Consider the following 142,121-nt stretch of genomic DNA (forward strand, 5'->3'; position numbering starts at 1 on the left):
CAATAGTCACTGCCATTTAGTCATAAAAGGAACGAAAATACCACGGAACAAAGTTTATTCCATTTCTTCCACCCTTCCACCTTTATTTTCCCATACCCTTCCTCTTCTTGTCAATACAATTGGTGAATCAGGGATCTCACTTTCATCCGAGGAGGAGATCACCCCCGAAAGAGCCACAACCTCTGTCCTTGCTCTTTTACATCCACTTTCTATTACACTCTGACCAGGAGGCAAGGACCCACTCTCCTCCATGTCCACCCCTGCACTCCAGTCAGAAATCTCCATCCCAGCTGTAACGGGGTTAATTTCTTCCTGAGGACCTTCTCCCTCCACTACTTCCATCCCTGTCTCTTCTACTTCTTTATCTACTATCCTCACTTTCTCTTTAGCAGCCAATTCACGTTTCAATTCTTTTTCTCTCACTAAGTTGGCCTGTAGTCCCAATATTTGCATATGCCCCGCCTCCTCCCTTTGGTCATCAACTTGCGTCCCACCTCCTCCTCTTCTTCCCGCACTTATTATTTCTCTTGTCTCAGTTACCACGCCGGAGCAAGCCACGCCCCCCTTCGGCGTTCCGGCGCCATCTTCCTTACTGGACGCCGCACTATCACCTACTGCTGACACGCTCCCCTCTCCTATTACCACCTCCTCCTCCATTTGTTCTCCGTCCTCTTTGACCCAATGCTCAAGAATAAGCTTGAGAGCCTTATCCCTAGCTTCCGCCCGTGCTGCAAAAGCCTCAGCCGCTGCCTGTACTTCGGGAGCTATCTCAGAACCACGTGACCTGCCCGAGAAGCCTCCCCTCACAGCGTCAGCAAAAGAAAAAATCCTGCATCCAGCCTTCACTCTCTCAGGGCAGTCCCTAGCAAGGTGACCCGGCGTATCACATAGGTCACACTTCCTAGGTTGGCTGCAGTCCTTTGATACATGACTATCATCCCCACATTGCCTACAACATCTCTTTAATTTACAGTCCCCCTTCTCATGCCCATACTTATAACAGGTCCTGCAAAAGGGGGGTTGACCAGAAAAGAACAAAGAGCACCTCTCCCCTGCCACTGAGAAAAACGGTGGGGGGGGGCAAGTATAAGCACCATCATTATCCTGGCTAAACTTAACCTTATACCTCACTTTGCTCCTATAAATACCAAATGTGTTTTTAATCTTGGTACCTGAATCAACCATTGTGCAATATTTTAGTAAATAAAGTCTTACCACTTCCTTCTCAAGAAACGGGTTGTAAAAATGGACCACATTATCTCTTTTCTGCTTCAAAAAGGGTTTCAATTCCATCCCAAATTGGGGCTTCATCTCTTACTTGTCTTTTGTATTCCTCAAATGCACGCAGACAGGAATCCTCCGATTGAAAAGACACATCATAAATCCCGGTTGCAGGAAAATCCTGCAGTGCATATATATCGCTTACCGTTATACTCAGCGATTCCATCAAACAGTCTTCAATAACTTTCTTCACGGTGAAAATTCTCCTCTTCTCTGGTACAACGACCAATCTAAAGGATTTGGGTAGAGCACGATGTGCCATACTTCGTCCGTTTCGTCTTGGACACCCCAAAAGGGGATCCAAAGACTCGCCTTCTACCGACCACCACTAGGTTTTTTTTTTTTATTGAAAGCTTATGGCGTGCAAAACACACCCAAAAACTTCACCAGGTGCATAAAAAATGTGCACACACATAAAGAGTGCTCACATAAAAGTGCCACGGGTACACAGACGTGCCAATTCCCTGATCCCCCGGGGCGTTAGGCTCCTGACAGGGACAAAGGTACTTACAATGGTCTATCTGGCTGAAACCAGACAGACCCCGTTCTCTGGAGGGCCTGCTGAAACAGGACCCACCCAAGTACTAGGTGGGGCTCCCCCAAAGGGAGACCCCATGAGAGAGGGCGAACTAAGCCAAAAGGCCATGTCCACCCCTTCCCAAGACTTTCAGGGCTGGCCCGAGGACCCGCATCCTTACTCATCACAAGTGCAAAACGTGAAAAAACAAGACGTGACAAACAAACATAGGTTTCAAATAAATAAAAAAGTGGGGGAAGGGATAGTGGAGAGGAGAGTGAAGAAGTGGCCATTGTGTAAAACAATGACCAGGCCCTCCGGCCAGGAATAAAAAAATTCCTCTGGTCCTAGCCAAAAGGCCCGGCCCAAGAGGCAGGTGCGCAAAAAAAAAAAAAAAGCGTGTTATGGTGCAGTGACCATGGTGCCTCAAATCAAAGTGACTGCCACTCCAGGTGCACTACTCCATAGGCTTTCATGACCAACCCTGGCCCACAGCCCAGACCACAGCAGCCCCCACCACAGGCAGAAAGGCATGAAGATCAGGCAGCTTGGTGAGAGCCCTTTACCATCAGGCTCAACCGTCGCTCCCATCACTCCTTCCTAATTACATTCAGGAAGTACTAACCACTCCCACCCCCCTGCATAAGGGGAAGTAAGCGTTCTCTCCCGAATAACTGTCCGCAGCTAGAGCTACCCCAATCTAGGCCAGAAGGCCAGGGACCCGACCCTCCGGCCAGACCCATGTGCAGCACCCATCCTCACCAGGAGGTCCTTTCTAGACAGGTTGGGTAGGCCCACTGAAGCCCCCATGGGCAACAGGTGATGACTGTCCCTCAACCGTCTGTCCAGGTCCAATTACGCCATTGGATTTGCATGTGCCCTTCCCTCTATGGTTGGTACAACATCGCCTCCTCTGGCAACTGATAAGAACAGATTTTTTAAAAAATTCTTTTATTTAAAATTTCACAAGTAAAATACATAGATAACATAAATCAAAAGAATATGTTTGAACAATAAAATAACATTGAAGTACATTATCAGACAAGTATTTACATAACCCTCCCACCTCCCTCCCAAACCCCACCCACTTCCCTCCCAAAATGTACATAACAGTAAAGAAAATAAAGACATCTCACAACAATATATATATCAAGAATGTTTCAAAACAACAATAAAGATAAGAACATTAACAAAACAACCCACTCCCATCCCTCATAGCGAAAAAATGACAAAACTATCCCTATTATATACACTCTCCACCCTATCCCTACACAAACAAAAAACACTCCTATATTATTTCTCCACACTGTCCCTTTATCACCATCTGTACTCACCCTGAAAAACAAAAATAAAAAGGTTAATCGTTCAAGAATAAACATCAATAACATAATTCACATATTTACATTATATACACCATTGTTTCCACTCCTCCAATTTCCATAATTTCCTTGCATCCTTCTCTCCTAACTTCATATAATCATAATACGCATAATCGTAAATCTTTCCTCGGACCATGGCCACGCATTCTTTCACTTTAACCACTTCCTGCTTAAAAATCAAAATATTCCGAACATCCCACAAACACTCTTTAATACAATTCACAGCAATCCAAAAGAACCTCTACTCATTCCTCCCCAGATCACACAAACCATATAACACCATCTCATACGTTACACTATTCACACCAGTCAACCCCCTCAATCATCTTTTCCATATTTTCTTCGCATAGCGACATTCCCAGAACACATGTACCACCCTCTCAATCCCCCCACACCCCAGCCTTGGACACACCTCACTGTCCACAAACCTTCTTCTCTGAAACTCTCTTGTAGGCAAACACCCATGCACCCCCATCCATGCAATATCCTTCTGTCTATTATCCACTCCCTTACAGCACACATTCTTCCAGACTTTCTTACATTCGGCTACTCTTAAACCACCTATTCCTTCCATCTCCTTCCTTTCTTTCAGTATCTGCATAACCTTCTTACTCTCACACCATTTATCTCGTGTCACATCCTGCAACCCATACCTCCTCATACACCTTTCAATCCTCACATAAAACCAAGGCGCAACAAAACATACAGGTTTCCTCAAATCAACTTCACACAACTTATATTTCCGGAACACACTGCCACATGCATATTTTACCATACACCCTGCAACATTCTCTCTCACTTAATCTCACACACATACTTACATACTTCACCACCAGAAATTTCTCAATAATCACCATACCTTTCCCGCCATTCATTACTTTCTCTCTTTTCAACTTCTCCATCTTAGACGACCAAAAAAAGGAAAAAAAAAACACACAATTTGTTTCATCACTCTATCTGGAGCTGGAAACACATAATAGAAAAATAACAAAATCGGAATCACAACAGCCTTCACAATCAACACCTTCCCTTCCAACGATAAAGTTCTTAAAGACCAAAAATCAATTTTCTTTTTTACTTTCACCAACGCATCCTGCCAACTCTCTCTCCCATACAAATCAGAATCAGACTTGACACCTAAAATCCTCACTCCCCCCTCACAAAACTTCCAACCACACTGTTCAATCCCCCTCCATACACCAAACAATTTACACTCACTTTTCCCCATATTCACACAGAAACCATTTGCCATACAAAAAATCTCAATCAACAACTTCACTCTTTTCAGTCCTGCCATATCTCTACAAATCACTGTAACATCATCCATATATCATCCTATTACTTTCAAAACCCTGCCACCACTCCCTGGTACCTCCACCCCTCTCACACACGTATCTTTCATCAACATCCTCAACAAAGGTTCAATCACACAAATAAACAACACGGGTTATAACGGGCAACCCTGTCTCACACCCGACCTAATGCTTATATCATCCGTCATCCACCCATTCACCAACACCTTACTTACCATACCTCTATACAAACACTTAATCCACCCAAACACCACCTCAGGTAACCCCATTCTCCTCAATACTTTAAACATAAAATCATGCGACACTCTGTCATACGCCTTTTCAAAATCCACGGCCAACACCGCCACTTCCTGCTTCCTCTCCTTACAAAACCATAACACATCCCTCAAGCTCACCAAACTTTCTGCAATAGACCTCCCAGGCACCGCACACGCTTGCTCCTCCCCCACCAATTTCTCCACCACCGCACGCAACCTATTCGCCAATACCTTCGTCACCACCTTATAATCCACATTCAACAATGATATAGGCCTCCAATTTTTCAACTCTCGCTTGTCACCTTTTTTATACAGCAAAACAATCACACTTTTTAACATAGATTCAGGCATCCTCCCCTCTTCCAAAACTTTCATCACCATCTCATACACGCAGTCACCAATCACCTCCCAAAACGTACAATAAAACTCAACTGGCAAACCATCACTCCCAGGCGTCTTACCTTTCTTCATACTCCCCAGACATTCATCAACTTCACCTTTACTCACTTTCTCCCCTAACATACTCTTATCCTCCATATCCAGACACATCTCCACCTGCTCCAACACTTCCTTCTCAACCCTCTTCTTTTCCATATATAAATCGGAATAAAACTTCCAGATTTCATCTCCCAACCTCTTTTTTCCCCACTTACCACCTGTCCATTCTCATCCAACACACTTGACAAATCCACCTTCCCACCATATACCTTTTTAAAGAAAAACCGCGTGCACTTCTCATCCTTCTCCTTCACCACCATCCTTGCTTGCGACAATTTCTCTCCCCCTCCACTCCATAAAAATTCTCAATTTTCCTCTTGCTTCCACCAACTCACACCCCACATTCTCTCCCCATTCCCTTAGTTCTTCCAAATATTCCAATCTCTTCAGCCACCATTCATACGCTTCACGTTCCTTTTTCGCAATCTCACAACCCTTTCTTACAAAAAACCTCTTAGTCTGACCTTTCACCCACTCCCACCACTCAATCACACTTAAAAAATCATTCCTCCTCCTTTTAAGTTTCCCAAAAAAAAAAAAACTCAACATACTCTCTTTTCACACCCTCATCTTCCAATAATTCCACATTCAGCTTCCACACACCTTTACCATACGTTACCTCCGATTCCATACTCACAACACACTCGATCCGACCATGGTCCGAGAAAGGCTCCCGCTGAATCATAAAGGATTCCGGCTGCAAATTTTTTGAAACAAAACAAAAATCAATTCTAGATTTTACAGTACCCTTATCACTAAAATAAGAAAACCCACATTCCTTAACCCAAACAACCGCAAAATCTCACCCAACTCCTTCCCAGATTTATCATCAACATCGCCACCACCACCCCCACCCCTATCCCCACTACGTAAAATACAATTAAAATCCCCCAACACAATAATAGGATCCCCCCCCCCCCCAGAAAAAACTTCATCTTCTCAAACAGATCCAACCTCCCCTTTTTATCAACTGGTGCATACACACAAAATAACTTAAAACAAACACCCCCATACTCCAAAGTAACAAACAAACATCGTTCCACCTTCCTTAAAATCTTAATTTTATTATTTTCAATCAAAATCCCCACGCCACTATTCCTGCTCCGACCCAATGACCATACTGCATCCCCCCGGGTCCATCTTGCAGTATATGGTTCCTCCCTCATATTGCAGTCCTGTAAGCAAAAAATATCGTCAGCATAACCAGATAAGATGTTAAAAATTGCTGCCCGTCTAGATGCCGTCCCAATACTTCTGCAATTTAGGGAAGATACCCGTAAGCGCATAGAAAATTAAGAAGGGATCACATTCCTGCCATGATTTTTTTCTTTTTCCCACTTTTATCCCTGGCCCTAGTCCTCGGTCCCACCCCTGACCCAAGGCTCACCCCCCCAGATTTTTTCTTCGTCTTCCCCCTTGGTACCTTGCAGTACCCCATCACCTCCTGCAGCTCGGACACCTGACCAGTGCTCACATAAGATGGTGCCTGCGAGGAGTCCGAGTCGATCACCACATCCGATGCTTCAGGGCCCGGAGAGTCCGGGAAGGAGCCTATGACCTGGGAGGACTCAGCCATCTTTCTTTTCAGGGAGAGCTGCCCCACCTCCATCTCCTCCTCTGAGTCCTCCGATTCCTCACCGCTCCCCTCCGACTCCCCCTCGGCCAGGAGGTGCCCAGGGACACTCTTCAGGTACAGGAGAGGCCCCCTCCTCCCTTACGGCGTCAACAGGGGAGGGACCTGGCTCACCCTCCATAGGTGGGCAGACATCAGCCCGCACCACCACTTCCTCGGGCAGCACTATGGCCTGCTCAACAGAGTTCACCGCGGTGGTTGGAACGGAACCCAGTCTGGCCACATCTGAGTAGGACAACACCTGCTTGCCCCCAACCGCCTCATCCTCCACAGCTTTTCCCGCCACAGCCACTGGAGTGAGTTCAGCCACCCTGTTTACCTTCGGGCACTGTCTTGCAAGGTGCATCCTACTACCGCAGATATGGCAGCTCTTCTTCTCCGGACACTGACCGGCTCCGTGACCCTGCTTAAAGCAATTGCGGCATGTCAACCCGGCCTCGCACTGGTCTTTGGTGTGCCCGAAAGCAAAACACGGCCTGCAAAAAAGGGGCTGGCCAGGGTACCACAGGTAGCAACGATTCCTCCCAATGGAGAAGGACTGAGGGGGGTGCCTATCGCCACCTATACCCTCCGGATCCGCCCTAAAAGTTACCCAAAATTTACGCTGCCCGTTGAAGGTACCTAGCACATTCGTCAGCTTCACGCCTGCTGAAACTGACTCGCAGTACCTGAATAAAAAGGCAGCGATTTCCCCATCCTGTACAAAAGGATTGTACATATGCACAGTGATGGGGACCCGCACTTTCGTCTCACTCAACAGGAATGTGATCCCTTCCAGCATCTCATCGCCTTCTTTCTCGCCCTTCCGTAGCATACATGTCTGCAGATCTTCCTTTTTCCAGAAAGTAACATCATACATTCCAGTAGTAGGAAAACACTGCATGCAAAAAATGGCTTCTCTCTGCATCCCAAAAAGGTCTTCAATCAATTGCTTCTGAATGAAGTGCAATCCAATCTCGCTCCATCTAGGCTCGGCCACGACCAGCCTCAAAGTGTTTGGTGCGCTCGGCGGCCCCACCATACCTACGCCCACCAATCCCACAGCCAACTCATGGATGGTAGGGAAAGGCGATCACTCTCGTGCACTCACGATGGCGCCCCGCCCCCCCCAATAGCAGCATGGGATGCACCCGAAGGAAACACCCCAAGGCCGAGAGGGACTGGCACAGTTCGTTACCTAATGACCAGAACAAGGTAGAATTTTTTTTTTTTCTTTTTTTTTATTAACCACTCAGACTGAATCACATAATCTCAGCTTAATCTCGGCACTCGAAAACTACACTGAGTCGTGTTCCGTACATCATTTGTGGCTTTAAACTATCACAAGGTAAAAACATAAGTAAAATTCCATATATACAACACACATAAAAGGACTTTACCCCTCACCCACTCGCCACCTCCCAAAAAATATTCGCCTCCTCCACCCCCATACTCCTTCTTTCACTTGCCAACACATAAAACATCCTTGCCATCACCAAAACATAATCTTCCCCTGCCACCACCATCTTTTTCTTCACAAAGGCACACCGGGTTTCCCACACCACCTCCCTCACCACAGCAGAAATCACAAACATTTTACACTGTTTTCTTTTATCACCCGCCACCAACCCAAGAACAGCAGACTCTTAAGACACCCCTTCTACCTCCACCACCCTTTGTACGAAACCACACAGCAACTTCCAGACCTCTTTAACGAAAAAGCATTCCCAGAACACATGCCTCACATTCTCAATCCCTCCACACCCTTCTCTAGGGCACACCTCCCGCCTCACAAGGTCTCTGGATTTTAAAAAAGACATGGTTGGCAAACAGTTGTGCAAAGATGACCATACCACCTCCATCTGCCTATTCGTTATCCCTTTAATCAATAAGTTTTTCCAACATACTTCAGCTTTTTTTGGGCTTAAGCCCAAGATATTCGTTGGCAATTCTCCTCTCCTCAACCACTTCCATAAAGATTCTTTTTTAAGAGCTCCTTCCCCCAACTCCTGCAGATGGTTATCTTGAAAAAACCTCCTCATTTTTAGATAGTAAACAGGTGATAACATAGACATTGGCTTTGTTAAGTCCTTCCCACACCACCCCCACTTCAGCATAGGCCACCCAATCAGGTAACGCATCAGAGCCGCCACTTGCCCTCCTGCGCGAAAGGTCTTAAGGTGAACCATCCACCGTTGAACCTCCAAAAAACGCCCAACGTTAGGAAAATTGTATCCTCCCATCTGCACCTCCTTCATTACAACTTCCCTTGACACTTTCTCCATTTTGGAGCCCCAAAAGAAGACAAAAAGAATCCTTGTGATTTTCTGCACCCACTTCTTATTGGGTGGAAAAATAACTGAAAAATATAACAAAATGGGGAGAATCACAGCTTTCACAACCAAAGTCTTCCCTGATAATGACAACCTCCTAGTTTTCCATAGGCTCAACTTTTTTTCCACCTTCTCCACCCCTCTAGCGACATTCACCTGATTAACCATGTTTTTCTCAAAATGTTCTCCTAAAACGTCAACCTCCTGCACAATCTTTAGTTTACTTTTAGCCACGTCACACGTGCCACTTAGGACACGCACGCTGCTTTTACCCCAGTTGACACTCAGGCACGACATTGCCCCAAAGATACTTAGTTGAAGCTCAGCCCTTGTCAGGTCCCTCTCAGAGCTACACAGAAAATTAACATCGCCTATGTAGCCAAGGGCCTTCACAGGTACATTTTCGCAACCAGGCACAAACAGACCTCTAAAACATTTATCCCCCACCAGATGTCTCAACAGGGGCTCAATTACGCATATAAAGGCAACAGGCGACAGAGGAAACCCTTGCCTTACCCCACACCTCACCTCCACTTCCCCAGACAATCTTCCATTAATCAGCACCTGGCTACTAATCCCCTGGTACAAACACTCCACAGATTTTACAAAATCCTCGGGTACCCCCATCTGCCTCAATGCAGTGAAGAGGAAACAGTGTGCTACACGGTCATACGCCTTCTCCAAGTCGATACTTGTAACCGCTAGTGGCATGTTGTTGCACTGAGCGTAATATACAAGGTCCCGCAAAAGAATTAGGTTGTCCGAAATCCTCCATCCGGGCACCGCGCAAGCTTGCCATTCACCGATATTACCCACGATCTTCCTCATCCTATCAGCCATCAATTTCGGAATGATCTTATAGTTGCAATTCAGCAACGTAATTGGGCGCCAGTTCTTGATGTCCCACTGATCCCCTTTTTTCATATATAACAGGGCAATTATCCCCGTCTTCATTGATAATGACAATCTTTTTTCTCCCATGCAGGTCCTCACCACTTCGCACAGTTGATCCTTCAGAACTGGCCAGAATACCACGTAAAACTCAACAGGTAAGCCGTCCCCCTCCAGGGGTCTTGTTCTTCTTCATTCTCTTCACGACACCTTCCACTTCTTCCTCCTGCACCGGCTCCACTAGCATCACGGCATCTTCTTCACTTACGTTCCCTTTCACCACCTCACAGTACTCACGTATCTCATCCACCGGAGCACCCCCACCACCACCACACAAATCGGCATAAATTGCTCTAATCAATTCCATCATCCTATCGCCATTCACTTCTTCTCCTTCCAGCACTGATTGAAACATCTTTTTGGGCTCAAAGGACTTTTTAAAAAAGAACGCAGAGCACTGTTCCCCCTCTTCCATCTCCTGTATTTTAGCTCTGAAGATAATACCCTTCCCACGTTCCTTGATTCTCACATTCCGAGCCTCACGCACCTCCTTCAGTTCTTCCTCCACCTCCAGCCCCATCCTTTTACATCAGAATAAAAAGTGTAACCTCTCCCCCAACCTCCTCTCCATGTTTCCCCCTAGCCACCTCCACTCCCAACTTCCTAAAAAATACACCAATCTTCATCTTGGCCCAGTCCCACCACTCCAGAACATCCACAAACCCACATTTCTTAAAGGTAAGTCGCTCAAAATAATCTTTAAATTTCACATATACCCCCTCCTCCTCAAAAAGAGAACAATTTAATTTCCACGTGCCCCTCCCGTACACCAAAGCACCATCTAAATTAAAAGACCCAGAAATCATAACATGATCTGAAAAAAATACCGGATTTACTTGGTACCCTACCATTTTTAGGGCCAAGGATGCAAAAATAAAGTCAATTCTCGACCTAACTGACCCCTTATCGGAAAAAAAAAAAAAGTACAGGAAACGTCACTCTTTTGCACCACAACCGCTGCATCTTGCAAATGAAAATCGTTCACCAACTCGTTTAGAGCTTTAGAGGTTACATCCACACCACTCCCACCACCAACACTCTGCCTCTCCTCACTGCTCCTCACGCAATTGAAGTCGCCAACCAAAATAGTTGGGACCCTACCAGGCATCCACAGTTTAAGAGTCTCAAGAAACAGCACACGCTCCCTCTTATCTGCAGGCACTTAACAATTAATTAACCTAACACAACTCCCCGCCACCTCCAACACAGCAGTCTGCAACCTCCCTGGCACCACCACCTCATGTGATACACACTGTACATGTGGACTCTTAATTAAAATCCCCACCCCCTCACTTTTAGACTCACACATGGGGGACCACAGGGAAACCCCGTGTTTCCATTCAGCACACCGCACTCTTGGATACATATAACATCTGATCTTACCCCCTCCAAAAAAATCAAAAACTGACGCCCTCCTCCAAACTGAACATATACTCCGAACATTCACCGAACTTACAGTGAAGGCCATCACAAAAATTATAAGATTCAACACAGCCATAACGAAACTTTTACAAATAGTGCGTATCCTCATCCACTCCCTTGCTTGCCACATTAGCGTAGGTCAACCTTTTCCGTCCAAACGGAGAACTGGCAGGCTCAGAACCTGAGCCTCCATTAACAGGAGAGGCAATACCCTCCCCCCCCTCCTCCTGCCCCCTCCTCCCTCGCTCTTTTAGACGAGGAGTGAGCAGACGCGACCATTGAGATAGTCAGCCTCTGGCCACATGCTAAGCTCTCATCGCTGTCCATCTCTTCATCCCTTTCCTCTTCCTCCTCTTCCTCACTACTATCCGACAGCCCACCTATCAGGTCCGAAAGTCCCCCAGGGCTGGCCAGTATCACACTCCTCCGTCCCATCACAGGCTCACCCCCATCTTGACCCGTCAGGGATCCCTGCACCTCCTCCTCCACTTCCTGGTGATCTGCATCCACACCAACATCCATCTGGGATCCTTCACCTACGGCAGCAGCAAGGCTCCCAGAGTCAGCACCAACACCAGCCACCATACCAACAGTAGCAGCGTCAGCTCCAACATTCCTGATCACAGCCTCACCCTGCTCTGTAGGTACAGCGTCATTGGCACCGGATCCCGAAGGTGCAGCAGACCGAACCGCATCAGCGTGTCCCATACTGCCACCTTCCCCCGGTACCTCCGTACAAGGCCTCTGCTGTCTCGCTCGTCTTGCCGCAGTCTTCTTCATAGTCTCGTGAAAGGCAGTCTCTCTTTTGGCTGAAAAATAATCCTCACATTGTCTTGCAAGATGACCCACCTTTTTGCAGATGTCACACACCTTTCTTTGTGTACAGTCCCTGGAAAAGTGATCCATACCCTTGCAGAATCTGCATTTAACCCCCTGGTCACAATCCGTACTTGTATGGCCATACACACAGCAGTTCCTACAATACACGGGTTGGCCAGGGTAGAAGAGAAAACCCCTCTCCCCACCAATGGTGAATACTGCAGGAGGCCTCCTCACCCCACCAACACATTCCGGATCCTTACGAAACCTCCCGTAGAAACGGTACTTCCCAGTCCATATGTCAAATTTATTCAGTACTTTATCACCACCCCGTAACTTGTCGCAGTAATTGTTCAAAAAGGCTTTTACCAGGCTCACATCTGCAAAAGGATTATACATATGCACCACAATTGCCTTTTCCTCTTGCATAAATAATGGGATAACCTCCAATAAATCATTATCCGTATTCCTGATCTTTTCATAAATGTTCCAACAGATCTCGGAGGAAACAAAAGTAACATCGTATAAGCTTTGCCTTGGAAAGTCTTGCAGACAAACAATATCTCTTACCCGCAGATCCAGGAAATCCATCAAGACCTCCACCACAATCGTCCTCAGATCGACCTCGTCCTTGAAATCCGACTTCACCTGGAACCGTAACAAATTCCGCATTCCTGGGGACGCCATTTTAGCACCGTCTGGTACCACGCCTCTTCCTCCGACTAAGGGTACCCCCGAAGGGGCCTCAAAAACGCCTTAAGAAGGGCGATCGCTTCTCGTTGCCCGGGGACTAAGCCTAAAGCCAATAGCAACAAGGGGGGGCCCTCCGAAAAGGGACGCTCCCCCCAAGGCCGACTGTCAGGTACCCCGGGCACCTTTCAACTTCGATACAAGTGAGCCAAGACTACACTTGATCTTAGCCAAAAGGCCGAGAAGCGATAACTCAATTATTCTCTTACCCGCAGACACAGCAACTTTTCACACCTACCCGGGCTTGAGGCCTAATCCCTCAAAACACATGTCTAACACCTCCTTTAACACACCTGCAGCCCATTCTGATCTGAAAACTGTCAATTAGGCAGCCCTGAGCACTAATTGCACACACCCAGGTGCTCCTCGTTAATGCGCGACGAGGGAAATCATTTGCATGGCCCTGCCTCCTGGTAACATGAACGAGGAAGACAAGACGGGGACCCACTAGAGGGAGACAGAGGCTGCGAAAAGGAGGAAGTGAGGGAATGCCTATAAAACACATAAATCAGGAAGATAAACCTGCAGTGAAGGTTTCCATTACTACTTAGCAAACTCCAGTCAAATGAGACATATTTTCAAAGGGATGTTTCCCAAATGCATTTAAAATGCTAAGAAATCTCTTAACAAGGTTTGAAGCCAAGTCCATCTTTAGTGTGGATTATGTAATATGGTCAGTTTGCAGCCCCTAATCCTCTTATTGAATCTATGGGGTTATTCTCTGCGCAGGCTCCTGTCAATTGTTTTATTAGGCGTGGCTCCATCTACACAGCTGCATCATTCATAGCTCAGTGAATGGAGAACACTGCAAATCCCATCTTCCATCAAAACAGAGGGACTCGGTTTCTACTGTAGCACAAATGTGGCGTCATCTTTACACCTGTAGTTCACTGATAATTCTACCAGCCCTGTAAGACCCCTTTCACACTGGGGCGGTTTGCAGGCGCTATTGCGCTAAAAATACCGCCTGCAGACCGACCCGATACAACCGCTGCTGTGTCTCCAGTGTGAAAGCCCGAGGGCTTTCACACTGGAGCGGTGCGCTTGCAGGACGGGAAAAAAAATCCTGCTAGCAGCATCTTCGGAGCAGTGTATACACCGCTCTTTCACTGCTCCTGCCCATGGAAATCAATGGGGCAGCGCGGCTTTTAACCCTTTCTCAGCCGCTAGCGGGGGTAAAATCGGCCCGCTAGCGGGCAAGTACCGCCGCTAAAACGACGGTAAGGCGCTGCTAATAATGGCGGCGCTTAACTGCCGACGCACCTCCTGCCCCAGTGTGAAAGGGGCCTAAATGAAGGTATGGATCGGAGACAGGGCTAGAATTCCACCTGTAATGCATTGATTGTTGGTGCAATGTTTTGCAGGATCAAAGAACAACAAAAACAAAAAAAAAAAAAAAAAACAAATTAGCTTCAATCAACATTGCGAAAAAATGCTATTAATAAAATGCTAAGCGTGGAATAGACCTGGCTTAGACCATTGAAGAAAACTGGTTGTTTTCCCCTTTGAGTCTAAATTGAACTCCATAGAAGAGACTGTGGGGAATGGACTGGAGCGGTGGTCAAAAGCCCTGTCCTCAGGGCCCACTAACAGGCCAGCTTTGCAAGATAACTGAAATACATCACAGGTGATATTATTTGCTGCTCAGTGATTGCAGTATTCTAGTCTGCTTCTCCCCAAGGTAATACATAAAACCTGGCCTGTTAGTGGGCCCTGAGGACAGGAGTTGATGACCACTGGACTGGAGTGAGCACAGGTGGTGATGATCAGGTCATGTCTTAGCAACTATTCAGCCATCTCAGTAGAATACAAAATTATCAGCAATTCACCATGTGTTAACTTCTCATGTGAACATAAGAGCTCCTTCAGATAGGAGCTAAAAATTGTAAAGCAGCTTTTAGCTCAGCTATGGCATTAGAGTTTTGGACCCTTTGCACAGGCATTCAAGTTGCATTAGCAAATGCTTCTAAAATCCCTTGAGAGATTTTTTTTTATTGTTTTTTTACAAGGTTCAAATGAAAAGTAATCATTTTTATTGATTTGAGTTTTAACCATCATAGGCACTTTTACATTGTGCTTGTGGCGTGTTTCAATAAAAATGAATGGCGGTAGTTCCACACCATCAACTCCTGCTTAACTCTGTGGGTAATATTGGCTTTACCCAATCATGATGCAAAGCAATCCTAACAATTGTGTATATACCCATCAGCTTCCTATTCTAACTGTTTTTGTATAGTGTTGATAGGTGGCTGGGAAGTGATAACATAACCCAACCATTTGTTCAATGCCTGTGTGAAAGAGCTCTTAATACCATAGCTGCCACCTGTCCCCGATTCAGAACAAAGAACCTCTATCCCTCTTTTCTCATTTGCTCCTCATTTTGGTCTGATCTATATATAGTTGTATATAAAATGCACTTTTTTTTTTTTTTTTTAAGGATAAAGTGTTTTCCAGTGCTAAACCTTTCATCCAATTTCTAAACTACTGCATCTATACATTTCGAAAACCAGAATAAAGGAATAGTAGTGGGTAAAAAAAAAAAAATAACAAAACATTAAAAAAAATCACTTATGTTTAACCAACCATTTTTTTGTACAAGCCGCCTTTAAAAGGGCCTGCTGGGGTGTGTCCTATACCTACATACTTTTGCTAATAGGTGTCCCTTGTTCACCATCTCAAAAAGTTGGGAGGTATACTTAATGCTGATCTAAAGCCCCAAGTAGTATAGGAGTAGGCTTTTTAACTTGCTGTACACATTGTGCTCCATCATGCCAGGTGTGTCCTGTAGGGTTGCCACCTGTCCAGGATTCACCCAGACAGTTCGGGTTTTGAATCATGCATCCGGGTTTCAGACTGCCTGAAACCTGGACACATTAGTCAGACTGGACTATGGCTTCCCATAGTTGCAGTTGTCTAAGCCAAGAGTGTCTGTTACACTCTTTCACACTGCCCAAAGCCAGCACTAACCGTGTGTCTCCCCCCCCCCCACATAGCCGTGAGTTGGCTTGAAATTTGAAGCCCAGCAGCCACAGATACATCTGGATGAGAGGTGCTGACTGCCAAGGGTTGAGTGAGCTCACCATCCATCCCTGTCTGTGACTGAAGTCTCTCTCCTGCCTCTGAGTGTGTACACTAAGGTAAATCAGGGTTCTCACAGCACTCTTTACATCAGAGTTCCCCTTTACATCAGAGTTCTCAGTGTTCCCCCCTAAAATCAGGGTTCCCACAGCACTCTTTACATCAGAGTTCCCACCTAAAATCAGGGTTCCCAGAGCATCCCTTATGTCAGTCTCCAGATTTCTCCCTTACAGTACAAAGGAAATATTTGAGTTCAGCTGTAAAATGGGAACTCTGTGGACTCTGATGTAAAGGGGGGGGGAGGGAGGACTCTTGTGATTAACATCATATGATTTAACCACAAAATTTAGTTTATACTATAAAAAAAAAAAAAAAAAAAATTGCTGTGCACCGCATTCAGGTTTGACTTTAAGAAAAGGTGGCAACCCTAGTGTCCTGCTGTATTGATCAATGCAAGCTAAATGGCAGGACAAATGGATAACAATTGTTCTCCGGTTTATACCAATAATGGGCATTGTATTGTGGTGTCATTTTTGGACATTTAAAAAAAAAAAAAAAAAATAGAAAAGTAGAATGCTTCAATACATAGCAGTGCACATGCACAACATATGCTTATACACCATGATGTGTGAACAGCCCTTTCTGGATCCTATTTGCAAATGTCTACATTACATCAATCCCTACATCTTTATCCTCAATGCTCTATAAGTTCTGTACTGATATCAGTTTTAGATGCTGGAAAATCTTGATTTATGTAAACTAAAATAATAAAATTTCCTCTATTACTAATAATCTGCTGCAAACACACTCAGCACTTTCTCACACTGACATTAACTGCCCCTCCCTCTTCCCCAGGAAGTTATAGACTAAACCCCGCCTCCCTATCAGGTGTGTCCAATCAGCACAGGACTTGCAGCTCGTTCACACCAACCAGCTGTGCTAATCATACACCTGCTGGTGTGTGTTGGGAGACATAGTGCCAATGCACTGATTTCAAACTGTCAAGAGTGACATTTCAATACAATTATAATACAGTGATTTATATTTGCAACTCACTGAGCTAGCAAAAAGCATTGCATGTAGTTCATGTTTTCAATGCACACACCACAGCAATGCTATAGAGTGAACTGACACCTTAACCACTTCAGCCCAGGAAGGTTTTACCCCCTTCCTGACCAGGCCATTTTTTTGCGATACGGCACTGCGTTACTTTGACTGACAATTGCGGACGTGCGACGCTGTACCCAAATAAAATTGACGTCCTTTTTTCCCCCCACAAATAAAGCTTTCTTTTGGTGGTATTTGATCATCAATTTTGAAAAAACAAACAAAAAAAAAAAAAAAACAGTATTTTCTACTTTCTGCTATAAAACACATCCAATAATAAAAAAAAAAAAAAAAAAAAAAAAAAAAAAATCTAATTTCTTCATCAATTTAGGCCAATATGTATTCTGCTACATATTTTTGGTAAACAAAAATATACCAATAAGCGTATATTGATTGGTTTGCGCAAAAGTTATCGCATCTACAAACTATGGGATATTTTTTGACACTTTTTTGGGAACCAGTGACACAAATACAGTGATCAGTGCTAAAAATTTGCACTGTCACTGTACTGACACTGGCAGGGAAGGGGTTAAAGCGGTTGTATTCCCCCATTGGCGATTTTTACCTACAGGTAAGCCTATAATAAGGCTTACCTGTAGTTAAAAAGAATATCGCCTAAACCTACAGGGTTTAGGAGATATTGACCCTGCATGCAGACGCTGACGTCAGCAACGCATGCACTCTGCAAGTGTATACTGCCGGAACGGAGGGCTCCCCTGCACATGCGCGGGAGTGATGTCATCGCGGCTCCAGTCACTAACAGTGCCGGAGCCAGCAATCCCAGAAGAAACGCAGAAGGAACCTGTCAGCTCCCTCAGCGGTGACCGGGTGCACTGTGGGAGCTTCACTCTAAGGTAGGTATTTCATAATGTGCTAGTACGATGCATACTAGCACATTATGCTTATTGTCTTGCAGGTTTTTTTTTTCAGCAGTTTACTACCGCTTTAACACCAGGGGCGATTAAAGGATTTCGTATGTCGCGTCCGCCGGACCTGCTGATTGGCTCCCCCTCTGGCCAATCAGCGCGTGCCCACTGTATCTTTTGCACGAAATGACATACAGGTAAGTAGTTTGGCGGAATAGTGACACTCTGCCGCAGTATATATGCGGTTAGCAGTTTAGGTAGTTAATAAACAAGGTTTTTTTACTCTGACTATACCTGGGCCTGTGCTGGAAATAGCTGGCAGAGTAACTCCAACATGTCCTGTGTGATTGTATCTTAAGACCTCATTCACATGGGTGATCATGTACCAATCTATACACTAAGCCGCTTGGGATTTACATGCACTCTGTGCAGGGAGCTTGTTGAAATCAATGGCAGGTGCACAGACCTCCATGTGCATCCTGATGTGTACATCTGTGCAGGTTAGGGTTGCCACCTCATCCCTTTAAACCCGAACACATATAAATTACACAGATTCTGAGGCTTATTTTATTGCACATAAGGCACCAAGTGAGTTTAATTACCACCTTAATCAGCCACAGAACCTGTGTAGTCAATATGTGTTCGGGTTTAAAGGGATGAGGTGGCAACTCTAGTGCAGGTCCAATGTACAGATGAGAACGTGTCCTGATCCAGGCATTGGACCCTCACAGATATACACTCCAGGATGTGAGTGGAGGTCCATGCTGGTCTATGCAGCTGGCCACCTGTCCTTGATTTCACCAGAACCTTCTACATCCAAGGCAGCTGAAGATGACCCTACACACTGGGATACAGATTAATACACCTGTGTGAATGAGGCCTAAAACAATGAACTTCATCCTACCTAGCCAAAATGTTATTTCTAATCCACAATGATTGTACCTGAATGTAAATAAAAAGAACAACATACTAGTCCAAGGAGTTCAGAGTTGTCTTCCTTCCTCACCACCATCATGAAAAGAGATCCTCTACATACGCAGACATGCCACAGGTTTCTACCAGGTCTATGGGACTTGATTCAGAGCACACCTTATCATTAGCTCCTTCACACATGTGCAGACCGCTTTTCTCTGCCAATACCCATAAACTGGGTAGCTCATGCGGGGACATGTTGTGGGTTTGTGCATGATCGTGCTGAAACATCAAATTACTACCTGCTAGGATGTGCCATAGCCATTCTAGGAGACAATGGGTGGCTGGACATGTGATCCTTGCCTAGGCAAGGATTCATTAAAAAATAAAACAAATGTATTTCATGTTTAAGATAAAAAATCTTTCCAGTTGTGTATGAGGGAGGGGGGTGCTATCTGTAGGAGAAGGTCCCCTTAAGGCTACTTTCACACTGCAGCACCGGGGTGTTAGTGCTAAAGCGCCGCTCATTTTTATGGGGCTTTTCGGGCGCTAGCGGGACGCTATTAACCCCTGCTATTGGCTGAAGAAGGGGGTTGAAAGCGCCCGTGTTGTGGCGCTTCCAAAGCGCTTTTCAGGAACTTCCCAATCTGCCCCAAAGATGCTGCTTGCAGGACTTTTCCAAACGTGAGTGTGAAAAGTCACACTGAAATGAATGGGAGGCGGGTTTTCAGGCGTTATTTAGAGGCTATTTCTAGCGCTAAAACACCTAAAAAAACCACCTCAGTGTGAAAGTAGCCTTAGGTAACATGCTCCTTAGCTTACATAGTAAAATGCTGGGTTTTATTGTTCAGGTTAATGCAGGTCTGGCCCTGGCAGGGAGTAGTGTGATGCGGGTTGACATGCGGTGCCATCCAATGCATTGCACCCTTCTGCAATGCAATGCACATCACACCAGCATTGTGGTGTGTACTGGGTACACAGTAAACAATGCTTATCCAGTTGCAGAAAATAAATCAAAAGCCAAAAATTGAAAGCGAAATAAAAAATTAAGAATAGCGGACAGGTGGGATAATTGCCTCTTCCAGTCTGTCAGCATTTGTGTACACTGAGCCATACATGTGCTCCTCAGTGTACATTCACTACATTACATGTGCCCAGACAAAGTGACTCCTGTATACATGTGTGGGAGTTAGGTCATCCTGGCCTGCTGAGGCATCATGACCACAGCATGTGGAAACCACACATTGAAGCACATAGGGACATGCTGCAACTGTGTGCAATGTTCATGGTTGCGATACAGTGGTGTGACATTTTTTAGGTTAAAACAGGTGGTGAGGAGGCGTCATATCATCTCTTCAACTCTTGTCAAACACCTCTGAAGAGTGTTCTGAATATGAATCGCTTTTCAGAGATTCTAACCGTGCTATGGGAATTCTTCCAAAATTCATCCCATTTGAATCAAGGAGACTGACAACACCTATTAAACCATTGCTTTTCATCATATATATTATATATACACATATTATATATTTATTATTTAATTGATTCTTTTGTATGTCATTAATTCATTGATTCCAGATCTTTGTATGGGTTGTTCCACATGGACGTTCAATTTTTTTAGTTCAGTTCAGTCACGCCTTTTTTTGTAAAAAAAAAAAAAAAAAAAAAAAAAATCAAAAACGGATACGGATATCAATTTTTACATTTGTTTTCATGCCCGCTGACATCTGTTTTATAGGGAAAAAAAAAAGTGACTAAACTGAACTTCAAACAGCTGGTTGCCAAGGAGGGGGCCAGGAAAAAAAAAATGGTCCCCCCCAAAATCCCTACCAGACCCTTATTTGAGCATGCAGCCCAGCAGGTCAGGAAAGGGAGGGGACAAGCGAGCCCCCCCCCCCTGAACCATACCAGGCCGCATGCCCTCAACATGGGGGTTGGGTGCTTTGGAGCAGGGGGGCCCCCACCCCAAAGCGCCTTATCCCCATGTTGATGGGGACAAGGGCCTCTTCCCGACAACCCTGGGCTGTGGTTGTTGGGGTCTGCAGGCAAGGAGCTTATCAGAATCTGGAAGCCCCCTTTAACAGGGGCCCCCAGATCCAGCCCCCACGTGACTGGGTATCGGGTACATCATACCCCTACCCATTCACCCCAAAAAGCAGTAAAAAGTTAAAAACAAACAAGAGCCTGTTTTTGACAAGTCCCCCTTGTGACAACACGTGATGTCACAAGGGGTAGGCTCTCTGGGTGAGGTTATCATATGGCCACGCCCCATGGCTATACAAGAGGTGCCAGACAGCGGGGGACAACACAATGGAGGAAGACAGCCACAGAAGAGCAGTTTTTTTTTTTTTTAACGGGCGGCAGAAGAAGACGGCGGCGGGAGAAGACGTTTTGGAGCTATTTTTTTAATAAAGGACTTGTCAAAAACCGGCTCTTGTTTTTTTAACTTTTCACTGCTTTTTGGGGTGAATGGGTAGGGGTAAGATGTACCTGATACCCATTCACATAAGGGGGGCTGGGATCTGGGGGCCCTATTGTTAAAGGGGGCTTCCAGATTCCGATAAGCCCCCTGCCCGCAGACCCCGACAACAACAGCCAAGGGTTGTCGGGAAGAGGCCCTTGTCCCCATCAACATGGAGGCAAGGTGCTTTGGGGTGATGGGCACAGTGGCTTCCCCTGCCCCCAAGCACCCACCCCCCCCCTTAGTTGAGGGCATGAAGCCTGGTACGGTGCAGAAGGGGGGGGTTAATCTTCCCCTCCCTTTCCTGACCTGCGGGGCTGCATGCTCGGATGAGGGTCTGGTATGGATTTTGGGGGGGACCCCATGCCATTTAAAAAAATAATAATAATTACGTGGGGGGGGCGGGGGAGATCCCCTCCGAATCCGTACTACACCCGAAGGGCCTGGTATGGACCTGGGGGGCCCACCCAATTTTTTTTCCGCAATATTTTTTTTTTTTTTTTTTTTTTTAACACATTAAGTGCTAGTTCACACCAGATGCAATTCCGTTCAGTTCCATGCGCTTTTTTTCTGCACTAAAAATGTATGCACAGTGTTTTCCAATGGCTCTAGTTCACACCATGCAGTCAGTTTCCGATGCAGAAACTGATCGGAAACTGACTGCATGGTGTGAACTAGAGCCATTGGAATACACAGAAAACACTGTGCATGCATTTTGTGCAGAAAAAAGCGCACGGAACTGCATCTGGTGTGAACTAGCACTTAGGGTTTCCCGCTGACAGCTGATAACTCATTGGTTATTAAGGACGTGGTGGCCGGCTTCCTGGCCCCCTCCTTAGCAACCAGAAAGATAGAGATAGAGATAGATATACGGCCCTACCATGGGACCCACTGGAGCCATGGTTCCAGGTGGCACATTCAGGGGGGCGGCAAATTGCCGCCCGCCAGCCCGCTCCTCTGCGGATCCCACTGGGAGGATCCGCCGAGAAAGTTCCCCCATCGGATACTGCCCACCCTGTACTGCGCAGGCGCAGCCCTTGTGCAGTACGGAGGACAAAGGAGACACCGAAAGTCTCCGAACATGAACAGCTGTTCATGAGCTCTACACGGCGCCTGCGCTTCAGAGTACATTGTGCCACACGCTCCCGCTGTTGATGTTCGAAAACTTCCAGCGTCTCCTTTGTCCTCTGTACTGCGCAAGCGCAGTACAGGGCGGCCACTATGCGATGGGGGACCTTTTTCGGCAGAACACCGGGCTCCTCACAGTGGGATCAGCAGCAGTGGCAAGTGACATTCTACAATGTGTGCCTGGTGACGTGGCAAGCGACAATCCTGTACGTGTGGCAGATGACATGGCAAGCGAGAATCCGGTACGAGTTGCAGATGGAGTCGTGGCAAGTGACAATCCGCAATGTGTGGCGGGTGGCGTTGTGGCAAGTGACAATCAGCAGTGTGTGGCAGGTGGAGTAGTGGTAAGTGACAATCCACAATGTGTGGCAGGTGGCACTGTGGCAAGTGACAATCCGCAATGTGTGGCAGGTGGAGTCGTGACAATCCGCAATGTGTGGCATCGTAGCAAGTGACAATCCGCATCTGAAGGCAGGTGCCGTTGGCAAGTAACACGCTCAGGGCTCCCACTGATTCTGCATTATGGTGAGTTGAACTATTTTATATAACAATGTAATAATAGAAATATTGCACTTCAATCATTTTTTTTGCGCTATGACACTGCATTGCTTTAACTGACAACTGCGCGGTCGTACGACATTGTACCCAAACAACATTTACGTCCTTTTTCTCCCACAAATAGAGCTTTCTTTTGGTGGTATTTGATCACGGTTTGTATTTTTACAGGTCCTCTTTATACTTCTATAGACATGTATAGAGCCATGACAGGTCCACTTTAGTTACCATGATATAAAATAACGGATGTGGGGGCATTTTGGTGGGCATGATATTTTTATTTTTGGGGGGGGGGCAGCATTTCATTCTTGGTACCAGGCAGCACAATGCAGGCCTCTTGAACCCATTGGGAAAGAGAGCCTTGACTGTTGGGGGCATAACCAGGGCGGAGTATGGTGACTAGGGGTCAGGGTGGATTGGTGGGGGGACGGAGTGGGGTTGGGCCTGAGCTCACTAAGGTGGTTGCCCCAGGGGATTCTGGGCCTTTTTGGTGAAGAAGATCGGTAAGAGCTGTGGCTGAACCCCACCCTGTCCCTCCAACCATGGACACCGAGCTCCTCCTGGCCAGGGTCCGGGAGATGGCTCTTCAGGGTCAGGCAGGGTGGCTTTTCTCCCTCCTGACCCCTGGGGATTCCTCTCCTATTCCCACACCTGACCCCCCTCAGGATTCCCCCCCCAGGGTTAGAAGGCGAACTCGGCCGCCTTCCCGCCTCAGCCCCAGCCCCTCTAGGGCCTCCTATTGTCCCCCTCCACATCCGTCCTCTTCTCCCCCCCTCCTGCTCCTGTCTCTCCCCTGCCTGTTCCGACGGGGAAACACCCTTCCTCTGCCCCCCCCCCCCGTTGTCTTCCGGCACGGAGAAGGTCCCCTGCGCGGGCTAAGGCCTCCACTCGGGCCTCGTCGCGCTGTCCCCGGTCACGCAGCCCCCGCTCCAGCGTTCACCCCGCCCCCCCCCTCTAATGTGGGAGGCGGTCGGGCTGGAGCCGCAGCGCTCCCCGGCCCCCCTCACTCATCCTCGTAGTACGGCCGCCAGCGCGGAGGGCGGGGGTTCCTGAGCGGCCGGCCCGCTTATTCCTCCGCTGGGAAATCATCGGGCACGAAGGGGAGGAGGAGGCGGGTCGGTCCGCCGGCCGCCGCTGCGTCCTCCGCAGCTGTCCTCGGAGCCGGCGATGATCGCTCTGCCGAGGACTTGGAGCCGGTTCGGCGCCATCTAGTGGACGGAGTGCTCCCTGCGCCTGACAGGGCGGGAGTTTTGAATATCCACACACCACAGCTGGGTGCTAGGTGCGCTGGGCAGCACAGCAGTGTGGTGTGTGGAGAAAGTAATGATGGGCCACTGCACTATCCCCCTGCGCCTGCCTGGGCAGGAATGTTAGCACAAGTGCAGGATCAATCCTGCGGAGTTCCTTCTGTGCCCGGCAGGGCAGGGGACAGGCATCTTCCTCCCACGTCCCAGGATGCGGGGGTTGGCGCGAGGCACATCTCCCCTGCACCCGGCAGGGCGGGCGATGTGTGGTTGACCCCTCCCCCTCTGATACCCCGTGCCCACCGGCAGCCTCCTGCGCCCCGCAGGGCGGAGGCCAGCCGGGTGCGTTTAACCTCCACCCCGTCGGTGGGGCAACCGTGTCCCTACGTGCCTGTCCGGGCTGGCGGTCCTGATGGGATGCCCGCATCGGTTGCCCTTCCTCATCCCCCTGCGCCCGTCAGGGCGGGGGATCTCGGCTCCAGACCCGAGCTGGCGGCGGCATCCGCCCCGGGTCAACCAAGAGGAGCTGGCAGGTGTACCTGCCGTTGCTCAGCCTCTGTCCATGGTCAGTCGGATTCGACCGGGTCCGTGGTTGGACCCCCGCCCTTGGACCTTTCCCTGAGTCGGGACAGCACAGCAGATTACGCAGCCCGCCTACGCTTGCAGTCTTCTGAAATCGCCTTGGAATCGGATTCGCTGCCGGGCCCGGTGGCCGATCGTCCATCACCCGCGATGCCTCCTCGACCAAGTGAGTATGACTGCGAGTTAATTTGGGGTAGAGCTGCTGATGCTTCGTATCGGGCCCGGAGGATCGCATCGCGTCGGTTGTAAAATCTGTTCTCTCTAGTATGGGTGTCTCGGGATCGCCCAACCCCACCTCCGCTTATGGGGGTGCGTTGTGGGCTGTGTCGCTGACGGGTACCCACTTGGCGGAAGAGACGAAAGAGAAGATATGGCGTCGCAAATTCGTCGACTTTCTTACCCTCGTTCCGCCGGATAGGGAGACGATCGACAAATCTCGACGGGTTGACGTATCGGCGCAGGGTGACAAACCCAAACAGCTTCCTAGGACGTTCGGGAACTGGCTGCAGGGGTTTTGTGCCTATGCGGGAGTGCTCAGTGAGCGGTTCCCGGAGTTGGCCACTTCGTTATTTTGCTATTTGGACCTTATTTGGGGTGCATACAAGGTCTATGGGGGTCAGTGCTGGTTTCATTATGACACTCAATTTCGGCAGAAAATGGCGGCACGTCGGGAATTTCGTTTTGATTGTCAGGACGGTAGCCTGTGGTTGCTGCTTATGTGCCCTCACAGGCCTTCGTCCTTTCAGTTCGCGGCCGGCGCCCCTCAGTCCGGAGCGTCGGCCGCTCCAAAGAAGGGTATCTGCTGGCTTTTCAACGAAAGCCACTGCAAGTGGTACTCCGCCTGTCGTTTCAGGCATGAGTGCTCCAGTTGCGGAGGGGCTCACCCCGCCAGTAAGTGTTTTCGAAAGGGAAAACAGTCGTTTTCCAGACCCGGAACCAAGACTGACCTTCCTAAGCCGGAGGACGCCGGTGAACGTCATAAATATGCTTCCCTGGCTAGACCGGTACCCCCTTCATAGAGAGGCCCTGATTCTGCGGGACGGTTTGGACCGAGGTTTCTGGATCCCCTTTACCCCGTCGGACGCCCCGACCATGTCTCATAATTTAAAATCAGCGGAAGAATTCGAGTCCGTCTGGCCGAGAAGCTCTGGAGGGAATTGGAACTGGGAAGAATGGCAGGCCCCTTTGATCTCCCTCCTTTCCACAACCTGAGGGTATCTCCTCTCGGTGTGGTCCCAAAAAAGGCGGAGGGTAAATTTCGCCTCATTCATCACCTTTCCTACCCTTCTGGCTCCTCGGTGAACGATGGCATTGACCGGGAGGAATCCAGAGTGCACTATGCGTCCTTTGACAGAGCGCTTCAGCTGGTCAGGGCAGCGGGGCAGTCTGCCCTTCTGGCAAAAGCGGACATTGAGTCCGCGTTTTGCCTCCTCCCAGTCCATCCGGACTGTTTCCACCTCCTGGGTTGCTACTTTCAGGGTAGCTATTTTTTCGACATGTGCCTCCCTATGGGTTGTGCCATATCGTATTATTTTTTCGAGCTATTTAGTAGCTTCCTTGACTGGGTGGTCACCCAGGAGGCGGGTATTCAGTCCATTCTGCATTATCTTGATGACTTTCTTTTTGTGGGTCCAGCGGGCAGTGGGCAGTGTCTGCGGCTGCTCACTGTTTTTCAGGATACATGCCGGCTTTTCGCCGTCCCACTGTCCGCTGACAAGACTGAGGGTCCCGTCACAGTCCTGTCATTTTTAGGTATTGAGATAGACACAGTGGCGATGGTTTTTAGGTTGCCTAGTGACAAGTTGTCCAGGCTCCTCTCGTTGGTCCGTTTGGCGAAGGGGGCGAAGAAATTACAGCTGAAACAGCTACAGTCGTTGCTGGGTCATCTGGTTTTCGCCTGTAGGGTCATCCGGATGGGTAGGGCCTTCTGTAGGCGACTGTCATGGGCCACGAAGGGCATAACTGCCCCTCACCACTATATTCAGGATCACCAAGCCTATGAGGGATGACTTGGGGATTTGGCTATCATTCTTGCAGACTTACAATGGACAGTCGTGCTGGTTGCGGGAGGAAGTACCGAACTCACAGCTGGAGCTGTATACCGATGCTGCAGGCTCCTGTGGGTTCGGCGCTTTCTTTCAAGGGGAATGGGCTGCTGAACGCTGGCCGGCCTCATGGGCCCGCATGGATTTGTTGCGCAACCTCACCCTGCTGGAGCTGTTTCCAATTATTGTTGCTGTTGAGCTCTGGGGTGAAAGGTTGCGCAATCACCAGGTGGTCTTCTGGTCGGATAACATGAGTGTGGTGCAGGTGGTGAATAAACAGTCAGCCAGTTCTCCTCCAGTCGTTTCGTTGCTACGGTTTTTAGTTTTAAAATGTTTACATTTCAACATCTGCGTTAGGGCTAGGCATGTGCCGGCTACCTCTAATGATATTGCCGATGCTCTTTCTCGTCAACAGTTTTGCCGTTTTCGAACACTGGCTCCGATGGCTTCTTTGGAGGGCCTCCCCTGTCCGGCCCACTTATGGAACCTCGTTTTCGGCGTTTGACTGAGCTCCTCCGGTCGTCACTTTCTTCGCGGACGTGGGCGGCGTACTGCCGGGTTTGGCATGAGTGGGTCCAGGCGTCGGGCGGTGAGTTTAACATTTATTCTCCGGATGACCGTCAGTTATCCTTATTTGCCTATTTATTATTTCTATCGGAAAAAGGCGTTTCCGGGTCTACGGTTTCATCCGCGTTGTCGGCCCTGTCATTTTGGTTCCAGCTCTTAGGGTGGGAGGATGTAACAAAAGCTTTTCCTGTCCGACGGGTTATCCGGGGTTGGAAGCGGGTTACGCACCTCCCGGATACCAGACGCCCTATATCTATTCAGATTCTTTTGGGCATCTTGTCTCTTCTTCCGAATGTATGTTCATCGGAATATGAGACTCTCCTTTTCAGGGTAGCCTTTTCTTGGGCTTTCTTTGGTGCCTTTCGAATTGGCGAATTGGTGTCAAAGTCAAAAACTGATCTCGGGGGGCATCCTATGGGAGGATGTGGCGTTGTCGCACCACAGTGTCACGATTTTCTTGCGTTCATCTAAGACTGATTGTTTTGGCAAGGGCCGCCGGGTAGTCTTGCATTATTGCGGCGGCCCCTTTTGTCCGGTGTCCCTGGCCCTCTCTTTCGTGCCTTCGCGCCCCCTGTCCCCTTCATTTTTTGTCCATGCTGATGCAACTTCTCTCAGCCGTTTTCAATTTTTGCGCGTTTTTCGTCGTTGTCTGGAGATTTTGGGTTTTCCTGCGAAGGAATTCTCCACCCACTCTTTTCGCATTGGCGCAGCGACCGCCGCGTCGGGTTTGGGTTTCTCTGATACGGAACTTCAGCGTTTGGGTAGATGGGAGTCTTCTCGTTTTTCTTTGTATGTCCGACCACATCTGTTGTGTTGATTTCCAGGTTCTTTTCCGGCACAGATTTGGATCCTCGGGGATTCTTTCGTATACTGGGCAGCTCGCCGGGCAGAGATCCGAACTTATGGCAGGAACTTGGGATTCTCATACAATGTGGCAAGGATACGATGGATCGGGTTGCGTGGGTTACGTTGGACACAGGTTCTTCAGGAATGTCAGCAACTTCGTGCCCACGTTTCTGGTCCCATCATCCTGGTCATACATGCGGGTGGGAATGACGTTGATATATGCGATCTGTGGACATCATATCTGCGGTAAAAAGTGACATTGCCCAATGTTATGCTTTCTTTACTAACCTGACCGTTGTTTGGTCAGAAATCGTGCCCCGCTCGGTATGGGCGCGTGATGTCCCTGGCCCCCTTCTAGAACATTTTCGTAGGAAGGTCAATGCCCAAGTGGCTAAGTTTGTGCGCCAGATAGGGGGTTTAGTGGTACGCCACAGGGACCTGGAGGGTGATAATCGCGATTTGTTGCGGAGGGATGGAGTTCATCTGAATGACATCGGGCTGGATATTTTTAATCTGGGTCTCCAGAGGGGCGTGGAACAGGCGCTGGCTGCGGTGGGGCGCCAGTCAGTAGCTTACTGACAGGCGGGTGGCGGTTTTTGGTGACCTTGCCAGCAAAACACGGCGGTAAGAGGTACGCCCTTCACGCTAATTGGGAGATAGACGGCAGTCCGGCACTTATGGTAAGGACAGGCCCCTCAGTTATCTCCCTTTCCACCAGTCGGAACTGAGTGCTCACAGTGCTACTGTGACTGGCACTGTGGAATGTTAAATGTATGTTTAAGTTGTTAAAGAGTTGAATTTAATAAAAGCTGTGGCCTTGCCCTTTCCAACATGAATGGTGGTAAGTGGTCTTTATTGATGGGAAGAAGGGGTAAGGTCTAAATTGGATGGATCATGGTATGGACCTGGGTTTATTGCACCTCAGCAGTCATGTCTTGGGCCGGCACTTATATCTGGCTTCTCTGGCTGTGTGCCTCACACACAGCCAGAGAAGCCTGAGGAAGAGCGATCTACGCTCAATACTGTACAGTTGCTATTGCTTGCACTTTTCATGTATTTGATACTTCAAGTAAAGAAATATTGCATCAAGCATCGGTCCTATCGTTTTAATTATCTATTTTTGGTGGAGGATTGGGAGTCCACTGTGACTGTGCTTAGATTAATCAGAGGACTAAGAAAAGAAGGTAACCCACCTATTGACTAATATATATTTCAAAAAACATTGTTTTATTCTTATGCATTAGGGATTGGCATACAGCTGCTTCACCTGATACACACGTTGCTGTCCTAGCCCTGGCATTGTTGTTTTTACTTTATGTGGATGCAGGTGTATAGCCCCGAATACAGACTGTGTGTATTTGGAGCCATTCACCCACACCTGTTCAAATTAGGACCTGCGGCTATGTTTGTACAGCTGTTGCATCCTCAGAGTAACAAGCGGCTCTAGCCACACAAACTGTTCATTCAAACTAGAGCAGCGGTCCCCAACCTTTTTGGCACCAGGGACCAGCTACGTGGAAGAAAATTATTTTTCTCTGGCAATTTATCGGGGCAATGGCTGGTGTTGGCGCTTCAAGAATCACGGCACCATGGTTTATTATCTGTGGGAGCCCTGAGCGTGTCACTTGCCACTGTCACCTGCCACCAGATGCAGCTTATCACTTGCCACATTAACTGATAGAGCCCATGCTGAACAACTGGACCACATTTGCAGTGCTTCCCCATTCGCTTGTATGGGTAGTGTGTGGTGGGCTTGTCGCCTGCCAATTACAACATGTTAGATGTTTCCCTGCAAGCCCATGGCATGTAAACTCCCCCAATGGCTGCCATTGCAGCTTAAGGGGGCACTAAAAATGTGGCTCAACCACACATTTTTAATGCCCCCCACTCCCCCTCCCAACCGCTAGTTGCTCACATTATCACGGATCTGCAGGCCGCATTTGCATAGGCACAGCAGCCCATTCATTTGAATGGGCTGCTGTGCCTGCATTTCATGTAGGAAAGTCAGGAAATTGTATGGTGCTCCTGCACCTTGCAATTTTTCCTCAGTTTACGCAAACGTGCTGTGTTTTTGGATGTGTAGGGGTGCCACTAGGAATGAATGGCAGCGCCACACATTTTTAAACAGCGGCATGTTCTGCTTGCAGGAACAGGCATGATTCCCACACCCGCAGCCACCCGCGATGATGGGAACCAGGCCTTAGGCTGCATTCACACTTGTGCAGAGCGTCTTTTAGGTGTTTTTGCTTGAGTGTTTTTGCACAGGTATACAAATGCTTTACATGTGTATTCAAACTTCAGGCATTTTTATTTTAGCCAATAAAAAGTCCCGGGGGGGGGGGGAGACCAGTTCTTACAGCTTAATGCACCAGAAGAAAACCCCCCCAAAAAACACTTGGTTCAAGTGTTTTCAGGTTCACAGCCTCGAACGCAGACAGTGTGATGTGAATGAGATTGCCTGTGCATCCCAGTGTGGGCAAACTCGGCCCACACAGGTTTAGGTGTACATGTGAATGGGGCCTAAAACACCTAAGTTTGCCATCCAAAGTAGCTCATTTACCTTTTTTAGAGCATCAGGCTTCAAGGTACAGGTGTCTGTGTGCAGCCATCATTAAAATACATCAGATGTAGGATGCTGAGAGTTTTGGAACGTTAAGCTTCAAGCTACAAAACACTTGTAATGCCGCGTACACACGGTCGGACTTTTCACCTGCAAAAGTCCGACGGACGCCGCCGGACCAAGTCCGGCGGACAATCCGACCGTGTGTGGTCTCCATCGGCCTTCCGACGGACCGTTTCGGGCGGAAATCCGACGTACTTTAGATTTGAAGCCTGCTTCAAATCTTTACGTCGTACCTCCACCGGACTCAGTTCCTGACGGAAAGCCCGTTCGTCTGTATGCTAGTCCGAAGGACCAGATACGACGGAGGAGCAGGTTACTGCATCTCGCGCTCGCTGCAATAGGAAAAACTAATTTTCCCATTGCGGCGAGCGCGGGGGGCATCCCAGGCCCTTAGGTCTGGTATGGAACTTTAAGGGGAACCCCCTACGCCGAAAAACCGGCGTGGGGGTCCCCCCAAAATCCATACCAGACCCCGATCCGAGCATGCAGCCCGGCCGGTCAGGAAAGGGGGTGGGGACGAACGAGCGCCCCCCCCTCCTGAACCGTACCAGGCCGCATGCCCTCAACATGGGGGGGTGCTTTGGGGGAGGGGGCGCCTTGCGGTGCCCCCCCCACCACAAAGCACCTTGTCCCCATGTTGATGAGGACAAGGGCCTCTTCCCGACAACCCTGGCCGTTGGTTGTCGGGGTCTGCGGGCGGGGGGCTTATCGGAATCCGGGAGCCCCCTATAATAAGAGGGCCCCCAGATCCCGGCCCCCCCACCCTATGTGAATGAGTATGGGGTACATGGTACCCCTACCCATTCACCTAGGTAAAAAGTGTCAATAATAAAACACAACACAGGTTTTTAAAATAATTTATTAAACAGCTCCGGGAGGGGGTCTTCTTCCGTCTTCGGGGGTCCCTCTGGTTCATCTTCTGACGTTTTAGGGGGCGTCGACCCCCTAAAACGTCACAGTCCCAGCATGCCCAGGGACTGTGACATCATATGGGGGCGGGGTCTCCGCCTATATAAGTCACAACGCAGCCCTCAGAGACCAGTCCAGCCGGAGAGAGCGTCGTGTCAACATCTGGGGGAAGAGAAGAGAAGAGAACACAAGAAGCCAAGAAGCCAAGAAGCCAAGAAGTCCGGACCTCCGCTGGCAATAGAGCTACCTGAAGACAGCGGAGGGGCCGGCCGAAGACCTGGGACACCGGGAGAAGAGGCCGGAGAGCGGAGAAGAACCAACCGGACGCCGGGAGAAGATGAACCAGAGGGACCCCCGAAGACGGAAGAAGACCCCCTCCCGGAGCTGTTTAATAAATTATTTTAAAAACCTGTGTTGTGTTTTATTATTGACACTTTTTACCTAGGTGAATGGGTAGGGATACCATGTACCCCATACTCATTCACATAGGGTGGGGGGGCCGGGATCTGGGGGCCCTCTTATTATAGGGGGCTCCCGGATTCCGATAAGCCCCCCGCCCGCAGACCCCGACAACCAGCGGCCAGGGTTGTCGGGAAGAGGCCCTTGTCCTCATCAACATGGGGACAAGGTGCTTTGTGGTGGGGGGGGCACCGCAAGGCGCCCCCTCCCCCAAAGCACCCCCCCATGTTGAGGGCATGCGGCCTGGTACGGTTCAGGAGGGGGGGGCGCTCGTTCGTCCCCACCCCCTTTCCTGACCGGCCGGGCTGCGTGCTCGGATCGGGGTCTTGTATGGATTTTGGGGGGACCCCCACGCCGGTTTTTCGGCGTAGGGGGTTCCCCTTAAAGTTTCATACCAGACCTAAGGGCCTGCGACGGGGCTCGCAAGGTTTCAATCTCGCCCAAAAAAGCGGCGAGATTGAATTCCTTTTCTAGTCCCGTCGTACCCAAGTCACGTTCAAAATGAACGGACTTGTCCGTGTGTGGGAAAGTCCGTTCATTCTGGAAGTCCGTCGGGAAGACCGGATTCCGGAAAGTTCGGCCGTGTGTAGGCAAGTCCGGACGTTCAGAAAGTCCGGCGGTAGTCCGCCGGAAGTCTGGCGGCAAGTACGTCGGACCTAGCTTTCTAGAAAGTCCGACCGTGTGTATGCGGCATTAGGCTCCATTCATACTTGTGCAACTTGTTATGCAACTTTGAACATCAAAGTTGCATGGCAAGTAATTCTCCATGTGCTCCAATAATAACCATTCAAATATGTGCAACTTAAAGTAGTTAATGCACTACCTTGGTCTGACTCTTATGCAACTTGAGGGCCATAGAATTCAATGTTAATCCTCAAAAGTTGCATGAAAGTCATAGCTGAATGTTATACAGTGCAACAGTTGTCCATTATCACTGGTCAAAGCCAAAGTCGTATTCAAGTTGCACCCATTCAAAGTTACACTCCAAAGTCAGCACAACTTTGGAGTCGTGCAAGTGTGAATGAAGCCTTAAAGCGGGGGTCCACCTATCTTTTTTTTTTTTTTTTTAGTTCATTCACAAACTTTTCTTCTCAGCATTACATACTCACATATTGTGTGTAATATGTCCGCCTGTGTCAGATTTCGTCGGAAAGAATAACTTATATTATTCACTGCAGGCGGTTTCCATCTTCATTGTGGGCATTTGAAGCCCACAAGCATTTATTTCCTGGATGCGTTGAATGCTGTGCTCCCAGCATTCACCGCTCATTCCCGCACATGCTCAGTGGCATCCTGGGAAGCCTGAGACTAGCTCCCAGGAGACTGTGCGGAGTCTGGGAGAGGCTAGAAACACGCCTACTCCCATGGGAGGAGAACCAGGAAGTGCAAAGAAGAATAGAAAAATAAAAGGTAATTACTGCGATTTAATTTTTTTTTTTAAACAGCATGTCAGCATCTAGGCAAGGAAGAGAATACATACAGATATTGTTCAAAATTTGGGTGGAACCCCGCTTTAATGTGCCTGGTGTTTTGGCAGCCTGTCAATTAAAATTAGGCCAACCAGCACATGGCAATGGACCAAAAGTCTGTAATGCACCTTTTCAGAAGCGCATCACAATGCAAGCGGAGCTGAAATGTACATCTATCAGCAATGCACATAACCTGTAACCTGATAGGCCCCAGAGTGTATGTTTAGGCACAACCTTTTTTATTTATTTAGTTATTTTTTAGGGTAGCGTGGGGAAGGATTAGCTCTGTTACAGATTTCCCCCCCTCCCCCTTTTGTTTATGTGCACACCTTTGTGTCAGCATTTTCATGAGTTTTAATGTACGTTTTTCATGATTTGCCAATGTACTCTGTGGGGCCTGAAACACAATTAAATGCACCAAAAAAAAAAAATCACTTATAGTATTTTTCCCCTACACAGAGGTGTAAACAGGCCCTGTAGGAAAGGGTCATGTGTTAGGCAACCTGTGTTGTCCAGGGCTCCATAAGGCTCCATTCACACTAGCACGTTTTTTGATGCATTTTGCAGAAATGCATGGGAATTTTTTTTAACATGGAACATGTTCACATCAATGCATTTTTGTACCTCTGCGTTTTTGGAAAGGGTCAGGGACATTTTTTCTTGCAAAATGCAGCGTTTTGCATGTAATAGAATTCAATGGACCAGCATCAAAAACGCAAGTGCAGCGTTTTTGATGCTTTTTTTTTTTTTTTTTTGACTGTATACAGTCAAAAAAAAAAAAAAAAAAAAAAAACGCTTCTCAAAAACGTGGCAAGCATCACAAAAAACACTGCAGAAACGCTCAAAAGCAACATGCATAGGTGCGAATCGAGCCTTAGAGAGATTTCCCCTCACTTTCTGTTCTTGGGATGTTTTACCAGACAGGAAAAGAGGGGAAATCTGCAACAGGATAACAGACAATAAAAAGCTAACAGAGATTTAGTTAGTAGAGCTATAGGCATAACTTTTTTTTTCATTTTGGACAGAGTAAGGGAAGCTTCTGATCACTTTTTTATTTGTTTTCTTTTTCCTATCTGTGTCTCATTGGAGAGATTTCTCTTCACTTCCTGTCTCATAGCCACATCAGAAAGTGAGAGCAAATCCCTCCAAAGTGAGGAAATTCCTGGCTGTCCCTATTGTGATATTTCCTCTATTCCTGTTCTGATGACAACCCAAAATTTGGGATTTTCTTTCACTCTGTCATAATGATAAACAAGACAAATTGCAAGGGTGACTCTGTATAACAGGGGCACAGACAGCAATAAAAGCCCAACATAGGTTCTAATCCCTCTCCACTGTATCCAAGATTAACCACTTGCGCCACATTATGTACCTATTCGTGATTGACTTCAAGTGGATGAGGCCTGGATGATGGATGACGCCTGCAGCTACAGGCATAATGAATCGTATTGTTTCTTTCAGGAGGCAACCGGCTTTTATGTAAAAACCATCCTAGTGGCTAATTAGTAGCTAGGGGTGAGATACGGGGGGGGGTTCTGCTGACGCCTCTTCGGACTCTACCGTCCCATCGGCAACCCCGGAATGAAGCTGGCGATTTTACCAGCTCACCATAGAGCTCATCAAGGTCTGGAAGATCCCCGATGAGCTCTACGGTAGAGGAAACCGGAAGTGGCGAGTATTATTGTCACTTCAAGTTCCCTGGATGTACATAGTGCCATTTTTAAATTGTGAAAGCATCTGGTCACACCTGATCAGATGCTTTTAAGGGCAGAGAAGACATCTGGGGTCCAGTAGACCCTAGATCTCTCCATAAAGAGTTCCTGTCACAAGGGATGTTTACATTCCTTGTAACAGCAATAAAAGTGATCAAAACAAAAAGTGAAAGAAACAGTGTAAAAATAAAATAATAATAATTACCCCATGCTCACACACAAAGGCAAAACACGCATTGGTCCCACACACACACACACGTAAACCGCAATCGCAGCACACATGTGAGGTATTGCTGCAAATGTCAGAGCGAGAGCAGTATTTCTAGCACCAGACCTCCTCTGTAACTCTAAACTGGTAACCTGTATAGGCTTTTAAAACATTGGCTATGGAGGAGATTTTTAACCACTTCCCAGCCCCTTTATAGCAAGAAAATGGCTTCAGCACGGTTGTCTAGTTCTGAGAGGGCGTCCATGGACGTCCTTCCAGAACCATGCCCTCTATGCACCCCCTGTGGCACACTCTGATCAGCTGTGTCCTTTGGACACAGCTGATCACAGATTGGGGTAAAGGGCCAATCACAGTGGCCCTTTACGATGTCACATGTAAACAAACTAACAACGATTATCAGCATTCCTTTCCTCTCGCGCTTTGACAGTGAGAGGAGAGCCGTAACCGTCAAGTGTGACAGGGAACATTTACACTGATAATCATCCGTGTCCTGATAATCAGTGCAGCCTCATCAGCGAAGGAGAAAACATACTTATTTGCAATATTTTATAACAGAAAATTCAGAAAAAATTTTTACTCTTAGTATCTGTCTTTTTTCATTTGTTCAGTAAAAAAATAAAAAAACCCAGTGGTGATAAATTACCACCAAAATAAAGCTCTATTTGTCTCAAAAAAATAATAAATTAGAAGTACAGTGTTGCATGACAGCTCAATTGTCATTCAATGTGTGACAGCGCTGAAAGCTGAAAATTAGCCTGGGCAGGAAAGGGGAGAAAGTGCCCAGTATTGAGGTGGATAAATACTGTAGTTTGTCGGCCATTCAATGAGCGTGCACAATTTTAAAGCGTGACATGTTTTTACTCGGCATAATACCATATTTTACATTTGACCAAAATTCAGTATTATATTGTGTTTCTGTGCATTAAAATTCATTAAAGTATAATTTTTCCCCCAAAAATTGTGCTTGAAAAACGGCTGCGAAAATACAGTGTGACATTTTTTTTTTTTTTTTTAAAAACCCACCATTTTATTCTTTAGGGCATCTGCTACTATAATATAGTAACATTGGGGGTTCTTTAGCTTAGCGTAGAGCCTACCACTGAGCGGAGTCCACGCCAGATATGCCGTTTTATGGGCTTGTAGGCCCACTTCTATTAAAGAAAGAAAACGTCAATCCAGAATTCCCACGCAGGGGTTTCAGCTTTCCATAGCAACAGTGTAAGATAAATAGAAATACCAAGCCACCTGGCTCTCTTTAGCAGCACTGCTGCTCAGGCTTATGCTTTCGCCCTCTCAGCTCTATAACGAAGTTCCTGAACACTCTGTACCTCAGTACTCTTCCAGCTTCCTTGCTGTTCCAGCCCACAGACTTGGACCCTCTGTCTGCTCTGGCAAACATGCACACTTCTCCCTTGCTTGCCTGGACTCCTTGGGAGGGTGGAGCCCAGAACCATGGTCAGGTGTCTACAAATAGCCCACCAGACACCTGACCAGTCAGTATGCTGGTGGATCTCAAAACCCGGACCCAGGACGGGGGGATTTCATCCCACCCGGATCCCTACGAAATCCTCGGGCTCCAGGTCCCAAAATGGACTTTAGTAAACAATGAGGAAACTGAAAAGCCAGTTTCCTCCCAAATAAGCAAATAAACTGGAGCCCCTCAACCTGCCTGGTTGAAAATCCTGCATCCAAACACTGGTGGAGCATCACACCACCATAATATATAGAGCTCTATTTAAATATAGATATATACAGTATCTCACAAAAGCGAGTACACCTCTCACATTTTTTTTTAATATTTTATTATATCTTCTCATGTGACAACACTGAAGAAATGACACTTTGCTACAATGTAAAGTAGTGCGTGTACAGCTTGTAGAAGGCTCGGTTCACACTAGGATGACTTGTCAGGCAACCTAGTCGCCTGACAAGTAGCGTCCCGTTCTGTACAATGGAACTTGCGTCTCTCCGACTTAGAAAAAGGTTCCTGTACTTCTTTTGGGGCGACTTGAGGCGACTTGCATAGACTTCTATACAGAAGTCGCCGTGGCAGTCGTGTGCAGGTCGCCTCGGTGAGGCGACCTGGAAGTCGTGCCGCCCCTAGTGTGAACCGAGCCTAACAGTGTAAATTTGCTGTCCCCTCAAAATAACTCAACACACATCCATTAATGTCTAAACCGCTGGCAACAAAAGTGAGTACACCCCTAAGTAAAAATGTCTTACCGCCATATAGCGGTTTAACAGAACAGGTTGCACTCAGAACAGGCCTCGCCATAGTCGACCAAAGAGGTTGAGTACATGTGCTTGGCATCATATCCAGAGGCTGTCTTTGGGAAATATACGTATGAGTGCTGCCAGCATTGCTGCAGAGGTTGAAGGGGTGGAGGATCAGCCTTTTAATGCTCAGACCATACACCATACATTGCATTAAATTGGTCTGCATGGCTGTCATCCCAGAAGGAAGCCTCTTCTAAAGATGATGCACAAGAAAGCACGCAAACAGTTTGCTGAAAACAAGCAGACTAAGGACATGGATTACTGGAACCATGGCCTTAGGTCTGAAGAGACAAAGATAAACTTATTTGGTTCAGATGGTGTCAAGCGCGTGCGGCGGCAACCAGGTGAGGAGCACAAAAACTAGTGTGTCTTGCCTACAGTCAAGCATGGTGGTAGGAGTGTCATGGTCTGGGGCTGCATGAGTGCTGCCGGCACTGGGGAGCTACAGTTTCTTTGAGGGAACCATGAATGCCAACATGTACTGTGACATACTGAAGCAGAGCATGATCCCCTTCCTTTGGATACTGGGCCGCAGGGCAGTATTCCAACATGATAACGACCCCAAACACACCTCCAAGATGACCGCTGCTTTGCTAAAGAAGCTGAGGGTAATGGTGATGGACTGGCTAAGCATGTCTCCAGACCTAAACCCTATTGAACATCTGTGGGGCATCTTCAAAGGGAAAGTGGAGGAGCGCAAGGTCTCTAACACCCACCAGTTCCTTGATGGAGGAGTGGAAGAGGACTCCAGTGGCAACCTGTGAAGCCTTGGTGAACTCCATGCTCAAGAGAGTAAAGGCAGTGCTGGAAAATAATGGTGGCCACACAAAATATTGACACTTTGGGCCCAATTTGGGCATTTTCACTTAGGAGTGTACTCACTTTTGCTGCCAACGGTTTAGACATTTATGGCTGTTTGTTGAGTTATTTTGAGGGGACAGCAAATTTACACTGTTATACAAGCTGTACACTCACTACTTTACATTGTAGCATTGTGTCATTTCTTCAGTGTTGCCACATGAAAAGATATAATAAAATATTTACAAAAATGTGAGGGGTGTACTCAATTTTGTGAGATACTGTATAATGATTGTGGGTTCTAAGCAATTTTATAGCAAAAAAATACTGATTTTACTTGTAAACAAAAAGTCTGAAAAAGGCCTGGTCTTCAAGTGGTTAAATAAAAAGTTTTGTCCTTCTGGCAGCATATCTTCAACCTCTATTGCAGCAGCTCTCCTGTCAATACTCACTGGATCCTTCAAATCCAGTAAAAAAGATGTTCTTTGCCATTTCTTATCCGCAGCTACAATGATCATATCTCGCCATTTGGAGATGACCAATATACCTTCTCTAGGTGAGTGGTCCATGGAAGTTGACTCAGTCAGAGACCTTGAATGGCTGCTGGTGCAGGAGGCAAATAGAGAAGAGCAGTGTTCGCTAACTTGGACCTTGTGGTCTATGTTCTGCTACTCATCTGAGTTTCTCACTTGGGCCTCGGGTGCTTCCATACATACCTCTTCTGGATCTTTACGGAGTATACAGAACTTCTCTCTCTGGATTCTTGATTCCACTATGCTTTCTTGTCCTCCTTGCTATTCTTCTTCTTGACTCCTCCTTTATGTCATAACAAGGTGTCAAAAATGTGTTCTAGACCATAGTGCTCCCTACAACATTTCTCTGCATATTAAATATGGTATAATCCCACAGGTAATAAGTTCTTCATCTATTCTTTGTGTTCTAAATTAACCTGATATCATCCTAATCGCTACCAAGACTTCTGTTTTAGTGAGTTCCATCATTCATGTTTCGATGAATGATATTATTTTTTGAAGCTTAATGATCTTTATATTTGCTCATTTTATGATCATTGTGCATATTTGTATTGGTTTATTGTTTGTATTCTTATTTTTGATACAATAAACTGAGATTGAACTAAATAAAATTTTTTGCCTTTAGTTTTCTTACCTTCACCTGTCCGATGAAAACGTTAGCCCTGATCAGGGAAGGGATAAGGGGTGGGCAGGAAGGGTGGCTTCTCTGGGCACTGTGGTATCATGTGAGGTAGGGTGATGAGGAGATTGGGGAGAGGTGATTTATGTTGGAAGGGGGAATTTGGGAGGCGGCAGAGTGTAAGAATTGTTCTAGGAGGGGAAATTTGGGGGGGGAGGTGGCAGGAGTAGTGATTTAGGGGGGGGTCTGTGTTCCGGGGGGGTTAAGGGAAGAGGATTTGTGCTAGGAGGGGCGATTGAGGATTTGTGCTAGAAGAGGTGATATGGTGTGTGGGGGGGGGGGGGTGGATTTGTGCTAGGAGGGGGGACTGAGGGGGAATTTGTGCTAGGAGAAGGGGATTTGGAGTGGGGAGAGAGGATATGTACTTGAAGGGGAAATTTTAGGGGTAGGGGATTTGTGCTAGGAAGGGGTGTTTTTTTTTTTTTTTTTTGGGAGGGGGGGGATTTGTGCTGGGGGGATTTGGGAGATGGGGGTCAAAAATTTGTACTGTGAGGGGGTATTTCAGCAAAGAGCGGATTTGTGCAGGGAAGAGGGGTAATCATGCAGACTGGTGCTCATTTTCGAGCACTTGGGGGAATTTTTTTTGCTGACACATAATGCTCATGAATCTTGGGGGGGGGGGGGTGTGGTTTGGCATGTGCACCCTGAGCTTTAGAGCTCTAGATGACCTTGTCCCAGCACTTCCCCTGATGCAGTAAGTCTCTAAGTCTCTCTTTAACTAAGCCTAATATAACAGTAAAACCTGACAGGGGTTCCAATTCTTCCCCTTTCTAACAAACGTTTTTTAAAAAAATGTTTTGGCTATAGATAGGCTTTAAAGCCTAACTTCACATTTTACAAATGTGGATCACTTTTCATATGTGCTGCAATGTTGACACACATTGCTATGAAGAAACTGTAGGCAAGAAATAGTATAACTGGATCAGAATGGGTATATTGTGATAGATGGGACTTTTTTGGCTGCAAAACCACTACGCAATGACTCAGGAGGGGGACGCCATATTTGTGGGGAGCTCAAACCCAGGGTAGGTCATATATAACACAGAGCTTCTGTCAGTGCAGTTAAGTGAAGTGCACACATGGAGTCTGTGCTGGGTGCAGGGCAGGACCCCATACCATTACTGGGAGTAGGGCAGCGGTGATATACTGGACAGGTGGATATAGACAGGGCTCAGCATGTCTCTCTTAAATGCAAGTTATAGAGAAGGTGTACATTTACACAGAGACCCAAGAGTCAACTGGACAACAGTTATGGTGCAAGTGTACACAGCGTACTGCTAACAAAATGTACTGAACTACTCTAATAATAGGATGTAAAAAAAAATTGTAAAAAATTAAAATAATACAAAAAAATAAAAAAGTATAAAAAATGTAATAAAAAATTATTTAATTTTTTTTTTTTTACATACTGTCACTAGTCAGTATCCCTAAACACTGCCACACAAGTCATATAACACTGTACTGCACTGGTGATGTAAAAAATGTAAAAAAAAATAGTGACAAAAAAAAACCAACTAATTTTATTTAACCGCTTACCGACCCACAGTACATTTACTGCAGCAGATCGGCTCCTACAGGCACAATCACGTACCTGTACATCAGAGCTTTCTTCTGGGTCCTTCCGTGTCATTGGCTGCAGGCCCAGCTTGCCAGTGGGCCCGGACAATAATTTTGCCAGGAATTTCGCTGATTGCCTGCAGCCAACAGCCACTAGATCTAACCGTTCCTTCTGTTCCTGGACCCTTTTTGTCCAGGAACAGAAGAGAACACCATACGGTAAGTTGAAGAAGCACATTTGCACCCACACACATTAGATAGGTACATTTAACCCTTTGATCACCCCTGGCAACCAGTCAGTGCCATTAGTTCAGTGTCAGCGTACTGTATTTTTCACTGATCACTTTATTAGCGTCACTTGCAACATCAGAAAGCATCAGGGTCAGCTAGCGTTAGATTGCCCACACACTATAAGACTTACATTATAGGTCACAGATCACCACCACTACTAGTATAGTGTTTGTACAGATCAATATATTGATCATGAACAGATCAATTCAGCAGCACAAGTTATTCCCCCATTCACTGCCCAACCCGGAAATTTAGGTGGAAACAGCAAATTCAACAACTCCTCTTGATTTTTTTGAGCTGTTTCAATTGATTGTGGACCAAACCAATCTATATGCTGACCAGTACATAGGCAACCCACCCAGATTCAACTCTTGCCAGACTATTGGCTTGAAAACCTGTCACGTTTTCCGAATTTAATACTTTTTTGGGCCTAACCCTTACCATGGGCATTGCAAAAAAGAATGAATTGCGGTCATATTGGTCCACAGACCTGATTCATTATATTCCCATGCTGCTCATGTTGTATTTTAGGGAAAACGCACTCTGTCGTCCTCAAGGTAACCCTGAATATGATCGGCTCTGCAAAATTCAGCCTCTCATACACTATCTCTCTGAGAAATTCACAGATATGTATACTCCCCAACAAATCATCTGTGTAGACAAATCCCTCATACATTTCAATGGCCACCTTGCAATCAAGCAACATTTCCCTAGCCAGCATGCCGGATATGGGGTCAAACTGTGAGAGGGCGACAGGCTGTACATACAGATTTAGATTTGTGTAGGAAAGAACAGTAAAGTAGAGTCCCCCAACTGCCCAGACTACAGGGAGAGCAGACGCAAGATAGTATGGGACTTGGTGTCTCCTGATCCTGAAGGCGTACCATTTGTATATGGACAACTTCTATAAAAGCTTGCCATTTTTAAACACTTAAAGAGGAAGTAAACTCCCCTGGTTTGTTTGTACCTACAGTATCTCACAAAAGTGAATACACCCCTCACAGTTCTGTAAATATTTTATTATATCTTTTCATGTGACAACACTGAAGAAATGACACTTTGCTACAATATAAAGTAGTGAGTGTACAGCTTGTATAACAGTGTAAATTTGCTGTCCTCTCAAAATAACTCAACACACAGCCATTAATGTCTAAACCGCTGGCAACAAAAGTAAGTACACCCCTAAGTGAAAATGTCCAAATTGGGCCCAAAGTGTCAATATTTTGTGTGGTCACCATTATTTTCCAGCACTGCCTTAACCCTCTTGGGCATTAGAGTTCACCAGAGATTCACAGGTTGCCACCGGAGTCCTTTTCCACCCCTCCATGATGACATCACAGAGCTGGTGGATGTTAGAGACCTTGCGCTCCTCCACCTTCCGTTTGAGGGTGCCCCACAGATGCTCAATAGGGTTTAGGTCTGGAGACATGCTTGGCCAGTCCATCACCTTTTTTAGCAAGGCAGTGGTCGTCTTGGAGGTGTGTTTGGGGTTGTTATCTCTGAAGGGAGGGGATCATGCTCTGCTTCAGTATGTCACAGTACATGTTGCCATTCATGGTTCCCTCAATGAACTGTAGCTCCCCAGTGCCGGCAGCACTCATGCAGCCCCAGACCATGACACTCCCACCACCATGCTTGACTGTAGGCAAGACACACTTGTCTTTGTACTCCTCACCTGGTTGCCGCCACACACATTTGACACCACTTGAACCAAATAAGTTTATCTTGGTCTCATCAGACCACAGGACATGGTTCCAGTAATTCATGTCCTTAATCTGCTTGTCTTTAGTAAACTGTTTGCGGGCTTTCTTGTGCATCATCTTTAGAAGAGGCTTCCTTCTAGGACGAGAGCCATGCAGACAATTTGATGCAGTGTGCTGCGTATGGTCTGAGCACTGACAGGCTGACCCCTTCAACCTCTGCAGCAATGCTGGCAGCACTCATACCTCTATTTCCCAAAGACAACCTCTGGATATGATGCTGAGCATGTGCACTCAACTTCTTTAGACCATGGCAGGCCTGTTCTGAGTGGAACCTGTCCTGTTAAACTGCTGTATGGTCTTGGCTACCACGCTGCAGCTCAGTTTCAGGGTCTTGGCAATCTTATAGCCTAGACCATCTTTATGTAGAGCAATATTTCTTTTTTTCAGATCCTCAGAGAGTTCATTGCCGTGAGGTGCCACGTTGAACTTCCAGTGACCAGTATGAGAGAGTGAGAGCTATAACACCAAATTTAACACACCTGCTCCCCATTCACACACAAGTCACAAGACACCGGGAAGGGAAAATGGCTAATTGGGCCCAATTTGGGACATTTTCACTTAGGGGTGTACTCACTTTTGTTGCCACTGCCAGCAATTTAGACAGTAATGGCTGCGTGTTGCGTTATTTTGAGGGGACAGCAAGTTTACAAGCTGTACACTCACTACTTTACATTGTAGCAAAATGTCTTCTTGAGATACTGCATAGGTAATCCTATAATAAAGCTTACCTAAAGGTACTGTAAATATCTACTAAACATGCACCGTTTAGGAGATATTTACTGTATACTGCAGTGATTACGCATTGGCGTATGCTTTCTGAAGGAACGGCCGCCCGAGCTGTTTCTTCAGGGCCCTGTGTTGTGACCGGTGGCTCCCGCGCCTTTGCACGGGAGTGACATCATGGCGACTCAGGCCAATCACAGTGCCGGAGCCTGCGAACCTGGAAGAAACACCAGGGAAGATGTCAGCTGTCTCAGCAGTGTGCAAGCTCCACTGAGAGGGCTTCGTTCTAAGGTAAATATTTCATAATGAGCTAGAAGCTCATGAACTAGCTCAGTATGCCTTTGTCTTACAGTTTTGTTTCTGTTTTTTGAGGGTTTGTAACCTCTTTAATCAGTCTTGAAATTGGCTGCTGTGGCACAATGCGACATAATCGCCAGGGCTTCCTCCAATGACTCGTTAACACCCAACTTAGAAAAGTTCCCTTAAGGAATGGTGAATTACTAGCAGTGCTTGTAAAAGCAAACCAGTGGCTTAATTGCCTGTACGTGGCTAAGCTGTCAAAATGTCTCTCACGTGTGGTATCCCATACTCAGAAGAAATAGCAGAATGTTCTTTGGGGTGTAATTCCAGATACATACCTACGGTATGTGTGAGAAATATCTGTTTAAACTGACAGCTTTGTGTAAAAAAGGAAAAAAAAATTTTGTCATTTTCCAAAACCGTCCATGCACTCAACATGCCTCTCAGCAAATATCTTGGGGTGTCTGCTTTCCAAAAAGGCGCCATTTGGGAGGTGTTTGTACTGCTCTGGAATATTAGCACCTCAAGAAATGTGATAGACAGTCAGAAAGTAAAAGCTGCATAAATTTCCAGTGTATACAGTATGTTTCATACACACCAGTTATACACTTAATGGGATTTTTTTTTCTTTTTTACCAAAGACATGTAGCAAAATACATTTTGGCCTAAATTTATAATGAAATTTAATTTTATTGATTATTTTAAGAAACAGAAAGTAGAAAATATCTTTTTCAGTATTTTTTCATTTATTGTTAAAAAAAATAAAAAAAAACAAATACCACCAAAAGAAAGCTCTATTTATGTGAAAAAATGGTATACATTTATTTTGGTTACAGTGTTGTATGACCGCGCAATTGCAAGTTAAAGTAGCACAGTGCTGAATAGCAAAAAATGCTCAGTCATGAAGGGTAAATCCATCTGGTGCTCAAGTGGTTAATTTCTTCATTTTCCCTAAAATTCCGAAAACTTCAAACTGTATACTTTTCAAACAGAGGTAATTTGAGGGGGATTTGCACTGTCCTGGCATTTTGAGGCCTCAAGAAATGATCCATTTTCAATTATATATATATCATAGTTTGTAGACCTCATAACTTTCACATGAACCACACACATGTTCAAAAAATAATTTTAGCCCTTAAGATTATTTGAAACCCTAGAGAATAAAAAATGGGTCTAGGAAACACAAGATTTCAGTAAAGACACACAAGTAAGTTTTAGGGCAAACAAACGCAATAAACTACCCACATTTTTGGTAAAATATAAAAGATGAGGTTATACCGAGTAAAAAGTAAAACATATACAGGAAGTCGAAGATATGTAGGTAAACACCGCGCTAACCTAAAACAGGTAAAAAATAAGCAGCTACATAAAATGTGACAAAAAAAAAAAACAATAAGATGGTGAAAAATGTAGCGCAAAACAGTTATACATAAATATCGTGATACTTATGTGAAAAAAAAAAAAAATATATATATATATATATATATATAAATATATAAATAAATCTGTACTGAAAAAACTAAAAATCCATGTGAAAAAACCAAATAAATGTTGAACAAGATGATTGCCTATATCTAAAAAAGGTGAATGTCCAACTATGCGAACAATGTGAACAAACACCAGATGGTGTAGATCCCAAAGCTGTGCAAATGGGTGTACAGATCCGTTCGTGGAAACAACATCAAGGAGGAAGAACATCAACGACTGAATATCAAGTAAATGCTCTTACCAGATCTGATGGACTCTACTGTCAGCGACATAGAGTCATCAAGGCAGTATGCCACACAGGGCAGGTGTATAGATATCCAGATGGTTCGGACCTCTAGGATGGAATCCAGGGAGAAGCCAGAAGGAACCTCCAAATCCACCCCCAATTCAGGAACTTCCAGGTTACATCTTAGATGGTGGGTTTACCAGGGCAGAATACCAACCCACATCAGGATACTATGTAGAGAAAACAATAATGCTTCCACATAGTGCAGGTAAAAAAGGGGGGTATTTTATTTCTAAAAAAACGATAACAATATATAAATGTAGCAATTCAGAATTTGGATGAAAGGTTTAGCACTGGGAAACACTTTTTGAAAGATAAAAAGTGCATTTTATATACAACTATATAGATCAGACGAAAATGAGGGACAAATGGGGGGGGAAAGAGGGACAGAGGGACATTGCTCGAAATCAGGGACAGTCCCTCGAAATCAGGGCCATTTGGGAGCTATGCTAGGGGTAGATTTCCTCTCACTTCCTGTTGTCCCCCTCCATTTGTAAGTACGAGTCGTTTATAAGGCAGATGTTTGTAACTAGGGGACTGCTTGTAAATGCTTGTGCTATGTAACTACTAAATACACTCCCCTGCAGTGGCTGTACAGCAAGTGCTAGATCACTTACCAATTAGTTATCAATATTGCAGTGCTTACAGTGTTACATAATTCATAACGTGCGTTCCACGGATGGCAGATGTGACGTGGTTGGTTTTCCGGTTATCCTAACCAACTATGTCACTTCCGCTGTGCGTGCAATGCACGCCGAGCTGCGGCAAACCCGGAAGAGCCCTTTTGCTATTATTGTATTGCCTGTTTGTTCCCGACTTTTTGTAAGTGGATTTTAATTGCGCTAATAAATTATTTTTAAATAGTACTTCACTATGTATATCTTCTCTCTTTGTTGAGCCTGGTGGAATTCGAGCTGCTTTATCAGCAGCAATCTGGTGATTTAAAACTAAGGATACTCTAAAGCAGGGGTCTCAAACTGGCGGCCCTCCAGCTATTGCTGTTGGGGCACCCCCACCACAAGATACAAGTCTGTCTGACCCCAGACTGAAAAACTGATGGTTCTTTATTTCTGATGAGTAGGAGGGGAAGAGGGGAGTGTGGCACATTGCACAGAGCATTTATTTGAAGCACTTCAGCACCTTTCATGAATTCGGAGCACTTTACAAGAGTTAATCATTTTTGATTGCAGTAACATTGGGACAGTGAGAAGAATTTTTTAATCATATTTTTGTCACTATAAAATTTGTATTATCTATGCACTAATCACAGTATATTGGATGTTATGAATTTGTAACACTGTATGTGCTCTAATATTGATAACATACCAAGTAAATAGATACCTAACATGTCAAACCTTAAATTTGTGTGCGCCCATGAAATGGAGACAGTACCCTACATTTTCTACAGGCGACGCTTTAAAGCCCCCTATAGGTATAAGTTTAGTGTTACGGAAGAGGTCTGGTGCTAGAATTATTGCTCTCACTCCGGCGTGCACAGTGATATGTAACTTGTGTATTGCAATCAACGTGTGTTTACATTTGTATGTGCGTATATGTAGATGTGGGGAGCCTCAGCTTTTTTTGGGGGGAGAGGATTGTATGTACTTGGGGGTAACTTTCTTTTTTGCAAAAAAGTCCCCAATGTGATGTTTTTACGTGACAGGTGTTCTTTAATAAGACATGCAGGGTCTAAAAGACCTTGCATTTCTCTTCTGGGCTCCACTGAATGTTTTGCAATAGTAGGATATCGTGCAAAAAGATAGCTATTCCTTGAGCATGGCCAAAAGAATGATAAGTGTTACAAGCATACATATATCCCAATACATAAAAGAACCGCGCTAAATATAAGCAATCAATGAATCCTCAATTATTTCGAATGCTGTAAAGTGATCAATATAAAATAAATAAATAAAATATCGACACAATATATATGTGAAAAATAATCAGAGAAATGTGCTATAAAACTGGATGCAGATAATTATAAAAAGTGACAAAAAAAGGTAAAGTCCGTGACAGTAAAAGTGACTTCTGATATCAACAGCCCTTATTGCAATATGTTCCACCAATAGTGATTGGAAACTTTAGTGAATAAAAACATCTTGTGAGAAGAATCCACCACCTATGTAGATATATGTTTACCAGAGGTAAGCTGTAATGAAGCTTATGCCAGAAATCCACTCAGTGGGGACACCACCATCCGTCTCAGCAAAGAGGGAGGATCACCCGGGACTCACCGACAACAAGGCCCAATAACTGAGCAATGGAAACCCAGGGGAATAAAAAACACATCCTCCATAGTGTGAATCCGCTTGAATAGTTTATTGAAAACAGTAAAAGTAGCGCACTTACCAAAAAGAACGAATAAAACAGCATGTAATATAAATCAGCCGGCCGGCCTGCATGCACCCGTTCGCAATGGGATAGAAACGATGACGTCAGCGCGTCTGCCTTCCGACGTACGTTTCGTCCTATTGGACGTTGTCATAGGAACATATATCCCATTATGTATTGTGAGTGGCATGATAACAGAGGGTATTTAGGCATGACCCATGACCAACATAAATCCTAAATCTTCTCAGTTTTTTAACTTTAGATGGGGGTGCCAAGTTTATTTCTGTCTGCAAAACCATAAGGGAGATCTCCCCCTTTCTTTCCATGTGACATCTGTACAAGAAACATGGAATGTGGGCATCACCAATACAGGAATGCCTGGAGAGCATTAAGAACATTGTCAGAGGTCCCAAACCTTCTCCGCTGTACTTAGGTTTTTGTCTATGTCCCCATTATAAAGTTTTCCCATCACCTCTTATGTTGGGACTTTAGTTCGGAAAACACTCTACTAATGACAGTTGCTGGAAGATTGGCAACCTTAAAATAAATACATAATTTGTATCCTGATTGCGGATTGGATGTCATGTAGTTTTAGAAATGTACTGTATTTCTGTATGTTCTTGTACTATGCGTCACCATCAAAGCTTGGCAAGCTCTGGGTACTTTCTCCAGAGCCTCTCCCATCCTCTGGAACTCGCTACCTCCACCTGTCTGGCTATCCCCTACTCTTGCTACCTTCAGGCGATCCCTGAAAACTCATCTCTTCAGGAAAGCCTATCATGCCTCTAACTAATCTTTTACCACTTCCATCAGCTCATTCCCCATAGTTACAACTTTCTTTGTACCACCTGCCCCCCCCCCCCCCCCCCATATTAGATTGTAAGCTCTTCTGAGCAGGGCCCTCTTAATCCTCTTGTATTTTATTGTATTATAACTGTATTGTCTCCCTTTTATATTGTAAAGCGCTGCGTAATCTGTTGGCGCTATATAAATCCTGTATGATAAAAATAATAATACTTTTATACAGTCATAGCAAATTTTGCTGTGAATTTGTGCGAAAGGTGTGTAATTTATGTGTGTTTATACAGCTTTCACATTAGACTGCTTGTTAAAAATCTTTTCATAATGCTTTTGACTAACAATTTTAAAAACATGGGGGCAGGGCTTTCCTGGATTGAGGGTTTTAGCTGCACTGTAAGATATATAAATCCATTCCAAAGGGTATTATTTCAGCTGAAGGCTGATCAAGAACAAAGGCTGCAGTACAATCGTACTGTAAAAGGTAAGAGGTAGCCTTGAAACAAGGTACTCAGTTTAATAATGGTAAAATTATTGTGAACGTTTTATTCAAGGTGCATAATTGATGGGCAGAGTGTTAGATTACAGAACGTTTGACTTTAGTAATTAAGGTCTCTGATGATGTGGATTAGAATGTTAAAGTGAAGTGAAAACCCCTGAAAGTCTTGAATTCCTTCAACCAGGGAACGGCTATTGCTAAAAACAGGCGTATTCAGTATAATGGGGCTTCCCCTTATAAAACGCAGTTTTTCTGTCTGTCTCTTTGGCTTCAATACTTTGAGTTTCTGATGATGTGGATTATAATTTCAAAATGAAGTGACAATTTAAAGCATTGATGTTAGTGGAATAAAATGACTGCCGGGACATTTCAGACTTTATTTTCACACCAAGTTTTCTTTAACAAGATTTAACCAGCTTCCCAAAGTCCTTACTGAGAATGCTGGATTTAGCTTTCAACAAGATTTTGGCAGGCTTAAGTATTATTCAGCTTATATTTCCAAATGAAGAGCCCGGCAATAGCATTCGGCAACCTACTTCTCCCAGCATAGGTTTTTTTTTTTTAACAAGATTTGATAGCTTTCTCAAAGTCCCTAAAGCCTTATCCAGCTCCAAAGCTCTTGTAGCGCTGAATAGAGATCTTCAGAAATGTTGGCTATAGCATTTGAAGGAGAAGTTTGGGTTTAACAAAAAAAAAAACAAACATACATACTCACCTCCATGCTGCTGCATCTGCAACTTTTCCACTCTGGCTCTAATGCCCCGTACACACGGTCGGACTTTGTTCGGACATTCCGACAACAAAATCCTAGGATTTCTTCCGACGGATGTTGGCTCAAACTTGTCTTGCATACACACGGTCACACAAAGTTGTCGGAAAATCCGATCATTCTGAACGCGGTGACGTAAAACACGTACGTCGGGACTATAAACGGGGCAGTGGCCAATAGCTTTCATCTCTTTATTTATTCTGAGCATGCGTGGCACTTTGTCCGTCGGATTTGTGTACACACGATCGGAATTTCCGACAACGGATTTTGTTGTCGGAAAATTTTATAGCCTGCTCTCAAACTTTGTGTGTCGGAAAATCCGATGGAAAATGTGTGATGGAGCCTACACACAGTCAGAATTTCCGACAAGGTCCTATCACACATTTTCCGTCGGAAAATCCGACCGTGTGTACGGGGCATAAGACTGAGAGCTGTAGTGCCAGGCTCTGAGGTGGAGTATGGGTGGTTCCAGCTCTCAGATGCACTCGGAAAGGCAGAGGTAGCTGTCAACCAGACAGTGTGGTGGATAATGACAATATTGTCAGGATCCTTCCCTTATTTGGTGAAGCTGTATACTTTCAGCTGATAGCAGCCAATAGCTCGCTCTCAGCTCACCCTTGGTTATAAAAGAACACTAGTAAATGTACTCCTGTGATCCAAAAGTGAAGTATGGCCAAAAAGTTTTGGCCATACTTCTCTTTAAATGAACTTTTAACATGTTTTAGAATGCTTCAGTTCAGCATGAAATTTGTTGAAGTATGTTGAAAGTCTCTGAAAAAGCTAGGCTAGCATCCCACATTTACAGACTGGAAAAGAAGGGTGCTTTAAGGGCTTAAAGAAAGCTTCTTGGAGTTGTTAAATGTTCTGCAAATGCTTGCTGAAATTTGTAAAAAAAATAGTTTGTTTAAGAAAATAGTTCAGACTAGAGTTTACAGGATATATTTAAAGTAATGTACACCTATACTGGATTGGGACCCCAACTAATCCGATGGGGCCCTGAATCTGCTCATGGGCAGCCTTAGTGCAGTGTCGAATGGGGCCTATTGGTTTTAAAGGCATCTCTAAGGATCCTGCTGGAAACTCTGGAGGAAAACAAGAAACCATCTGCCTCACCCACCAGCCGCTAGTTGGAAGGGAAGGGGATTCTTTGCAGAGAGAATGTATGTGCCTGTGGAGCTTCTCTGCAACTCCTGGATTGCTGGGTTCTCAGTTGACGCCAAGGACCCCATGTGTCTGAATTACCTCCTCTACCTTGATCTATGGATCCTGCCGCTGCCTCTGAGATGTTGAAGCCCTGAAAGGTAAAGCTCATCATATCAAGGAAAGATGCTGGGACCTGGGCTGTATATACGTTGGACACATGCACCTGACCCCTACACTATGTATATTACACACACCTGACCACGTACTATAACTATTACAAACACTTGACCCCTTCACTATGGATACACTACATACATTACATACACCTGACCACTGCACACTATATATTACACATATCTAACCCCTGCACTTTGTGCATGACCTACCCCTGACCCCTGTGCAATGTATATTATATACACCTGACCCATGTACTATAGATACTACATACACCTGACCCCCACACTACATACATTACATACACCTGACCCCCGCACTGCATACATTACATACACCTGACCCCCGCACTACATACATTACATACACCTGACCCCCGCACTGCATACATTACATACACCTGACCCCCGCACTACATACATTACATACACCTGACCCCCGCACTACATACATTACATACACCTGACCCCCGCACTACATACATTACATACACCTGACCCCCGCACTACATACATTACATACACCTGACCCCCGCACTACATACATTACATACACCTGACCCCCGCACTACATACATTACATACACCTGACCCCCGCACTGCATACATTACATACACCTGACCACCGCACTGCATACATTACATACACCTGACCCCCACACTACATACATTACATACACCTGACCCCCGCACTACATACATTACATACACCTGACCCCCGCACTACATACATTACATACACCTGACCCCCGCACTACATACATTACATACACCTGACCCCCGCACTGCATACATTACATACACCTGACCCCCGCACTGCATACATTACATACACCTGACCCCCGCACTGCATACATTACATACACCTGACCACTGCACACTGTATATTACACATATCTAACCCCTGCACTTTGTGCATGACCTACCCTTGACCCCTGTGCAATGTATATTATATACACCTGACCCATGTACTATGGATACTACATACACCTGACCCCTGCACTACATACATTACATACACCTGAACCCCACACTGCATACAATACATATACCTGACCACTGCACGCTTTATATTACACATACCCGAGCCCTGTGCTTTGTGTGTGACCTACCCTGCCCTGACCCTTGCACTATGTGCATTACATACATCTGACACACACCTACCCCCTGAACTTTGTGTGATTGCAAATCCTGACCTCTGCATTATGTACATTACATACACCTGAACCCTGGACTATGTACACTATATTACCAAAAGTACTGGGACACCTGCCTTTACACGCACATGAACTTTAACTTTCGTTGCCAGGCCCTGTGCTCCATTTTGTACACTCAGGTGGCCAGACCATTTTTGCAATTTTTCCTTTAGTTTTTTTATTTTTTACTTATAGCTTTCAGAATTTGTGAAAGACCCCCAAAACAATTTATTTTCTGAAAGCACATGATAAGTAGAATGAAAAGAAGGTGCTACTGATTTTTTTTGACCCCGCGGTATTTGCGTAAATGTTTATCAAACCAATATATTCGCAAAAAATACACTAAAATCATTATTAGCAGATAAAAACACAGCTAATTTTACAAAATTCCTGCTAAATCCGTACTAAATATAAAAGCTTAACCTGTATGTTGTTAATAAATAACAAATATTTGTACATTTTAAATTGTGCCTTTTTGCAAAAAGGTGAAAATCTAACGTACCCAAAAATTTAATTTGACCAAATGTTTGACCATTCTTACAGAAACACATTTTTGAGGTCAGGCACTGATGTGGATGAAAAGGTCTAGCTCGCGGTATCCACTCCAATTCATCCCAAAGGTGTTCTATCTGGTTGAGATCAGGACTTTCAAGTTCCTCCACCCCAAACTCGCTCATCCATGTCTTTATGGACCTTGTTTGTGCACTGGTACACAGTCATGTTGGAACAGCAAGGGGCCATCCCCAAACATGCTGATACCTTAAGAGTTCCCTTCACTGGAACTAAGGGGCCAAGACCAACTTCTAAAAAACAACCCCACACCATAATCCCCCTCCTCCACCAAAGGATTTGGACCAGTTCACTAAGCAAGGTCCATAAAGACATGGATGAGTGAGTTTGGGGTGGAGGAACATGACTGGCCTGCACTGGCCTGCACAGAGTTCTGACCTCAACCCGATAGAACACCTTTGGGATAGATTAGAATGGAGACTGCGAGCCAGGCCTTCTCGTCCACATCAGTGCCTGACCTCACAAATGCGCTTCTGGAAGAATAGTCAAACATTTCCATAGACATGCTCCTAAACCTTGTGGACAGCTTTCCCAGAAGATTTGAAGCTGTTATAGCTGCAAAGGGTGGGCCAACTCAATATTGAACCCTACGGACTAAGACTGGGATGCCATTAAAATTCATGTGCGTGTAAAGGCAATACCCAATACTTTTGGTAATGTAGTGTATATTACATACACCTGACCCCCTCACTACATACCAGGAGCGGACTGACAACTCATGGATCCCCTGGGCAATCGGAGATCATGGGGCCCCCCTGTGCCCACACACCATATACACACCAAAACCCACCTACAAATTGCAGCTCAGCTGCACAGAGGGAGCATTTAAATATCTAAAGTAGCATAGCCTGCATGGAAGTTCCCGGCACTTCCAGGTTTAATGATGGCTGCCGTGTGGCAGCCATCTTTATGACACCCCCTAGGGCAGTGATGGCGAACCTTGGCACTCCAGATGTTTTGGAACTACATTTCCCATGATGCTCCACTACACTGCAGAGTGCATGAGCATCATGGGAAATGTAGTTCCAAAACATCTGGGGTGCCAAGGTTCGCCATCACTGTCCTAGGGCATTTTATAAAAGCAGTGGGCCTGTGTGCGAGATCATGATTTGGGCCCTAATATCAGAGAAAAAAGTGTGGCACAAAGAGGGGGGGGGTGAGAGAGAGAGAAAGGGGGGAGAGAAAGTGGGGAGAGGGTGAGAGAGGGAAGGGGTGAGAGAGAGCGGGTTGTGAGAGAGAGGGGGAGGGGGGAGAGAGGGAGGGTGTGAGAGAGAGGGGAAGAGAGAGGGGGGGGAGTGAGAGAGAGTGAGGGGCGAGAGAAGGGGGAGAGAGGATGGCAAGGAGAGGGAAGGGGGAGAGAGAGAGAGAGGGAGGGTGAGAGAGAGAGAGAGAGAGAGAGAGAGAGAGAGAGAGGGAGGTGAGAGAGAGAAAGGGGGGAGAGAAAGTGGGGAGAGGGTGAGAGAGGGAAGGGGTGAGAGAGAGCGGGTTGTGAGAGAGAGGGGGAGGGGGGAGAGAGGGAGGGTGTGAGAGAGAGGGGAAGAGAGAGAGGGGGGGTGAGAGAGAGTGAGGGGCGAGAGAAGGGGGAGAGAGGATGGCAAGGAGAGGGAAGGGGGAGAGAGAGAGAGAGAGAGGGAGGGTGAGAGAGAGAGAGAGAGAGAGAGGGAGGTGAGAGAGAGAAAGGGGGGAGAGAAAGTGGGGAGAGGGAGAGAGAGGGAAGGGGTGAAAGAGAGCGGGTTGTGAGAGAGAGGGGGAGGGGGGAGAGAGGGAGGGTGTGAGAGAGAGGGGAAGAGAGAGAGAGAGAGAGAGGGGGGGGGAGAAAGGTGGTGAGAGAGGGGGGAGAGAGAGAGGGGTGAGCAAGAATGAGAGGGGAGAATGGGAGGGGGAAGTGAGAGGGAGTGAGGGGCGAGAGAAGGGGGAGAGAGGATGGCAAGGAGAGGGAAGGGGGGGAGAGAGAGAGAGAGAGGGAGGGTGAGAGAGAGAGAGAGAGAGAGAGAGGGGGGTGAGAGAGAAAGGTGGTGAGAGAGGGGGGGGAGAGAGGGGTGAGCAAGAATGAGAGGGGAGAATGGGAGGGGGACGTGAGAGGGAGAGGAAGGGGGAGAGAGAGGAGGGGTGAGAGACAGAGAGAGGGGAGTGAGAGATGGGGAGAGAGAGGAGGAGAGAGTGGGAGGGGGAGTGAAAGGGAGGGGGGAGAGAGTGGGGGAGAGAGAGGGCGTGAGAGAGATAGAGATAGAGAGAGGGGAATGAGAGGGGGAGTGAGGGGTAGAGAGAGGGGGTAAGAGAGAAAGAGAGGGGAGAGTGAGCTAAAGAGAGAGGGGGTGAGAGAGAGAGAGAGAGGGGGTGAGAGAAAGGGGGGAGGGGGGGCTGTTGTAATATGTTCACCGATTTATGTGGGACATTATATTATTATATGTATGTACACATACAGTACGATGACTATGATTGACGATGGTTGATTTGTCCAAGCCAACTGAATTTTAACATAGCAAAGGGACAGCTGAAGACCCTTTGATGTGTTAATCTTATGCAAGTCTACCTAGGTGTGTGAGTTATGGCCTGTTAACCTAATTGAACATTTCAAAGGGGTACATTGTTTAAAGGACCATAGAAGAAGTATTTATTGATGGTAATTAGACTTGAGGACTAAAAAGGGTGTTCAGGTGGTATCTGTTAATCTAATCTAATTACACATCTCTAAGGGGACTTGTTGATGTTGATATGCGGGAGTGCAGATTGGGGCGGTTTATGACTGCAGCTGTTCACGGCTGGGGGTTGTTGTCTGTCTGAAAGACTAAAGCATATCAAAGGCCTGAATGGAAACAGCCAATCAAATTGCTCAGCCTTTCAGTGTCTAGTGAATATAACGTGGCGTTTAGTCTTGTCTGTGTGTGACTATGAAGGGGCAGATCTAGAAACATGGAACTCTAAATGATATTTCCTCTGTCAGATTTTTTGTCATCTGTGGACTTTGGAATTTGTTCTGTGTTGGAAGTCAATAAAGTGCACCTCTCTGGAAGAATTGGGTTGCTGCGGAAGAGTACTTACATCATCATTATAATAACTACTAATTAATTACCCACTATATATATTATATCACTACAGGAGCGAGAAGGGGGAGTGAGATAGAGAGAGGGGGTGGGAGGGGGGGAGAGAGAGAGAGAGGGGGTGAGAGAAGGAGGGAGAAAGAAAGGGGAGGAGAGAGAAAACCAAGTTCCTCACAACTTCCTTCCCCTTCTGCATTGCCACTTCGGTCGAGCGACACCCACAGTTGGGAATACAGACTGCACCTGCCTACAAGCAGCTATTTCTTCAGAGCAACAAAAGGTAGGAATCTGCAACAAAGTTTGTTAAAATCTATGCAAAGTACATTTATTACCCAGAGGGGATTGTTTTTTACTCAACAAAAATTGAGTTAATCTTTAACTCTTTAATCCTTGAAGCCCTCATCCGCTGCAACAGCCCTCTCACCTTAAAGGGACCAACCACACTAGGGTCCCTCCACAAGTCGAGTAGCTACAGAGAACCATTTCCTACAAGGTCCGGCACTACCTCACACATCCACACCAACAAAGGTACAGAAGGGAGCGTTCCACAATGCATGTCAATGATGATACAGAAAAAGGTGTAGAGGAAAAGTAATGCCTGTACCACCCTTGGACTTTTCTCCAGCATGTTACTTGTCATTGGTATAAAAGGGGAGAATGTTTACTATTATTACTTATACAAAGCTCATCTCTCCAGCCTCTCTTTGCTCCTTCTGTGCTCAGTCTCTTATTTTCTTTTTTTAAATCAGAAGAAAGTTTTATTTGAAGACATTCAAGCATACATGTTCCATAAACACAAAAGGATGCAAAGTTTTAATGTACAAAATAGTCAATTACAGCTTCCAACTACATAGAGCTCACTAAAGAGAACATACAGCCCCACTTGGCCCCTTTCACACTTATACGACTTGTCCCACGATTTTGTACTGCAAAATCGTATGACAAGTCATTCGCCATGATTTTCAATGACTACCATTCAAATTGGCATGACTTTAAGTCATGCCGACTTCAAAGTAATCCCTGCACTACTTTGGTCCAACTTCCATACGATTTGCTGTCCATAGACCTCAATGTTAAACCCTCAAGTAGCATGCAAATCGTACCTGAATAATATAGACACGATTTCAGTACGACTTTGTAAGCACAAGCTGAGAATGGTTAATGCCAAAGTTGTGGCAAAGTCGTACAAAGTAGTACTGCTCCCAAATCACGGCAAAATTGCGGTAAAATCGCGGCAAAATCGCGGTTAAATCGCACAAGTGTGAAAGGGGCCTTATATTAGTGGCTGTAAACAGAAATGATAGTGCCAATAGAGCATTAATATTGCACACTCCAAAGTCAGATAGTGATAACCAGCATTGAGTAACCAACAGCATTCTACCCCAATATCTTGTCTATAATCAAGTCCAATTTCTCATTTTCAATTCTGTTTTTGTCTCCAGGTTTTTCTGCAGTCATGTATTTAACAGATCCAGTTACAGTTGTCTTCTCTGTTTTCACTTGTGTTGTCCTGACAATTTTTTGGTTCAGTGAGAAGCAAACAATTCATCCAAATTATCCTCCTGGACCACCACCTTTGCCTGTTATTGGAAATATGCACATTATAAATATGAATAAACCTTACATAACGTTTCATGAGGTAAGATCTTGGACTTTTAGATACAAGAATGAGCCCTTTTTGTGTATTCTTCATTTCAAAACTCAAGAATAACGTTTTTGCTAGACATGTGCGATTCGTTTTGTTAAGAATCAAAATTGGGACGAAATTTTTGTTATTCGGAGATTCAGATGTATCCAAATCTCCGAAATACAATAGTAATGAATTTCAAAGAATCTGAAATAAATTATAATGATATGAGTTACCCGAATTTGAAAAATAATTCATTAGAAATAAATAATGATGATCATATTCTGTTTGTGTGCCACATCACCAATATGGTACTAAAAACGTCAAGATGGGACTTTAACCGCTTGCCGTCCAGCCACTGTCATTGTACTGCGACAGGTTGGCACGGCTTTAACAGCTCTAGGGGGCGCACGTGACGCCAGAGCCGATGTGTGTGGCTGGTGGGCGCTGGCGACCAGCGATCATTTCTCAGAGAGCCAGAATGGGGATCTGTCAATGCAAATACTGATCCCCGTTCTGTCAGGAAAGTAGAGAGAGATTGTCTGTTCCTAGTGATCAGGAACAGCGATCTCTATCTACTCCCAGTCAATCCCATCCCCCAACAGTTAGAAACCCCTCCCTAGGGAACACTTAACCCCTTGATCGCCCCCTAGTGTTAACCCCTTCCCTGCCAGTGACATTTATACAGTAATCAGTGGCTATTTTTAGCTCTGATCGCTGTATAAATGTCACTGGTCCCAAAAAAGTGTCAAGTATCTGATCTGTCCTCCGCAATGTCGCAGTCCCGCTAAAAATCACTGCCATTACTAGTAAAAAAAAATTTTTAGAATAAAAATGCCATAAATATATCCCCTATTTTGTAGATGCTATAACTTTTGCGCAAACCAATCAATGTAATTTTTTATTTTTTTGGGATATTTATTATAGTAAAAAGCTAAAAAAAATGTTTTTGTTTTTTTCAAAATTTTCACTCTTTTTTTGTTTATAGCGCAAAAAAAACCAAAAAACGCAGAGGTGATCAAATACCACCAAAAGAAAGCTCTATTTGTGGGAAAAAAAAGGACGTCAATTTTGTTTGTGTATAACGTTGCATGCCTGCGCAATTGTCAGTTAAAGCAACGCAGTCCCGTATTGCAAAAAATGGCCTGGTCATTATGGGGGTAAATCCTTCCAGTCCTTAAGTGGTTAAATGCCACTTTATTATTATTATTATTATTATACACGATTTATATTAGTTTAAGCAGCGCTTTACAATGTAGAGGGGGGACAGCATAATTACAGTACAGTTCAATACAGAAGGGACAGGAGGGCCCTGATCGTAGTTCTTACATTCTAAAGGGAGGGGGTGGTGGTACTAAAGGTAATAGATGCAGGGAATGATTTGATGGGGGGGGGCTCGGGGACAGTTGTTAGGTAGAAGTGGGATAGGCTTCCCTCAATAAGTGAGTTTTCTGGGATCTCCTAAAGGTGGACAGGTTAGGGGCTGATCGGATATACCCGGGAAGGGAGTTCCAAAGGATGGGAGAGGTTCTGGAGAAGTCCTGAAGGCGAGCATGAGAGGAGGTAACAACAAGGGAGCTAGAGAGCAGGAGGTCCTGGGAGGTCACTTTAGAAATAGCGTATATAATACCAATTCTTTAAAAGATAACTATTTGTTTATATATACAATATTCAAAGACGGATACAAATTGAAAATAGAAAATACAGTATTTATTAGAATGGTCAATACCTGTCCGCCAATGTGGTTCACAGTGTCGTCTGTTAACCAACGTGTTTCAGAGAGAACAAATCTCCTTCATCAAGGGTAGAGACAGGATCACATTTATTGAGTTGGACAGTGGGGAACAAAGCATAGCCACATACACTTAAAAACATGCATTGGTTCTTGGTCCTGCCTGGTTGCCCAGTGTAAGATACATTAAAGGGGAAGAAGAGCCACAGTGGCCACTGGGGCCAAGGCTGTCAGTCCCATGGGGTTGAGGTTATATCGTAAGAGGTGAAAGCCCCTTCTTTGACTGTCAGGAGTGATATTTACCCAACAAAGGTGACCCCCCCCCCCCAAGATGTATAAGCATTGGTATCCACTTTCAGTAAACTGTCTGGTTACACAAGGCAGGATATTCCAATATCTTGCACTTATCTTACATTGGGAAACCGGGCAGGACTAAGAACTAAGAACCAATGCATGTTTTTAAATACCGGTATATACGGCTTTGCTGTGTTCCCACTGTTCAACTGAATAATTGTGATCCTGTCTCTACTCCTGATGAAGGAGATTTGTTCTCTCTGAAACGGGTGACAGAAGACACTGATACCACATCAGAGGACAGTCATTGACCATTCTAATGCATACCGTAGTTTCTATGTACTTTTTTAAAATATTGTATAAATAAACTAATTTTTATCTTTGATATTAAATACGCTATTTCTAAAGTGCCATTCAAAGTCCCATCATAGGGAATATTCTTGACTTTTCTTGAAAAAGAATTTGAATTTGAAAATGAATTTGAATGCTAAAGTTAATTTGAATTTGAAGTTAAAACATACTGTATCGCAATAAATGCAGTAGGGTGTAAAGGTGAAATAGGATGATGATTCCTACTTTGGCTGCCGAATAGAATAGACTAAAACAGAATAAAGAGTAAAGGAATAGAATAGGATAGTAAAAAATAGAATAGAAAAGAATAACATAGAATAGAAAAAAATATAATAGATTGGAATAGAATAAAATAAAATTAATATTGTTGAAATTCAAATTTTATTTGAAAATAACGAATGTACAAAATTAATCTGAATATACAGAACAAATTCTGAAAACAAATAATTTTAACATTATGAAGATGACAAAACAAAATTATTAACTAAAAAAACAAATCTGAAATGAAACAAAACACATTTTTCCAGACTCAGGGAATCTAAAAACCCAGACCTCCAAGGCTTTTATACTTAATGACACATATTTACTTTGGTGTCCATCTGCGGCGGTATCCTAGCCTGTCTAAGCTTTAGCATCAGCTGGTGTTGGCATTTAAACAGGGAGTTGACATTGTGGGCTGCCCTGGTGAATGACTGCTTAGACCCAAGCCCTGTCACATGGGTTGGTCGTGAGCACCCTCATATCCATCATCCTTGCTCTGTTAGTGAGGACTCAAACAGTGCAGGGAGTGCAAGCACAGTAGGTATAACTGTCTGCGGGGGTTGACTATCAGAAGATACTGTACTTTTTTTTTTTTCCTAAATGATCTATAAGACCCTCCTCCTGAACCAGGTTCTGTGGATCTGAATTCTAAGGTTTTTCAGACAGTCTGACTGTTTGCTAGGTCCCAATGCATTAAAGATGCTTAACCAGTTAAGGACCGAGCCTCTTTCTGAGATTTGTTATTTACCAGTTAAAAACATTTTTTTTGCTAGAAAATTACTTAGAACCCCCAAACATTATAAATTTTTTTTTCTAACACACTAGAGAATCAAATGGCGGTCGTTGCAATACTTTCTGTCACACCGTATTTGAGCAGCGGTCTTACAAGCACACTCTTTTTGGAAAAAATACACGTTTTTGAATTAAAAAATAAGACAACAGTAAAGTTAGCCCAATTTTTTTTTTATATTGTGAAAGATAATGTTACTCAGAGTAAACTGATACCCAACATGTCACGCTTCAAAATTGCGCCTGCTCGTGGAATGGCGACAAATTTTTACCCTTAAAAATCTTCATAGGCGACGTTTAAAAAATTCTACAGGTTGCATGTTTTGAGTTACAGAGGAGGTCTAGGGCTAGAATTATTGCTCTCGCTCTACCAATTATGGCCATACCTCACATGTGTGGTTTGAACACTGTTTTTATATGCGGGCACTACTCACGTATGCGTTCGCTTCTGCACACAAGCTCGTCGGGGTGGGGCGCATTTAAAGAAAAAAAAATTTTCTTATTTATTTTACCTTTTATTTTTTATTTTTACACTGTTTAAAAAAAACAATGTGTCACTTTTATTCCTATTACAAGGAATGTAAACATTCCTTGTAAACGAAAAAAGCATGACAGGACCTCTTAAATATGAGATGTGGAGTCAAAAAGACCTCACATCTCATATTTACACTAAAATGCAATAAAAAATAAAATAAAATTGTCATTCAAAAAAAAAAAATGGCCCTTTAAGAGCTGCAATAGTATGGAGACGGGTGGGGGCCATCTTCCCCTCACTCGTCTCCATACCCAGCTAGTGAAAGCATCTGATTGCCTCCGCCGCTGCCGACGGCTCTGGTAAGCGGCGGAGGGCACCGGAGCATGGCGGGGGGGCCTCTCTCCCGCCACCAATAAAAGTGATCTTGTGGCAGATACGCCGCAGAAACCACTTGTATCTTGTAGCGGACCGCCCGCTGAAGAAGAGGATACCGGGGTTATGGCAGCTAGCTGCTGCCATAACAACGATATCCTCCTTCAAACAGCCATCGTAAAACTGCGGCGGGCAGTCCGTAAGTGGTTAAAGCCGAACCCTAGGCAAACAGCTGAGTACACAGATTAAATATATATTTTAGGGCAGATTTACCTACCAAAGAATTTTAGATTTTTTTTTTTCCATTCTGCTCTGATAGTTATACAAAACTGTCCCACAGTCCTAAGTAGTAGGGGAGGGGACCTGTTTTTTTCATCAGCAGTTTCGTTTTCTATACAAGTCTCCTCCCCATCCTTTGACTGGACAGTGAAAGGAGAAGCAGCGGACTGATGAGCTCATCTCTCTGTCACTCTGCTCTCTCATCCTATCAACATGTACCTTGCACTGAAACACACCTCATTGGCTCCTTGTACTGCTCCTTCCACCTCCTGTCTGAGATCTGCTGTAGAGGACTACAAGAGGCTGATACCAAGTCAAATACATGTACCTACAAAGCATTAAAAAATAAATTTATTGATGTTTTTGTGATAACAGGGATACATTCATATGTTAAAACAGGAAATTACTGCGCTTGCACAATAAATAAACAGTAAGTTATTAAAATATGTGAACAGCAGCTCTAATGTGAGATACACACAAATAACAAATTACAAACCAAAGGAGCTGCGCACACATTCATGTGTGTCTTTTATATTTGCCTGGAGTTCAGATTTAATAAACAAAAAATACCTGTTAAGTGAGAAATGTGACAAACCACACAAATCCCCCTCTCTCGTTCAGGATCAGTTCACACTGCTGCGATGCGAGAACCCGTGCAAATCCAGTGTGGGTTCCCACATCACATACAACTCACAGGCAGTTCACACTGCCCTATGCGAACCGCTGCGGGTGTCAATACAAAGTTAATGACACCCCAAGATGGGTTCACATCTCACAGTGCGAACTGTCAATTCATACAGGATTTTGGATCGCGTTGGGTGTGAACACCCAAGCGATCCGATTCTGGTGCGGACCAAAAAAGGGTTCTGCACAACTTTGGTCCGAATGTGATGCGACATCAGCCATGCAATCTGTATGGCTGAATTTGCATCGCACAGACATAGCATGTGATCTGCACAGCAGTGTGGTGTGAATCACATGCCATGTCTGACATCGCAGCAGTGTGAACCCAGCCTCAAAGGACAATTTTACACACCATTTCCACTCCTTTGTAAATTTTATGCACAGAACAGAGAAAGTAAACTTATGCCCCGTACACACGATCGGAAATTCCGCCAGCAAAAGTCCGATGAGAGCTCTTGGTCGGAAAATGCGATCGTGTGTATGTTCCATCTGACTTTTGCTGTCTAAACTTTCGGCAAGCAAAAGATTGAGAGCATGTTCTCAATTTAACGGTCGGAAAAAGTTCAGATCGGAAATTCCGATCGTCTGTACAAATTCCGACACGCAAAATTCCTACGCATGCTCGGAAACAATTTGATGCATGCTCGGAAGCACTTCATTTTCTCTGCTTGTCGTAGTGTTGTACTTCACCGATGGTCGAAAGTTCAGAGAACTTCTGTGTGACCGTGTGTATGCAAGCCAAACTTGAGCGGAATTCCGTCGGAAAAACCATCCAAGTTTTTTCCAACGGAAAATCCGCTCGTGTGTACAGGGCATAACAGTTTTCGTACTCTAGGCACATACTTCCTTAAATGTAACAGGAAACTTTGATAAAGCACTAGTAGCCATAATATATGTCTGTTGGAACCTATTGGAAACCTGCTTGAGATTTGAAGCAGTACAGCCACCTGCTCTCCAATGATACAGTTAAAAAAGTTGATTTAGGCTTTAAATATTTAGCCTTTTAGTGAATTAACGCTTTGTGGCAATATGTACTATATAGTTCTGACTTAGATTTATAAGCATTGATTTTTTTTTCCCTTTTTGCAGCTTGCTAAGAAATATGGCTCAGTGTACAGCCTACAGATAGGAGCACAGAAGATTGTTGTGCTGTGCGGCTATGAAACGGTGAAAAACGCCCTGGTCAACTATGCCGAGGAGTTTTCTGGAAGACCCTATGTGCCAGTTTTTGTGGACATGGCCAAGGAACATGGTATATGTGTGTGTATGTGTGTATATATATATATATATATATATATATATATATATATATATATATATATATATATATAATTTTTTTAATGTGTTTTCTTTTATGGAGAACTATAGCACAAATGCACAGGTGTACACAGATTTTAACTGCTTCAGCCCCAGAAGATTTTACCCCTTTCCTGACCAGAGCACTTTTTGCGATTCAGCACTGCGTCGCTTTAACTGACAATTGCGCGGTCGTGCGACGTTGCACCTAAACAAAATCGACGTCCTTTTTTTCCCACAAATAGAGCTTTCTCTTGGTGGTATTTGATCACCTCTGCGGTTTTTATTTTTTGCGCTATAAACAAAAAAAGAGCGCCAATTTTGAAAAAAACGCAATATTTTTTACTTTTTGCTATAATAAATATCCCCCAAAAATATATAAAAAAACAAATTTTTTTCCTCAGTTTAGCCTGATATGTATTCTTCTACAAATTTTTTGGTAAAAGAAATCGCAATAAGCGTATATTTATTGGTTTGCACAAAAGTTAAAGCGTCTACAAAATAGGGGATAGTTTTATGGCATTTCTATTAATTTCTTTTTTACTTGTAATGGCGGCGATCTGCAATTTTTATGGGGACTGCAACATTATGGCAAACAAATTGGACACTTTTAACACATTTTTGGGACCAGTGACAATTATACAGCGATCAGTGCTATAAAAATGCATTGATTACTGTAAAAATGTCACTGGCAGGGAAGGGGTTAACCACTAGGGGGCGATCAAGGGGTTAATTGTGTTCCCTCTCTGTGTTCTAACTGAAGGGGGGAGGGGACTGTCTAGGCGAGATGACAGATCGCTGTTCATACTTTGTATGAACAGACAATCAGTCACTTCTCCCCTCAGAAAACCGGAAACTGTGTTTACACACACAGATCCCGGTTCTCAAAGTGTCAGCAGCGATCACGGGAGCCCAGAGGTGATCGCAACCACCAGGCACTCGCATCGGCTCCAGGGGCGAGCAGCGGCGCGTGCGCCGCCGGCCCCTAGTGGCCACGGGGCGAAGCGACGTTACATAATATTGTTTCACCTAGCCATGCCATTCTGCCACAGTGAAACTGTGGTGGCTGGTCAGCAAGTGGTTAAAGTGGTTGTAAACTCCAATCTTTGACTTGTACCTATAGGTAAACCTATAATAAGGCTTACCTATAAGGTACTGTAAATATCTTCTTATGCCTTGTACACACGACTGGTTTTACCTTCAGAATAAACTCTGAAGGTTTTTCCGACGGAATTCCGCTCAAGCTGTCTTGCATACACACGGTCACACCAAATTCTGACTGTCCAGAACGCGGTGACGTACAACACGTACGACGGGACTAGAAAAAGGAAGTTCAATAGCCAGTAGCCAATAGCTTTCGTCTCGTACTTGCTTCAGAGCATGCGTCGTTTTTGGTCCGTCGGAACAGCATACAGACGATCGGTTTTCCCGATAGGAATTGGTTCCGTCGGAAATATTTAGAACATGTTCCTTTTCTAGGTCCTTCAGAATTTTCGAAAAAAAAGTCCGATGAGGCCCACATACGATCAGACTAGACGATGAAAAGCTTCCATCTGACTCTGACTTTTTCTGTTGGACATTCCGCTTGTGTGTACGCCGCATAAGCATGCACTGTTTAGGAGATATTTACTATATATGCAGCCAGTGACATCATCGGCGTATGCACTCTGAAGGAACGGCCACCCGGACCATTACATCAGAATCCTGTGCCATAGACATAGAAGATAGAAGAGGACTCGTTTTTAGGTACGTTTCACATAATAGGCTAGTATGCAATGCATACTAGCACATTAAGGCTTTACCTTGCAGGTCAGATAAAAAAAAAAAAGTCACCCAGCGGTTTACTACCGCTTTAAGGTGAGTTGACAAGGTTTCAGATCAAAAAGACCCTCCGTTTTTATAGTGCAGTTCTGGTGGTGTGATAAGACATCCTAGAATGACAATTACCTAAATACCTTACATAAAAACCCTAAAAGGCTGCTGCAGTCAGAAGTCCATATACCCCACAGTTGCTTTAAGGTGGGAACAGATCCATTCTTTAATTTGGGCAGGAATTCAAATTCAAATTTTTACAAGGTAAAGCACATAAAAATACATAGATATAAGCAATTAACAATCAGAAGGCAGGACCACAGATTAGAGTAAACTGAGTAGTTTGCTGGACAGTTTAAAGCCCAACTGAAGCTTTGTTTTGGTTTTATTATTATAATGGGGCAAAAATATACCTTTTTTTTATTATATTATTGTGTTGCAGCAAAGGCTAAGATGCTCTGTGCTGACAGCATGTTGGAGATAAAGTACAGCATAGCTCCCAACTGTCCCTGATTTCGAGGGACTGTCCCTCATTCCTCCTCATTTGTCCCTCATTTTGGTCTGATCTGTATAGATGTATAAAAAATGCACTTTTTATCTATCAAAAATTGTTTTACAGTGCTAAACCTTTCATCTGATTTCGAAATTGCTGCATTTGCAAATTCCAAAAGCCAATATAAAGGAAGAGAAGTGGTAAAAAAGCACTTTTGGGTTTAACCAATCTTTTGTTTTTTGGACAATTCTCCTTTAAGGAGGCATGGCAAGGGGTGTGTCCTATGCCTGCATACGTTTGCTGATAGGTGTCCCTCATTCGCATCTCTAAAAGTTGGGAGGTATGAGTACAGTAAAAAAAAGAAGACAGCCTAGCTGCCTTGTAGTAATAATCAAAGCTCAAGATGGGCCTTAGGCTCGATTCACACCTATGCATGTTGCTTTTGAGCATTTTTGGAGTTTTTTTTTTTCATGCTTGCCACGTTTTTGAGCAGCGTTTTTGTAGCGTTTTTGCCGCGTTTTGCATTTTGCGTTTTTTTTTTTTTTTTTTTTACAGTTTTTTTTTTTGACTGTATACAGTCAAAAAAAAAAAAAACAGCAAAAACACATCAAAAACGCATCAAAAATGCTGCAAAAACGGTGCACTTGCGTTTTTGATGCTTGTCCATTGAATTCCATTACATGCAAAACGCTGCTTTTTGCATGAAAAAAAGTCCCCGACCCTTTCCAAAAACGCAGAAATACAAAAAGGCATTGATGTGAACATGTTCTATAGGAACCCATGTTAAAAAATTCCCATGCATGTCTGCAAAATGCAAAATGCATCAAAAAACGCGCTAGTGTGAATGGAGCCTAAAAGTGGAAGTAAACTCATATTTTGCACTTGTACCTACAGGTAAGCCTTTAATAAAGCTTACCTGTAGGTACCGTGAATATCTCCTAAACCTGCACTGTTTAGGAGATATTTACATTGCATGCAGCCGGTGATGTCTCCGGGGCATGCACATTGAAGGGACAGCATACCTTCCCCGTCCCTTCAGAGCCCCATGCCGTGGTCAGTAACTCCCATGCTCATGCACAGGAGTGACGTCATCTCGGAGTGGCCAATCAGACAGCTGCAGCAAGCAAACCCAAAAGGAAGACTGGGTGAAGATGGAAGCCCTCTCAGCGGTGACAGTGCATTGTTGGAGGGCTTCGTTCTAAGGTATATATTTCATAATATGCTAGTATGCAATGCATACTAGCACATTATGACTTCACCTTGCAGGGTTTAGGAAACAAAAATGATGCGGTTTACTACTGCTTTAAGCAGCTCAGTTGTTGTAAATATACATGTGTTGCAACTACGTTATTTTTATGTGTTCCCACACATAGGTGTGCGCAGCCTATCGCCTTAGGGTGTGCACCCCAAAACTCAAACACACGTGCCTTTCTCTGCAGCCTCAGCTGCACGGGGCAGTGAAGGAATGGGAAGAACTTTGTGCTGAGCGGCTTCCTGTTCATTCACAAACTGAAGCATAGTAAACATAGTTTACTATGCTTTGATTATGAATGGTCACAGTGAGCGAGTGTGTTCCTTTAGAAAAGGAAAGGGCTGGTAAATTGCATATTTACTAGCCCCTCCCCCTGCTCTCTATCCTGAAACGTCTCCCTACAGCAGTCGGGGGGGGGGGGGGAGCCAGCGGGACTGCAAGGTCAACAAGAGGGTAGTAGGGGAAGTCACCACCGTACGTAGCGATTAGGGTACACCTGGCACACCCCATGCGCACGCCTATGTTCCCACATCAAGCAAAATTTAAAATAATAAATAAAATGAAGCGCAATCCCTAATTACCACCTAATTATCCAGTACAGTATATGCATATATCTTGAAAACATATATTTTGACTTAATATCGAATGAACAATTACATTTTAAAAATTCCATGTTGCTATCTATTAAGCGTCCCATTACCATATATCTTCTGTGTATATTATTCACTGTGCCACCAATATTTCTCTTGACTGTGCCAATGATATTATTATTCATCACCGCTGTCATGCTCCTCTACCATCCAAACAAACTGCTTACTTTGACCCAATTTGCAGTAAGGTCTCAGTCCCGGTTCACATAGGTGCAATACGGGAACACTGTGAATCCACTGCAGGTTCCCGCATCGCACCTGGCTCGCAAGGCATTTCATACTGTCATATGTGAACTGCTGGGAGTGTCAATACAATGTTAATGACAACCCAATTTCAGTTTGCATATCGCACTGTAAACTGACAGTTCGGACATGAATCGGATCGGAACCGATCTGAACTGATCCTGGTGCGGACCAAAAAAAGGGTCCTGTGTGAGTTTGGTCCGAATGCGATGCGAATTCTGTATAGCTGAAATCGCATCGCACAGACATCGCATGTGGTTCTCACTGCAGTGTGGTGCAAATCACATGCGATCTTGCACAGCGCACCAATGTGAACTGGCACTTAATCCGTCTTGCCCTTTATATAGGACCACTGTACACTGTACCACTGTACCCTGCTATACCAGTTATAGAACTATCACAGGTCCATCCATGTCCACCAGACACAAACTGAACAGGCATGGATAAAAAAAAAACTGCCATCTGTTCCATTCGACTCCAATTCAGCAGGGAATCTGCTCATGGATCTCCTACTGATCTGGGTGTACAGACTCCATGTGAAAGAACCTTTAGCCCCGGTTCACACAGAGGCGGCACGACTTGCAGGTCACCTCACCGAGGCGACCTTCACACAACTTCCACGGCGACTTGCAAAACGACTTCTGTATAGAAGTCTATGCAAGTCGCCTCAAGTCGCCCCCAAAGTAGTACAGGAACCTTTTTCTAAGTCGGAGCGACTTGCGTCGCTCCTATTAGAACGGTTCCATTGTACAGAACGGGAGGCGACTTGTCAGGCGGCTAGGTCACCTGACAAGTCGCCCCTGTGTGAACCGGCACTGAGACTGATAAAATGTATGTGTTACTTTATTGTTTTCTATAGGTCTTATATTTTCTAATGGTGATAACTGGAAAGCTATGAGACGTTTCACTCTTTCTACACTGCGAGATTTCGGGATGGGGAAGAGAACAATAGAAGATAGGATCACTGAAGAGTGTCAAAGTTTGATAAAAGTTTTAAAATCCTACAAAGGTCAGTAGTAGAGTAGTGTAGTTGGCAGTTCTGGGGGTGCACTTGTCTTGTTCTGATTTGCATTTATTACTAAACTATGTATTCTTAAAAAAGAATAAAAATGTCCCCACCCCCTCATAACATCTATACTGACTAACCTCTGTAAAAAAAAGATGTACTGTATATACTTCCATACAAAAGAGTCCCGATATGTATATACAACCCCTGGCAAAAATGATGGAATCACCAGTCCCTGAGGATGTTCCTTCAGTTGTTTATTGTTGTAGAAAAAAAGCAGATCACAGACATGGCCAAAAACTAAAGGCATTTCAAATGGCAAATTTCTGGCTTTAAGAAACACTAAAAGAAATCAAGAAAAATAATTGTGGTGGCCAGTAACAGTTAGATTTATAGAACAAGCACAGGGAATAAATTATGGAATCACTCAATTCTGAGGAAAACATTATGGAATCACCCTGTAAATTTTCATTACAAACACTAACACCTGCATCAGATTAAATCTGCTTGTTAGTATGTAGGTAAAGAGGGTAAATCATCACGCAGTGTTGCACAAGATGTGGTTGTTCACAGTCGGCTGTGTCTAAAACATGGACCAAATACAAACAACATGGGAAGGTGGTTAAAGGCAAGCATACTGGTAGACCAAGGAAGACATCAAAGCGTCAAGACAGAAAACTTAAAGCAATATGCCTTGAAAACAGAAAATGTACAACAAAACAAATGAGGAACAAATGGGAGGAAACTGTCAACATCTGTGACCGAACTGCAAGAAACCGCCTAAAGAAAGGCCCAAAATGCAGCATGTAATGCTTAAAATGGAGGGCATACATGACAGTGGGAACAGTGGGGGGAAGGTAGAGTTAAAATGGAGCCGAGGGGGAGGGACAGGATAGGGTGGGGTACTATTTAAGAGGGTTGACCTGGGAGGGGTTAACAGAAGGTTGGAGGAAAGTTGAACATGGCAGAGGTAGAGAGGATAATGGCGCAGTTTAGAGCGGAGGCTGAGGTTAGGGGCACGGCATGGCTGCAGGCTGCGATCGGGGCGGCAATGGAGAGAACTGAACAGCAAATGTCACTGGGAGAGGGGAGCGGCGTCAGAGCACGGAGGTCCCGTCCGCCTGAGCGTTTCTCCCCAGAGCGGGCGGTGGGCGGAAGATTAAGAAGGAGCGGTGAAGAAGAGCAGGGATGCCCTCCGGCGAAGAAGAAGCAAGGCGGCAGGAGCGGAGGAGCTGTCACATCCCCGGCGTCGCATGGCGGGGAGAGACAGCGCAGCGGGACTGACAGGAGGAGAAGAGCGGTGAGCGCGAGCCCCGCCCCCCGGATAACGGCGGAGGGCGCAGATGCGGTGGAAAGAGATGCGGCTGTCCCTGGGCTGTCTAATCCGGCAGGGGACAGCAGGAAGGATGCTAAAAAAGCCAGAGGTAGAGGAGGAAGGAGGGATGGAGGAGTGGAGGCATACAGGGCTGCGGTATCCTGCACCGGCCCTGCTACTGCTGTCCACAAGGCTTCCAGGAAGGATACCAGCAACAGGGAAGAAAGTGCAGAGATGACGGCGGCAGCCTCAGTTACCAGGCCAGGCGGGCTTTCGGAGGTGGAAGAAGCAGAGGAAGATCCAGGAGATCGAGAGGAGGTGTCGGAATCGGAGGAGGAGGCGGCCCCCCCCCCTTCCAGGAGAACGGACGAGGAGGAGAGCAGACGGTCGGCTGATGGGGCAACACCTGTGCAGCCCGGTAAGTCACCACATCTGGGGTTAGCTGGGAGAAGCAGTGTAGTACAAAACACAAACAGGCCCGAGAGCAACATAAGGGGGGCGGCCTCACAAGCGGGGGGCTCAGGCTTATTGGGATTTTTGGAGGGTATAAAAGATTTGGTGAAAAAGTTTGAGGTGGGAGAGCGCATGGCAGGAGGCCCGGCAGCGGCGTGGGTACCGCCAGCAGGGGGTAGCATTAATGCGGCAGGAGTGGGGACGCCCGCAGCGACGGTTGCGGTTACCGCCCCAGAGTCTGCAGGGAGTGAAGCTGCGCAGGGGAAGGAAAAGCTACAGAGACGACAGATAGGCAGGATATAACTAGGCTGGCTGATGCAGCGCGCTGCGAAGTGTATGTGTGTTACGAGGGGCCTTTAGGAGCACATTTAAAACAGGAAGTACGGGACAATTTGTGGAAAGGTGAGTACGTGGAAATATTTTCACTATTACCTTTGGGAAAAATTTAACTTGGATAGGGTTAAGCCAGACAGTTCCAAGAAGGACGATGAGGAGAAGAGGAGGTATCGGCTGATACCAAGGACGTTTGCAAACTGGCTGCAAGCGTTTGCTATCATGGCAAGCGTGATTGGGGAGAAACATCCGGAACACTGTTCAGCATTATTTTGCTATCAAGATGCGATAGGGGAGGCCTACAGAGTATATGGCGGCACGGGCTGGCTGAGATACGACGAGCAGTTCAGGCAGAGGAGAGCGATACGGCCAGAGCTGCGTTGGGACCACAAGGACATTAGCTTGTGGATGCGCCTGATGACGAATACGCGGGCTCCGAACCAGTTTTTTCAGGGGGGAGCCGGTGGACCATCTGCCCTGGGATACTCGGCTGGAAATAAAAAGGGGGTGTGTTGGCAATACAATTCCGGAGCCTGTAAATTTGGTGCGACATGTAAGTATAAGCACGAGTGCTCAGGCTGCGGGGGAACGCATCCAGCATCTAGATGCTTTAAGCAAGGAAAAGGCAGATTTGGGGACGTTGGGAACAAAAGGGAGGACTCCGGTGATAGTGGAAAGGATGCGCCCGTTTCTCGGTAAGTATCCGGATAGGCAAGCTGCGAGGTTGTTGGACGAGGTTTTCACGGGGGGGTTTAGGATACCGTGCAGGTTACTTATAGTGCCCAAAGTGCCAAATAATTTACGGTCCGCATTGCAACATCCGGAGGTGGTTTCTGAAAAGCTGGCAAAGGAGGTTGCAATGGGGAGAATGGGAGGTCCTTTTCGTTGTGCACCAATAGCTGACTTAGTGGTGTCACCGCTTGGTGTGGTGCCCAAGAAAGAAAACAATAAGTTCCGGCTCATTCACCACCTGTCTTTCCCAAAGGGTGGATCGGTGAATGATGCCATTGATCCGGAAGCATGCTCGGTGACTTATACGTCATTTGATGCCGCTGTGGGTTGGGTGAGGCGTTATGGCAAAGGAGCGTTGATGGCAAAAGCCGACGTCGAATCGGCTTTTCGATTATTGCCGGTACACCCGGACAGCTTCAGATTGCTGGGGTGTCATTGGAAAGGGGAATTTTATGTGGACAAATGCTTGCCAATGGGTTGTTCAATATCATGTGCGATATTTGAACAATTCAGCTCTTTTTTGGAATGGGTGGTGCGGGACATATCGGGTGTGAATTCAATCATTCACTACCTTGACGATTTTTTATGCATAGGGCCGGCATCATCTAGAATCTGTTCGGTGTTATTGGCGACACTGCAACATATCGCTGACAGATTCGGCATTCCATTGGCAAACGAAAAGACGGAGGGACCTTGCAAGGTCATCACGTTCCTAGGCATTGTCATTGATTCTGAGGCCATGGAATGTAGGTTGCCGGAAGACAAATTGGAAGACTTAAAAAAAGAGATTGCGGGGTTACTTGGCTTAAAGAAAGTGCAGCTGAGGGCACTGCAATCGGTCCTAGGTAAGCTAAATTTTGCCTGCCGCATACTACCTATGGGGAGAGTGTTCAGCCGCCGGCTGGCGGCTAGCACAGGTGGGGTGAAATCACCGAGACACTTTGTGCGATTGGTAAAGTCGCACAGAGATGATCTAAGGGTATGGCATACGTTTCTGGAATCTTTCAACGGAAGGGCGATGTGGATGGCGGGCCCGGTAAGTAATTTTGATATTGAATTATTCACCGATGCGGCAGGGTCCACGGGTTTTGGGGCATTTTTTCGAGGGCGGTGGAGTGCAGGTCCTTGGCCTCAATCATGGATAGAGGAGGGTTTTACCAAAAATTTGGTACTATTGGAACTGTTTCCAGTAGTAGTGGCGGTAGAGCTATGGGGCACTTCCTTCAGGGATCTGAAGGTGCGCTTTCACGGGGATAATTTGGGGGTGGTACAGGTTATCAATAGGGTGACGGCTTCGTCTCCGCCAGTAATCAAATTGTTGCAACATTTAGTGTTAAGATGTTTGCAATTGAATGTGTACATTCATGCCGTACATTTGCCAGGGGTTGAGAATGTGGTCGCTGATGCGTTATCTCGCTTCCAGTGGGACAGGTTCCGAGAGTTGGCGCCGGAAGCGGAGCAACAAGGGGTACCTTGTCCCGATTGGCTGTGGGAGATTCCGTTGGTGTCATCGCAGGATGGATCAAACAGTCGGTAAGTGGGTCCACTTGGGCGGCGTACTCAAAAGTGTGGAAAGAGTGGACGGGATTTCTTCAGGTCTTAGGGGAAGAGCCGTCTGAAAACAATTTGCGTTTGTTGCTACTATATTACGTGGCAAGAAAAATGGAGGAAGGGGCGTCAGTGGCGGTGATAAACATGCAGTTAGCAGGGTTAGCGTTCTTGTTTAAGTTGCAGGGTCAGCGGGATGTCACGAAAGATTTTTGGGTGCGTCAAGCGCTTAAAGGGTATAGAAAAAATAGAATCGTAAAGGATGCGAGAAGACCTGTGACGTTTTCTATTCTGGGGAGAATTGTGAAGAAGTTGAGGGAGGTATGCTCTTCAGAGTATGAGGTAGAGTTGTTTAAGGCGGCTTTTGTAATGGCTTTTTTTGGGGCATTCAGGATTGGCGAGCTGGTCAGTCCGGCTAAAAAAGTTCAGGGTGGTTTGGGTTGGCAAGAGGTTCAGGTTGAGAGGGGAGGTTTGACAGTGGTGGTCAAACGATCAAAAACTGATCAAGTAGGAAAAGGCAGGGTAGTGAGGGTTTACCCGATTCAGGGATCTTTCCTGTGCCCGGTGAGCACGGTTGGGCAGTACTTACAAGTACGGCCAGGGGTACAGGGTCCTTTATTGATTCACCAGGACGGTAGTTTTTTATCTAAGTTCCAGTTCATCACAATTTTTAGAAGGTGCCTAGAAGGGGTGGGATTACAAGGAAAAGAATTTTCATCACACTCTTTTAGGATTGGGGCGGCTACTGAAGCAGCTAGATTGGGTTTGGACGTGGAGGCGGTAAAACGCATTGGAAGGTGGGAATCTCACAGGTTTCGGTCTTACATTAGGCCTCATTTGGTGGTATAAGGGAAAGGAAGCTATGGTTAAAGGAGGATAATTAAGTAATAGTAATGGAAGTTGTTATTGCGGGATAGTGTTTTAGTATAGTCTTCTTGTCTTTTTCTAATTACAGGTGCGGCGCCAGGAATGGTCTGGATTATGGGCCATTCTTATGTATGTTGGGGGGCAAGAAGAGGGGATGCTCGTAGGGATGGTAGGCAGTTAGGTTTTGACAAACGGGAGGTTTATATTAAGTGGTTGGGAGTACCTGGAATGCTGTGGAGTAGATTACTTCCTGAAGTTAAAAAGCATGCCCTGCGGGAGGGACCACCGGATGTGTTAATTTTGCATTTAGGTGGTAATGATTTAAGTATCAGATCCATGGTGGACATTTCGCGCGATATAAAAGGAGATGTGTGGCGTTTAATGGAATTATTCCCAAAAACTATAGTTCTATGGTCGGATATGGTGGCTAGGACATCATGGAGAATGGCCAGGTCAGTGGAAGGTGTGAATCGGGCCAGAAAAAAGATAAATAGGGACATAAGCAAATTTATGGTACGCAATGGGTGTTTAGCAATCAGACATCCAGAACTAGAATTTGAAACGTGGAGATATCTGAGAGTTGATTGGGTTCATCTTAATGATGTGGGGTTAGATTTGTGGATGTTAGGTTTGCAGGATGGAATACAACGAGCCATAAGGGTGTGGAGGGGCATCCAAGAGTAAGGTATTACTCGTGGGATGCAGTGGCGGGCGTTGGTCTGTAAAAAAGAAGGAAGATGGAAAAAGTAAGTGGGTGGATCTAACGGTGTTATAGATCCGGAGGTCTTTTGGTTCCCGGTTAACGGAGGTTAACCGGGAAGTGATAATGGGGCACTGCGGGAATTGTTAGTCTCTGAGCCAGTTTGTCGGCTTGAGGCATAGTTTGAGATAGTTTTGATAAGTACCGCAGTGCTGAGTGGGTGATGAACAGCAGAAGGATTTCAAGTGATAGCGCAGACCAACGCTCTTTAGTTTAAAAATGTTCTCAGGGAAGAAAAGATGTTTTTATTGTTAGATTGTTTTGATAAAAGAGTTTTATAAGAAAGTTAAAATATATATTATTTTAATAAAGTAGGCTGCTACGGCCTTTTTTACTCCAAGTTGGTGTGTTTGATTTATTGGGAGTAGAACGGTAAGAAGGGATTAATATAACTGTACAACATATGTTATCCATCAGTCAAGAAAGGCCCAAAATGCAGCATGTAATGCTTAAAATGGAGGGCATACATGACAGTGGGAACAGTGGGGGGAAGGTAGAGTTAAAATGGAGCCGAGGGGGAGGGACAGGATAGGGTGGGGTACTATTTAAGAGGGTTGACCTGGGAGGGGTTAACAGAAGGTTGGAGGAAAGTTCCCGCCCACCCGCCCCTTTTTTAGTGGTATTAGAATCATGGTTGATATAAAGGAAGTTGATGTTATTTCTCAACAGGTGGTGAGGATTAAATAGTCGTGGCAGTGGCGGGCGTTGGTCTGTAAAAAAGAAGGAAGATGGAAAAAGTAAGTGGGTGGATCTAACGGTGTTATAGATCCGGAGGTCTTTTGGTTCCCGGTTAACGGAGGTTAACCGGGAAGTGATAATGGGGCACTGCGGGAATTGTTAGTCTCTGAGCCAGTTTGTCGGCTTGAGGCATAGTTTGAGATAGTTTTGATAAGTACCGCAGTGCTGAGTGGGTGATGAACAGCAGAAGGATTTCAAGTGATAGCGCAGACCAACGCTCTTTAGTTTAAAAATGTTCTCAGGGAAGAAAAGATGTTTTTATTGTTAGATTGTTTTGATAAAAGAGTTTTATAAGAAAGTTAAAATATATATTATTTTAATAAAGTAGGCTGCTACGGCCTTTTTTACTCCAAGTTGGTGTGTTTGATTTATTGGGAGTAGAACGGTAAGAAGGGATTAATATAACTGTACAACATATGTTATCCATCAGTCAAGGAAATGGGATTTACATACAGAAAAGCTAAAAGAAAGCCATCTCTAACACCTAAACACAAAAAAACAAGGTTACAATGGGCTAAGGAAAGGCAATCGTGGACTGTGGATGATTGGATGAAAGTCATATTCAGTGGTGAATCTCGAGTCTGCATTGGGCAAGGTGATGATGCTGGAACTTTTGTTTGGTGCCGTTCCAATGAGATTTATGCAGACGACTGTCTGAAGAAAACATGCAAATTTCCACAGTCAATTATGATATGGGGCTGCATGTCAGGTAAAGGCACTGGGGAGATGGCTGTCATTAAATCTTCAATAAATGCACAGGTTTACATTGAAATTTTGGACACTTTTCTTATCCCATCTATTGAAAGGATGTTTGGGGATGATGAAATCATTTATCAAGATGATAATGCATCTTGCCATAGAGCAAAAACTGTGAAAAAATTCCTTGAAGAAAGACACATAAGGTCAATGTCATGGCCTGCAAACAGTCCGGGTCTCAATCTAATTGAAAATCTGTGGTGGAAGTTAAAGAAAATGGTCCATGACAAGGCTCCAACCTGCAAAGATGATTTGGCAACAGCAATCAGAGAAGGCTGGAGCCAGATTGATGAAGAGTACTGTTTATCACTCATTAAGTCAATGCCTCAGAGACGGCAAGCAGTTATAAAAGCCAGAGGTGGTGCAACAAAGTAGTGATGTGTTGGAGTGTTATTTTGTTTGTTTGTTTTTCATGATTCCATAATTTTTTCCACAGAGTTGAGTGATTCCATAATTTATTCCCTGTGTTTGTTCTATAAATCTAACTGTTACTGGCCACCACAATATTTTTCTTAATTTCTTTTAGTGTTTCTTAAAGCCAGAAAGTTGCCGTTTGAAATGCCTTTAGTTTTTGGCCATGTCTGTGATCTGCTTTTTTTCTACAACAATAAACAACTGAAGGAACATCCTCAGGGACTGGTGATTCCATAATTTTTGCCAGGGGTTGTGTATACAAAGAAGGAGGATGCCCAAGGGACTTTGTGAGACACAAATCACAAGGTAAAAAATATACACAATTTTTTTTTGAACATTTAAACACTTTTAACACATACAATTAAAAATAATTCTGGTAGACATAAGTACATATACATATGCATGGGTTTCTATAGTTACATAAATCAAGGTATAACTGACAGTCCAAGGTGTAAATGTATATATGATACATTTCTCTACGTGTTTCATGAGACAATGCTCACTTCCTCAGGAGATACATATATAAACATCTGAAATTAGAGACAGGGTTGTTAAGAATCGGAGTAAAAAGGGAAGGGGGGGGAAGAGAGAGGGGAGGGAAAAGGGGAGGAAAAAGGAGAGGAGGGGGAAAAATGGGGGGGGGGATAGGCAAAGAAGGGAGAGGGAAAACCAAAACTTACAATTGTGTTTATTAGTCCTAACGAACTTCCAAAAACAGGGTAAACAGGTACACAGTCCCAGGATTTTCCAAGAGGTATGAACACCAGACACCAAACGAGCTCACACCTGACTGTAGTGATAACTGAAAACTCCCCACCCAGCGTCACAAGGGTGGAAAACACCACAATGTTATGCAATCCCACAGGCAGTGAAAAAATTGTGAACGATTATTACGCACACATCCTTGGAGGGTGAAGGCATTCACTTGGGTTTGGTTCTGCTTATTTTCTTCACTTTTTTTTATTGAACTTCCATTGAATTTTATTGAATGTTCATGCATTCATGAATTTTTAGTGTTATTGATTTTAGCACGTGTTTTTTTCACTATTTATTTTGTTGATGGACTTTATATTTTGCAAGTTGTATGCATTATACTAGTTCAATGACTTCATTGTCACATTAGTTGGGTTAACACTTAGTCATTGCACGGTATTATTCCTTCACACGTGTTTATATCATGACCGCTGCACTATTATTTATTTTTGACATATTTACATTATATGTCTAGTGAATTCCAGCTGCTATCTACAATCTCAGAGCGCAGTTTTCCATCTTCCTTTTATTTTCTTTATTGTTTGGGTATTTTTTTTGTTTTTATTATTTCACGGTATTTTACCACCACTATCTGCACATTAATAGGGCAATATTACTTTCATGATGGGTTTTTCAGCTGGGATTCACTCACCAAAGGGTCATTTGATGGCCACCAATTTCACTCTATTTCTTGATAATAGACACTTACTTGTCTCCTTTTTTTAATAAATCACTCATTTTATTCATTTTTTATATTTATATGAATTTCACCCCAAGGTAGACGCTCAATGAGGTCCACATATCATTTATTGCACCCATGCACAATCCCCTCTGGGAAAGTGCCCCATTTCCCTCACATTGTTCAGACTTTATACTTTCACCATTAGCCACTATTGGCACACTTTTTTTAAAATTATTTATTTTATTTTTTCATTGTGTATGTGCATGCCCCCTATACTGGGTTGTTTTTTGCACTATTACACATGGGATGTGATGTTCAGGAGTTTGTTACTTGGTACAAGTACTTTTGGACCCCTTCATTGAGGTTTACTGTTGCTGTTTTCCAACTTGCAGCATTTGCAGATCATCGTGACACCTGCTCGTTTCTTTGAAAGTTTGCCTGTCTGGCTGGCCCCCTCCCCTCCACAGCCCCTGGAAGAACTATACAGACTGTTTGGGAATCTTCTTTTGTTTTCCTTTATCTCCATTTCTAATGGGGAGATGTATGGGAACCAAGAATCCACTTGACTGTTTACCCTGTTTTGGAAGTTCGTTAGGACTAATAAACACAATTGTAATTTTTGGTTTTGTCAGAAACCATGAACCAGACCGAGACAGAAGTACAGTGAAATCACACTTGTTTATTAATAAAAAGGTAAATAGAGTAAGCGTAGTCAAAGCATAGCCAGAGTCCAGTTACTGGATCGGGTAGTCAGCCAAGCCAAAGTTCAGTAACCAGATGGGGTAATCAGCCAAGCCAGAGTTCAGTAACCAGATCGGGTAATCAGCCAGGCCAGAAGTCAGGGATCCAAGTAGAGGAACAGCAAGCAGGATAAGGAGCCAGAAGGGATGTCAGCAAGCCAGTCTTTAAACAGGAACACAGGAGATGTTTTCTTGTGATGTGACCAAGTCGAAGGCAGAGATGAAGTGAGCTGGACATCTTTAAGTAGGCGGGACTGACGAGCAGATCCACAACAGCTGGTTAACTGTGGAGAGAGAAGAGAGCTGGCAATTAGCCGACAGCTGAGCGGCCAGCTCAGAGAAGGAAGGGCTGAGCCAGCCCTGGCAGGTTTTCCCTCTCCCTTCTTTGCCTGTTTCCCCGCCCCCCATTTTTTCCCCCTCCCTTCCCCTTTTCCCTCCCATTTCCTCTCCCCTCTCCCTTCCCTCGCCTTTCTTTTCTGCTCTGATTCTTCACAACCCTGTCTTTAATTTCAGATGTTTATGTATCGCATGAGGAAGCGAGCATTGTGCCGTGAAACACGTAGAGAATATTATTATATATACATTTACACCTTGGACTGTAAGTTATACCTTGATTTATGTAAATATAGAAACCCATGCATATGTGTATGTACTTATGTCTTCCGGAATATTTTTTATTGTATGTATTTAAAGTGTTTAAATGTTCAATAAAAATTGTGTATATTTTATATCCTGTCGTTTGTCTCTCACAAAGTCCCTTGGGCATCCTTCTTCTATGTATGTGTACTGTATATACTTACCTATTTTCAGATTGCTCCGGTCCAGTCATGTGATGTGCTTTGTCTCTAGTTGCGGCTGCTGGGGAGAGGAGAGAGCGCTCAACAATGGCTGGGAAATTGAGCAACAGTGGCTTCATTCATAGGCTCCCATGTCACAGTCATTGTCTTGTCGCCACTCACTCCTCTCCACTGCAGCTGCTGCTGGCTGACACATACACCGAGCTGGAGCATGCCTAATATAGGTAAATGAGTACAACTTTGTTACATAGGTTAGTCAGCATAAGATTTGGGGGGGGGGGGAGGGGACATTTTTAAAACTAGTTGAGGTTAGGCTGGAATTCTACTTTAATATTATCTTTACTTGTATTCCAGCAAAACCATTTGAAAATACCATGATCATGAATGCTGCTGTGGCCAATATAATTGTGTCCATATTGCTTGGTCATCGCTTTGACTATGATGATTCAAAACTTCACAGGCTTTTGACAATAATCAGCGATAATGTCAGAATTGTTGGTTCTCCAATGGTTTTGGTAAGGATAATTTTACTGCAAAATCTTAACATGGTACTGTTGGATAACCAGAAGTATATAGCCTCTGAAACCATAAGTTCAGTAAAAAGGGAAAAAACTGTGTACCATCATCCAAAAACTGAGGAAAAAAGAAGATAAGGAGGTTGGTCCCCAGCCAAACCCCCAAGGAAAAAGCAAGTGGACTATCACGGTACAAGTTAGATCAATGTAGGTTCAGATTGAATGATAAATACATAAAGCTTTATTAATACAAAACAACATATAATCAAATACATGTTAAAATGCATGGTAACAATCCATGTATATCACCAGTATAATGGTCCCCAGGAGGGGAGGATCACATTGGGATAGTTGATCACGGATAACATATCTGAACTAGTTTTGTGGTCTAAATGCCGCTTCATCAGGAGAAAATCTGCAATTTAATTAATAAGTGATCAAAATCAGTACATTTAACAAAATACGCAGAATTTATTTGCTCAATAACAATAGAAATATACGTATACATGGGGGAAGAATGATGCTGCTTACCCGTGGCTCAGTTCTAAACAGTCAAACATACACCACCGGAGGTTACCCCGCGGCGACTAGGGGGGATGTGCAAAACAATGGACTTGTATCCAGGTTAGGTGGATAAGGGTAAAACAATTGAAATGTGTAGGCTGCACACATGGAAGGAGGTAGTGGTTCATGCAAGCACAAAACACAGGAACTCCAGCTACTGTTTCCTATGGGAGAAACAGATACCAAAAGTTGGGTCAGTAAAGACAAGTCCAGCTCCTCCAAGCGGAGCAAGGTAGTGGCTCAAACAATAACTTACTGGAAGGTTCTGAGCAGTACACGTACCTGGGGCCCATGTCCACGGAACTTGAAAGCAGGCAAGCTGCTTAAAAAATCCCCAACCCAATGACGCGCATAGATGCCAGCCATTGCGTGTGACGTCACTGGGTCTGATTTCTCGCACGGTGCATGCGTGAAGTAGTCGCGCACCCAACCTAATGGTCGAAGGGCGGAAGCCTTTTACACAGGGTGTAAAAAATTAAAGGCAGATGGGAGGGAATTAGGCAGCAGGCACAGCATGCCATGGCAAATTACGGGTGTGGTAAACTGTGGGCCTATGTACAGATTGCAGGGGTCAGGAGTGGGTAGCGTTCAGAGTGCAGAGGTTAGGAATAGCTAAAGTACAGGGGTCAGGATTGGGTAAGCACAAAATGCAGAGGTCAGGTGTATGTACTGCACAGTGTGCAGGGGTCAGGATAGGGCAACACACAGAATGCAGGGTCGGGTGTACGTAACATAAAGAATGCAGGGGTCAGTACTGAGTAATGAACAGAGTACAGGGGTTTGGTGTATGCAGGGGTACAAAGCTTAAATAGTGAGTGCACAGCACTTCCTGTAATGCGATGAGGCATACCTTTTCAGGGCCCCAACAGATGACAGCCATCAGCAGGATCCATAGATCAAGTAGAGGGAAGTAATACAGACACAGTAGACCTGTCAGTTATGGCCTCAGCTCTCCAGGGGGACCAACAAACACTTATTCACACTTCCTTTCTTTGAAGAGAGGTAAATGGGTGGTCTCTTCCAATCAGCATCTTGTTAGTTCGGCCTGGAGTGTTTCATTCTCCTCCAGTTTCCAGCGGGATCCCATCAGAAATAATGGGGTATGATGCTGCACTGAGGCCTCCAACAGGCAGCCCTGGGAACCATTGTGTCAGTAGAGGAGCCCGATATTAGCAGCCTGCTTACACTCCTTGCATACAAACTATATACTGTATCTATTTTAGGCCTAAAATTTGTGTTTTTATTGTTCACATAATATGGTTACTTATCATTATCAGGAAACTTACTGTATATTTTTCATTTTAGTTGTACAATGCATTTCCATCTCTAGTTCGATGGCTGCCTGGGAGTCACAGAAAAGTCAATCTATATGCAGATGAAATGCACACTTTTATCAGAGAAACCTTCACCAAACAGAGGAATCAGCTGGATGTCAATGATCAGAGGAATTTCATTGATGTCTTCCTTGTCAAACAAAAGAAGGTATATGTAATTTTATACAGAACCTACTTGCTTCTACCTGACAATTTTCATTAAAGTTGTAATGGGGAAAGACTCACCTGATGGTGTTAGCAGCAAACCAAAGTAGCAGCAAAAAAAGTAGAAAGCTGGGATATCCAGGAATAGTCCAAGCAGGTCTGGCCTGCACTTTCATTCAGCAAGGCATTAAATAAACATGTCAATGCAGGAGGGCTTTGTATGGCAGGTACATGGCATAAAACAAAAATAAAATAACTGCTCATCCAAACCACTAAAAAAAAAAATGTAATTTCCTGACTAACAGGATACCCCCTAATGGGTTACCTAAAACAAACAGACAGCACATATGCTCTTAGTGTATTGTCAGTAGTCAGCCTTTTCACCAAGCATCAGACTATGCCCATACCTTGGAATCTTTAGGAAATCACAGTTTCTGAGATTGTGGTGAGGGAAGGGGTGAAGCAGGGGGATGAACAAAATGTGCTAAAACCGAGAAGAAGTTAAAAGATAGGGTCCAGAGTTTACAGTAAAAAATAAATCAATATAAAAAAAAATAATATTTTATAGGCCAAAACAGACTTTCCCCTAGCAAGGAGAATATGTAATAGTAAAAAAAATCGGCAAAGTAGAGCCATGTTTCTTTAGAAATGTTTATTACTATTTGTATTTCAAGGGAAATACCGCAACTTCCCATAGTACCAACAGTTTGCAGCCAAAAACTTCTAAAACAGTGGTCAGCAACCTTTTTCCACTTAAGGGTCGTATTCAATGTATGTGAATGCATGGAGGGCCGCATTAACCTGCTAATAAATGAAGATAATAAAAATCCTAACATAGTAATAATAACAGTACAGGTTTACCTCACTTTAAGGTGCGTCACTAATACAAAGCCAGTTCACCATGAGGGAGTATGTGGCTGGGGATTTTACTGCCCCCATCCTGGTACTCAAGAGTGGCTGGCGCCAGCCCTGCCAGCCAGTATGGTCTGGAGATGGGGTTCCTGTCCCTAGGAAAAATGGGGTTCTTGACCTTATGGGAGATGGGGTCCCTGTCCCCAGGGGTTATGGGGTCCCAATTAGGGTCCCCCATTACAGTATCCTCTGTACCCCTATAACAGTGTCCTCTGTCCCCTGCACCCCCCCCGCTGTAGTGTCCTCTGTCCCCTGCACCCACCCCACCCCACAAACACAGACTGTGTAGGTAGAACTCTCCTACCTTACACAGGTGTATAGCGAGCAGAGTAGAGATCAGCATCACAGGACTGGATGGGGGCGGGAACTACTGAAGTTAACTTTTCACATTAACAGGCTGGTGATTGGTTGCTAGGATCGCCCGGCAACCAATCACCTGCTGTTTAATGAAAAAGTTAACTCCAGCAGTTCCTGCCCTCATCCAGTCCTGTGATAACGGCTGCTTCCCGCTGTCCAATGAAGAAGACTGTAGCGAAAATGTTCGTAGGCCGGGTGCCCGTGAATTAATCACGGGCAATGATGGGCCGGACATTCAGCGGCGGCGGGTCCCCTGTCCTAAAAGAATGAGGTGAACCCCAACCAAGGTGTAAGTATTAAAATGATGGCGTCATCATTTGATTGTATCAATCTGCTCTGGCTAATACAAAATGTACAACATAAACAAAAAAAAATGATTGTGCAGGTGTACAGACTAAATATAAAAGTGCAAGCTGCTGGCAACAACACAACATGACCAATCGTGATAGACGTGACACAATAAAAAATGTTGCTGCGATAAACATAGATATTGAATAAATAAGTGTCCATAAAGTGTGAACAACTCCACTGACGTGGTTCGTTAGAGTTAACGTCCTCTGGGACTCTAACGAAATGTGTCAGTTGGATTCCATGTCCGTGAGGTACCACGCACACCAATCCTGTATACTGATCGATTGACTTTTGGGACGTCTTGGATCTAATAATGCTTGTTTTTACCAGTGTAAGTGTTTAGCACTGATTTATTTTAATAAACTGTTAGGCTGTGGCTGTTTTGTCTTTCCTTCATGGGCCCTACTATGGAGTAAACTTTACTATCAGCCATGACAGTACCACCACCTGCAATATAATAGAGGAAGCTGATTGGAGTCTTGGCTGATCACTTGGGTGATCAAAACGCACATCAATTATACTCATTGTTACTGGATGTTCATCAAGGAATTCATCTGTACTATTTAGAACAGCACCAGTTGTTCACACTTTATGGACACTTGTTTATTCAATATCTATGTTTAGCGCGGCAATTTTTTTTATTGTTAATACAAAATGTATATGTAATAAATTATAATGTTGAGCGCCCAAAGAAACCATTTGCAGCCAAAACCCTTTACCATTATTGGGCTCCAACCCCAATAATGGTAAAGTTGTAACTAATAAAGCCTAGAAGTTGAACAAGCTGGATAAATCACATAAGACTATAATTTTAAACCAATTTTTAAATGATTTAGAGCTTAGGATAAAAAGTAACATTTTAATGTCCTTCCAGGACGTCTCCAACTTACAAGCAGACCATAATGCATTGTTTGATAGGGCAACTATGTGATAAATTAGGTATAATGTTGATAACAGAGATTGGCAGAACACCCCCCTGTTCGGTTCGCAGCAGAACTCCTGAACAGGGGAAAAGTTCTGCACCGAAAAACAAACTCCAATTAAGTCAATAGGAGCAGAACATGAGAAATCAAAAGTCCTCATTTTGAAGGCTTATATGCAAGTAATTGGCCATAAAAAAGGTATGGGGGTCTGGGCACTGCCCTCGGGGACATGTATCAATGCAAATATTTTTTTTAAAACAATAATTTTTACAGGAGCAGTGATTTTGATGATGCTTAAAGTGAAACAATAAAGATTAAAAATTCCTTTTAATATAGTGCCTGGGGGGCAGGGACAATCCTGGACGGGGTGCACGGGGTGCAGTGCACCCGGGCGCCACAGAGGTGGGGGCGCTGAAGCGCCAGAGTGCTCCCCTCCCTCCTCCTCTTCCTTGTCCGTAGGCGGCTCTCTCTGCTGGTCGCAGCCTCGACCTGCCGAGTGCCGAAGCCCATTCCCCCTCCCTCCTCCTGTCAGAGGAGAGGAGGAGAGCGAAATGAGATCAGAGCGGCTGTCTCTGTGTGAGAGACCAGCCGCGCAGTGACATCACTGGGGGGATGGCCTGTGCCCGTGCCCAACATGTTCCAGTTCTCCTCCTTCGACCTCCTGTGTCTCACTCCCGCATGCTGCCCAAGCCTGACATGCTCCACCCGGGCGGCGCGGCTGCACACTGTCCTCTCCTCTCCAGCTGCCACCCGGGTGTTTTAAATTAACCTAATGGGGGGGTGGTTTGTCCTGGGGGGGTCTATACTAATGTAGGGGGAGGGGTTTTTCCTGGGGGGTCTATAGTAATGTAGGGGGGTGGTTTGTCCTGGGGGGTCTATACTAATGTAGGGGGTTGGTTTCGTCCTGGGGGGTCTATACTAATGTGGGGGGGTGGTTTCGTCCTGGGGGCTATACTAATGTAGGGGGGTGGTTTGTTCTGGGGGGTTTATACTAATGTAGGGGGGTGGTTTGTTCTGGAGGGGTCTATACTAATGTAGGGGGGTGGTTTGTTCTGGGGGTCTGTACTAATGTGGGGGGGGGGTGGTTTCGTCCTGGGGGGTCTATACTAATGTGGGGGAGTCGTTTCGTCCTGGAGTCTATACTAATGTGGGGGGGGTGGTTTGTTCTGGGAGGGTCTATACTAATTTAGGGGGGTGGTTTGTTCTGGGGGGATCTATACTAATGTAGGGGGGTGGTTTGTTCTGGGGGGGCTATACTAATGTAGGGGGGTGGTTTGTTCTGGGGGGTCTATACTAATGTAGGGGGGAGGTTTGTTCTGGGGGGGTCTATACTAATGTAGGGGGGTGGTTTGTTCTGGGGGTCTGTACTAATGTGGGGGGGTGGTTTCGTCCTGGGGGGTCTATACTAATGTGGGGGGGTCGTTTCGTCCTGGGGTCTATACTAATGTAGGGGGGGTGGTTTGTCCTGGGGGTCTATAGTAATGTAGGGGCTGTGGTTTGTCCTGGGGGATACGAATGTAGAGGGGTGGGTTGTCCTGGGGGTCTATAGTAATGTAGGGGGGGTGATTTGTCTTGGGGGGGTCTATACTAATGTAGGGGGGGTGGTTTGCCCAGGGGGGTCTATACTAATGTAGTGGGGGTGGTTTCGTCCTGGGGGGTCTATACAAAAGTAGGGGGGTGGTTTCGTCCTGGGGGGTCTATACAAAAGTAGGGGGGGTGGTTTGTCCTGGGGGTCTATACTAATGTAGGGGGGTGGTTTGTCCTGGGGGGGTCTGTACTAATGTAGGGGGGTGGTTTGTCCTGGGGGGTCTGTACTAATGGAGAGAGGGGTGGTTTGTCCTGGGGGGGTCTGTACTAATGTAGGGGAGGTAGTTTGGCCGGGGGGGTCTGTACTAATGGAGGGGGTGGTTTGTCGGGGGGGTCTGTACTAATAGAGGGGGGTGGATTGTTCTGGGGGTTCTGTACTAATAGAGGGGGGTGGTTTGTCCGGGGGTCTGTGGTCTGTACTAATGGAGAGGGGGTTTGTCCTAGGGGTCTGTACTAATAGAGGGGGGGTTTGTTCTGGGGGGGTCTGTACTAATAAAGGGGGGTCTTTACTAATGGAGGGGGTGGTTTGTTCTGGGGGGTCTGTATTAATGGAGGGGGTGCTTTGTTCTGGGGGGGTCTGTACTAATGGAAGGGGATGGTTTGTTCTTGGGGGTCTGTACTAATAGAGGAGGGGTGGTTTGTTCTGGGGGGTCTGTACTAATGGAGGGGGGTGGTTTGTTCTGGGGGGTCTGTACTAATGGAGGAGTGGTGGTTTGTTCTGGGGGTCTGTACTAATGGAGGGGGGTGGTTTGTTCTGGGGGGTCTGTACTAATGGAGGAGGGGTGGTTTGTTCTGGGGGTCTGTACTAATGGAGGGGGGGTGGTTTGTTCTGGCGGGTCTGTACTAATTGAGGGGGGATGGTTTGTTCTGGGGGTCTGTACTAATGGAGGAGGGGTGGTTCTGTACTAATGGAGGGGGGTGGTTTGTCCTGAGGGGGGGTCTATACTGATAGAGGGGGGTGGTTTGTCCTGAGGGGGGTCTATACTGATGGGAAGTCTGTACTGAGAGAGGGGTTTATACTTAGTGGGGGGTCTGCACTGACGAAGGGGGTCTATACCTAGTGGAGGGGGGTCTGTACTGAGGGGCGACTATAGTTGGTGGAGGGGGGGTGACACCATGTTTTACCGCACTGGGTGACACCAAGCATAGTGACGCCACTGCAGCCGCGGGCTCTTATTTCCCCTGTCCCTCTCCTCCTTGCGCACGCTGCTGTACTAGTGAGCGGCGCACTATGTTTCTTCCCCCGCCTTCATATCGACCAGGGAAGAAAAAAAAGGAGCAAAGAAGAGGATTGTGGGACATGTAGTTCCGAGGACTGGCAGCCCCACTGTAACACGGAAACTGCAGCCCACACAGCATGCTCGGCTGAATGGGAGAGAGAGAGCCAGGAGCCTGGGAAAACTTTCAGGGAAGTACACCCAGGACTCCAGAGGGAAAGGACAGTGCTGAGGGAACACCAGAGAGAGAACCCCGCTGCCCTGCGCCACCAGAGGGAAAGCCACACAGCCTGGTGCCATCCCTGGCGGAGAGAGGAATGGAGTCATTGCCAGAATACAGATCTGGGCTCTACCCAACGGAGTCGCCACGGGCAATTCAGTGAGCTGACTCCTGATCAGAGGAACCGTTGTTGCTGTATCGCTGGGTCAGGTGAGAGGGCCAAACGGCCATTATCTACTAACTTTCATAAGAACTGCAGTCTCTGACCATCTCCTGTACTATGTCTGCAGTCTCTGACCATCTCTTGTAACATGTCTGCAGTCTCTGACCATCTTCTGTAGTATGTCTGCAGTCTCTGACCATCTCTTGTAACATGTCTCCAGTCTCTGACCATCTCCTGTATTATGTCTGGGGCTCTTTCTAACAGACTCTTTAACAGAAGCCCTCTCTGTGTGCATCAGAGAGACTCCCCTCCAGGTCTCATTAGTGTACGCTCTTCCTGTATTTGCTTTATTGTTAAGAGATCATGGGAGGATCCTAGGGTAACGAAGACTTCTTAGGGGAGCATCTCTGTGTTTGATTCATTGCCATAGAAACATTTGTAAAGGGGAGGAGTTGGTAAGATGACCACGCCCACGTGGGGGCACCAGAAATAATTCTGCACCCAGGCGTCTGTGACCCTAGGATCGGCCCTGCTGGGGGGTCCCCTTAGTCTGCCTTTAAAATGGTGCATATGTAGCATGTATAGAACATGCTGCAGCAAAAATTACATTACTAAAGAAAAAAAACGAGTCAAATTACAATTCAATTGACCTGCAGTTGCAATTGCAGACACCCAGCTATTTTAAAAAATCTAAAAAATAAACGACATGGGGGGTGGGTGCTTTGGGGCAGGGAGGCCCCACCCCCACCCCAAAGCATCTGTCCCCATTTTGATGGGGACAAGGGTCTCCTCTCCACAACCCTGGGCTGTGGTTGTGGGAGTCTATGGGTAGGGGGCCCCCATATCCCTGCTCCTACCTGTGTGAATGAGTATGGGGTATGTACCCCTACCCATTCACCAAAAAGAGTTTCAAAAATAAATAAAAAACAGTAGACAGGTTTTTGACAATTCCTTTATAAAAAATAAAATAAAAAACAATGATCCCCGATTCGACGTCCGCCACCACCACCGAACCCGAAAAAAAGAAAAAAAAGACACTCTGCCGTCCATGAAGTCAGCCTGCCTACTGGAGACTCTGTCATTTGACAGTTCTTATATAGGTAAGTGGCAAAGCCACCTGGGCGATGTCACCTGGTGACCCCGCCCCCTTGTGATGTCACTGACCCAGCACGCACCTGAAGTTTGTTGAAGTCAAGTGGGCACCTCATAACTTCCCATCCCTATCCAAGTTAATAACCCCCCTAATAAATAACAAAAAAAACTACAGGCTGTTCTCTGACTGTGGGTGCTTGTGAAGATTCAGTGTGCCTGGCTGTGCAGGAGTGGGAGATTCATGTTCATCTGCAGCTCCTACGGGGGTGTGCTACACATATAAGAGCTTAAGCAAATATGACATACTCTGAATTATATGAATTTCAGGAAAAGCCAAATCCAGAGTTATACTTCAATGATACAAATCTAACAATTCTTGTGGCAGACCTGTTTGCTGCTGGGATGGAGACAACCTCCACCACCCTCCGTTGGGGCCTCCTGCTGATGATGAAATACCCAGAAATACAAAGTAAGTCATTTATTTGTGCACTGTTTTCTTTGTGCATCACTATGGTATTATCCATTTGCCTCAATCTTCTCAGTTGCATGACAATTCCCTAAAGGTTGATTGTCCATGAGGCATACCACCCGATTATGAATATGGAACATTACTGTTACATATTGCCAGCAGCTCTAGAGCTAACATTTTTAAACAAAAATCAGGTGGGACATCTTCTATATTGTTATCTGGACAGGTTGTAACTACAGGAAACAGAGGAATCAATTAATGGTGAATTAATATCTGTCTTCTAAATTGCTGCTAAAATGACTTGGAGATCCTTTACCTAACAAGAAGATTGGGAATGACAGGATATATCTTAGATATAGAAAAATCCTTTTGGTAAACCAGTGTGCCTTTCTTTCAATACCAGGAAATGTTCAAAAAGAAATTGAAAAAGTAATCGGTTCCGGAGAGACTCGATTGATACACCGAAAAAAAATGCCATATACTGATGCTGTTATCCATGAAATCCAAAGATTTGCCAATATCATTCCAACAAGTATTCCACATGCCACTACTCAGGATGTGACTTTCAAAGGATTCTTTATACCCAAAGTAAGTGTTACATTTTCTTTCATTTATTACTAGATTATAAAACATGAAAGGCATTTGTTACCAATTCATGAACAACTCCAGAAGTACAGTCAAGTGTTGTTCATATGGAGGGAAAACTTGCCCAACTTCAGACTAATTTTCTTTTTTTTAATTTTGAATAGACTTGGGAAGATGAAATACTTCTATCACATTTTTATTCCTCTTTGTAGCCCTGTTTGGGAGATTTCACCTCACTTCCTGTTCCTGTTACAGGACAAGAAATGAAAGGAGCAGTAGGCACCATTATTGGAAGAGAAACTTAGTAATTATAACTTATCGGTGATTCTAACTGTCTTCCTTTTCACTAAAAAGAGTTTTCTTGCCATCTGTGTCCCTACTGGAGAGTTTTCCCATCAATTCCTGTTGGAACATTAAAATAAGTAAAACTCTTCCTGATGGGGTCTGATATATCCCTCACTTATCTGCAGGCACTATGGAACAATCCTTCCCCAAAGTTGACAACAGAAGGAATAAATTGTTCAAGCTATTCTCTAAGCAGCTAACCTAACTATGCCCCCCTCCCAGGTCTCTTCCTTAGGCTGCTTTCACACTGAGGTGTTTTACGGGCACTATTTTGCTAAAAACAGCGCCTGTAAAGAGCCTCTCCTCTGACTACAGTGTGAAAGCCCGAGTGCTTTCACACTGAATTGGTGCGCTGGAAGGACGCCAAAAATAGTCCTGCAAGCCGCATTTTTGAGGCGCTGTAGGAACGGTGTATACATGGGTCCTACAGCGCCCCTGCCCATTGAAATCAATGGGCAGCACTGCCGAAGTGCCGGCAAAGCAGCGCTTTGCGGATGCTTTTAACCCCGCTAGTGGCCGAAAAGGGCCGCAAAAACGACGGTAAAGCTCCGCTAAAAATAGCCGACGCCCTCAATGCCGCAATGTGAAAGTAGCCTTAGTGTTTACAGTGATTAGAAGGCTGGAAGGCTGATTAGTCACTGCTGCAAAGGAAGAAACAGAGAGCTCTAACCTGCTGAGTCACTGCTTGGAGGAGGGAGCAAGGGGAGCTGAGCTGCAAAGTCACTGCTTGGAGGAGGGAGCAAGGGGAGCTGAGCTGCAAAGTCACTGCTTGGAGGAAGGAGCAAGGGGAGCTGAGCTGCAAAGTCACTGCTTGGAGGAGGGAGCAAGAGGAGCTGAGCTGCAAAGTCACTGCTTGGAAGAGGGAGCAGGGGGAGATGAACTGCAAAGTCACTGCTTGGAGGAGGGAGCAGGGGGAGCTGAGCTGCAAAGTCACTGCTTGGAGGAGGGAGCAGGGGGAGATGAGCTGCAAAGTCACTGCTTGGAGGAGAGAGCAAGCGAGATAGGGTGGCCACGTGTCCCGGATTGCCCGGGATTGTCCCTTATTTGAGTTTTTTGTCCTGTGTCCCGGGTACCTTCATTCCGGGACAATACAGTGTCCCGGAATGAAAAAAAACACACACCGCCGGCTTGCACCAGTCCGACTGCCACCCTTATCATTTTACAGTACAGTTCTTCCTTAAACACACACAGATATGGCAGCTGACTGGTTGCTAGGCTAGGGCCACCCGCCCCGCGTCTAGCAACCAGTGACGTCACGTCAGCACTCAGCAGTCACGTGGGAGAGTCAGTGCAGTGGGCACCCGCACGGCGCACTCTAGACTCTACGGCTGAGCAGCGCGCCTGAGATAGAGAGCAGCCGCCAGCCTGCCAGCAGAGCCAGACAGTCCAGTCCACGCTTACTAGCCTGCCCAGAGTGCCCTGTGCCCAGCCCCAGTCAGTGGTGGTGCCTGCCACTGCCAGTCCCGGACCCGGAGCCGCCGCGGCGCCGAGCCGACTACAGCAGCCGCACATTGCCAGCGGCCAGCCAGCAGCGCAACCCGGGCCAACTCCGAGCTGCCCGCCTGCCCGCCGTGACTGAGTCCTGACTGAGCCGCCTCCTCGTCCGAGTCCTCCCTCCGGGCTCCGGCTCCCTCCCGCCCACGAGGTCCACCCGCCAGAGTACGTCCTGAAAGGTTAGTGTAACTTCCACAGTCAGTGAGCAATGCATGCACACAGCACACTCCCTCTCTCAAATCTGCTGCTGTCCCCAGACCCCCACCCCCCTCAGTTCTGCTGCTGTGTCCCCCACACAGCCACACTCCCTCTCAGTTCTGCTGCTGTCCCCCACCCCCCTCAGATCTGCTGCTGTCCCCCACTCCCTCTCAGTTCTGCTGCTGTCCCTCCCACTCCCCCTCAGTTCTGCTGCTCTCCCCCTCCATCTTTCCTCCATGTCCCCCTCCGTTCTGCTGCTGTCCCCCTCCATTCTTCCTCCGTGTCCCCCTCCGTTCTTCCTCTGTGTCCCCCTCCGTTCTTCCTCTGTGTCCCCCTCCGTTCTTCCTCCGTGTCCCCCTCCGTTCTTCCTCCGTGTCCCCCTCCGTTCTTCCTCCGTGTCCCCCTCTGTTCTTCCTCCGTGTCCCCCCTCCGTTCTTCCTCCGTGTCCCCCTCCGTTCTTCCTCTGTGTCCCCCTCCATTCTTCTTCTGTGTCCCCCTCCATTCTTCTTCTGTGTCCCCCTCCATTCTTCTTCTGTGTCCCCCTCCATTCTTCCTCCATGTCCCCCTCCGTTCTGCTGCTGTCCCCCTCCGTTCTTCCTCTGTTTCCCCCTCCGTTCTTCCTCTGTGTCCCCTTCCGTTCTTCCTCCGTGTCCCCCTCCATTCTTCCTCCGTGTCCCCCTCCGTTCTTCCTCCGTGTCCCCCTCTGTTCTGCTGCTGCCCCCTCCGTTCTTCCTCCGTGTCCCCCTCCATTCTGCTGCTGTCCCCCTCCGTCCTGCTGTCCCCCACCGTTCTTCCTCTGTGTCCCCCTCCATTCTTCCTCTGTGTCCCCCTCCGTTCTTCCTCTGTGTCCCCCTCCGTTCTTCCTCTGTGTCCCCCTCCGTTCTTCTTCTGTGTCCCCCTCCATTCTTCTTCTGTGTCCCCCTCCATTCTTCTTCTGTGTCCCCCTCCGTTCTTCCTCCGTGTCACCCTCCGTTCTGCTGCTGCCCCCTCCGTTCTTCCTCCATGTCCCCCTCCATTCTGCTGCTGTCCCCCTCCGTCCTGCTGTCCCCCTCCGTTCTTCCTCCGTGTCCCCCTCCGTTCTTCCTCCGTGTCCCCCTTCGTTCTTCCTCCGTGTCCCCCTCCGTTCTTCCTCCTTGTCCCCCTCCGTTCTGCTGCTGTCCCCCTCCGTTCTTCCTCTGTGTCCCCCTCCGTTCTTCCTCCGTGTCCCCCTCCGTTCTTCCTCCATGTCCCCCTCCGTTCTTCCTCCGTGTCCCCCTCCGTTATGCTGCTGCCCCCCTCCGTTCTTCCTCCGTGTCGCCCTCCATTCTGCTGATGTCCCCCTCCGTCCTGCTGTCCCCCTCCGTTCTTCCTCTGTGTCCCCCTCCGTTCTTCCTCTGTGTCCCCCTCCGTTCTTCCTCTGTGTCCCCCTTCATTCTTCCTCTGTGTCCCCCTCCGTCCTTCCTCTGTGTCCCCCTCCGTTCTTCCTCTGTGTCCCCCTCCGTTCTTCCTCCGTGTCCCCCTCCGTTCTTCCTCCGTGTCCCCCTCCGCGGCGCGGGGGGGTGTCCCTGAATGGCAGTTTGCAGCTCATCTCCCCTTAGGGTGACCACATTTCCAAAGTCACTGCTTGGAGGAGGGAGCAGGGGGAGATGAGCTGCAAAGTCACTGCTTGGAGGAGAGAGCAAGGGGAGAAGAGCTGCAAAGTCACTGCTGGGAGGAGGGGGCTGAGCTGCTGCTGAATCAGTGCTGTGAAGAGGGAACAGGGGAAGCTGAGCTTGTAAGTCACTGCTGGGAGAAGGGGACAAGGGAATTGATTCACCACTGCGAGAAGGGAACAAAGGAAGATAATATGCAGAGAAAACCAATGTGAAGGACGTCAGTTTTTTTCCTGGGAATTAGAGCATACACTTCTCCACAGTGCCTGCAACTGCAGAGCTCTGCGAGGGCTTGTTCTGAATTGATAATTACAATGAAAATGATTACACAGTAGTTGGAGAAAAAAACAATTACAGTATGATATTCCAAACACAAAAGCCCTAATTATTATAAAGACTTGCTGCCCATTAAGCAATTAAGAAAGCATATGCACCTGGCCACAATGTAAGAGGAAGGGATGAGGCATATTTTCTCAAAAAAAAAAAATCAATTTATCATAGCTAGAAATATTGCAGGGACATGCAGCACACCATGTAAGTGTTTGTACAAGGCAACCATGCAAGATAGAGAGACTAGGCAGATTTGATCCTCCTAAATATAAATTAGAGTGTGCTTTTTCAGAGCCTCAAGCCTGAAAAACTGATCTGATTAGCTGGTATGTACTAAGATTCTATGTCAGAGAAATATGTAGACCTGATCTGGGAAAAATGAATCACAATGTCTTTTTTTCTCAGATCATAGACATTAGCAACTGCCATTTGATGAAAACTTGTTTAAATTTTGCAAGGAGAGAGAGAGATCAGATTGCACTTTGAAACCTAATATGTGTGTCTTCTTTTGAAGACTAAAGAAGGATAGGTTTTGCAACACAATTATTAGGCCTTTTTGAACAGGCCACAACTTCTGAGTGACTGAGAAGGCATATAGCTTCTGTAAAGATAAAAAACTGTGTTTTTTTTTTAAACCTTGACAATGGAATTAGGATACAAGTTTTCACCACGGCTAGAAAATTTGCTTGAACAGACCATAGATTCTGAGAGATTAAGTGGGCATTTAGCATCCTAAAAAAAAACATATTTTTTTAGACACTGGCAATGGAAATAGCATACAGGTTTGCCCCACAACCATATATGGGTAGGCATTTACAATTCATTAACAAAAAAATTGTTTGTTTTTTTCAGACACTGACAAAGGAAATAGAATGCAGGTTTGCACCACAGCTAGAAATCTGCATACTATAAATTTTTATACTCCCGCTGTTGATTCTTAGTAAGAGGTGCTGTCAGATACTTCCACTGAGACCATGTACAGGAAAACTATTTTAATGTGCTTAGTGCATTTGGAAATTGAGCAAAGACTTCTCTAAATTATCTGTTTCCAAACTCCTGCAATCATGGTCTCTGTTCCAGTTATGACGCCCATTTTCGACTTATTTCTTTTTCCCATCAGTCCTGACCTTTTGCATGTTTCTCTACAATCTTGGTTATCTACCTGCATACCTCTAAACTTTCTGAGATGAGAATGAGGGACACCTATTAGCAAAAGTATGTAAGTATAGGACACACACCCTGCCACGCCCCCCGTAAAAGAGAATTGTACAAAAAAATTATTGGTTAAATCCACAAGTGCTTTTTTACCACTACTATTCCTTTATATTGGCTTTTGGAAAATGCAGCAATTTAGAAATTGGAAGAAAGGTTTAGCACTGTAAAACACTTTTTTGATAGATAAGCAGTGCATTTTATATACAACTATATAGATCAGACCAAAATGAGGGACAAATAAGGAGGAAAGAGGGACTTTGTTCCGAATCAGCGTCAGTCCCTAGAAATCAGGGACAGTTGGGAGCTATGCACCTTCCCTGATCTTTTGCCTACTGCCAGTTTTATATTGTGCCTTGTTTCTGTCTGCTGTAATTCTTTGCCACTCCAAGTGTAGTGTAAACGAGAGGCTGCGACCTGGAAGCCATCCACAGCAACAGACATCATTCCTTGTGGAGTGATCTGGTGAACATTGTGCAGTTCTTTGGACCCTTTTTAGTGCCTATATTCCCCTGGCAATCCCTTCCTCCCATTACATCCTATTACCCCCCCCCCCGGTCCGGTTCGCAGCAGAACATGCGAACAGGCAAAAAATTTGTTCAAACACACGAACGCCATTAAAGTCTATGGGACACGAACGTGAAAAATCAAAAGTGCTAATTTAAGGCTTATATGCAAGTTATTGCCATAAAAAGTGTTTGGGGACGCAGGTCCTGCCCCAGGGGACATGTATCAATGCAAAAAAAAGTTTTAAACACGGCCATTTTTTCAGGAGCAGTGATTTTAATAATGCTTAAAGTGAAACAATAAAATTAAATATTCCTTTAAATATTGTGCCTGGGGGGTTTCCTCAGTATGCCTGTAAAGTAGCACATTTTTCCCATGTTTATAACAATACCACAGCAAAATGACATTTCTAAAGGAAAAAATGTTATTTAAAATGCGGCTGTAATGTATTGTCTGGTCCCGGCAATATAGATGAAAATCATTTAAAAAAATGGCATGGATTCCCTCCCCCCATCCTTTTACCAGGCCTTTTGGGGCTGGTATGGATATTAAGGGGAACCCACACCCACATTTCTAAAAAAAATGGCTATGGGGGTCTCACAGGCCCCAGGCACTATATACTCTGAACAGCAGTATATATACTATACGGCCTGCCCTATATACTCTGCAGAAAATTGGGCCTTAAAGCGGGGTTCCACTCAAATTTTTAACTTAATCTTACCCCCTTCAGTTAATTGCATAGATGTTCAAATGCCGCACAAAATTTTTTTTTAATCGCTGTAATTACTTTTATATTGTACTTTATTGTGGCACTTCCTGTCTCTCCTCCCATGGGAGTAGGTGTGTTTATTGCCTTTCCCCGGCGCCGCACTGTCTCCTGGGAGCTTAGTGTCAGGCTTCCCAAGATTCAGTGAGGAAACAATGATCATGCTTGTGAACAAGCTGTGAATGAACAGCCTTCACCGCATCCCGGAAATCAATGCTTGTGGGCATCACATTTTTAAAGTTATTCTTCAGTACGAAAACAGACAGAGGCGGAAATATTACACCCAAACTGTGAGTATTATTTTGGGATTAGCAAAGTGTCTCAATGACCTAAAAAAAAAAAAAAAAGATTGGTCGCCGGACTCCCACTTTAGGTGTTGGTGGTACCAGAACACTGTAAGCCCTCACAGTTACTCTTGGTGGGTGCAGGAACGGGCCCTGCTGTGAAATATTATATCAAAAATTGCAATTACATGCCCCTGTTAAACAGGGGCAGAAAAATGGGGCCTTGGGTGGTGGTGCCACAACACTGTAACTCCTCCCAGATACTCTTGTTAGGTGCAGGAACTGGCCCTGCTGTGAAATATTATATCAAAAATTGTAATTACATGCCCCTGTTAAACAGGGGCAGAAAAATTGGGCCTTGGGTGGTGGTGGTGGTGCCACAACACTGTAACCCCTCACAGATAGGGCGCAGGGCCCTGCTGTGAAATATTAGATCATAACTGTAATTACATGCCCCTGCTAAACAGGGGCAGACAAATTGGGGCTTGGGTGGTGGTGGTGCCCTAAACCAAAAATTTTGTTGGAAGCTAGTATCATCGAGATTGAGGAGGAATAGGATAGTCAGCATAGGCAGTCCTCAAGGGATCCCACATCTATAGCAAATTCAATCAGTTACATCAGCATCAGGTGCTTGATAGCTGCTGATCCAAGACTGATTCATTTTTATGAATGTGAGCCTATCAATGGAGTCTGTGGACAGGCACACTCTTTGATCTGTTACAAACCCTCCAGCAGCACTGAATGTGCGTTCAGAAAGCACGCTTGATGCAGGACAGGCCAGTAGCTCAATTGCATATTGAGCAAGTTCTGGCCAGCGGTCCATCTTCAAGACCCAGTACCCCACTGGATGCTCTATTGGAAAGGTCTCCAAGTCTGCTCTTGCCCCTAGATATTCCTGCTCCATGTAATGCAGACACTGGCGATGGTTGCTTGAACTGATCAGACCTTGGCGCTGAGGACTGAAAAATTGTTTAAAGGCATCGGTCAGCCGGCCACCATCTCCACCGCTCTTCCTCTGACTGAACGAAGCCTTAGCAACATGTTGTCTAGCACCAGGAAATTGTAACCTCCCAGGGTCTGGAAATGCATTGCACAAACCTTTCTTCAAGGTCTCCTGAAGATGTTTTTTCCTCTGCTCCCTCTGTGAAGGCAGGATGAGTTCTGCAACTACCCTTATAACTTGGATCAAGAAGGGTAGCCAGCCAGTAATGATCCCTCTCCTTGATACCACGAATCCTAGGTTCCTTTTGCAGGCTTTGCAGAATCAGGGAGGCCATGCAGCGTAAGTTGCAGAGCCATTCAATTCTGAGTCCTCTGGGTCCCTAAGGATCACATGATCCGTAACTACCTTCTCCCTGCCACGTACAACTCCTTGGGTCTCTGGGGACTGAAAACTATCCCTTTAAGTTTGCTGCTGAGTGTTATCCTCCACATCCATGCTGACACAATCCTCCTCCTCCTCTTCTTCCTGTATGTTTGGCGGGCCTGCAGGAATGCTATCTGGATAATGGGGGCCTTGAGAGGTAAGGAAGTCCTCCTCTTCCTCCCGCTATTCTGCCTCAAGTGCCCTGTCCATGATTCCACGAAGTGTGTGCTCCAACAGGAAGGCTAGAGGGACAGTGTCACTGATGCATGCATTGTCACTGCTCACCATTCTTGTGGCTTCCTCAAATGGTGACAGGACAGTGCATGCATCCTTGATCAGTAGGCACTGGCGTGGCGAAAAGAAGCCAAGCTCCCTTGACACTGTCCTGGTGCAATACTCACACATGTACTCATTGATGGCCCTCTGCTGTGTGTGTAGCCGCTGCAGCATTGGCAACGTTGAGTTTCACCTGGTGGGCTTGTCACAAATGAGATGGTTGGTGGGCAGGTTGCACTCCCTTTGAATGTCAGCCATCAGAGCACTGCCATTGTATGACCGGCGGAAATGACCACAGACTTTTTTGGCCTGCCTCAGGAGATCCTGTAAGCCTGGGTACCTGCTCAAGAACCGCTGCAACACCAAATTCAGGATGTGTGCCAAACATAGAACATGGGTCAAGTGTCCCTGTCGGAGGGCGGAGAGAAGGTTGGTGCCATTGTCGCATACAACCATTCCTGGCTGAAGCTGGCGTGGCGTCAACCACCTCTGAGCCTGCCTCTGCAGAGCTGACAGAATCTCTGCCCCAGTGTGGCTCCTGTCCCCTAAGCAGACCAACTCAAACACTGCATGGCATCTTTTAGCCTGACTGCTTGCATAGCCCTTGGAACGCTTACAGAGCACCGCTGGTTCAGAGGACAAATCTGCAGAAGAGGCCATAGAGGAAGAAGAAGAGGAGAGGGGGGAGGAGAGAGCTGTGGCAGAATCACCACTAGCATTTTGGAGGCATGGTGGTGGAACAAGCTTCAACAACACTGAACCCTGTCTTGCATCCTTCCCAGCTGCCAGCAGTGTTACCCAGTGCGCCGTGAAGGAAAGGTAACGTCCCTGCCCATGCCTGCTGGGCCATGAGTCAGCGGTAATATGCACCTTACTGCTGCCCGCCCTGTCCAACGAGGCCAAAACATTGCCTTCCACATGCCGCTAGAGAGCCGGAATGGCATTCCGTGAAAAGAAATGGCATTTTGGAACTTGCCACTGAGATACAGCACATTCCACAAATTCACAAAAGGGGGCAGAGTCTACCAGCTGAAAAGGCAGCAGCTGCTGTGCTAGCAATTTGGCCAAGCTAGCATTTAGACACTGAGCATGTGGATGGCTGGGACCGAATTTCTTTTTACGGTTCAGCAACTAGGGTAGGGAAATTTGCCTGCTAAATTCAGATGGTGGAGTACTGATAGCAGATTGGCTGCAAGTACTTGGGACACCTATTGCTATATCTTCATTCCTCTCGGTGCAGGGTTTTGAGAGGACTGGAGGTATAGTAGTGTTGGAGATCTTAGACGAGGAGCAAGGAGAAGTCTGCCTTTTTCTTTGATGTGAGTCTGTCAAGTGCTGTTGGCAATGGACTGCATGGCAGGTCGTCATATGTCTGGTCAAGCATGTGGTGCCCAAGCAGCTGCTGTTCTGGCCACGCTTGATCCGCTTCAGACATAGGTTGCAAACAGCAATGGTGCGATCTGCTGCACGTGTGTCAAAAAAGGCCCATACCAAGGACCTTTTAAAAGTCAGCGGGGAGTCAGCAGTGCCCTGTACCTGCGGAGCTCTGCGGTGTGATGCAATAGGGCGACTGCCCTTAAGCTGCCCCCTAGAGGACATCCTGCCTCATTGGAGTTGTGCCTCCTCCTCCTCCAGCTCCTCTTCTCTCAGGCACCCAAGTACAGTCATGGACCTCATCATCCCCTCCCTCCTCTTCACTGGAGCAAACTTGGCAGTATGCTGCAGCTGGGGGAACATGACTGCCAGTTTCTTGTCCTTCTTGGGCACCTCCTCTCTCTAGGCTCATGTTACTCCCTTCCTCAACCTGGGAACCAACATCGGAGCCCTCAGATCGCTGCGCATCCTCCAGCAGCATGTACCTGACACTGTGGTCGAATAATTCTGGGGACTCCTCCATGCACGATAGTGGGGCTACGGAAGGAGTGACTGTGGACAAGGAGCCGGTGGAATAGGTCACTTTGGCAGCTGCATTGTAAGGCAAACTTCTCTGAGCCTGGGTGACAGAGGATGAGGAGGATGAGGACGGCTTTGTTATCCACTCCACCAACTCTTCTGCATGTTGTGGCTTAATAACACGGCCAGCAGCAGAAAAGAAAGGATAAGCGTGGCCCACGGCCACCTGCAGAGGGTGCACCATGTCCATGACCAGCACTGTTGACTGTAGACACAGAGACTGCTTGCCCTCTTTTAGTGGCCTGTGAGCGTCTGCCTTACCTTGGTGGCCTTCCGGACATGATGTATATTTTGTTTTACAACACCACACTGCACTGTATTAGATACTGTGTACACCACCAGAAGTGTAGTAGAAACTGTACATACTGTATTAGATACTGTGTACACCGCCTGCACTGTATTGGAAACTGTACAATGGCTGTACTGCATTTTATACTGTGTACACCACCAGAAGTATAGTAGACACTGTACACACTGTATTAGATACTGTGTACACCGTCTGAAGTATATTAGAAACAGTACACCACGGAATCCACTGTAGATATAGGCTACACTGGATGCAGAGTATATACAGTGGGGACAGAAAGTATTCAGACCTCCTTAAATTTTTCACTCTTTGTTATATTGGAGCCATTTGCTAAAATCATTTAAGTTCATTTTTTTTACTCATTAATGTACACACAGCACACCATATTGACAGAAAAATACAGAATTGTTGACATTTTTGCAGATTTATCAAAAAAGAAAAACTGAAATATCACATGATCCTAAGTATTCAGACCCTTTGCTGTGACACTCATATATTTAACTCAGGTGCTGTCCAGTCCTTCTGATCATCCTTGAGATGGTTCTACACCTTCATTTGAGTCCAGCTGTGTTTGATTATACTGATTGGACTTGATTATGAAAGCCACACACCTGTCTATATAAGACCTTACAGCTTACAGCAGTGCATGTCAGAGCAAATGAGAATCATGAGGTCAAAGGAACTGCCTGAAGAGCTCAGAAACAGAATTGTGGCAAGGCACAGATCTGGCCAAGGTTACAAAAAATTCTGTTGCACTTAAGGTTCCTAAGAGCACAGTGGCCTTCATAATCCTTAAATGGAAGACAATTGGGACGACCAGAACCCTTCCTAGAGCTGGCCATCCGGCCAAACTGAGCTATCGGGGAGAAGAGCCTTGTTGAGAGAGGTAGAAGAACCCAAAGATCACTGTGGCTGAGCTCCAGAGATTCAGTCGGGAGATGGGAGAAAGTTGTAGAAAGTTAACCATCACTGCAGCCCTCCACCAGTCAGGGCTTTATGGCAGAGTGGCCTGGCGGAAGCCTCTCCTCAGTGCAAGATACACGAAAGCCCGCATGGAGTTTGATAGAAAAACACCTGAAGGCCTCCAAGATAGTGAGAAATAAGATTCTCTGGTCTGATGAGACCAAGATAGAACATTTTGGCCTTAATTCTAAGCGGTATGTGTGGAGAAAACCAGGCACTGCTCATCACCTGTCCAATATAATCCCAACAGTGAAGCATGGTGGTAGCAGTATCATGCTATGGGGGTGTTTTTCAGCTGCAGGGACAGGACGACTGGTTGCAATCAAAGGAAAGATCAATGCGGCCAAGTACAGGGATATCCTGGACGAAAACCTTCTCCAGAGTGCTCAGGACCTCAGACTGGGCCGAAGGTTTACCTTCCAGCAAGACAATGACCCTAAGCACACAGCTAAAAAAACGAAGGAATGGCTTCACAACAACTCCGTGACTGTTCTTGAATGGCCCAGCCCTGACTTAAACCCAATTGAGCATCTCTGGAGAGACCTAAAAATGACTGTCCACCAACGTTTACCATCCAACCTGACAGAACTGGAGAGGATCTGCAAGGAGGAATGACAGAGGATCCCCAAATCCAGGTGTGAAAAACTTGTTGCATCTTTCCCAAAAAGACTCATGGCTGTATTAGATCAAAAGCGTGCTTCTACTAAATACTAAGCAAAGGGTCTAAATACTTAGGACCATGTGATATTTCAGTTTTTATTTTTTAATAAATCTGCAAAAATGTCAACAATTGTGTGTTTTTCTGTCAATATGGGGTGCTGTGTGTACATTAATGAGGAAAAAAAAGAACCTAAATGATTTTAGCAAATGGCTGCAATATAACAAAGAGTGAAAAATGTAAAGGGGTCTGAAAATTTTCTGTCCCCACTGTGTGTGTGTGTGTATATATATATATATATATATATATATATATTCAAAATTCAGGTGGGTTACCTTCATGTCTTATGCCGCGTACACACGGTCGGACTTTCCGGGAAGCTAGGTCCGACGTACTTGCCGCCAGACTTCTGGCAGATTACCGCCGGACTTTCTGAACGGACAGATTTGCCTACCCACGACCGGACTTTCCGGAATCCGGTCTTCCCGACGGACTTTCAGAATGAACGGACTTTCCCACACACGGACAAGTCCGTTCATTTTGAACGTGACTCGGGTACGACGGGACTAGAAAAGGAAGTCAATCTCGCCGCTTCTACATCACCCGGTGACCACGCTCCCTAAAACGTCACAGTCCCAGCATGCCCAGGGACTGTGACATCATAAGGGGGTGGGGTCTCCGCCTATATAAGTCACAACGGAGCCCTCAGAGAGCAGTCGAGCCGGAGAGAGCGTCGTGTCAACATCTGGAGAAGAGAAGAGGGAAGAAGACAAGAAGCCCAGAAGTCCGGACCTCCGCTGGCAAGAGAGCTACCTGAAGACAGCGGAGGAGCCGACCGAAGAACTGGAACACCGGGAGAAGAGGCCGGAGAGAGCGGAGAAGAACCAACCAGACGCCGGGAGAAGAGGAACCGGAGGGACCCCCGAAGCCGGAGGAAGACCCCCCCGGAGCTGTTTAATAAATTATTTTAAAAACCTGTGTAGTGTGTTTTATTATTGACACTTTTTCCCTAGGTGAATGGGTAGGGGTACCATGTACCCCATACTCATTCACATAGGGTGGGGGGCCGGGATCTGGGGGCCCTCTTATTAAAGGGGGCTCCGGGATTCCGATAAGCCCCCCGCCCACAGACCCCGACAACCAATGGCCAGAGTTGTCGGGAAGAGGCCCTTGTCCTCATCAACATGGGGACAAGGTGCTTTGTGGTGGGGGGGCCCCCGCAGTGCACCCCCTCCCCCAAAGCACCCCCCCATGTTGAGGGCATGCGGCCTGGTACGGTTCAGGAGGGGAGCGCTCGCTCGTCCCCACCCCCTTTCCTGACCGGCCAGGCTGCGTGCTCGGATCGGGGTCTGGTATGGATTTTGGGGGGACCCCCACACCGGTTTTTCAGCGTAGGGGGTTCTCCTTGCAGTTCCATACCAGACCTAGGGGCCTGGGATGCGCCCCCGCGCTTGCCGCAATAGGAAAATTTGTTTTTCCTATTGCAGCGAGCGCGAGATGCAGTACCCTGCTCCTCCGTCGTATCTGGTCCGTCGGACCAGCATACAGACGAACAGGCTTTCCGTCAGGAACTGAGTCCGGCAGAGTTATGACGTAAAGATTTGAAGCAAGTTTCAAATCTAAAGTACGTCGGATTTCCGACCGAAACGGTCCGTCGGAAGTTCGATGGAGACCACACACGGTCGGATTGGTCCGGCGGCAACCGTCGGACTTTTGTAGCCGAAAAGTCCGACCGTGTGTACGCGGCATTAATCCTTTGGTTTGATCACAGCACTGTCAGGGTGGACTCCCAATCTTCCACCATAAATCAAAATGAAGAAACAATAGGACCGACGCTTGATGCAAATTTTTCTTTTACTTGAATATTCCAACGAACATACAAAACTTGAAAGTGCAAGCAACTGTACAGTATCAAGCATAAATCGCTCTTCATCAGGCTTCTCTGGCTGTGTGTGGGGAACCCAACATCATCTCTTTCTTTTACCCACACCCAACAAATTACCACACCTGTATACAATCTAATCATTACCATTAGTGATTAGCAAATCCCAAGGGTTTAACCCTCTCCATGTGAAACAAAAATATAAGTGACATTACAAATCCATAAACCGAAATATTTAAAAAAAAAAAAAAACAGACCCATAAGTCATAGACAGTATCATCTTAATCTTAAGCGTTATCCAGAAGTCAACGACATCTAGTGCCATCAAAAATTTACACTTATCAATCATTAATCAATCCAATTCGTAAAAATATAGTCTCAGATTCCTTAACCCATATAGACCAGTAATTGATTGGCCAATTTCTCAAATGGGAATTCATTCCATTGGATCTGAAAAAGATATAAAATATATATGTATCACATATCAGATCATTGAACTGCCCTGCATCTACAATCTATAGGAATAGATATAGATCATAGTCTCTATTCATACCACCCTGGTGTAGAGACTGTAATCTATTAATCCACCAAACCTCACGCTTCCTCAATTTCAAAATCCTGTCTCCCCCTCGTTTATCACGAGATATTTCCTCTAAAATCATAAACCGTAAATCGGTATCCTTGAGCCCCATTTCGGAGAAATTTAGTGACACAGGGAGACCTGGCTGTGGGTGTCGGATCGTACTATGATGTTGCGCTATACGATCCTTAATTTTCTGGGTTGTTTCCCCCACATAGATGAGATTGCAAGCGCACAAATGGATGTATACCACATAAGATATCTGACATGTAAAAAAACCATTAAGCATTATTTTACTTTTAGTTGTGGGATTAACAAAATGATTACCCTTGAGCATAAGATTGCATTGGATGCAATTAAGACATGGAAAACATCCATTTCTTTTCCTGCCCAGAAATGTAGTTTTCATTTCATGGGTATTCGATCTAAATTCAGATCGCACAAGGGAATCACGCAAAGTTTTATTCCGCCGATACGCTTTCATAGGAATTTGTTGAAATTCCTCTATCTGCGGATATGATCGCCTCAAGATTGGCCAATGTTTCCTCACTAGATCTTATCACTATAGCTGCGGAATTGAAAAATTAATGGTATCCTAGATTTGGTTGCTCTATATTTTTTGTAATTACATGTCTTAGCTGGCTTTAGGATCTTGTTCAGTTCATGTGTGATTAAACCATCCGGGTAGCCCCGCTCTCTAAACTTACAGCACATTTCTTCTAATCTATTGCCCCTGACCGTTGTATTGCTAACGATCCGTGTGACCCTAAGGAGCTGACTTCTAATGATAGAACCAAACACATGGGGGGGATGATAGCTATCAAATCTCAGGAGTTGGTTCCTATCCGTTGGTTTAGTGTATAGATCGGTCTCAATCTGTCCCTGTTCGTTATAAACTCGTATGTCCAAAAATGGAACCGAATCTCCACCCACCTGCATTTTAAATTGGATATCAGGGGAAGCACCATTAATCATTTCATCAAAGGCTTTCAGAGATTCAATGTTGCCCCGCCATACCGCAAAAATATCATCTATATAGCGCCACCAGGTGGCGCAATTCCTCTGGAAATTTTCATTGTTAAAAATGTATCTTTGCTCAAAATCATTCATGAATGAACATGAGTATGGCGGGGCAACATTGGAGCCCATCGCAACTCCGGTCAGCTGTACAAAATATTGATCCTTAAAAAGAAAATAGTTATTGCATAGAATGACATTAACAATTTTTCAAAAAGAGAAATCTGGGCTTCCACATATCCATGAAACTCTCTGATTAGACTGATTGCTGCTTCAATGCCTGCCTTCTGCGGGATCGATGTATATAAACGTATTACATCCCAAGTTACAAGGATCAAATCATCATGAATCTGTGGTAGCTCCCTGATTTTTGATAGAAAGTCATTAGAGTCCTTAATATAAGATTGGGTGTTTTTCACAAGGGGTGACAGTACTTTATCCAATAGTTTAGCTGTGGGAACAAAAATTGACTCTCTTCCTGACACGATCGGGCGTCCTGGTGGAGAATTACTGTTTTTATGGATCTTCGGTAATACATATAGAACAGGGATCCGTGTATGTGATGTTAACAAAAATTCAAATAAATCCTGTGAGATTAACCCCTCTTTGACTGCTGGTTTCAAAATGTTCTCTAGAATCTTTCTAATGCTCCATGTGGGATCCGAATGTATTTGTTTATACACCGTTTGATCATCCAATTGACGCTTACAGCGTCAGCGTTACAGCGTCAACATTTTGAAACCAGCAGTCAAAGAGGGGTTATTCTCACAGGATTTATTTGAATTTTTGTTACCATCACATACACGGATCCCTGTTCTATATGTATTACCGAACATCCATAAAGACAGTCATTCTCCACCAGGACGCCCGTGTCAGGAAGAGAGTCAATTTTTGTTCCCACAGCTAAACTATTGGATAAAGTACTGTCACCCCTTGTGAAAAACACCCAATCTTATATTAAGGGCTCTAATGACTTTCTATCAAAAATCAGGGAGCTACCACAGATTCATGATGATTTGATCCCTGTAACTTGGGATGTAATACGTTTATATACATCGATCCCGCAGAAGGCAGGCATTGAAGCAGCGATCAGTTTAATCAGAGAGTTTCATGGATATGCGGAAGCCCAGATTTCTCTTTTTGAAAAATTGTTAATGTCATTCTATGCAATAACTATTTTCTTTTTAAGGATCAATATTTTGTACAGCTGACCGGAGTTGCGATGGGCTCCAATGTTGCCCCGCCATACTCATGTTCATTCATGAATGATTTTGAGCAAAGATACATTTTTAACAATGAAAATTTCCAGAGGAATTGCGCCACCTGGTGGCGCTATATAGATGATATTTTTGCGGTATGGCGGGGCAACATTGAATCTCTGAAAGCCTTTGATGAAATGATTAATGGTGCTTCCCCTGATATCCAATTTAAAATGCAGGTGGGTGGAGATTCGGTTCCATTTTTGGACATACAAGTTTATAACGAACAGGGACAGATTGAGACCGATCTATACACTAAACCAACGGATAGGAACCAACTCCTGAGATTTGATAGCTATCATCCCCCCCATGTGTTTGGTTCTATCATTAGTAGTCAGCTCCTTAGGGTCACACGGATCGTTAGCAATACATCGGTCAGGGGCAATAGATTAGAAGAAATGTGCTGTAAGTTTAGAGAGCGGGGCTACCCGGATGGTTTAATCACACATGAACTGAACAAGATCCTAAAGCCAGCTAAGACATGTAATTACAAAAAATATAGAGCAACCAAATCTAGGATACCATTCATTTTTCAACTCCGCAGCTATAGTGATAAGATCTTTAATCTAGTGAGGAAACATTGGCCAATCTTGAGGCGATCATATCCGCAGATAGAGGAATTTCAACAAATTCCTATGAAAGCATATCGACGGAATAAAACTTTGCGTGATTCCCTTGTGCGATCTGAATTTAGATCAAATACCCATGAAATGAAAACTACATTTCTGGGCAGGAAAAGAAATGGATGTTTTCCATGTCTTAATTGCATCCAATGCAATCTTATGCTCAAGGGTAATCATTTTGTTCATCCCACAACTAAAAGTAAAATAATGCTTAATGGTTTTTTCACATGTCAGGCATCTTATGTGGTATACATCCTTTTGTGCCCTTGCAATCTCATCTATGTGGGGGAAACAACCCAGAAAATTAAGGATCGTATAGCGCAACATCATAGTACGATCCGACACCCACAGCCAGGTCTCCCTGTGTCAGGTCATTTCTCCGAAATGGGACACAAGGATACCGATTTACGGTTTATGATTTTAGAGGAAATATCTAATGATAAACGAGGGGCAGACAGGATTTTGAAATTGAGGAAGCGTGAGGTTTGGTGGATTAATAGTTTACAGTCTCTACACATGGGTGGTATGAATAGAGACTATGATCTATATCTATTCCTATAGATTGTAGATGCAGGGCAGTTCAATGATCTGATATGTGATACATATATATTTTATATCTTTTTTAGATCCAATGGAATGAATTCCCATTTGATAAATTGGCCAATCAATTACCGGTCTATATGGGTTAAGGAATCTGAGACTATATTGTTACGAATTGGATTGATTAATGATTGATAAGTGTGAATTTTTGATGGCACTAGATGTCGTTGACTTCTGGATAACGCTTAAGATTAAGATGATACTGTCTATGACTTATGGGTCTGTTTTTTTTTTTGTAAATATTTCGGTTTATGGATTTGTAATGTCACTTATATTTTTGTTTCACATGGAGAGGGTTAAACCCTTGGGATTTGCTAATCATTAACGGTAATGATTAGATTGTATACAGGTGTGGTAATTTGTTGGGTGTGGGTAAAAGAAAGCGATGATGTCGGGTTCCCCACACACAGCCAGAGAAGCCTGATGAAGAGCGATTTATGCTCAATACTGTGCAGTTGCTTGCACGTCTGCACTTTCAAGTTTTGTATGTTCGTTGGAATATTCAAGTAAAAGAAAAATTTGCATCAAGCATCAGTCCTATTGTTTCTTCATATATATATATATATATATATATATATATATATATATATATATATATATATTGTAGCGGGGTGCCTGTAAAACAGGTTAAAATTTACAGGAAAAGTGATTGATGGGGATATATGTTCCTCCACGGATTAGAATTGCAATCTAAGATAATTCCAGCAAAGTCTTCAGGGTAAAGAAGGATAGTTCTTTATCCTGTATTGGTAAAGTCTATTCCGGGGCTGGTTTTATTGGGAGTATGATAGAGATCCGGGTGGGACAGACTTCCAAGTCCGTGGACTGCAGTTTAGGGTTTTCTTTTCAGGTCTTGATTAAGGCAGCTGGTCCTAGCTCTGAGAGAGAGTGAGTGTGTCTCCATATGAGGAGACATCTAGGAGCATGGCTGCTCATCCTTGATGTTGGATTTAAAGTATTTGCGTTTGTAAGGACACTTACTACAAGATCAAGGACTGGTCAGTCTATGGACACACTAAGGCTCGGTAGAGCAGAAGTTTATTGTTGTTTGATTGCTGGAAGATCTGGTGCTTTGAGGGACCAGTACATGTAGCAGCAGTGCTGTTGAAGAGTAGCCAGGTGGGCTTGTTTATTCATTTGTGTCTGAATGAAGTTTAAACCCCTGCGTAGGATTCCTGAGTGGACTTTTGTTTCGTTTTTATTATTTAATAAACGTGGGCTACCAGGCCCTTAACTATAAACGCCTGTCTGATGTGGACTCACTACATGAAAACGCATCTACCACTGAGCTGAACAATCCCCCATGCCACAATATATATATATACACACAGTATCTCACAAAAGTAAATACACCCCTCACATTTTTGTAAATATTTTATTATATCTTTTCATGTGACAACACTGAAGAAATGACACTTTGCTACAATGTAAAGTAGTAAGTGTACAGCTTGTATAGCAGTGTAAATTTGCTGTTCCCTCAAAATAACTCAACACACAGCCATTATCCATTGTCTAAACCGCTGGCAACAAAAGTGAGTACACCCCTAAGTCTTTGTGACAGGTCTCCCTGCCGAGCTCAGTGTGGGGGGGGGGAGAATCCGCAGTCCTGTGACAGCTCTCTGTGTGAGGATGATTTTGCACAGAGAGCTGTTACCCATCACCCCACAAAGTACACCAAGCACCACTGATATACCCCTGTCCCTATACACATTTCAGTGTCCCAATAAAAAATCTGTCTGTCCCCCATCACTTCCAACACCAAATAAACACTGAAACACTGATAAACACTGGTCAGCCTGTCAGTGCTCAGACCATACGCTGCACACTGCATGAAAATGGTCTGCATCACTGTCGTCCAAGAAGGAAACCTCTTCTAAAGATGGTGCACAAGAAAGCCCACAAACAGTTTTCTGAAGACAAGTACACTAAGGACATGGATTACTGGAACCATGTCCTGTGGTCTGATGAGACCAAGATAAACTTATTTGGTTCAGATGCGTCAAGCATGTGTGGCAGAAACCAGGTGAGGAGTACAAAGACAAGTGTGTCTTGCCTACAGTCAAGCATGGTGGTGGGAGTTTCATGGTCTGGGGCTGCATGAGTGCTGCCAGCACTAGGGAGCTACAGTTCATTGAGGGAACCATGAATGCCAACATGTACTTTTGACATACTGAAGCAGAGCATGACACCCTCTCTTCAAAGACTGGGCCTCAGGGCAGTATTTCAACATAACAACCCTAAACACACCTCCAGCACGACCACTGCCTCGCTAAAGAAGCTGAGTGTAAAGGTTTGGATTGACCAAGCATGTCTGCAGACCTAAACCCTATTGAGCATCTGTGGGGCATCCTCAAATGGAAGGTGGAGAAAAGCAAGGTCTCCAACATCCACTAGCTTGGTGATGTTGTCATGGAGTGGAAGAGGACTCCAGTGGCACTCTGTGAAGCTCTGGTGAACTCCATGCCCAAGAGGGTTAAGGCAGTGCTGGAGAATAATGGTGGCCACACAAAATATTGACAATTTGGGCCCAATTTGGACATTTACACTTAAGGGTGTACTCACTTTTGTTGCCAGCGGTTTAGACATCAATGGCTGTGTGTTGAGTTATTTTGATGGGGCAGCAAATTTACACTGTTATACAAGCTGTACACTCACTACTTTACATTGTAGCAAAGTGTCATTTCTTTAGTGTTGTCACATGAAAAGATATAATAAAATATTAACAAAAATGTGGGGGGTGTACTCAGTTTTGTGAGCTTGTGTGTGTGTGTGTGTGTGTGTGTGTGTGTGTATGTGTATATATGTGTGTGTGTGTATATATATATATATATATATATATATATATATATATATATATATATATTTTTTTTTTTAAATAAAATTTTTAATTTTTTTAAATAGAATGCGCCAAAGATAAAAATCATCATCTCAGCACTAATGAAACAGCACTAGAAATATTCAGTGCAAGCTGTGGCAATCAAAAACCACTTAAAAAGTACATTTGCAACCTCAGTGCACTATGTATTATACACGCCTCTGTAACACATATACAGCATGACACCATATCATAAATTGATACATTAATAACATCATATTAATAAATAATACATAATAATGACATATAACAGTTATATCATTTCCAATGTACCGGAGACACTTCCCTGCACCATGACAATGCAGCCGAGAGATAATCCTACTGCTATGTCATATTAAACATAAGGACCTTATATACAACATATACTTTTAAAATGACATTTGCAATAAAAACTATAATTGTAATTTTACCTGTGATTTAACAGATATACAGAAACACCCATCATATAAAAAAACTTTAAAAATTCATAAACAAATTCTAAAAAATTAGACCAACATGATATCAGTAAAAAAAGGCCCTAGTGAACCTGCAATAATATTTCATACATGGTTTACACCAGGTTAATAACCAGATTTTCTTACTCTATGTTGAAATATTTTATACGCAATATGGAATATTAAACGTACTAAATTACATCTATAAATTCTATAAGAAGCCTAATGTGGTTAAAGATAAAATCAATCCTCAAGCCACATAAGGCCTCAGGTTCTATCCCAGGCTACATTTTTTTAAATTAATAAACAGTATTACTCTATGCCAGTTCCCCTTTTTTCTTGCATGATGCACTTCATGAATTACCCTATGGAAAAATGTATCTAATCCGGGGACAGGAGTCGTTTTCAAGTCTCAGGTAATTATAGGCTTTAATGCCTGTTGCAATTGCATCGTGCTTGGAGGTATCTAAGGATTGGAGATCATCTTATAGTGTATGGTGATACAAGGCCCGTATATCACTTATTTTTGGTGAGTTTATTACCAACGGGGATTATCCGTGCATGAGGTGTTGGTGATGGTATCCAGATGAGGAAGCTTATTTCTTTCTGCTAAGGGGATACGGAGCACCATTTATACTATAAGAATCTTATATGGACTTTCTCCTTTTACGGCATACTGACTGATTTTTAGGTGGTTTTTGATTGCCACAGCTTGCACTGAATATTTCTATTATTCTTCTAGCGCTGTTAGTGCTGAGATGACTATTCTGTTTTTTATCTTTGGCGCATTTTATTAATTGTGTATGTTTATAATAGCTGCTATTGTGCATTGATCTGATTTTGTCCATTAGAGCGCTTGGATCAGTGACACCTGGTGCTACTGATTATTTATATGTATATATATATATATATATATATATATATATATATATATATATATATATGTAATGACACCCCGAGTATGAAGGGGGTTAAAGTCGTTTAAGACATTCCATTTTCATACACAAAGGCAGCTACCGAACACTTCAATCAGGTGAACAAGGAACTCATACAAATAATTCTCCCCCAAATACGAGACAAGGCTCTGTCTTGAGGTTCAAGCAGGAATCAACTCCTTTATTATCACACATGGACACAACAGATAAAATTACTCAGAGACTCTTTCCCCCCACCCTTGGGAAAGAGGGTGGGTTAAACTGTCCAATGACAATAGACACACAGGTCAGGTGTGTTCAAACTTCTCATCAGTAAACAGTCTTATCAGCAGGGGGCTGCTGGAGTAACCCCCTCCCTCCATAGAGATAAACATCCCATAATATCAGACATAATAGAACATTGGAATACAGCCACACCCCAAACATCACAGCAAATAGTACAAAACATAATGAGACAGCACACATTATATATACATATATACAGCATTGAGTCTGACTAGCACAGATCATAGTGGGGTTCTCATTCACCTCGTGTCCCTATTAGTGACTCCCATCACAGTGGCAAATCCAGGGTCCCCAGAGTCTGTGTGTCTGGGGGACATGGACCTGAATCTAAAGTAATGCCACCTCCAGGGTCCCCTGGCATACAGCTCACAACGAGCACCATTCCCCCAAATGCCAGGGCCCATAATCAGTAGGCAAGAGGCTTGCATTCAGTCCCCTCCAAAAGCCTCTGTCCCGGCTAGGTCTGTCACATTTCTCCCCTTTCGGCAGGAGACTAACACAGGAGAAGACCCCAGACGGGTTGTCTCCGATGTTAGTCAGTAGTTCCAGTCCTCTAATGCAGGGATCCACACAGTACTCCAAACAAATTGTTACAAACAGAGTATTACTCACCCAGCCAACCTCTGCCTCTCTCAGAGAACATGCCCGTCGCTGGGGAGAGGCCTGGACTGGCCCTTCTCCCTGGAGTCCTTTCAGCCGCTGGAGAGAAGACAGGGTGACTGAGCTCACTCCATCATGCTGTTGGGGATCTGGGCCGACTACCCAGCATCCCTGGGTTATACAGGTGGAGACTGAAGCCCCATCCACCCTTACAGGGAATTCGTCCTCTGTTAGTTGAGGGCAGAGGCCAGCAGCACTCTGCCCTGTTCCAGCCCCTCTGCTGGAAACCCCACACCATCTGCTCCGGCTAACTGTTGGGGAGGGAGGCCGACTGCCCCGGCTCCATGGAACTCTGTAGTTGTTGCCGGTGCTGGGCAGAGGTTGCTAGCACTCTGCCCGGTTGCCAGCGCTTCAGCTGGGTTGGTGTCATCATTCTGGGGTGCGGTCTGCTGTTGGAACTCCCTTTCACTGGTATTGTCTCCCAGGTGCACGAACCCTTGTTGGGGAGGGAAAATGGTTGCTTCTCCTCCCTGCATCTCTGAAATCCACTGGGAAGTGATTTCCACCTTCTCACCATGAGCCTCCGGAACTGCCACAGGTGTGGGGCAGAGGTCTTGGACCCTCTGTCTGGTGACCAGCGCCTCAGCTGGGGAAGTTCCTTGCAACTCCACAGATACTGCTGTTGGTACTGGGCAGAGCACACTGAAGTTTGGCTCTGATACCAGCTCTTCTGCTGGAGGCTCATCAGGTTGTTCTTCCTCAGCAGAAAAGTCTATCAAATCCCCTGTCTCTGAAACTGGTGTCTGGGGATAAAGGTTCACCATCTCCTGTCCGTGGAACCCAGAAGATGCTATCAGTGCTGGGCAGAGGTTAGCAGAACTCTGCCCTGTTGTCAGCACTTCAGCTTTTGGGATGGCAATCTCCAGATTTTCCACTGCTGATTCTTCTGCCAAGATTTTGGAGTTGTCAACTGGTATTTCCTGATAGTCCCAGGCAAAGGGAGTCTAGCAGCTGTCTGTAGGCGATCTCCAGCTCCCATTTCTGAATGGCCAGAATCTCCAAATCTTCCTGTGCCCAGTGCCCTTCCAAGACATTCAGTCTTCGCTCTCTGTGCTCCATTATTTCCTCCAAACGCCACTGCCGATCACTCCCAAAGTCAGGGTCCCTGGACAGCCTCCAATACAACAATCCCTAGTTGTGAGTAATGTCTTACAATAGACCTTTAATGCAACAAACATTCTGTGTGTGAGAGACAGCTAGGAGTTATGGTGGGTGTGTCTGGGGATAAGTTTCCTGTATTGTAAACAGGTGATAATAATAACTGTTAACTATGATCTATTCAAATATCTCTCTCGTCTATACTTTGCAGGGAACTCACGTAATTCCATTACTATATTCTGTCCTACGAGACAAAGATCATTTTGAGAAGCCGGAAGACTTTTACCCTCAGCATTTTCTGGGCTCCGAGGGAAACTTTGTTACTAATGAAGCTTTTATACCATTTTCTGCAGGTGAGTAAACCAAAGGAAGGAACTATAAACTTTATGACAGTGACCAAAACAGGGACAGACAAAGTCAGCAGAGGTCACCAATGGAAAGATTACAAATGGGACCACAATGAATAATTTCATACTGACCAGTTTTATGAAATGGAAAGATGGGGAACTTATAGGTCAAAAATGTTAAAGGGTCAGTCTATCCCAAAGTGATATTTGACCAAGCCTAGAGGGCTTGGTTTTTGGATACTCTACTAGTGAGAATTCCTTGCCCTCCTAAAAAAGTCTTGGGTTATCCCTTTTCAATGCATGTCCTGTGATGTGGCCAAAATAGGTCAGCCACGTTCTAATGCCGCGTACACGCGACTGGACTTTCCGTCAGAATAGACTCTGATGGTCTTTCCGGCGGAGTTCCGCTGAAACGGACCTGCCTACACATGATCAGACTAAAGTCCGATCGTTTAGAACGCAATTACGTACGTCGGGACTAGAAAAAGGAAGTTCAATAGCCAGTAGCCAATAGCTGCCCTTGTGTCGTTTTTGGTCCGTCGGAATAGCATACAGCATTCCCAATAGGAACTGATTCCGTCGAAAAGATTTCAAACGTTCTATTTCTAGATTTGTCAGAATTTTCAAAAGAAAAAGTCTGATGAAGCCCACACACGATCGGAATGTCCGATGGAATGATTCCGTTGGACCTTTTCTGTCGGAAAGTCCGGTCGTGTGTACGTGGCATAAGAGTACTCATCCTAACTGCATCTCACTCTCACATCTGCTTGTCTTTGACAAGCATAAACTACAGGAGATTGTTGTAACAGTACTTTTTATTGATTTGTGGTGACAAAAAAGATCTGTCAATATTGGTTGGAGGAGCATAGTACCCCATTGGGGCTCTAACAGTGCAGTGCACAAACACCTACAATATTGGAAAGGATATAGAGATGATGCATGAAGAGTTTGCTAAGCAAATTTCAGCATGTGCCCCGACTTCATCTAGACAGGCACAGAGATGGAAAGATGTCTATCCTACAGCTGTAGAAGGTAATATTCTTCTTTAGTCATTAATTTCATAATGATTTTATACTTTGTTTCTTTTCCAAGGTAAAAGAAGTTGTGCTGGAGAGACACTGGCTAAAATGGAACTGTTCCTCTTCTTTACAACACTGCTGCAAAATTTTACCTTTCAGGCTCCACCTGGAGCAAAACTGGACCTCTCTGGTGCTGTTGGCTTCACAAACCCTCCACTGAAGCATGAGATCTGTGCAATTCCTCGTAATTAAAATGAACTGGTAGTAAATATATGAAAAATAATTGTGGACTGGGTTTTATCCTTTCTGAAAGTGAACCTTTTTTTATATGTAGAAGTGGAGTGGAAAGTTTGCATATAGCGTTCAAAGGCACCTTTAGAAAATTGCATGTATGTTAGCAACATTTAATAAGATGAAATAAATTAAGTATGAAAGTTAACAATTACTTAATAAACATAGTGATGAGCTGAATGCCACAGGTTAAAATTCAGGGTAAGTTTGGCTACCGAATCCAAACCCCATTAAAATGTTTGGGTGCCAAATCTTTGAAATAAGCAATGGCCATTTTCTGGGCTAATAGCAAGTGATTGTCAAATAAAGGGCATGTTGAACTGTGTAGTGCCCTGGGGGATATAGAGAGATGCAAAAGAAATTTAAAAAAAATTATCATTTAGCATTAAAAAAACACAATTCCTTTAAATTATATGCATGGGGGTGCCTCAAAGCTGTACTCGATTTGACTGAACATTGCCATTGTTATGGACATCATCAGTGACACTGTGTTGTGGTATAACATAAATTGCATGTATAGTTATACAATCCCTGGCAAAAAGTATGGAATCACCACTCTTGGAAAATGTTCATTCAATTGTTTAATTGTGTAGAAAAATAAATAATCACAGACATGCCTTAAAAAATTTTCATTTAACATTCCAACCTTCTGGCTTTAAGAAACAGTTAAAAAAAGAAAAAAAGAAAGAAAACTGTAGTCAGTTGCAACTGTTTTTGCAGATCAAGCAGAGGAAAAAAATATGGAATCACTCAAATCTGAGGAAAATATTATGGAATCACCACGTACTTTGCAGTTCTAAAACAAACATCTGCATTACATTACATCCTGAAAAATTATGTCATCATCAACTAACGTCCTTTCAATTGATGGAATAAGAAACGTGTCCAAAATCTCAATATAGACTTGTGCATTTATTGAAGATTTAATGACCGTTCTCTCCCCCGTACCTTTACCTGACATGCAACCCATCAATGATTGTGGAAATTTGTATGTTTTCTTCAGGCATTTGTCTTCACACATTTCATTGGAACTCAACCAAACAAAAATTCCAGCATCATCACCCTGCCCAATGCAGATTTGTAATTTATCCCTGAATATCACTTTCATCCAGTCATCCACAGTCCATGATTGCTTTTCTTTATCCCACTGTAACCGTGTTTTTTTCTGTTTAGGTGGTAATGATGGTTTGCATTAGTACAAATCAAATGGGAAGGTTGTTAAAGGGAAGTGTACTGGTAGACCAAGGAAGACATCAAAGCGTCAAAAAAAGTAAAAGCGTAGAAAACTGAAAGTAATATGCCTTGAAAACAAAATACAGAACAAAACAAATGAGGAAGAAATGGTCAGAAACTGGAGTCAATGTCTGTGATCGAACTGTAAGACATCACCTAAAGGAAATGGGATTTACATACAGAAAAGCCAAATGAAAACAAACAAAAACACGGTTACACTGGGCTAAAGAAAAGCAATCATGGACTGTGGATGACTGGATGAAAGTGATATTCAGGGATGAATTACAAATCTGCATTGGGCAGGGTGAGGATGCTGGAATTTTTGTTTGGTGCCGTTCCAATGAAATGTATGAAGACGACTGCCTGAAGAAAACATACAAATTTCCACAATCATTGATGATATGGGGTTGCATGTCAGGTAAAGGTACGGGGGAGATGACGGTCATTAAATCTTCAATAAATGTACGTTTATATTGAGATTTTGGACACTTTTCTTATTCCATCAATTGAAAAGACGTTAGTTAATGATGACATCATTTTTCAGGATGTAATGTAATGCAGATGTTTGTTTTAGAACTGCAAAGTACGTGGTGATTCCATAATATTTTCCTCAGATTTGAGTGATTCCATATTTTTTTCCTCTGCTTGATCTGCAAAAACAGTTGCAATTGACTACAGTTTTCTTTCTTTTTTTCTTTTTTTTAAGTGTTTCTTAAAGCCAGAAGGTTGGAATGTTAAATGAAAATAGTTTTTGAGGCATGTCTGTGATTATTTATTTTTCTACACAATTAAACAATTAAATGAACATTTTCCAAGAGTGGTGATTGCATACTTTTTGCCAGGGGTTGTATAGTTTACTTTTAAAATATTCACTGGCTTACATACAGCCACAGCAACACAAAATAATTGGTTTCCACTCAAGAAAAAATCTTTATTAGGTAGCATTTTCAAAGACAGTGTTATTTTGTGTAGCAGTGATAGACCATAATTGAGTGCTGGAAGTAGTAGAAAGAATCTAGCTGAAGTCTATACAGTACTTTGAAAAAAAAAAAGCTAATGCTATCAACTTTGTACTAATTGCCAAACAATGTCAAAACAAATCATATAGCATCATTTGTGATCACCTTTTTTCCGTACCACATTGGGTTGACATTTTGTTAAATGTTGTACACAATACAGAGTGCACTAAAAACAAAACAAAACCACAAACCTAAATTTCAGATATTAGGCAGTTGTGCCATGTTTCAGAGGCAAATTGCCAAACATATGGCATAGTGGCTGGAAAGTATTTAGGCTGTTTGTTTGGGGCCAAGGGCAGCAATGTAAGCAAAAGAGATATGTTAATATTTTTCAAGGATAACAGAGTATGATATTTCAAACACAGAACTCATAAATATATATATATATATATATATATATATATATATATATATATATATATATATATATATATATATATATATATATATATAAATATGAGTGTCACAGCAAAGGGTCTGAATACTTAGGACCATGTGATATCTATCTATCTATCTATACTGTATATATATATATATATATATATATATATATATATATATATATATATATATATACTGTATATATATATATATATATATACTGTATATATATATATATATAGTAGATATATAGATATATATATCTAGATATATATCTAGATATATATATATCTATCTATATCTATCTATATATATATATATATATCTATATATATATATAGATAGATATAGATAGATATATATATCTATATATCTATATATATATATATAGATATATATCTATATATCTATATATATATATATATATATATATATATATATATATATATATATATATATATATGTGTATATATATATATATATATATATATATACAGTGTAGATAGATAGATAGATATCACATGGTCCTAAGTATTCAGACCCTTTGCTGTGACACTCATATATTTAACTCAGGTGCTGTCCGTTTCTTCTGATCATCCATGAGATGTTCTACACCTTCATTTGAGTCCATCTGTGTTTGATTATACTGATTGGACTTGATTAGGAAAGCCACACACCTGTCTATATAAGACCTTACAGCTCACAGTGCATGTCAGAGCAAATGAGAATCATGAGGTCAAAGGAACTGCCTGAAGAGCTCAGAGACAGAATTGTGACAAGGCACAGATCTGGCCAAGGCTACAAAAAAAAAATTCTGCTGCACTTAAGGTTCCTAAAAGCACAGTGGCCTCTATAATGCTTAAATGGATGATGTTTGGGACAACCAGAACCCTTCCTTATCAGGGGAGAAGAGCCTTGGTGAGAGAGGTAAAGAAGAACCCAAAGATCACTGTGGCTGAGCTCCAGAGATGCAGTGGGGAGATGGGAGAAAGTTGTAGAAAGTCAACCATCGTTACAGCCCTCCACCAGTCGGGGCTTTATGGCAGAGTGGCCCGACAGAAGCCTCTCCTCAGTGCAAGACACATGAAAGCCCGCATGGAGTTTGCTAAAAAAAAACACCTGAAGGACTCCAAGATGGTGAGAAATAAGATTCTCTGGTCTGATGAGACCAAGATAGAACTTTTTGGCCTTAATTCTAAGTGGTATGTGTGGAGAAAACCAGGCACTGCTCATCACCTGTCCAATACAGTCCCAACAGTGAAGCATGGTGGTGGCAGCATCATGCTGTGGGAGTGTTTTTCAGCTGCAGGGACAGGACGACTGGTTTCAATCGAGGGAAAGATGAATGCGGCCAAGTACAGGGATATCCTGGATGAAAACCTTCTCCAGAGTACTCAGGACCTCATACTGGGCGCTGAAGGTTTATCTTCCGACAAGATAATGACCCTAAGCACACAGCTAAAATAATGAAGGAATGGCTTCACAACAACTACGTGACTGTTCTTGAATGGTCCATCCAGAGCCCTGACTTAAACCCAATGGAGCATCTCTGGAGAGACCTAAAAATGGCTGTCCACCAACGTTTACCATCCAACCTGACAGAACTGGAGAGGATCTGCAAGGAGCAATAGCAGAGGATCCCCAAATCCAGGTGTGAAAAACTTGTTGCATCTTTCCCAAAAAGATTCATGGCTGTATTAGATCAAAAGGGTGCTTCTACTAAATACTGAGCAAAGGGTCTGAATACTTAGGACCATGTGATATTTCAGTTTTTCTTTTTTAATAAATCTGCAAAAATGTCAACAATTCTGTGTTTTTCTGTCAATATGGGGTGCTGTGTGTACATTAATGAGGAAAAAAATGAACTTAAATGATTTTAGCAAATGGCTGCAATATAACAAAGAGTGAAAAATGTAAGGGGTCTGAATACTTTCCGTCCCCACTGTATATATATATATATTTATATCTAATTATATTCTGTGCAGGCATTTGTACTTTGCCACTATGTTAGAGGAGATGAGGTATATTTTATTGTGAAATAAACTTCATTTTATTATGTGACAACTATTATGCCATGTTATGAGAGCAGGCAGATTTCATCTAGAATAAACAAATACACTAGCAGTGTTTTTTATCTGAGACTGAAGACCAAAAAATGTGTACAAATTTGCAGTTGACTTTTTTGAGACTTCTTAGCAGACTGCTATTTCAGAGGGAGAAAGCAGGTACATTTCCTGTATAAAAAATCAGTTATTGTTTACTTTTATAAAACTGAAGACTGAAGATTTGTACTGATTTGAAGCACCCATTTTAAGCCTGTATTGCACAGATAGCAATTATTGAGGGAGAGATGAAGCAGATTGCATCTTTCTTTGTGAGACTGAAGGTGAAAAAATGTTACATATTTGCATCACAGCTATTAGGCCTTTTGAACCAGGCCACAATTTCAGATTAAGGGCCTGTTCACACCACATGCAGTCCAGTGCGTTTTTTTTCTGCATTAATAATGCATGGATAGTAGGTGATATGGTTTTCAACGGCGTGGTTCACACCAGTGCGGTCAGTTTCAGTGTGTTCCAGAAAAAAGTAGAACATGCTGCATTTTTTCTGAACTGTACTGGAGCACGGTAAAACACATCAAAACGCACTGAAACGCACCCAAAATGCACTGGAACACTCATTTCTTTATTTAAGGTGAAGAAAAAAGAGCTGGAATGCATTAAAATGCATTAAAACTGCATATGCAGAAAAGCATCCAGACTGCGTTTCTATGGTGTGCACTGGCCCTAATTGAGCAGGCATTTTACATTCATAAATTAAAAATTTGTATTATTTTGTTTAAAATTGGAAATTATTAAGTATTTTTAGGTAAGCCACAATTTGAACAATTGAGTTTGCATATTTCATCTATAAATTAGATGTTTTGTTTTTAGTGAAAAGATAAACATTGTTCAGATTTGCAACACATCTTTGAGGCCCTGATTGGATAGGCTGGGATTTATGTGGGAGAGTGTAAGCAGATTGCATTTTGAAATAAAAAATGGGTTCTGTTTTCAAGACTAAAGGACACATTTGCTGCAGAGCATTTAATCCTCTTCTGACAGATTGCCATTTCTGAGGGAGTAAGAAACAAAATTACAGTTGGAAATAAATTGTTAGGGTTTTTTTCAGACCTAATGAAGATCGTATATTTTAACAGAAAAGCTGCTTTTGTTTGCTTGTTTTGAGAGACCAATAAAGGACTATTCACTTTTACAAGCAGCTGTGACTATGTGTCCCCTATGACCACCAGTACACAGGAGGGAGCACTGATAAAAGATGGGCCATTGAGGCCAATGGGTAACTTCACCACTCCAGGCTTTCCTAATCATTGTTGGAGCACTCCCTTCTCTTCCCTGCAGCTGATACAGGGAATCACGTGACTGGACCAGGCTGAAAATAGGAAAGTATATACAGTATCTCACAAAAGTGAGTACACCCCTCACATTTTTGTAAATATTTTATTATATCTTTTCATGTGACAACACTGAAGAAATGACACTTTGCTACAATGTAAAGTAGTGAGTGTACAGCTTGTATAACAGTGTAAATTTGCTGTCCCCTCAAAATAACTCAACACACAGCTATTAATGTCTAAACCGCTGGCAACAAAAGCGAGTATACCCCTAAGTGAAAATGTCCAAATTGGGCCCAAAGTGTCAATAATATGTGTGGCCACCATTGTTTTGCAGCACCGTCTTAACCCTCCTGGGCATGGAGTTCACAAGAGCTTCACAGGTTGCCACTGGAGTCCTCTTCCACTGCTCCATGACGACATCATGGAGCTGATGGATGTTAGAGACCTCGCGCTCCTCCACCTTCCGTTTGAGGATGCCCCACAGATGCTCAACAGGGTTTAGGTCTGGAGATATGCTTGGCCAGTCCATCACCTTCACCCTCAGCTTCTTTAGCAAGGCAGTGGTCGTCTTGGAGGTGTGTTTGGGGTTGTTATGTTGGAATACTACCCTGCGGCCCAGTCTCTGAAGGGAGGGAATCATGCTCTTCAGTATGTCACGTGTTGGCATTCATGGTTTCCTCAATGAACTGTAGCTCCCCAGTGCCAGTATTCTATCATATTGTGCCCTCTGTCGAAAAGTGTGCAGTACGGAAGGCCACTCCAGCTGATTTCCCATTTAGTTGGCGTGACGTTACCATAGCGCATGCACACATTGTAGGTGGCATTTTTAGATGGGAGATACCATTTGACAGGCATAATTAAAAGCTATGCAAACAGCGGAGGGAGACCGTAGATATCCGATTGTGCCTCGCTGTTGCAGGGTAGGTTTTGTCTGTGTTGCAGGGCAGGTTTTGTCTGTGTTGCAACCCGCCCTTAGACACAGGCAAAACCTGCCATTCAACACAGAAAACCCGCCCTGGAGCACACTGTAAACCTGCCTGTAAAACAGTGAGGCACAATCTGACATCTACGGTCTCCCTTTGCTGTTTGCATAGCTTTTAATTATGCCCATAAAATGGTATCTCCCATCGAAAAATGCCTCTTACGGTGTGCGCATGCGTTATAGTGATGTCACGCCAGCTGTTCGAGAAATCAGCTGGAGTGGCCTTCCGTACTGCGCATGCGTGGGCACTTTTCGATGGAGGGCACTATTCGATAGAACACCGGCAGCACTCATGCAGCCCCAGACCATGACACTCCCACCACCATGCTTGACTGTAGGCAAGACACACTTGTCTTTGTACTCCTCACCTGGTTGCCGCCACACACGCTTGACACCATCTGAACCAAATAAGTTTATCTTGGTCTCATCAGACCACAGGACATGATTCCAGATATCCATGTCCTTAGTCTGCTTGTCTTAAGCAAACTGTTTGAAGGCTTTCTTGTGCATCATCTTTAGAAGAGGCTTCCTTCTGGGACGACAGCCATGCAGACCAACTTGATGCAGTGTGCGGCGTATTTACACTGTTTTATAAGCTGTAAACTCACTACTTTACATTGTAGCAAAGTGTAATTTCTTTAGGGTTGTCACATGAAAAGATATGATAAAATATTTACAAAAATGTGAGGGGTGTACTCACTTTTGTGAGCTACTGTACATCTTTTAGGTTAGTTAGCATAGGTGTTAGGAGGGGGAGGGATACTTTTAAGGATAGTTAGATGTAAACTGGAATTCCACTTCAAGTTGTGAAAAATGTTCAAAACTGACACCTGCAGGCTGTTTAATATCCTCTGTCTCTTCATAGAACTGAAGATCTCCAGTCTTCCAACAGCTTGCATTGCTTGATATGTCCAGATCTCTAAACCCTTTCCCCCAGATGGAACAGATATCTTTCCTGAATAGATCTGCAGCTTCCTGTACTTGTAGTTGACAGGCAGAGTGGGATCCTTAACAGCATGTTCAACTAATATTTTCACATCAATGGAAAAGGAGACAGGAAACATTTCTTGGGATGATGTAAAATGTGTAGGACCTTCCTCAGGGTCAAGAGCTTGCTGGCCTATATTCTCTAGGTTGCTAGTGGGCTGCCATAGTTAGATTAGATGGACCTCGTTGTCATCTATCAACTGTTAATTTGACAAATGACGATGAGATAGTAGGTTGGTCTCTATTCCAGGCTAAGAGTCTGTTTGTATGTCTAAGATGACTACTTGGTGATCTGTCACTAATGCTACTTTGCATTTCTGATTCTTGGACCAAGCTATCACCAGAGATGTCCATCACCACACTTAACTCTGCCATTTTATTCTTCCAACCACTTGCCAGAGATGATGAAGTGCAGGTTGGCAGCTTAAAGTGATACTAAACACACACTGTTCAATTTGCATTATCCCTTCTCTTTCTGTATGTAGATGATGAAGCTATAATTATTTTAATTAAAAAAAAACAAAAAGCATCTAAGTACCTTCTTTCCTGATTGATATACAGCTGTCGCATAACCCAGATCTTAGATCTTTCTCAGTCTGTCTGAGGGAAACAGCGGCAGAAAGAGCTTCTAGTCCCCTGCTGCTGATCACATGTTCAAAAAAAAAAAAAAACTGTCTCTGGAAAACAGGGTAAAAGTAAATAAATAATACCAATAAAGTTTTAAAATGTCATACAAATATAAATTTAAAATAAAATATGTATTATTTTTTGGCAATAACGTGGTGTGAGCAGATTTCTGCGAGACCCAGGCTGTGTCATGCCTCTCCACCCTTTGTCTTAGAATAACAGGGAGGGGAAGTCTACATCAATCAAGATATAATATCCCTCCACCATTGTGATTAGCTGGTTAGTGGGCATAGAGGAGGAGGGAGGAAGAGAGAGTGGGCTGTCATTTACCACTGTGTATATACCCACATTTATGACTCTATAGCAGTGGTCATCAACCCTGTCCTCAGGGCCCACTAACAGGCCAGGTTTGCAAGATAACTGAAATACATCACAGGTGATATAATTTGCTGCTCAGTGATTGCAGTATTCTAGTCTGCATCTCCCCAAGGTAATACATAAAACCTGGCCTGTTAGTGGGCCCTGAGGACAGGGTTGATGACCACTGCTCTATAGTCACATGGGTTTCTCAGATGTGATAGGGAGAAAATGCTCAGGGTAGAAAATACACTAAAAATTGAGCATGTGCAGTAGCTGCCAACACTGCTCTGCACAATACCCAACTGCAGTGGGGACATGGACAGGAGGGAGAGACAGAGAACAACAGGATTAACTAAGTATTTTGCAGAATACAGAAATGAATCCCATAGTGACTGAATGATGAACAACATGTAATACAGCATGTATTGATAGTTTTTAATGATGTGTGTTTAATGATACTCAACTCAGTGACATGGGGAAAAGGGTCAGAAGAAATCCCAGATGAGCACCCACTTGTAGCACTACTCCGCCACTGGATTGTTTGGGTTCCTCTGTCCTGCACCAGTGATGACCCTGTGCCACCAAGCAACTGTCAACACACCTGAAATTGTTTCAATTAGCTTTTTTTAACAGACGAAAACCCTTTATAAGGAAATCGGATAGGAAGTACAACAGAAAAATGTAAACCATCTTATGGTGGGGCGCTTATCCAACTGTTCTCACTCAATGCAGTGAGAAGTCTCACTGTAGCTCAGTCCATGAGCCTCACACTCACTGTTGCTTTGGGTCCTCCAATAGGGTGGTGGGAGCAAATCCACAGCCATGGCAGTGCCAATTTGATTGTTTTTTTGCCTTATTGCTGGGGGCAGGCTAGGCTGTGGCAGCAGCCAGTCAGTGTCTATTCCTGTATACCGCTCTTCCTGAGCTATGCATCAGCAGGGAGAGACAAGCTGGGCAGAGCAGAATGCAACCTTTTGCCGAGTGGCTCAAGGGGGCCACTGACAGTCGGTGCCACATTCATATAAATACATTATTTGTTTGTTGATGTGAGTACCTTTTAGAGAGTTATTTTATTTCTTCAGCCTCTTGTACTGTTGGTCATCATATAAACTCTTGGCAAGCTGTGGACATGGTTAGACTCTTGTTTTTATGTTCTTTAGCATGCATGCAGATTAAAAAAAAATAATAAGTCACAGTTTACCTTGTTGTGAGTTCATATGAAAGGTTTTAGGTATGTTTGTACAGCTCTCACGTGAGACTTGTTGCTTGCAAACCATTGCATAATGTTTTTTACTTTTTCAATATATGTGGGCCAGGCTTCCCTGGATTGAGGTCTGTTGCGCTTTATTTTAATGCATTTCAAAGGGTAATATTTATTACTTCAGTTGAAGACTGACTGAGAACAAGGATTACACTACAATCCTAATATGAAAGGTAAGAATTCAATCAGAAATATGGCATTTAGTTTGTTTGGTGTTAGAATTATTGTTAGAGGTTTATCTGGGGTGCAAAATTGTTGGGCAGAGAATTATGCCCCGTACACACGGTCAGACTTTGTTCGGACATTCCGACAACAAAATCCATGGATTTTTTCAGACGGATGTTGGCTCAAACTTGTCTTGCATACACACGGTCACACAAAGTTGTCGGAAAATCCGATCGTTCTGAACGCGGTGACGTAAAACACGTACGTCGGGACTATAAACGGGGCAGTGGCCAATAGCTTTCATCTCTTTATTTATTCTGAGCATGCGTGGCACTTTGTCCGTCGGATTTGTGTACACACGATCGGAATTTCCGACAACGGATTTTGTTGTCGGAAAATTTTATATCCTGCTCTCAAACTTTGTGTGTCGGAAAATCCGATGGAAAATGTCCGATGGAGCCCACACACGGTTGGAATTTCCGACAACACGCTCCGATCGGACATTTTCCATGGGAAAATCCGACCGTGTGTACGGGGCATTAGAGTTACAGAACTTTTGAATTAAAAAAAATAAAAATACTTGGCTAATGTCTTTTAAATGTGCATTACACAAGGAATTCAGTGTAAAGGGGGCCACCACTGATAAAAAAAGTAAAGAGAACTGCTATTGCTAAAAACAAGGATATCTCATACAACGGGGCTTTAATTGCTGACCACTTTCTTCAAACTTAGTTTTCTATCTGTTCATTTGGCTTTGGTAATTAGGGTCTCTGATAATGTGGATTATGATGAAAGCAAAAGGGAAGACCTGCTAAAAATATTCACGCCACTGGATCAATATGAGAACCACACAACTAACATTTTCACAGGGAGAGGTCAGAAACTGCAACCTCTTTATTTTTTCACTTTAGTTTTTTATTTCTAGCCAGCTTTTTAAAAGCACCCTTCACCTTGAGTTTCATAGTATGGAACAGAGATCTTAAAGTGACACTTTGGCCCCTTTCACACTTAAGCGCTTCTAAACTGCCAGTAAAACATTTGAGGGCTTTTGAAGAGCTTTTCAGGTGCTTTTCACTCTGCATATACTCCGTTTGGTGTGTATTGCTAGAGTTTTATTTTTCTTGGGAGAGTGCATGTGATCAGCACAGGGCCAATCAGCACTGTCCAGACAGAGGGTCAGGCGTTAAATAGGAACTACTTGTATTAGAAAATAACTTTACTGACATCCTATGCAGATCAAAGTTCATCTCTTTGATCTGCAAATGAATAGACCAGTAAAAAGAAGTTTTGCCTTTAGTTACACTTTAGGCCTTGGAAAAAAAGCTCAAACCTTTTTTAAAATGTGCCAGAAATGAGTGATACCAACAAACACAAAAAAAATATAAAACAAATTAAATGTTATTATAAATTGTTAAAATGCCATCTACTGCGTATGTGTGTGTATAATATATATATATATATATATATATATATATATATATATATATATTGTACAAGCCGCTGTGGTGGCTGGGTCCTGGAAGGACGCTATATTTCCCCTCTGTTTGTACTGTGGTCCTTTTAAGGGAACAAAAAGGGTTAACTCACCTGTCAGAGGAAGTGGGTTTAAAACAAGACAGGAAGTTGTAGGTGGATGTGGAGGAGTGTAGAGGAGACTGTGGATGGTGGTTTTGTGTACAGGGATAAAAGTAGATGGCAGTGTCCTGCCTGGAAGCCTCCTGGCAGAGGAAGTTACCTGCAACAAAACCCAAGGACTGTTTAACTGTGACAGCAGTTCTGGACTCTGCAAGTCGGTGAGACTGAAATCTCTTTCTTTTGTTTGTGCTGCTGTGAAGCTATTTAAGTTTAATAAACCTCCTTTTGACTGAAAAGCCTGTGTCCTACGATCTAGCTGGTTCCCCGAACTTTACAAATATATATATATATTGTAAACAGGTATATAGGGCATATATATATATATATCCCTAAAAATAGGGTACAATTCCAAAAACAAAGAAAAAGTTAATCTACCCAGAACATGAATTACCAAAAATAATAGCTGGTAGTACACTCTGGACAACCCTACAAAAAGGGGGCAAAACTCAAATGTTCATTGAGTCTAGGCTTTCTACACGCCTTACGGTTTTAAATCCACCTCCTCTCCTTCTGTAAAACTTTCACATGAGGATGAATTCTCTCCAGAGCTTCAATTCTCAATACATTAGGATTACAATCATGTACTATGGCAAAGTGTCTAGATACTGGGCTGACAAGATCCCCACCTGGTATATCATTTACATCATCTCGTATCCATTCCCAGAATCTTCTTTTTGCCTTACCTATGTAAAGGACATTGCATGAATATCTGAGCAAATAAACAATCCCAATTGTTTGATATGAGACAATCCTTGAATATCTCCAGATCCTAGAAATTACTCTGAATCTGTGCATATTGTCCCATGGGCAGGGCTTTTTTTCAGGGGGAACTTGGTGGAACTCAGTTCCACCACCTCTGGCTCAGACCCTTTGGTGCCTGCTCACTACAATCACTTGTAAACACAGAAGTCTGGTTTCTGTGTTTAGAAGTGACGCTCTGCACTCTGTGTGTAACCCCCATGAACTCTGCACTCTGTATGTAATGCAATCCTGATATTTAATGCCCCTTTAAGACCCTTCTACTGTTTGTGAAATATGACCACATCCACTATTTGATGTGATTTGGGGGTGTGTGGGGGGAGGGGTTTTGGGGGGTCGTCGTTGAGTTCCAGCACCTATTGTTTGAGAAAAAAAGCCCTGCCCATGGGTATCCCCTTAATCAAATGTTGGGGATCTGCTCTCTGTGAATTGAGTAAAGCATTGCTCACTGTGGGGTTGTGTGGCTATTTTATTTCCCATGTCTTTATAAATGTACAAATCAAGAAATAGGACAATACAGCAGCGGGAGTCAATGGCTTCTGCTGCTGTATCTGAGCCAATGAGGCCTTTTGGCTAAGATCAAGTGTAGTATCTGTTCTTATCAGTTTCCAGAGGAGGCGCTGTGCTACTCTCAAAGGGGAGAACCAGCAATTCCAATGGTGTTATAGTGCCTGGAAAGGCGGTTTCAGCAGGGACTATGCCATGCTGCCCGACAGATACTGGGGGCTGGCCGATGGTTGAGTCTGAGCTGTCCGGAAGGGTGCTCCTGGTGAGGATGGGTGCTGCATCTGGGTCTGGCCGGAGGGTCGGGTCCCTGGCCTTCTGGCCTAGATTGTGGTAGCTCTAGCTACGGACAGTTATTCGGGAGAGAACACTTACTCCTCCTTTGAGAGGGGGGGTGGTTAGTATTTCCCGAATGTAATTAGGAAGGAGTGTTGGGAGCGACGGTGGAGCCTGATGGTAAAGGGCTCTCACCAAGCTCCCTGAACTTTATGCCTTTCTGCCTGGAGTGGGGGCGGCTGTGGTCTGGGCCATTGGTCAGGGTTGGTCCTGAAAGCCTATGGAGTATGTGCTCCTGGAGTGGCAGTCCAGGGGTGCCAAAAAATCACTGTGAGTGAGAGTCACTTTGGTTTGAGGCACCATGGTCACTGCACCATAGAACACGCTTTTTTAGCACCTGCCTTTTTTATTCCTGGCCGGAGGGCCTGGTCATTGTTTCACACAATGGCCACTTTTTCACTCTCCTCTTCACTTATTCCTTCCCTACTTTATTTTATTTATTAAGCCTATGTATGTCACTTTTTGTATTTTTATGTTTGTACACGGTTTGTTGCACTGTGTGATGAGTAGGGTTGCAGGTCCTTTGGCCAGCCCTGAAAGTCTTGGTAGGGGGTGGATAATAGGCCTTTTGGCTTGGTTCACCCCCTCTCATGGGGTCTCCCTTCGGGGGAGCCTCACCTAGTACTTGGGTGGGTCTGTTTCGGCAGGCCCTCCAGAGAACGGGGTCTGTCTGGTTTCGGCCAGATGGACCAATTGTAAGTACCCTTGTCCCTGTCTGGAGCCTAATGCCCCGGGGGATTCAGGGCAAGGCACACTTGTGTACCGTTTGCTCTTGTTTGTGTTTCACTCTTTATGTGTGTGCACATTTTTTTGGCACCGGGTGAAGTTTTTGGGTGTGTTATGCACACCATAGGCTTTCAAAAAAAAAAAAAAAAAATAGGAGAATAATGGTGAGCGTAAAAAAAAAAAAGATTAAAGATGTTTCTGTTTTATAAAAGCCCTTTGGGTCCTGTCCAGAAGATTGAGGTATCTTCTATGTACCTCCGATACAACTCCACATGGCGAAAGTACACCGACTCCTCATCACATGAAAAAAGCCAAATCTCCGTCCCCCCCCAGATACAGGTTGGAATACGACGGGGCACACTTAGTCCCCATCGTAGCCTCCTAAACCTGGAGGTAGTGGGAGCTGTTAAACACAAACACATTAAGTGTCACGGTTAAGTCCATGTTTTAAAGCATTCTTCACCCACTGCTACAGCTATCACACTTTAAAGTAATGATAAACTCTGAGGTTCACAGAGAATCCTTATCTACAAGGGCCAGGACTACCTTACACATTCACACCAGCAGAGTTACAGGAGGGGCCATTTCCCCAATGCATGTCAGTTATGACGCAAAGAGAGGTGGGAACAAAGTGCAATGTCTTTGTCATCCTTGGACATTTCTTCCAGCGTATCACTCATAACAAGTGTGCCAAGGAACATGTCCACTGGTATACCCAATACAAAGCTCTTTTCCCCAGCCTCTCTGAGTTCCTTACTTGCTTTAATTTTGTTCGGTTTCTAATTTTCATCTCTATTTTTTATCTCCAGGCTATGCTGCAGACATGTTTTTAACTGATCCGGTTACAATTGTCCTCTCTATTGTCACCTGTGCTTTTCTGGCAATTTTTTTATTCAGTCAGAAGAAAAAAGTTCATCCAAACTATCCTCCTGGACCACCACGTTTGCCTATTATTGGAAATTTGCACATAATAAATATGAATAAACCTTACATAACATTTCACAAGGTATGATCTTGGATTTTTAAATATGTTGTTAAAGTGTACGTCACGAAGGCTGGGTTCACACTAGTGCGAATTGGATGCAAATTTCCCCGCATCCAATTCTGGAGCGGCTTGCACAGGAGTCCTGTTCGTCTTTGGCTCTGTTTCAGGGCTGAATTCAGGCAAAAACTCGGGCCAGGTTTGTCCCTTTTGTCCCTGAAATGGAGTAAAGGGATGCACTGGACCCCTGCTGCGTGCTGCATCTGGCATCAGTGAGAACCCAGCCTTAATGGCAGACCGCGGTCCGGACTGAGTAGCAGTCCTATCACCATGGCTGCACCACTTAGCAACCAGGGTGTTCTCTCACAGGTCCAACACCTCCACCCTGCTGCAGCCACCCCTGCAGATGCTCACTAGCGATGAGCCAAACATACCTGTTTTTGATTTATACAGGGTTCCGATAACATTCTAAAGTTTGAGTGCCAAATCCGAACCCCAATAAATTCAATTGGAGCAGCATGTTAAATAACATTAATGGCCTTTTTCTAATAGGACAGGGATTGTCAAATAAATGACATGAGGGGCTGGGCCCTGCTGAATTCTTTGAGCAATGAGAAAGCGGACTACACAAATTGTAACCACATTAAATTCCTCATAACATTAATATATACAGTACTGTGTAAAATGGCAGCTGCTTAATTTTGTTTGTAACAGAATACTAGAGTCTCCCCTGGTAAGATACCCTCTAATGCTGAGGGGGGCATGTGGCCTGATATGGTTCACGGGGTGGGGGTGCATGCTTATCCCCCCTTTTCTTTCCTGGCCTTCCAGGCTGCCTGCTCACACAAGTTTCTAGTGTAGAGCTCTGGGGGGACCTTGCACTTTTTCTTCTTAATTTTTCATAGGATTCCCCCATAGAAGCCATAGCCGACCCTAGGGGTCTATAAAAAGAATTTGGGGGACCTCACATCATTTTTGGACAGTAAACCACTTAAAATTCCTACTAGACCTGAAACAAATGACCTTTGTGTTACCCTATAATTCATACAAAGGTCTTTTGTTTTTAACTATCACTGGCTCTATTGTTTATTTCATCATCCTAGATGAGCATCTGAAATAGATCCTAAAGAGGGACCCCCACATAAAAAGTAGTGGGGGTTCCCCTATAATTTATACCAGGCCCTTCAAGTTTGGTATGAGTCTTAAGAGGACACCACATATACGGAAAATAAAACACACAATGGTGTGAGGATGTGCCACCCCCCAAATTATACTAGGCTACATGCCCTCAACATGGGGGTTGTCAGGGGTACCCCCTTGGCAAAGCACCTTGACTTTATGTTGATGAGGGCAAGGGCCTCTTCCTCATAAACCTGGCTTAATAGTTGGGGGGATCTGCAGGTTTGGACAGAATTTGGAAGCCCCCTTTAACAATAAGGAGGCAACCAGACACCGCCTCCCCCATGTAAATGAGTTAGGGGGTGCATAATGCCCCCACTCATTCACAAACCAAGTGAACAGTAAATAAATACACAGTTTTTTTACAAGCCCTTTATAATAAAAAAAAAAGCTCAATGAAATCAGTTGTCAATAACATCATCCAGTGAAATCGATCTTTATGAATCATGATGCATGACACTCATTGAAATGTCATGCTTATGAGGATAATTTTCCTGCATGGTATTTATAAATGAGTAATTTTGAACGATAATATTTTTAAGATACAGGATCAATCAATATGAACACAGACTAAAAATAGGAGATGTATTCACCAAACATGTATTCAGATAAAATAGTTATATATATATATATACAGGGGGTCCCCTACTTACAAACATCCGACTTACAAACAACTCCTACTTACAAACGGAAGGAGACAACAGGAAGTGAGAGGAAATCTACCCCTAGGAAGGGAAATTCACTCCTCTAGGAGTTATTATTGGAAAAAGGTGTCTCCACTGATGCTTTATCACCTATCCTTATTTCCCTAATAACCCCAAATTTTCAAAATCCAATTGTCATTGGGACAGAAAGTGAGGTGAAATCTTCTGAACAGGGGCACAGACAGCAAAACAAATGTTACAGGGGTGATAACCCTTCCCTATGCTATCTACAAAGCTTAAAAATAGATTTTTTGGCTGGAACTACACTTAAAAAATTTACCTGTTCCGACTTACAAACAGATTCAACTTAAGAACAAACCTAAAGTCCCTATCTTGTTTGTAACCCGGGGACCCCCTGTATATATATATATATATATATATATATATATATATATATATAATTTATATATATATATATATATATATATATATATATATATATATATATATATATCGGTTGACAAAAACAATATTACATAAAACTAAGAATACCAATTGTGCTACATAAAATTAAGAAAGCAAATTAAAACCCTTGCTAATGGCAGTGTTGTAATTTTTAAATGACACAGAAATGATAAAACTTCCCTGTAGAATCAGTAACCAAGTAAATAGGACAATTAAACAGAACGTCTGTATTTAACAAATTCAACTGTTACTTTACTGCAGGTAAGTAAGTGATTAATAACGTGGAATAAAATTAGACGTTTGCTATGTCAATAGAATGGGATGTTTAAAAATTATAATGAAAAATTGAAGCTTAGCTAAAAATCTACAAGGCGGCTATTGATTTGAGGGAAATCATTATCCAACTGTATATAATAATCAATAAATCAATGTTTAAGGGAACACAAATGAATATCAAGTAAAAATCAATATGATATAATTACCCTTCCCAAACTGGCTACTGGTATGAAGTGATGGTTACCAGAGTTGTAAAATGGCTGCCGTGGCTTCCAAGATGGCTTCTGCTTAAAAAGGAATTACTTCTTGTGTCCTCAGAGTTTCAAAATATCATCTGACAGGGATCTTCATGAAGGTGGATGATGTTATCAATTGAAGCGATCCCTTGTCTCTGTCTGTTGATCCTATATACCATTTTGGACAATAGGCTCATAAAAATTATAATACGCCTAGCCTAGAAGGTGTAACTTCTTTTCCTATTGGTTGAAAGAATTAACAAGGAAAAAAGGTGTACTATAACAGTAAACCTAGGTCAGACTTTAGAGGCATAGGAAACAACGAAGAAGTATGAGAATAAACACTATTTATTGAAAAATGCACAACATGAATAGAACAATGCAGAAAAATTAAAAATCATGTAAACTGATACATAATGTGCAGTGAGCCCTTGTGTATCTACGCATTTCACCGTTAGGCTCCTTCAGGATGCAGGTTCTACTACACCACCGTCAGGATCTATGCACAGATAGGTCAGGCCAGTCCAATCTGCTAGTAAGAGAGGGGTAGAAAAAGACAGACGGTTCCAGGGACAGGGGCAAAATAATGCACAAAGAGTGGACTCAGTACCAAAGAGGGAGTGGAGCCAACTATGGGCTTCAAAGCCCACCAAGCAATGAGGACACCCACCGGGAAAAATAGTCCAAATATGAGACTGAGAAATTGTCCACAATGTGTAGTAAAATTTGAATATTTAGACAATGATGTATAGCCCCTGGGAGACAGCCTTGTGCTAGTCATTCTCATATGTGGACTATTTTTCCCGGTATATGTTATACGTCGTTCACCACAATGATTGGTATATTTAAAACCATTCTTACTTCTAATATGCTCTAAATCTAAATAATATATTTTTATGTTATACAGAATGACTATTGCACCAGTAGTTACTGAAATCACGATTATATCTAGGAGATGGAATATAATTTATATTATTTGAACGTCATATATTTTCTGAAATACTACTGGGTAGAAAAGAGTTCATAGGTTTCCTTTAAGTGTTTGAAATTTACTTTGGCCAGACTCAATAAATATTTGGATAGAATTCAGCTGGATAAACAACTCTTGGAGTCTTCACAATAGGTTTCGAGATGTGTGATTTCTTCTTGAGAACAATCCAGTCAAGTGTATGTATCATCAACTTTTATTGCGATATCAGGCCCTTCTATTTAACAACCCAGAACATGTAAATATCTTTGGTTTCTGCTTTGCAAATAGTTTGTTTTATAGTATTTACAGATAGCTAATTCATCAAGAGTTGGGAAACAGATGAAATCATTGTGACTCCTCCATCACTTTCCTATGGGGCTCATGACATAAAAATGCAAAAGATATTATTATTTCTCTTTAAAAGGTCTAACAGAAAAAAAAATCCAGATGACCTGAACACAATCCAGATGACCTGAACACTATCCAGATAACCACTCATTAAATGGCAGCTCCCCAAGCTTAAGGGAAGGGGCAAGAATAATGATGACATCATTGGCCAAATATAGCCATGTCACAGACTACTATCAGGAAATCTTAGCTTATTTTTGCAAAAAAAAAAAAAAATTTACTAGTGTATAGCAAGCTTTACTCATGGAGTCTCTGAGGATTCTAAGAAATCCATGATCCCCTACCAGGCTATTACACTTTATAAGCCACACTTTCCTTGCTGCCTCTTCACTGCAGCATCATATCCTGTCTAAGCTCCAGTGTTAGGTGGTGTCAACATTTAAAAAGAGAGAAGTTGTGGGTCTGCCACCGGACATGGTTCATGACCGGTGAATGGCTGCTTAGGGCAAAGTCACAGGAGCCCATGAGTACCTTCATGCCTAGTAACCTCCCTCTGCTAGCCAGGGAGGCAGTGTGGGAGCATGACTGAATAAGTATAACTGGCTGGGGTGTGCTGTCAGCAGACACTGTGATGTGGTCCTAAATGATCTTTATTCTCCTCCTCCTAAACATGGTTTATGCACATAAAAGTCTATACCGGTTTAGATTGTAAGCTGTAACCAGGGGCGGATTAATGCACAGGCTGGTCTAGGCTGCAGCCTAGGGTCCCACGTGTGCAAGGGCCCCCGATTGGCCATGATATTTTTATTAATTTATATATATTTATGTATATGTAGAATAAAAAACATGCCTGTGTGTTATACGAATACGCCGATAAATGTTTTTTTACCAACAGGGGGCAGGGATCAGGCGGTCCGCCCCGGGTGCCACCCATTGGGGGGGTGTCAGGCCAGCTGTACTGCCTCTCCTGGCCCTGGGACAGCGCTGCCAGCATACTTTGAAGTTGAGAAAACATTACTGCCAGCCCTTTCTCATGCACAGCTCCTCGTGTGTCACTCTCAATGTAAATGGAAGTCTCTTAATACCTCAATTAAAGCCGCTCTGTCTGGCCGCTCCCCTCCACTTCCTTCCCGAGTGTAGCCTTTGACACATGTCTGTGTACTGTGCAGGGGGGCTGTGTACTGTGCAGGGGGGCTGTGTACTCTGCAGGGGGGCTGTGTACTGTGCAGGGGGCTGTGGGAAGTTTTTTTTCCTGAAACTTCCCTCTTAATGTTAGGGTGCGTGTTATATGCACTCTGAAAATGAAACTAAGGTGCCACTCTAAGTGCAGTAAAAAACATGGAGTTTAATAAAACTGTAAAAAGGTACTCACAAAGGTACATAGTGAACAAGCATGTTGGCAAAAGCTGCCGGATATCCTGGGAGTGAGTCTGGTCCGTTTCCTGGATTGCAGTGGTGTCCGATGGACAGGCTGTGCCGATGGATGCTGGCACTTCCTGCCGTTGGAACCAGGAGGATGACGTCACTTCCGGAAGCGGACACGAATAGGCGACACTTTTTTGGAGCTACGCTCCTTCCTCAGGCCTACCGTGGGCTGTGATTGGGCAGGGTTTATACAGCCAGTGAGTGACACTGATAGGTTGACAAAACGCTCGGTGCATTGGATAATGCTGCGATCGTTCAAAGCTATTCAGGAAACCATGAAACCATCCATCATTATTATTTCTTCAAACCCATTTTTTCATCTCGCACATTCTTTATCCCTTCCTTTTTTCAGCATTACACACCATTCCTTGTTTCATGGGCCCACACAGCACTACCAAAAAGGTCTCCCCATCCATTTTTACATTGTTTTTATTCTACATATACATAAATATATATAAATTAATAAAAATATCACTTAGAGTGGCGCCTTTGTTTCATTTTCAGAGTGCTCAGAGAATTGCTTCTTTTTCTTCAACGAGGCTGCCTTCCACAAGTGCTATTATTCCATGAACTTTATGGACATTATTATAGCCTAATGTCATTCATAATTTTATCCTTTTTCCTTTCTTAAAACTGTATTGTTTTAGTACATTAATTCCCCATTGGGAGCAATAGAGATAGGGGTGTGCACTGTGTTGGGCTCAGCGCTCACTTTATCCCTATATGTTGCCAGGGTTCATAAGGTCAAATTGATCTTCAAATGATATGTCACTGCCTGGGTGCTACAGGACAGCAAAGTGGCAAAATGTCCAATAGAAAATATGATTTTCTGGTAAAGCATGCTTAGGAGGGGTCCGCACAAAAAGTAGCCTAGGGGCCCATGACCACCTTAATCCTCCACTGACTCTAACAAGCAGAGCCTGCTAATTCCTTTTGTGTTGAGCTGTATTGTAACTGTAATGTCTGTCCTCAGGTTGTAAAGCATGTCAATCCTGTATAATAATAATAAAGCGGCAAATAGATAAATACTTATGTTAAATACATGTATGAGAGCAGTTTTACCTGCTGAAGGATTTGCAAATTTGCTCCATTTGATCTTGAGTTTTAGACAACATTGCCCCAGCTTAGATCTGTGCAGCAGGCAAAGCCACTTGATCTTTCAATGATGCAATTTCATTTTCCATATAGGTCTCCTTTCCACTCATACCCTGTGACATTCTCCTTCCACTGCAGCATACCTGAATTGCTCCTTTTGATGCTCCTAACGCTTACAAACACGCTCATCCATGTCTTTATGGACCTGGCTTTGTGCACTTGTACGCAGTCAATTTGGAACAGGAAGGGGACATCCCCAAACTGTTCCAACAAAGTTGGGAGAATAAAATTGTCCAAAATGTCTTGGTATGCTGACACCTTAAGAGTTCACTTCACTGGAACTAAGGGGCCAATTCCAACCCCTGAAAAACAACCCCACACCATAATCCCCCTCCACCAAATGATTTGGATCAGTGCACAAAGCAAGGCCCATAAAGACATGGATGAGCCAGTTTTGGGTGAAACAACTTGACTGGCCTGCACAGAGTCCTGACCATAGGTGTGCGCACAGGGTGTGCTGGGTGTGCCTGGGCACACCCTACTCATACCCTAATCACCCCATGTGCATTAGCATTATCCAGGAGTGGCACCAGTAGCCAGTGTAAATGCCCCAATTATATTAAAGGCTAGGTTCAATTATAGGAATACACTACACTCGTATGTAGAGTGTAGCATAATATGCTCCCAATAAACTGTCTCCCACCATCAGAGCCTCCTCCATGTGGCAGCAGGTAGCATTCATGTGTGTTTGAGCTTTGGGGTGCACACCCTAATGCAATAGGCTGCGCACACCTATGGTCCTGACCTCAATCCAATAGAACACCTTAGGGATGAATTAGAGCAGAGCCTGCAAGCCAGGCCTTCTCATCCAACATCAGTGCCTGACCTCACAAATGTGCTTCTGGAAGAATGGTCAAACATTCCATAGACGCACTTCTAAACCTTGTGGACAGCATTCCCAGAAGAGTTGAAGCTGGTATAGCTGCAAAGGGTGGGTCAACTCAATATTAAACCACTTGACCACTGGGCACTTAAACCCCCTTCCTAACCAGACCAATTTTCAGCTTTTGGTGCTCTCACATTTTGAATGACAATTACACATTCATGCAACACTGTATTTATATGAAAATGTTGTCCTTTTTTCACACAAATAGAGCTTTCTTTAGATGGTATTTAATCACCACTGTGTTTTTTATTTTTTGCGCTATAAAAGAAAAAAGACCAAAAATTCTGTTAAAAAAATGCATTTTTCTTTGTTTCTGTTATAAAATTTTGCAAATTAGTAATTTTTCTTCATATATTTTGGCCAAAAGTTATACTGCTACATATCTTTGGTAAAAATAACCCAAATCAGTGTATATTATTTGGTCTTTGTGAAAGTTATAGCGTCCACAAGCTATGGTGCCAATCTCTGAAAATTGATCACACCTGAAGTACTGACAGCCTATCTCATTTCTTGAGACAATAACAGGCCAGGAAAGTACAAATACCCCCAAATGTTCCCTTTTTGGAAACTAGACATTCCAAGGTATTTAGTAAGAGGCATGGTGAGTTTTTTGAAGTTGTAATTTTTTCCCACAATTCTTTGCAAAATCAAATTTTTTTTTTTCACAAAATTGTTATATTAGCAGGTTATTTCTCACACACAGCGTATACATAGCACAAATTACACCCCAAAACACATTCTGCTACTCCTCCTGAGTATGGCGATACCACATGTGTGAGACTTTTACACAGAGTGGCCACATACAGAGGCCCAACATTGAGGGAGCACTTTCAGGTGTTCTAGGAGAATAAATTACACATAAAATTTCTTGACTAGCTCTTACATTTTTGAAGGCCCTGGAGAAGCAGGACA

General features: G+C 44.4%; 1 protein-coding gene across 1 annotated transcript; it reads left to right on the forward strand.

Moving 5' to 3' along the window:
* The first annotated feature begins 50,177 nt into the window (after positions 1-50,177).
* On the forward strand, positions 50,178-119,127 carry LOC141139275 (cytochrome P450 2K4-like). The gene is made up of 10 exons (XM_073625231.1): positions 50,178-50,232; positions 58,582-58,778; positions 65,093-65,255; positions 70,609-70,758; positions 81,998-82,158; positions 84,028-84,204; positions 91,350-91,491; positions 91,895-92,079; positions 116,826-116,967; positions 118,054-119,127. The coding sequence occupies exons 2-10, from the start codon at positions 58,596-58,598 to the stop codon at positions 118,230-118,232; spliced, it is 1,482 nt and encodes a 493-aa protein (XP_073481332.1). The 5' UTR covers positions 50,178-50,232; positions 58,582-58,595; the 3' UTR covers positions 118,233-119,127.
* The last annotated feature ends 22,994 nt before the right edge of the window (positions 119,128-142,121 follow it).

Source organism: Aquarana catesbeiana, linkage group LG04 (genome assembly GCF_042186555.1).
Source record: "Aquarana catesbeiana isolate 2022-GZ linkage group LG04, ASM4218655v1, whole genome shotgun sequence".
Taxonomy (NCBI): domain Eukaryota; kingdom Metazoa; phylum Chordata; class Amphibia; order Anura; family Ranidae; genus Aquarana; species Aquarana catesbeiana.

Excerpts from the sequence above, each read along its gene's own strand:
- LOC141139275 (XM_073625231.1), top strand. The coding sequence starts at position 58,596 with ATGTATTTAACAGATCCAGTTACAGTTGTCTTCTCTGTTTTCACTTGT. Across the intron at positions 70,759-81,997 it reads AGTTTTAAAATCCTACAAAG|CAAAACCATTTGAAAATACC; the intron begins GTCAGTAGTAGA and ends CTTGTATTCCAG. Across the intron at positions 92,080-116,825 it reads AAGGATTCTTTATACCCAAA|GGAACTCACGTAATTCCATT; the intron begins GTAAGTGTTACA and ends TATACTTTGCAG.